At 34.9% G+C, this 144,179-nt stretch overlaps 3 protein-coding genes across 3 annotated transcripts; 2 read left to right on the top strand and 1 right to left on the bottom strand.

The window, feature by feature from the left end:
* The first annotated feature begins 24,458 nt into the window (after positions 1–24,458).
* On the top strand, positions 24,459–25,373 carry LOC128559280 (uncharacterized). Its single transcript, XM_053550560.1, has one exon. The coding sequence runs from the start codon at positions 24,459–24,461 to the stop codon at positions 25,371–25,373; it is 915 nt and encodes a 304-aa protein (XP_053406535.1).
* Positions 25,374–25,454: 81 nt separating this feature from the next.
* On the top strand, positions 25,455–29,750 carry LOC123530253 (uncharacterized). Its single transcript, XM_053550559.1, has 2 exons — positions 25,455–25,576; positions 25,790–29,750. Exons 1-2 carry the CDS (start codon positions 25,455–25,457, stop codon positions 29,748–29,750), a joined length of 4,083 nt encoding a protein of 1,360 aa, XP_053406534.1.
* Positions 29,751–50,875: 21,125 nt separating this feature from the next.
* Positions 50,876–134,768, bottom strand: LOC123546183 (uncharacterized). The gene is made up of 2 exons (XM_053551394.1): positions 134,565–134,768; positions 50,876–52,112 (listed from the first exon to the last, which is right to left on the bottom strand). The coding sequence occupies exons 1-2, from the start codon at positions 134,766–134,768 to the stop codon at positions 51,309–51,311; spliced, it is 1,008 nt and encodes a 335-aa protein (XP_053407369.1). The 3' UTR covers positions 50,876–51,308.
* Between the last annotated feature and the right edge of the window lie 9,411 nt (positions 134,769–144,179).

Here is a 144,179-nt window from a genome sequence, read left to right as displayed (position 1 = left end):
AACCACATGTTCTCCGCAAGTAACTGCCAACCTCCCCACATGAATTATCAGAGGTGGAGGACGAATAATTTCAGACACAATGTCTTTTATCAAATCGTCACGGAGAACATACGCCCCGCCCGGGGATCGAACTCGCGACCCCGTGATCCGCAGACCAACGCTCTCCCTACTGAGCTAAGCGGGCGGGCACTGTCATTACATGCATTTGCATAAGAGAATATGTGGGTATGTACCTACATGTTAGACAATCTTTATCGATGTGAAATGTAACCACTTTAACTCTCGATATTATGACATTAACTAGGCTTATATACCATACGTAAAGTATTAAGGAGCCTTAACCATTTATACATTAAATTGCAATATTATGTGATAGGTAATCCTTCTTGTCTTTGATTCGCTACTTTGGACCACCACCTTCTTTTGTGTTACATTACGTGTCGTATGTTTATCGTTATACTGTTGCTATATTTAGATAATATAAACAAAAAAGTGTTCGAATTTGTTACCTGATTTAATCATTATTCTTTGTCAGTAGTTATATATGATTTTAGATTAAAGGATTAGCTATATCGATATCGGATCTTAAATGACCCACATTTACAACTAAACAGATGTATTTTGGTCTAATACAGGTAATCCTAGCACCAACCTTCAAAGTGCCACCTACTGATTAATCAATAAATACGGTCTAAAGTATAAGATCGGAGCACTTTTAAAGTCAGTGTGTAGTAGGTTTGTTTAAGACAATTATCCGTGCCAGCTTGGTAGCATTAAACTGATTTAAAGACACTTAATGAAGAGCCGGGTGCACTAAAAGATTGTAGTAAACAGTTTTCATCTGTCAGTGTTGGACCATAGTGCATTTTTTTGGTATTTAAAATAATATGTAAAATATATGCTAGAGTTAACTGTTTCAGCGGAAAGTATCGAGTTTCATTTATTGAGTCAAATCGTTGTAGCATCCTTTACCCTGACATAATGACGTAGTGACTCATGAACAAGCTTGAAGTAGTTCTGTCATGTGACAGGGGCCTCAAGAAAATTGAAATAGTTTAAAAAAGTACGGATGACACATACATTTGAGCTTATTTTCAGCTTTTACAGAGTTAAACTGAAAACGCAGCCGTGCAGCAGTCGCAGTTATCATTTGCATTGAATTTTTCCTCAGCAGTCTGAAAATTGGCAATTTAAGCATTTATCGTCATCAGTTTCCGCGACAGACAGAACACAAATTCAGAGCTTGCGAAAACTTTTTTAGATATTATTGTTGATGTTTTGCAATGAGGCACATAGTCATATTAATATTGCAATATTTTATTTCAGGTGTGTGGGTATAAATTTCTATGTGAGGTAGTTTAAAGTCATGTAAGCGGCTGTCGCCCTGGACACTATGAAAGCAGCTAATTGCCTCCCGAATGAAAAGTTATTAAGAGAATCGGAGAGAAATCTGTTTATTTAAAGTTAAATATCGCTGTACATAAATATGACAAAAATCAAAGGCAGAATAATATTTGCTGTATAGTATATATAAATAAGTATTTTAATTTTAAGGCATGTACATAAATTTTGTACCAGTTGTGTATTTTTTATCTATACAATATTTACATAATTTTCAGTGTCGGTGAGAAAATGTTACTTACAACACAATCCCGATACTAATATAATGGGCCGCACAGTTATGGTCATGGGTGTTTCCTTACATAAATAATATAAACAACAGGATTAAAGACTAAAATTAACACTAACTCTCTGGTCTGGAGGCGTTAGTACAGAACAGTTTCCCATCTGTTGGGCTTATAATAACAACTACCCTAACTTTTCAACCATAAATACAGAATGGAACTGCATTGTTGAATGATACAATTTATAGCAGCATGCCTCCAGACCGTTCGACAACAAAAACATTTTTTTAGATATCTTGAAAGAAATGCTATATTTGTTAAGAATGCTTTAAAACTTAATTACTGACAAACTTTATGTTACGGAAACACATGAGAATTTTCTGTTTTTACTACTTTTTACGATGAAAACCGAAAAGCGTTTGTCACGCTTTTACTCCAGGTAAACTGTCTCGATTATAAATATATATAGTTTGAAGTCATTATTCACTACTTCAGCTATAGCGCTATTGGTTACGACGATGGGAAAATGTCTTTATTGCTGCGGCGTCCGGGGTTCGATTCCCGGCTCGGTCATATTTTTCCTTGGTTTGGAACTTTTAGAATATTTTAGAAACAAAAATTCATATTCTAATGTTCATAATATGACCAAACTTCAATTTAAAAGAAAGATTATTTTCATCCAAATCTGGAGGCATGCTGCTTTAATGTCATTTAAATGTCGATTATCATTACAGAGATTTCAACGACGCATACTCTAATACATTAATCTAGCAAAATATAAAAAAAACTAGTTTCTGTCATTAAATTGCTGATAACGTGCCTGTTAAACCCACGACACTGAACCAAGTAATAGATATTCAATATCATACTTTGGCACCTGCGATCACTTTGCAGTTCATGAAATAGAAACGTTAAACATAAAATAATCAGAATGTCTCATTTAAAATTTTGCTCAAAATCATCAATCGCCAAACAATACAAAAATTAAAACTTATATATGATCATTTGTTCCTGCATTTGATATTACAAACAACTTGCAGAGTCTACAGCTGTTGCAATTCCAACAGATTCGCTTCGACATTTTTTAACTATGCGCGTATTATTTTACGACGTAAATTCACATATTTGTATACGTCTATTGCACAATCAATTTGACTGCATGTAAAACTTTTTCCAGTTTTTAACATAATCATTTAGCCCCGTAAAACGTTTCCATCAAACGCTCAAACATGAATTCATATACAGATGTTTGAACTTTGCTAAAGAGAGAAATATTAAATGCAAAACGTTATTATCAGTTTAGGTTGACGGAGTATAGAAATACAATTCACTGCAAAATCGCCCTAAAGGTATTCAAACAACATTTATCCATTTTGCACCTATAACGTAATAAAATGTGTAAGCGACTGATGACCATTTCACGCTTCTGTAGAATCAACATGTACTTCATGAAAGTCATTTTGAAAAAAATGAATGCAATGTCTAGGTCTACATCTTATCTGACCAATGATGTATATATATTAACAACATCACAAAAGGCTTTAACTTAAAGAAAGTTTCGACTAGGTTCGAAAAATCTCTATATACTCTTGTTCGTTGCGGACACGTGTGGGACTTTGTCTTTATTTCGCATGCAAATACATTTTTCATAAATAAGAAATTGACCTATCGTACTCAATCCAAGATGTTTTCCAACCGTAAGACAGAGCTAAAAACTGACGTCCGTCCACGCGCATACTTTTAGACAATGTGACCCCTGCACGTGAACCCTAAATGTATACCAGTACAAATGCAAATTTCGCTTTCAAGTTTAGAATTTGTATTAAAATTTTCATTACTCCCGGGAAACATACGTATGCGTTACGATATTGTATGAAAATGCAACAAGTGTCTTCAGGATATCAACAACGTTTTGATTTTATTTTGTTTATTTGTTCATTTAGAGAGTTGGCTGTATGTGTATCAGAATGAACATTAATTCACTGACTGAAAATGTGTAGGATGTAGATATTTTAGATAACGTCTAAATTCCAGATAGATTATAAATCCTACTATGAAATAAAAGTACACATAGTAAATAGATAAGCAAAACATATGTTGTGTTTTACTTACATGTACGACATTTTTATCAACAATAAAGTAAATGTTCACAGTACCACTTGTAGAAATCAAAGCTTAACACAACATAATGTTAATACATACACATGTAATTATAATTATTATAGATCAACATCATCAAATATATCAACAACTGTTTAATTTCTAACAATGGAGTATGTGAAATTGTTCATGTAAAGATTCCAGAAGGCAAACAGGGGGCATGTAGAATAACGACTGACATTGTGATTGACTGATTCATTATCGAAATAATATTATAATTGCTCAATATATTTTCAATCTTTATCGGTGTAACATGTGACTGGTGATTTGGACTCAAGTTTTCTTAATACTGTATTTCAGTAATTGAAAAGGCTTGTTCTCATTTAAACGAAATTCAAAACCGTTACTTTCTATAAACAGCTAGTCTTTCTTACAGACTGCAGTTGTGTCAGAATTTGTATTTTTCATGTATTGATAACGTTACACATAAGCACAGATAGTGATTGGCTCCCTTTTCATGTTACCATTGCTATAATTATAGCTGAATTGCTGTTAATAATAGGATTTCGGATAAATGGCTGATCTGGGTAAATTACGGTGACAGCTGGATCCCAGCATTATACGTTATGTTATATACAATTATAGTAAAAGGGAACCAAATATTTGTTAGAGCAAGTACTCCTTGTAAAATACCGTGTTCGAATTTGGACCGATCAGGAACAAATTCAGAATCTATAAATAGCACCTATCAAAGCGCACTTTTGCAAGGGTATAGATAGGTAGACTGATGACAGTGAATACATTCTGTATCCAGCGACTGGTGTAAACACAACGAGGATTCAACTTACAATTTATCCCAATACCTTGATGAGAAAGTTATTGCAACTACGCTGTCAGGGCGGAAAAATTATTTTTAAAAAGACGTTTTACATTCATAAACTTAAGAAGAGTTGCAGAATTGTATCAAGGTTTCGAGCTTAAGGGCCAGCGCATAGAAGTTAAACCTTTATTGGATAATCGAGTGCTATTGGCGATAGCAAATATAGACTGGACATCGGAAAGCTGAGACAGAGACATATAGTTTGGTAATCTACTGAGACAGTAGGAGAGTTCCAGCTTACAGACGACGTTCAACGTTATTGGCAAAGTACAGCCAAGGCATCGGGGCCATACCTACATGGTAATTTAATGTTATATGTTATAGCATATAGGCGCTGAGCATGCAGGAGTCAGGGCAATCATACTGAGTTGCAGCATCAGTTAAGAGGACATAGGCTGAACATGTATGCGATAGGACTCGTATGTTGTTGATCCAAAGACGTCGTCTGACGGGAACTTCGACAAAAGGACCAGGTGTAATATTTCCAGCCTATAGGATTATTAGTTTGAGGTTGTTAGTTTGAAACATTGAGTGATTTGCCTGATCCCTGAAATTATCTAGCTCATAATTGAAATCATTTACGGATCATTGGTACACGAATCATTTAGGCGAGGTAGCCAGAGAAATAAAAATGTATATGAGATATTTAGGTCTCACCACGTTTTAATAAAAGACATTCTACATCGTTTGTAAGCTAGTCTAAGACATAGTCACTTTAGCGACTGGACCCATTTCATTGTTCAAGATACTAAAGGCGTAGGCACACACCTTGGTCATATAACTCGTATCCTGTCAGTGACATGTTGTTCAAGTGTTTTAGATAGTCTCTATGTTGTTTAAGGACAATATCAATCTAACCAAATACAGCGATGTACCTTAGATGTTCATCAATTATTGCTGTATTTAGATAACATGTTACGGATTAAAGGAACAAAAGGTTGTAAGCTGTTATCTGATGGTATTTAAACAATTTGACATTGTCAGTAGCTATATTTGAATTTAGATTAAAATATCAGTAATGCCAATATTGGATGACCCAATTTTACAACAAAAACAAATATGCTTTGGTCAAGTCGATTGCAGGCAATCTTAGCGTTACATTTCAAAGTGTCACAAACTGTTTTAATCAATATTTAGGGATTTAAAGTATATAAGATACATATAGTAGCACTTTTACATTCAGAGTATAACGACCCGATATCTGTGTTCTCTATGAGACATGACCTGAAAGACAGTTTCATGCTTAAAAGATACTGCAGGAATTCTCAAACAATACATCCGTGATACAGTTATATCATTTTACTTAGCTTCTCAACAGAGATTCATTGAATAAAGCTGGGTGTTGTTCGTCTATATGTTATATCACGAAAGTGGGAGATAAAGCGTAAAATACGATTCAAGAAAGTAATCGTCGTAATTTGGTGTTAAAAATGACAAAACATCAAGAGAAGAATGGTCCAATATCGATGAAAAGATATTTTAAATATAGATAAATAGATCCAATAAACTGATAAAAAATATGTTATTTGGTTGTAACAGTTGACAGGAAAATATAACAAATATAAGACATGCAATGATTATAGCAATATTTCATTTTCAAACCAGGGTTGTACCTACAATTATCTTTGTTCACCTGGTCTAAAAAATGTGATTATTCGATAATAATCTGACAGAGACTCATAACAATTATAACTTGTTTGACTTTTCACCAATGGTCAAATTTTGGTCAATGTTTGGTGACGTTAGTATCATGATCCCAGAAAATGGAGATCCATAGTACAATGTTCTGACAAAAGAATGCATCATAATCATAATGTTTCATGCCACAATTTCTTTTTATTACGGTTCTGTCGAATAAATTGCAATTTAGAGTTTAACAGAAATGACTTAGGTTGAGGGTCAGCTTTTGATGATGCTTATTAACTGGAAAACAGAAAAACACAGCATTATACTTCCTTCAAACTGAAAAACATATCTAACTTTCACATTGGATAGTACCACGAAAGAAACCTGCCCTGTTAATCAAACTGTGCTAGTCAACATACAGTTTTGAAGATGTGGTGACATATACTGAGAAAATAGGATCATACGGCAATGGATCAAAATAACATTATATAAAGACTGAACTTTATATAAGTCGATATTTTTAAAGAAAAGGAAAACCGAAGTGATATGATATTACTATTTACTGTACACTCCGGAATGTATATCCATTCAAGCAATAGAAAAAAAAGCCTGCCAAAAATGATTATCGTACCACGGCAGTACAGTTCTAAATCTGTCGTTAGTATTGCTTTTTGTTTCGTTCGAGGTCATTAGCAGTACATTGTTTAATCATCTTATAGATTCATCATAACGCAAGTCGGTTAAGGTTTTGGTATGTAGCACTTCTCTTATATATTCCCAATTTCCTATAATTATATTAGTATAAAAGGTTCTACAATACATTGTATGTGTTCTATCCAAATAAGATACAGGAGAACCATATTCAAAATTACCCAAGTGAACAGATAAAGTGCTTTTATCATCAGTTAGAAAAACGTTTTCCTTTACGGCAAAACCATTATTTTATCTTGGGACCATACGCCGCTTCTCTGCATCATTGAAGGTTCCATGTGCACCGTCATATGAATACATCTGCGGATGTCTCTTTATATTCTGATACGAATAACATGTGTAAATGTTGAGTTCTGCTCAACCCGGGACTACAGGGCGTGGACGGTAGGTTGCATTTCCACTACCGTCCATGAACAGGCTCAGTCAAACCACTGAACCTGTAACATTGTCATTTATGTCGTGTTGGGCGACCTGTGGTTTTCCACTTTTTTTATTTTATTAAAAAAAAGCACTCATTTTTTTGTAATCAATCCTCGCTATATTGATGAATCCTTATGCAAGGACAAGCTTTCGTATCTTACAGTAAACAAAGCAAGTAAGTTAGTGGCTAGAGGATTGTTTACATTTTGTATTTATCAGACTGTCAACACAAAATGAAACAATACAAATCTATATGGTTTGTGGTGTTAATTAGCCGTAGAAAACAGAATTATCGTTTAAAGATCGTAATTTTATTTTGTATATTTCGAATGAGTCATACTGACACATTATAGCAGGTTACGATGCAGGTGATGCAGACAGTGTAACTATAAAGCCGATGTACTTATTTAAAATTTACGACGCACATTTCATTCGATATCATGCGAAATGTAATTGGTAATTCGTTTCATAAAAGTCGATCCAAAGTTGACATTTCAACTCCCGTCAAACCTCTCACAAATGACAAGTAAGATAAAGATAAATGATAAATATAGCAAACCCGTCATACCTGTAGTAAACATAGGTTCATGTCTAGAGTTAACTAATGCACATACACCATGAAATGAAAATAAACTAACCGCAAAGTGCATAAAAATATCAATTCAAATAATATAATTAAATTACAATACTGATTAATAGATATTACAATAACATAGTAAAATTGTGAAAAGAATATGCAAAATAACGAAAACGGAAGTCAAAGGGCCGATAGTTTTTTGAGGGGATACCTTTAAAGGATTAAATCATAGAATTAACCTGAAAAACTGGAGGCTATGAATAATAAAACGGTAATTGATATAAACTTTCTCATTTATCTATACATGAAAATGACAAATGTATGAAAATAATATAGGACACATTAAAGTGGTTAATTTCAAAGACTGTTATTATTAAACATCGAAGATCTGCAGAAAAGTAAAACGCCGTAGGGCAACTACAATATGTCTATAAAACAATATATCTGCTATTTAAGAGCAATTCACATAAGAAATGAAAATGCACATAAACAAGAACAAACAATGTAAAGAAAAATAGTGTTAAAGGATGAGAAGAGAGATTTTTTCTTTGTTTATGCTGAAAACCTGAAAAACAACATAGATTCTCTGTCGATTGCAAGGCAAGCAAAATAATCATTTACGACGTGTAGTTTAAAGCAAAGCTAATATGTATTTGCCATATATTATATAGTTTAGTCTTAATAAAGTATTATTTATGCCAATATCATATTCATTCCACACTATTCATTTCCTTTTAAACACTAACACGTGCAGCTGATGCTTTATTAGTATAGATGTTATTAAATCATAACGCCGAATGTTAAGGTTGCAGGCTTAGAATTACTTGCACCTTACCGATGTGAGCTCGAGCCGCACTCGAATATTAATGTATATTAATGTTTCTCCGATAAATCTTAATATTGACTACATGTAAATTTCGCATATAACCTTTCTTACAATCTCATAACAATATGCGTTTAATTGACATTTTAATATCAACATGCAGTTTGTATCAATTAGTGAATAACTATTTCTGTCTTCATAAGAAACGATGTTAGGTCTTACGAAATAAGCATGAGGTGGAGTTATAGAAAATACCAAAGAGAAAAAGAAGACTCAAAATGTTTAATAAATTAGATATGCTCATCCCTTTGCACAGATAAAGTTTTTCCATTAAGTTCCAATGAACGAGTACCTAGCTCAACATTTAAATAATTTCACATAATATGCTTGAGAATATCACTACTTCGATTTCCAAGTTAGTAATAAAAACCGCACAGTGATTATCTTGACTATCTATTTTCTCCTTTTTACCCCCATCTGTACAAATATAATAGTATAATACTCTTTTCTAACCCGTGCCCTTGATAAATGAATAAACATTTCCTATAAATTTATGTTTAGTGCAAAATGCCCTTATGAGTTAGGAAACTACACTCATCTAGGTGTGTATTAATTGGGCATATGCAATAACATTGTTAAATATGATGCAACAATATAATAGACGTTCAATTAAGACTCCTTATGAGCAAGATACAGAATCGATTTGCAATAAATAAAATAAAAGAAAAAAAACACGAATCTTACACTAGCTGCCGCCTAAGGGCGCACTGAACTGTTAGTATTTTATAGAGGCGCATTTAACCGTTAGTATTTTACAGAGGCTGAATCTCTGTTCTCAACATAACTAGAATAGGGATAATAAACAAAATTATCAGAAATGTTGCGCCACTTGAAAGACAGACAGCAATCTCTTAAAGACTATTAATACGTTAATACATATATGATAATTTCAAAGAGATTTATTTGGCCCTGAAAGAGCCGAGGCAAAAGGTTTTTTAAAACTGCCTTATTGTCAGAGTGCATCCAGGTGCTGAAAAGTAACTAGAAAGTTGCACATATACACCTTCTTAACACGGAGACTACTATTGATACAATAAATACATATAGCTCGAATATATTGTAATGATCTAGTTACAGTTTGGAGAGTTTAAAGATATATATTTTTGTTTCAGTTGGGTTTAACGTCGCACAGACACATTTATAGGTCATATGGCGATTTTTTAAGATGGAGAAAGACCCCAGGTGCCCCTCCGTACATTATTTCATCACGAGTGGGCACATGGGTATAGCCACCGACCTTTCATAAACCAGCTGGATGGCTTCCTCACATGAGGAATTCAACAACCGGAGTGAAGCTTGAACCAACATCGAAGAGGCGCAAATGATTTGAAGTCAGCGACCTTAACCACTCGACCACCGAGGCCCCTAATAATTTTCTACTAATGCATGATTTAATGACGACTTGTTTTATGTCTTTATGAGACACAAATTATACATTCCCTTTGTTAAACATTTTATGAACATCTGCATAACTAAACAAATTGATAGTTCCATAACAATATATTTTAATCTGTAACAAATGAACTTGTCACTTTTTCAGCATTTTAGCAGAGATATGGGGGAACGTAGACTGGCATCAGTCGTTAAAAACCTTTAAAATAAATATATCGGCCATTAAATCCTTCCAAATAGCACTGTCTGGCAAAATTTACAATATCTCTTGACTAAGCTGTTGAGATGAGCCTAGGGAGAAAACGGTTTTCTTAGAAATTGCCAGTGTCATTATGAAGAAAGAAATAAACTTTATTACAGATTACTTGATCTCAACAGACTTTGTAAGTGTAGGGGGAACGTCGTATAAAATGATGTTTCGTTAAAAGAATTCTGTTGTCATTACGCCTCGATACAATACGTCTAAAGACTGTTATTATAAATACTAATGCAATAATATTATTCCTGCAGTGTTGTATTGATCAGCTTCATAACTCATTTTACATCATTTTTACAAATAATTTTACAAACGGAACTATTTCGACAAAAATATTTGTTTGTATAATGTTTAACCTTTTAGGAAAATAAAAAAATAACTCAATAATTGGCGTTAATGTTTCGGTTGTCATTAAAGCCTCAATACATTTTATTTGATTTCATAGACCGCTGTATTGATGGACACTTGTTGACATTTCAGAGCAAGAATATTTATTATTTACTTTAATTATAACAAACAGACAGTTCGTGCCTTATCAAAATTTGTTTTAATATGGACATCGGATTAGAATATCGTAGCATTCCTAACTGTCATTTTATATCAAACCAAATGCATTCTTTAGTTTACAAACCCCTTATGTTGTCCAATACTTTCTAAGACACATTATTTATCTGTTTACGTTTATGAATTGTTGTTTTATTTTGAGCACAACACTGTTACAGATTATCAAAAGCACAATTTAAAGAGTGTATTTGCTTAACAGCTGAACATTAATTGAATTTCGTTATATTTGGTTTTAGATTAAAAGATCAATTACTCTTAAATCCAGTTAAATTTTTCCCAGTTTTACACAATAACAAATTTATTTAATTCGTATTGCATTTCAAATTTATTATATGTTCATTTGGAATACATGGACTAATGCCGTGTTGTAAACTATATCTTTTTCTATCAGTATTTAACTGTTGTTACGTCATAAAAACGTCCACACAACCAGATAAAAGAGCGAACGGGGACAGTCATATCATGATTGCACCAGTCTCCATAATTTTATTCTAAATCAGCTCAATAGAAATCTGACATATCGAGTTTGTTAGATTTTCTAAATCGTTTTATTAACCCCCAAAAGAAATGATATGTCAACAGTGGAAGTTAAAACTTCCGTTCCACCGCCACAGTCGAGTCAGCACCCAACGCATTCATTGGGTATTTTTGTTTGGTAAATAAGGTCCTGTCTCCACATTTGCAAATAGAAAAAGTGGAAACTCCACAGGCCGCTCAACACAACAAACACGAAAATGTTGCATGCTCGGTTTGATTGAGCCTGTTCATGGACGGTAGTGGAAATGCATGCTACCGTCCACGCCCTCTAGCCCCGGGTTGAGCAGAACTCAACATTTACACATGCTAAAAGTACAAAAAACAATTTAGAGACATCCGCGGATGTGTTCATACGGCGGTGCACATGGAACCTTCAATGCTACACTAGTGTGTAATTCCATGAAAAGCGGCGTATGGTCCCCAGTTAAAATAATGGGTTTGCCCTAAACGAGAAAACAATGAGCAGAACTAAACAAACTGGAATTTAGAAAGGGTATCTGAGGTTATGGAGCCTGCATATCACAGGAACTGCCAAAAGACAAAATTAAAAAGCAGGCACCATATCCAAGGGGTGATTAAACAATACCCAAAGCTATGAAAGCGGGAGTATTGGAACCACTCAGGCTGAAATGTTCATGCTGAGAAACTAAACAGTACCAGTAACACGACATAAAAGTCGTGCTGAACGATCTGAGAAGATCGAAATATAACAACCCTGATTGAATGTACGGGGAGACATTTTACGGCCGCCACACGGCACAAACAACGCTGCTGTGATAATAAAATAGAAAAAGTGGAAACTCCGCAAGTCGCTCAACACAACAAAAACGAAAATGTTGCAGGCCTTTATGTGTTCAGAAATCGATCAGTGCTAAAATATAGAGACTACACTAATTTGTACCGCAACCTGTCTACTAGACTGTTCAAGTAAATATTTTATCTGACAGACATTTGGCGACATAAGTTTCATATGTTCAGTGTTGTTTTTACTTTTTGCCCTTTGGAATCATGAGGTACATCCAAGCCGGTGCTTTAGGAGAGGGAGTAGTTGTGAGAAATAAGATGAACATTTTAGTTTTTCTCTAGTGAATATGCACAAGTAATTTCTTTCGAGATTTTTGTCTTTAAGTGTTTGAAATAACTACAACGTCATATTTGTTCACCGATGTTACTGTACGTCTTAGACATTGACACAGAAAAGGAAAATTGTTAAACGAGCAAACCGTGTGAAAAGAATTTATCTCAACATTTCATTTGTACTGTTTTTACCGATCCTTTATTTGACTTTGGAAATAGGTGGGATTGTATTATTTGAAACGAGAACACTAGATTACATAAAATGAACAATATCATTATATTTCCTCAATTAGTGCTTTGATTTGTCAAACATTTCTAATTTCAATAGACAGACAATGACTATACAGATAATATTATCCACATTGTTTATTTAGCAAATATTTAGCAAATATCAAATCCCAAGGTATCTGCACAATTATTTATTTTTGTAACATATTGTTTGCACTTTTATAGGAAGAGACAGGGGAGATACTGTTACATATTTTGCCCATTTTATAAAGACTTGCACATACTCTGAGAGAAAGGTATGATTATATTACATGTACGTTGGCAATAGAACGTAACTGAATTCCAAACAAACACATTTGAATGATCAGGAGCTGAATGATGTCAATGGCTCATGTATGCATAGTACAGTATCATATGTCACGTCCATGATGTTGATACAACTTTAGGAGATCACAATGAAGTATCCATCATAATATGAACATGTTCTTCCTTGTTCGTGAAAAAGTACTAGTATATAAAGAGCCTTCAGTAATTCTCGGCATTAGACTAAACGTTTGCTTTATGCGTAAAACGTGCGCTCACTAATGTTAAAACATATCAAGAAAGGAATGAAGACAAACCACAAACAATGGACGCAGCATTCTACAATGAAATAAGAAATTGTTAATGTATGCACGTACACTGAGGCTGAGCATTTGAACACATTTACACAAACGAATGCAATAAGAAAAGCACAGTGTCAACATACCGAAAAAAAATATGTGAAGAAGGAAGAAAACATGACAGTGCTTTGGAAAAGATCAGTGGCAAAATCAACTATTGGGAGTATTCCGGTGCCAAACCGGCACCTAGTCCCTATAATACAAGTAAAAAAAATCATCGCAAGGTGAATCCCCTACACGCGTAACAGTTACCACATGAGTACATTGTAACATTTAAATATGCTTATGTAACTGTATCTAAAATCAAAACCGATAGAAAGGTAAATAAATGCATTTACTCGATGGTTGAAGCAAGAACTCCAAAGGAAACACGATTAAGGGCGAGGCCAAGCAGGGCAAGGGTGAAGTATCAAGCAGTCTGATCCTAGTTAGATATATTACAGCTAGTTCTTTGGAAGGATGTCCCGATCGTACCTGCATTCTGCTCAGCAAATGTAGTTTATATAGTTTATATTAACAATACACACACCACTTTTACACAGACTATATCATGATAAGCACATATGCTCAAGACAATGCAAGGACATGGCAAAGTGGCAAAGTTCTAGGCATGTCCAGCTACCAAAATTCCGCTAAGTACACAATGTGAATTTTCAAGAAAATGATGATGTCTTAAAAGGAAACCAAACTATGAATTGAATGCAAGTGCAGGGAAATACATTATAATAACACTGAAATCATGTCTGCAAAAAAACATTTGCATATCATGCATTAATATAATGTTTCATAATTCATAGTATTTGTATAACGGACTCGGTTGCAAGGTAATGGATCGGGCAACTTGTGCCACGCAATGGTTACGCATCCAAGCAAATGACTGCACTAGCTGCACACTCAACAAAAGAAACAAAGGGGTGGGGGAGTCATGTCTGTTTCAACAGACCCAGGTGTTAGGGGTTTGTAGTTAAGTTATCTACAAATATATTTACATATATAGCACTATGATGTATTGACCTAAAAGTACAATGTTTTTTTTCAACTTTTGACGGGTCACTGATCAACTGGCCGAAGAGTTGTTAAATCCTCAGGCTGTTCTAAATAAGTGACAGTCACTTCGAGGAATTCTGTTGAACGGCCGACCACTTAGGTCAAGGCCCCTTTTAACGGTTAAGAAGGCTCGCCCTTAACACCAATGATAAGTGAAGGCCAGTCGACCGCTAAAATTAAAGTACTGATCTAGTGACCAACCTAGGAAGTGAGCCTGGATTTTTGCAATACAGGCAAGCCAAAATTGTGGATCATATTTCTATTTATATGCTGACATGTAACGGGCAGACAACAGTTACTGTTTAAGTTAGAATAAAACAGCCAAAATAGAATACTGCTGCTCTTGTACTTGTCTACTGGACCATTTTTGTTGTACATAAGCCATGATGAGAACAAAAGTCACTCCTATGAATTAAAACTAAAGTCTTTAAAATGATATTTTTGGATGTCTTAATCTTAGAATGATGATATTTTGCAACAAAATAAAACAGTCCCCTGTTGCATGCGTGTTTTGTGAAGTACACTTGAAAAGTTGAAAATAGTTTGTACTTAATACATAATTGGACGTTTCTGGTATTCAGTAAATATCAAGTGTCTTTTTAACTGTTCAAAGTCCACATAATCCATAACAAAGCCTGCATACACTTGGTTACAAGCTTTGGACTTCTTGGCAGCAATGATTGTCTTTACCAACAAAAGGTACCTTATATCGGCGTGGCAGTATGTGGCATGACCTGGTGTGTTGATGCGGAAAATATATAACACTGCAGCAGAAATTCTTTCGAGAAGGTGTAGGGGTGATGAGGGTGGGTATTTTTGTACACGAAGTGTCGACTTGCCTGCTGAGTTATTTGTTAATGAATGAACCGGTTTGAAATATAAAATGACCACCCCCGTGATGTGCTCGTGCGTGAAATAGATTAATCAAAGCACGTTATATTATATGAACTGGATTGAGATTATCATAACAGAATATTGAGCAGAAATTATACCTTTTGCGTGCCTACTGAAAACTAACTGATTTATTTCTCAAGAGAACATCAATTCCTTTAATTAAAGTATTTGACAATTTGTAACATACACTTTCCACCTTGTACGAGTACTGTATTCAATCTCATGTAACACACAATGAAACAACAACAAAGAAAAATCATTAATATTTGATTAAAAATGTAACTGTAACACCAACTGGTGGTTGCTTGGAAACATGATCGTTTTATTAAACAGCCTTGGGCATCATGTTTTCGCAAGTTGCATTGTAATATTGTAGCAGTCGTTCAGATAAATATATCGTAATATAAAGATTCGCTAGTCACAAGGGAAACATTATTACACTTGCAGAAAACAATTTTACACATATCTGGAATATTGATGTGAAAACTTGTTGTTTGACCTATTAGATCCTAATGTATTCTTACAGAAGCAGACAAAATTTTATTCTGGGAAGAAATCTTTATTATGCATGTTTTGTAAGGAGAAATACCACCTTGCAAAAATACAGCTTTTTACTAATGTAGATAAAATGCTGATAGGTGATGGATGTTGGTAACAAACACATATATGTATTAAAATATCACTGGTCCAGCAATGGAAAATAGTTCTTTTTGCATATAACCAAAATGTTTGCATAGCCATTTTGGACAATGAAGTTCCATCAGGCTTTTATTTTCATGTTTCAAACAGACAAAGATGCTTTCCAAATATTTACTACTATTTTTATCAATATTCAAACCTTTGGCAAGTACTTGAGATGTTTTTCAATAAAACTCTTTACGAGATCAAACAGTATTTGCATATTTGGGCGTTCAAGCATATAATCTTACTTCCCTTATTTCATTTAATCCGAATTAATGCTATTTTAATGTATATACAAAAATAAGTTCTTTTTAATTGGTCATGTCAAGTTGTTGATTTGTAGATTAATTTAGATATAATACCTTGGACTAAAATATGGTCAAATTTGTGATTAAAATGTTTTGCATTCAAGCCATCAGGTCTAAACCTATGGTCCAGTAAAATATTAATCGATGGGCGTTTTGTTAAAGTTTTAATTCTACTTTTGCTTTTAAAACTGGCCATTCAACCTGATTGTTGTTGTTCTCTTTTTTTTCGTAGTCAGAACAAACCAATTAATCGACACCTTCTCCACATGAAACATATGTTAAGGCCAAATGATCATAGACATATCGTCTTCGGTCTGTCATCAGGAAGATGAAACGCCTGCTCGGGTTTCGAGCATACCCCTGTTACACACATTCAGAAATTGTATAATGAGCCGTGCCTGCCATGAGAAAACCAACATAGTGGGTTTGCAACCAGCATGGATCCAGACCAGCCTGCGCATCCGCGCAGTCTGGTCAGAATCCATGCTGTTCGTTTTTAAAGCCTACTGCAATTAGAGAAACCGTTAGCGAACAGCATGGATCCTGACCAGACTGCGCGGATGCGCAGGCTGGTCTGGATCCATGCCGGTCGCAAAGCCACTATGTTGGTTTTCCCATGGCACGGCTCAAATATTTTTTCAACTTTATTACAAAACGGGTTGCGATGTTCATTTCCCATTGTAATTAACACTACAACTCATTTTGTAATAATTATTACAATTTGCAACTTTATTACAAAATGGGTTGTAACATACCACAACACGAGTTTCATTTAATGTAGTACTGCGCGTTTGATCAACCGGAAGTGACGGCATAGCGTCATTTATCCGGAAAACATTGAATAATGCCTGATAGCCGTTACACGGGTAGTATAATAACTGCAGGGAAAATATTTATATCCTGTGGAGTCAGCAGTTCTCTTTCTTAATGTTAATTTTGACAATAGATAGCTTTTAATGTAAAAGAATTCAAAATATTAGCAAGATAAAATAAGCGGCAAGGATACGACTCCGACTGATATTTTGCGAAATCTGAAAAATTAAGCACACGGATTAAAGACGCAAAAGTTTCATTTAATCTACGTTTTAGAACATTTTCTGTATACGAAAATGTTATCAAAAAGTGATATTCTCACAAAAGCTCATGACAAAGATTGATCGGAGAACTAATATTTTCAAATCGGTCTAACAAAAAATATGTTACCTGACCTATTGTATTGGTTGAATTTCCTTCGGATACAATGATGCTTTGAAAAAATATGTTTTCATAAAAAAAGTTTCATTTCTTATATTTACATTATATTTCCTTTCCATTTGTAAACTATATAATATCATGAACTGCATATAATTTGTAGCACATTAAAATCAGCTTCCCGGCGATTTTGTTCACCAGACGGAACAACTGCGACGTCATCTAAGAAACGTTCTCCCTGACTATACGCGGACGTCGTCAAAACAGCGGTCGGTTATCATTAAGCAGCGATGACGTAACTTTCGCGCCTTTCCTTTTGCTGTTCATACGAAATGAACGTCAAAAGTTTCAATGGAAAAGAATAGGGCGAATGTAAATATAAGGTCATTAATGCCGATCATTACAATGTAATACAAAAGGTTAATATTCGCGTTGCAGTGAGAAATATCCATTCGTTATTTTACGGAATAATATTGCTTTTCTGAAGTCGCGAAATATCTCCGCTGGAGTACTAGCATGTTACTCGATAAAAGTATAATAACCTTTCAAAGTATCAAAATGATTGGAAATGGTACATTACGTTTGATAGAACGATTGCAATAATTATTTTTACGATGTACTACTGTTTGTAGAATAGTACATTGTATTTTTGTGTTAAAAGCAAAGTAATATAGTAAACGTGTATGAAACATTTATTCTAAACTAAACTTCAGGTAAGCTCAACAACGAACCGTTATGAGACGGCCTTTATTAACCTAAAAAAATAAGAATGTTGGACAAATAAGAAAATACGTAGTTAAACGTCGCTTTGGTGGCCAGTAAAACTAATAGCGAAACACATTTAAAATGCGAGAATTCAAAAGGTTCCCTCATTTTACTAATAAAGAAAAGAAAGTCATCTCCATTCAAATTGGCAAAGGACTATACAGTAGTCTGTCGTTAGCATTTGTAAAGGTGGCTGAACTCTTAATAAAGTATTTTACAGGGTATAATTCTATAACCCTTGTCATATCTAGTAAGGGGAGAATGAATGCTATTATTAGTAATTGAGCAAAGAAAAGTCAGACAGACACAAATGAATACAGCAAACAATCAGCGCCTGTAACTATAAATATTTACATTCGCCCTTTTCTTTTCCATTGAAAATTATGACGTTCATTTCGTATGAACAGCAAAAGGCAATGCGCTAAAGGTATGTCAACGCTGCTTAGTGATAACGGGCTGCTGATTTGACGACGTCCACGTATAGCCAGGGAGAACGTTCCTTAGATGACGTCGCGGTTGTTCCGTCTGGTGAACAGAATGACATGGAATTCCTTCTGAATCAGGTGCCCACAACAAAATGTGCGCAAATTATAATATAATCTTGTTTACAAATGGAAAGGAAATACAATGTAAATATAAGAAATGAAACTCTTCTTTTTTGGTGTTCATGCGGAATGAACGACATAATAGGATCGGCAAAATAAATATGAATCGCATGGATTCTTCCAATAATATCAATCAAAAGATGTGTTTGACCTAGAAATACTCTTGATGAACTAAAATGTTTTTTAAAATATTTTTTATTATGTACAATGTATTATTGGTCGTATTCGAAATCGCAATAAAGCTTCCATGTACTTGTTTTTCAACACGGGCAAAAATTTAGCTGCCAAGTATACATAAACTTTTACACCTCAAATATAATATTATAATGATCAAGTTAATTTGTACTATTACATGACTTTTTGACGACCTCTTTATAACTTTATGAGACATAGATCGTTAAAAACAACAGTTAACGAAAGTGTAATATTGTAGCAGTAAGAACATTTAGTGTCACTCCATTTTTATGCGTATTTGACAAATTAATATATAAACTTTCCACTAGTTTAGCAAAGAGGTATAAGAAACCATTTACGAAAATAAAATGAATAGTTGACTATTGTAAATTGAGATTTTTTCAAAAGAACTCCGGTTGTTTTGAATTCTATACTCTCTATATATCATCACATAGATGGCAATTCATTGTCTTGTAAGAGCAAACTGTTTATCGCTTACTTTATGTGTAGTACTCAGTCGTTCGTGCTTTATCAAACTTTTCATTGGTATGGATATTTATTTTGATTATCGTATCGTATCATCTGGTACCGCCACTTCATTTATACAACAAAACGTAACTCTTACACTATTCAACTTCGTGGATTATTAGTTATTCTAATGAAGCACTATTGATCTGTTTACGTTTATCATACATTATTTAATGTACTTACTATTGCTATATTTAGAACAGATATACAACAGACTGTCAAATGTACAAAAGGTTAACTTCTTATCTGATGATTTTTCTAACAATTTGATATTTTAAGCCGACACTATATTTGATTTTAGATTAAAAGATCAATTACGTCAAAACCTGATCAAATTTAACCCAGTTGAACAAAATAACAAATTCTTTATATGGTATTTCTAATCTATACCTACTTGTGTGATCGATGAACATAAACTAAAAACTAGATTTGGCAGTATCAATTTTCAGTAAGTTGCTATCTGTTGTTGCGTCGACCAGAATGCTCCATTCTATCAAATGTTAGCATTGGGGTAAACCATGTTCTTCGTGCTATTCGTGAAACAAACATGAGTTAACGTTTTTCTAGCATAAAACGTTTAACAAGTTAAACAGATAATATTATGTTGACTAGCGTCATTAAATTTTCATTCTAATATGCATTTCTCTGTTAAAACACTCTTACGCTACAATGACGTCATGTTAATGTGCGGTGACGTCCATGTTTTTGTTGCGATCAAGAAAGAGCGCTACTATATTTTATCTACTGTTTTAGATTAAGGGCATATTAGAATCGAAATAATTTATAGAAAAATCGTGTTTTAACACTATTTATACACTCGGGCGGTAAAACGTCGTACAAATAATTTCACTCGGGTGGTGCCCTCGTGAAAGTATTACGCCCGACGTATAACCGCCCATCGTGCATAAATAATGTTAAAACACTCTTTTGCTATAAATTATTTCTTAATTATATGCACGGAAACGTTGACGTTTACTGATGATGACGACGGCATTCCATTTCAAACTTTTTCAATTATGCGTTGCAGCTTACAGTGTGTAAGAACAAGATTGCGTCTTTTCATTTTGTTATAAAGTTTTTGACGCCAGATATTTTGGCTTTTGTAATGTGCGGGTTTGTATTTTTGGAAACGAGAACACTTCACAACGTTGAATAATCTTATTATATTTCCTGATTTTCTGATTGATCAGACATTACTTAATCCAAATGAGTAGACAAATAACATTAAGCGAGATTCTTTCTTAGAAAATATAAAATCCCAAGGTATCTGTTTATTTGTTTATTTATTTTTGTTACAAACGATTTAAGCAATTATACAGTTATGGAGAAAGGAATACTATCATGCGTGTATCTAACTTTCTGATAATTGCACATCAAATAACCCGAGGGGAATTTATGATTAAATTAAAGATATGTTTGGCAATAGATTCACTATTGAATTCCAAATAATAGCTTTTGTAACAGAACAAGAAAAGTTTGTATTATTGGTGAGTTATGCGCAGTTTAACATGTAGACCTCTTGCTTCCGTTTGTTCTCAGGAATTGTGTATTTTAACAAAACTTTTGTTAATAAGTACATGATGTCTGGTATTATGAATGTTTTCCACCCGAACGTATGCTAAACATGACATAATGTTTCGCGATATTATCCGTTAACAGTGTCAATAGGAAACTTGATCATATTATTTGAAGTCTTTGGACGACATACTGTCTCTCATTTCGTGGTAATATTGCAGCAGGTTTTTATATAATGAATATCTAATAACAATTCAATAGTCACAAGAGAGACATCGTGACTCTTGAATTAATATTTTCATATGTACCTCTAACGGGAAGTACAATAAGTTCCAAAAAGTTATGATTTGTTTGTTCTTAACCATAAGGCGTCTGACTACTGACTTGATAATATTATTTTCAAAAGAGTGTAAAGATACTGTAAATTTCTACTATCTCAGAAAATTCCCACTTAGCTCTGATTATCTACGGTTTTTAGAATAAAAGGGGCATAATCATACAAAATTTGAATAGCCTTAGGAGTTTTCTCCTATGAAGAAAATATGCTGTCTGAATACTGGAATGAAACAAAAACAAATGTCTGCAGAAACGTTTCGAACACGTGTATATCTTTTGTGTCATGATTGGATACAGCATTTATGAACGTGGACGTATGTTGGAACTGTTTTAGACAAATGATTATGTAGTTGCAGACATTTCCATAAACATGATAAAGCAAACTTTGAAAGAAAAATGTTGTAACGTGAATTTTTGTTGAATGTTTCTAACATTTAATAAAAAGCCAACATTGAATCAAATATAAAATTATTGCCTAAAATGTGGTTGTATTTTTCTGAAGCATTTAACAATAAATACTTTTTTGACAGCGGCCGACTTATGCAACAAATTATTCTGAACTATTCAGTCTAATATAGGATAGATACAAGATAATATTTCTAAAGAAAAACACGATAAATTATTCAGAGGTTAAATTGATTTTGTTGATTCCGTTCTGATATATTGATGGATTGATAGGTCATGGCGTATTGTAAAGAAGATTTAACAGTTGAATCAATTGTGATACTACCATTCAGCTGTACTTTTTGATTAAGTTAATATATTCTATCATATGTTAAGAATTCTTAAACATATCAGTTCACCGTCTTGATAACAATATAAAAATAAACACATTTTCATGAGGTATACGAAACATTTCGGAAAGCTATCTAGCGCGTTAGTATTGAATGTAATGAATTAAAACCGAAGTTTATGGGCTATTTAAACAAATAAACAATCCATTTGGATAATACTCATTTATGATTTTTGATATTTTATAGACATTGCTATCTTCATTTAAATGTATTAATTTGTAGCTTTAAGGCATACCCCTTTAACCTTTCTTCACCATATCAGATGCATCTCCCTTGAAAGTTTCAAAATATATGCTTGTAATCACGTTGCAGGCTTTCTGCTTTATTGTATATAAGATATATTTTAATCGTGTTAGAGGATCTCACTTTTAAATGACAGTATATTAAATATCGCTTTATAATAAAAATCGTGTTAGAGGCATCCCGCTTTATAGTTTATTATATCTCGCTTTATAATATATAGCATGCAATTTTTATCGTATTAGAGGCATCCCGCTTTATAGTTTATTAGATATACTTTTTATCGTGTTAGAAGCATCCCGCTTTATAGTTTATTAGATAAACTTTTAATCATGGTATTAGCATCCCGCTGAATAGTATACTAGATATACTTTTAATCGTGTTAGAGGCATCCCGCTTTTTAGTATATAAGATATACTTTTAATCATGTTATTGGCATCCCGCTTAATAGTACACTAGATATATTTTTATCAGTGTATAAGATAGACTGTTAAGCATGCTAGAGGCATCCCTCTTTATAGTATATAAGAAATATATATTTTTAGTCATGTTAAAGACATCCATAAGATATGTTAGCAGTTATTTTAGAGACTCACCCATTTTACGTATTATTATTGTAGAATCCTACCCCTTTAACATCTCATAGGATGTTACTTTAATCATGTAATAATGTGGAATAAAAAATATATAGTTAACCAACAAACTCTTTCCAAATAATGCCGGTGCAAATGTTAATCGCTTTCAACTTTTGCTTTTTTACCAGGTTACGTATACCTTACAAAAATCATCATTTGCCTTTTTAAATAGGAAATGTCACACATGTTTAATAAAGCAGAATATATTTTTAGTCGGGAATTAAAAATATCATTAATGTGATTTATCATTCAAGTGTTATACTAATCACCAATTTGTTTTCTAAATGTTAGTCAAATATTGGCACGTCTATGCCAGTCAAAACTCTGACAACCAACCTCTTTCATAAAATGCAAACGGATCTTTTGTTCTTTTAAATTTACATAAAATCAGTGTCAAATTAAACTAGGTTAAAATCGGGAGTACATACATGTATAAATTATTGGCGGTTGTATTCCCGTTTAAGAGGAATAAATTTTGAACTGTGATACATGAAATATTATCCATAAATTTATTACAGTAATAAATAAAATTCCTTATCACATCACATTTAGACATGCAAACATTTGAACAGCTGTATTATTCTAATGATACAATGGTCATAAGAGCATTAATGCAATCTTTAAAAGAATAAATAATGAATGTTGAGGGTGTAACATTTACTGCTATTTCAGTACAAAGTATACCATACAATTTAAATGTGAATGTTCACAAAGACTATAACGGCTTCGTAAAAACTGTAATACAATACAACTTTCAACAGAAGTCCACCTACGGGAAAGGTGAACAGTGTTCTCTTAACACAATTGCTCTCTTAAGTTAGTTCTGCACGTTTGCTTAACCGGAAGAAATGACTTTTTGACAATTGTTATGAAAATAGTAACCACGAAAAGTTTCATCAAACCGGCAAATTTTCACAAGTGGCTTCTATGTGGGGTTAAACTTCTGATTATATTTTGTGCGTATAGAAAAAGTTCCACAATGTAGACTTTGATCAAACATTTTATAGATGTAGATTAACCTATTGTAGAAAATGTTATAACGTTATTTACCGCGCTTTAACATACGACGTCGCGCTAGTGACGTCTACGTCATATCCGTTGTTCTTACATGATTCTAAGATATGTTTCAACGATTAAAGGTAGAACCTGGGCACAGCGTTGTAGTTCTTTACATCTCCTATGCGATATTGGTGCCGTGACCTAAAACATGAATCTACAGAAATTACAAACACAGAGAGAGGGCCATCGACGTTTCGTTGACAGATATCTCATCAAAATTGAGCAGGCGAAGGAGAATTCGTCATTACTGGAGTTTAACGCTATTCTAGAATCAGTTGAAGCCAAGGTACAAATACTAGAGACACTTAACGAGAAAATACTTTCAAACACAGAAATCGAGTGTATAGAAGACGAGATATTCCAAGCAGAAGAGTATTCACTACAGCTGGAGATAAAGTTGCGTCAACTCAGAGAATTCCGAAATCAACAAGAGAAGTTTTCTACAACGTCACTTCCCCGAGAAGATCAGCAAACATCAAGAGAAATACATGATCAGGAGAATTCTAGAGAGTCAGGTGATCAGCAAAGTTTACGGGAGAGAGATGGACAGCGAAATGGTAACGCCTCAAACTCAGAAGATAGGTATTTCAACGACAGAAATGTGAGTAATAATTCGTATAATCAATTTTACAGATTACCTAAAATTTCCCTGCCAACATTCAATGGCGATATATTAACATGGCAATCATTCTGGGATTCTTATGAGTCTACCATACATATGAACAATAACCTTACCGATGTGCAAAAGTTTAGTTACTTGAAATCACAACTTGAAGGAAAAGCAGCACAAGTGATTGAAGGATTCGCCATGGCAAATGTTAACTACATCCGGGCTGTTGATCTACTCAAAGAAAGATTCGGACAGCAACATAAGATAATGCACGTAGCCATGCAATCCTTGTTGAAATTACCTGCCCCGTCAAACAGAGTTACTAGTTTGAGAAACTTTTATTATAAAATGGAGACATTCATACGTAGTTTAGAAGCCATGGGACAGTGTCAAGAAAGTTATGGTAGCTTGTTAGTGCCTGTTGTGTTAGAAAAATTACCAAGTGAAATTTGAAAACAGCTAGCCCGCGAAAACGTTGAAAATAACTGGCGACTAGAAGATCTACGAGCTTCTATCAATCGAGAAATCTGTATCATGGAGGCTGGTACGGCGCGCAGTGAACCGGAATTCGACGACTGCGAGGCTACAGCAGCGTTTTTCATGACAGCAAAATCTAAAAGAAAACCACAACATCTCGCGCAATCATCATTCGGAAGGTCTAATCGTAAAGATGATATTAAGTGTGCATTCTGTGAACAAGGACACAAATCTGTTGAATGTTAAACTCACTGTGATACTAATTCAAGACTTGACATCGTGAAACAGAACCGCTTGTGTTTTAATTGTTTAAGAAAACATCCCGTCGCTAAATGTAATTCGATCAAGAGATGCCAAATTTGTAACCGGAAACACCATACGGCAATTTGCAGCAGACGACAAACAGCTCAGCAGCCGAAGTCATCCCCAACAGAAATTACGCATACACCGGAAGCTGGAGTATTTCATTCATCAGCAGGTCTACACGGTAAAGGAGTCTTGTTGAAAACAACCATAGCAACCGTTTCGTCAACTAAAGTACAGCTATATACCAACATACTGTTCGATGAAGGTTCACATAAATCCTTTATTACGGAAAGTTTAGCAGAAGAACTTGAACTCACCAGAAACGGCACAGAGACAATATACTTGTCATCCTTCGGCTCTACTAGTAACAAGATAATGCAAGTAGACACAGCAACAGTTTACCTAGTAACAGACGAATATCAGAAAATACCAGTCAAAGTCCTGATTGTACCTACAATATCAACGCCTCTCAACAACAGATTACAGAATACAGCTTCAAAATTACCATACCTTCGTGGATTAAAACTTGCTCACCCGGTGACAGAAGACAATAACTTCACCATTTCTATGCTTATAGGTGCAGACTTTTATTGGGACATAGCAGAAGACCGTATAATACGTGGAGAAGGACCGACAGCTGTCAAGTCGAAGATAGGTTACTTGTTATCTCAACCAGTCCCAGCCGAGAGCGCGCACAGTACAAATCACGTCTGCAATGTAAATACGTCACACTTTTCTCCAGACATGCTTGAACGATTTTGGAGCCTAGAAAGTATGGGGATTACACAGACTACTGAAGACAACGACATATCAGATTACTTTAAAAATTATCAGCAATCGTGCATAGAATTCAAAGATAGCAGATATTCGACTAAGTTACCATGGAAACTAGAACATCCGCCGTTGCCAACTAACTATGAGGTAACTAAGAAGAGGACAGAAAACACCATAAGAAGACTACAGAAAAACCCGTATCTACTACAAAAATACGACGACATAATTACAGAGCAGGAACGCAGAGGTTTTATAGAAAAAGTCATTACTGATACCCCACCCACCGGACAAGTCCATTATATACCCCACCACCCAGTCAAAAAGGAATCTTCAACTACACCAATTCGGATCGTGTACGACTGTAGCTGTCGACAGTCACCTAACTTACCTAGTTTAAATGATTGCCTGGAATCGACCCCGCCGATACTTAACGACCTTTCCAACATACTAGTCAGATTTCGTCTCCACAAATACGCTGTTACAGCAGACATAGAAAAAGCCTTTTTACATGTAGGACTGGACGAAAGAGATAGAGATGCTACTCGATTTTTATGGTCTGGTGACATTCTAAACCCGAGCAGTCCACTATGTATTTACCGTTTTAAGGCAGTTTTGTTTGGAGCTACATGTTCTCCGTTCATGCTTAGTGCTACCATTTTGAAGCATCTAGAACTCAACAAACACGTGCAGGCAGCGGAAGTCATCCAGAGAGATTTATACGTCGACAACGTCCTGTCAAGCTTTGAATCTGAGTCGTCTGCGTGTACCTACTTCAAAGGAGCTAGATGTCTGATGAGGAAAGCCGGTATGAATCTAAGGTCATGGACGTCGAACAGTGAAAAATTGCGATCCTTGGCGGCAGCCGACGGAGTACTTGACAATGACGTCATCATCAAGGTACTTGGAATGCAATGGAACCCAAATACAGATGAACTGTCATTTACCAATAGAAGTATACCAAGCTTAGATGTAATAACCAAGAGGACAATTCTCAAATTCTCGTCACAGATATACGACCCTCTCGGTTTACTTAGCCCAGTTACGGTTCGAGCTAAGATCTTACTTCAAGAGCTCTGGAAAAGTAAATACGACTGGGACATATTCCTACCGGAAGTTATAAGAGACAGCTGGAACCAGCTTGTAGAAGACCTGAATAGAGTCACAGACGTCAAGTTTTCAAGACAGCTATTACCTACACAGAACCCGAATAGTACCACATGCCGTCATATATTTGTTGACGCTAGTATTAAGTCATACGGAGCAGTGGCATATTTCAGTAACGAGAAACAAACAAGAATACTTATGGCTAAGAACAGAGTCGCTCCACTAAAGACTTTGACCTTACCTCAGTTGGAGCTCATGGCTGCTTTGATTGGTGCTCGGTTAGCCTCACATCTACAGAAGAGTTTACAGACACCAAATGTAACGTTTTGGTCAGATAGTCAGATAGTGTTACATTGGCTGACAACATCAAAACCTCTCAAACGCTTTGTGAGAAATCGTGTCGATGAAATCAACCAACTTACAGGAAAATCACTATGGAGATATTGCCCTACGAACGATAATCCAGCCGACTTACTTACACGTGGTATATCTGCAGACATTTTCCTCGATAACCAGTTATGGAACACCGGTCCGTCATGGTTGACAAACAGAGTACAGTGGCCTACCTGGGAATACGAACACGTGACACCGCAGACGACAACTGAAAAGAATGCTGGTAACTCAGAAGAGATCAGCGTGTCAAGTTTACAGTGCTCAGACACACTCGGAATCCATAATGTAATTGACATTACACATTACAGTTCTTACACCAAGCTACTTCGCGTCACAGCTAATGTTATGAGATTCATCAACAATTGCAGACAAAATGCAAACAGACAAACCGGAAGTTTATCGGCGAGCGAACTTCATGATGCTGAAATTCCATGGTTGAGATCCTGTCATGCGAACTCGGTTAAAGAAGAAATTGAAAATCTGAAGGGTAATAGAAACCGGTTACCGCTCGTCAGACAACTGCGTTTATACCTAGATACAGACGGACTTATTCGTTGCGGAGGAAGAATTCATAATGCACCGCTGGAATACGCAACAAAGTTTCCCTACCTGTTACCAAAGAAACATAAACTTACCAGATTAGTCATCCAAGATGCACACGGAAAACAACTTCATTCTGGAGTAAACGCCACCATTACTCACCTTAGACAAAAGTACTGGATTCCTGCCATTCGCCAGTGCGTCCGATCAGTACTAAGGACGTGTGTAATTTGTACAAGAGTTATTGGCAAGCCGTATCGAGCACCAGACCCACCGCCACTCCCGAAGATCCGAGTAGAAGAAGCCCCACCGTTCAGTGTTACAGGTGTGGATTTTACTGGTGTGCTTTACGTCAGGAACGAAACCGGAAGTGAGTCCAAATGTTTCATCTGCTTATTCACATGCGCAATTACAAGGGCCGTTCATTTGGAAGTAGTTCCAGATTTGTCGACGGATTCATTCTTACAAGCATTCAGGAGGTTTAGCAGCAGAAAATCCTTGCCAAAACTCATGATCTCGGACAACGCCACAACTTACCTGTCAGCAGCCAGTCAACTTAAGAAACTTTTCCTGTCAACTTCTCTACAAGAAGCGCTCAGCATGAAGGGAACAGAGTGGAAGTTTATACCAAAGCGGGCCCCGTGGTATGGCGGATTTTGGGAACGGTTAATAGGTCTTACCAAGACGACTTTGAAGAAGATTCTCGGAAGAGCTTTTGTAACCATGGAAACTTTACGTACCATTGTGACTGAAATCGAGGCAATTTTAAATGACAGACCTATCACGTACACTTCCTCAAACATAGAAGACATGGAACCATTAACACCGGCACATCTTCTTTACGGCCGTAGGATGACGTCACTTCCGTATTACGACATTGAAACGGAAACCGGCATGGCGTCTGTTCAGATTGACCAGTCAATACTTACCCGGAGAGCGAAGATCCAGGCGAATATAATCAACCATTTTTGGAAACGCTGGAAGACTGAGTATTTGACCTCTTTACGAGAATACCACAAAACTACAGGATCAAACGAACGATCTATACGGGCCGGAGATGTGGTACAAGTTCACGATGAAGGACCAAGGCTGCGCTGGAAACTTGCAGTAGTCCAGGAACTGATTACAGGAAATGATGGTTTAGTTCGCGCCGCGAAAATAAAGACTGTAAATGGGCTAACGACGAGACCAGTGGTGAAACTGTATCCGTTAGAGACTGTTACCAGTGAAAAGTGAAGTTCAGTACCTTTAAAAATAGTTTGTTTAAAGATCTGATTTTTAATAAGTGATTACACAAGATACTTCATTTAACAGACTGCGGAAATTGTGTTCCATGAGAGACTATTATTCATAACACTAGTAAAGTGTTTGATACAGAGACTGTTCAGATTATATTTCGGGCGGATATAATACATATCTATAAACGATAAATTGTTCAAACAGAAATAGTAATGATTGATCAGAAAATCAGAGACAATTAAGTGAATACTTAGACTACGCCTATTACGTTTTGAGAAAGAATCTTTCTAATCTAAAATGAATAAACTTCATTTTACTAAGTGTGTAATACTTGTATTTCTGACAAGTTTGATTCAGATATTTAAGTACTCATGTTTCATCCTTTTAAGTACTTTGTTATAGATAATACTTTTCGCGGCCCCCAGAATGTAGAAAATGTTATAACGTTATTTACCGCGCTTTAACATACGACGTCGCGCTAGTGACGTCTACGTCATATCCGTTGTTGTTACATTATTCTAAGATACGTTTCAACGATTAAAGGTAGAACCTGGGCACAGCGTTGTAGTTCTTTACATCTCCTATGCGATACCTATTAACCATCATATGGTCAAAAACAGTGTGTAGGTGCGTGTGTTTAATTTTTCACAGTTCTCCAAATATCGATCGGAGTCCTTACAATACTGCTTCTTTTATGATATTTTTAATTATCTTACATCAAAACCTTTGACACAGTTAACCTGAAGAGGATGACTAACACTTAATACACGGGATAAAAAAGTTTCTCTGCAACATTAATGCAACCCGTATAATGGCTACATGTACCAGTCATTATTCTAGGTTTTCCGCAATCATGATGTTGTGCCTTTATCTTCCGGTAATCAAACTAGAATTAGATTAACATATCCTATAGAAAAGTTTTAGTTTTTGCGTTCACTTATGAATACTAAATATCTTTAACACCTCTATGAGACAAAAATGATATATTTTGCTGCCTGGATCATTGAAAATAAAAATGCTGCATTAAGATAAACATTCCACCAACATTAATTTTGTATATAACTCAAAATAGTACTGTTAGTGTAGATTTATAACTTTAACAATTCGACTGACGTTGTACATGAAAATATACATCATTAAATCATATTTTTTTCAAATAAAAAGCATGTAATCATTTACATGACATGACAGTGTTATTTTTGAATAGGGATCTATACGGGGGTTATAAGTTTATCAATTTGAATACCCCACAATGCCCGACAAACTGTTGCACATCATTTTTTATTAGAAAGACAGACGTAGTATGTGATAGCACGTGCGTCCGTCCGTCTGACCGTCCGTGAGTCCTTAATACTTCTTGTCCGGAGCATAACTCAATAGCAATCAAGGTAATTATTCAAAACTTGGCAAGTAAGTAGATGCTGAAGAGACAACGTGCAGATCTGATGGACCAGTTCAAAAGGTCAAAGGTCAAGACCACAAATGGAGCTCAAATGTCTAATTTGACACTTATAGCACTTGCCCAGAGCATAGCTTAGTATTTTTTCAAAGTGTTGACTTCAAACTTGGCATATAGATAGGTGGTGATGAGACGATGTGCAGAGCGCATGAATTATGTCAAAAGTCAAGGTCATCGATGGAGCTTTAAGGTCAAATTTGTCCTTTATATTTTGTGTCCGGAGCATGACTCAATAACCTTTAAAGATATTGACTTCAACCTTGGCATATAGGTAGATGACAATAAGATGATATGTTGAGTGCATGAACCAGGTATGTAGGTCAAAGGTCAAGGTCAAATTTGTGTGTCATATTTTCTGTCCAGAGCGTAACTTGATAACCATTCAAAGTGTCGACTTTAAACTTGGAAGATAGGTGGGTGGTGATGAGGTGATTTGAGGAGCGCAACAATCCACTTTTCTCGCTACTCTTCCCTCCTGACATCTCAACACAAATACTTATATATTTTGTGCTTTGTTATTATTAGTGCAAGAATCAGGTCTGTCGGTTACAGAGTCAAACTTTTTATTTTGTGTCAAGAGCATAACTTGATAACCATTCAAGGTATTGACTTCAAACTTGGCATGTGGGTAGGTGGCAGTGATACGGTATGCAATGCATGAACTCACACATTAATCCCCAACTCCAATAAAAATCACATTCAGTTTCTTGTGACTTATAATTCTGTCTCGTCTGGCGCACAAAAACCCCCCTTTCCCCACACACTTCACTATTACATCTCCTTAAAATTTTACTTCCTTCTCCTCAAATCTAGAAGTTCGGGCGTATATTGCTCCACTTTGTGAAGCTCTTGTGGATGCACATAGACTCTGTGTTGTTCTATTTTCTGGTCCATTAAGATCATAGAGTTCAATGTATCTGTATGATAGGCTCCACTTAATCCGGAGTCAGAGGTCGTGATGGGTGTTAATATACAATTCATTGCCTCTCACAGACTTAATCAAGCCGTGTCTTCAATTAGTTTGCTTGCTAGCTTTTCATACTTCCAAACGTTCTTCTAATAAATTTTAGATATTACAAGTTTTGCAAAGTATGGTAGGGCATGGCAGGTATTATAATACTTAAGACTGATAGATTAATGCAAATTCATTTCGAAATGGATATTCATTTATTGTTCAGTATTATTCGCAACTGTCACATCCTATTAATACAAAGGTCATCCTGTTACTCTCTTAGATAACTATGTCCTAGCTAAAGTCAGACGGTTACCCATTAATTTGCAGAGAAACTCTATTGATATGTTTACATTTTTATACACTAACGTATTTTAAAATTGTCTTTATATTTAGACTATTACAGATTATTATTATAATAACAAAAGCATTAGCTATGTATTTGTTATCTGACAGTATTTAAACAATTCAGCATTATAAGTCATTATATTTGAGTTTAGATTAAAAGGTCGGTTACCTCAAAGCCTGATTAAATATGACCCAATTATACAAACTATCAAATATGTTTTGGTGAAATGGCTTTTCAAATTCCAACTTTCTTTTTTATTTAATCGATAAACATGAACTTAAGTAGAGTTGGACAGTATCGGGTTTTTTCCTTTGTTTCTATCTGTTGCTGAGTCAAGTCACCTCGAAAACAACCAGAAGACTCTGATTCGTTAAATGAGTACGGGGATTAATTTGAAAAGACTTTAAATATGTTCATAGGGCATGCATGTCCCCGCCATTCGCTGTTAGGACACAGACGTTCGAGTCTTGTGAGTGATGATACTTTGACAATAGAATAATTTGCTGAAGTTATCGACTGGAAAGAACTATGACCGTACATATCTATTTCCAATATTATATCGTCTTGTTATGGTGAAAGTTTGTACTAAGTTACCTGAATATCCGTCTGTGCATATAAAAAGGAAAGACAAGACAAAAATGACAAAAAGAAACCCTCTAGGTGTGATCCTAACCTTCAATATTTAGGAATCTAAGTCTTGCACTTGAAACATATTATTATCATGGTGACTGTTTAAATTATTTGAATATCCATCTATATGTACCAAAATAAAAAAATAAAAAATTAACAAGGAAACTTAAAATCTTTCACATTTAAGTGTGACCTTGACCTTTGAGCTAGGTCTTACACTCAAAACATCATCTAGTAACGGTGAATGTTTGTGACCATTCATTCATACAAAGGTTAAAGACCAAATATATGCGACTTCTAAGGATGACTTGACCTTTCGGCTTGGGGTCACCAGGTAGGTCTTGCACACAACGCATTGATTTAGTTATATTCATTGTTTCTGCCTAGTTACCGAATATTTATCCATTCACACAAAAATGTAAAGACTGGATACAACAAATGATGAAATGTTTTTTACGTTCAAGTGAGATCCTGACCTTTAAAAAGAGGGTCATATGTCTTGAAATTGACACTTCATCTTGTGGTGAATGTCTGTGCCAAGATATTGAATATCCATGCCTGCATTGAAAGGTTATAGACTTGACAATAAATATAACCTTAAAACTTTGACCTCTAATGTGACCTTGACCTTTAAGATTTGGGTACAAATCCTGAAGGTGACACGTCGTTTTGTTATGGTGAACTGAACGTTTTGCAAAGCTATTTTTTAACATCCGTGCCTACATAAAAATGTTCCAGGGCAACATGACAAATGACTTTAAAATATTTGACCTCTAAATTGACCTTTAAGGTAGGTTATGGATTATAAACGTTTTGTCGTGGTGAATTTCTATGCCGAAATATTTGAATATCCATGCATGAATAAAAATATTATAGAGCATTATGTGACATAGGGGTTTAGATTTGCATACAACACATCGTCTTGTTATTGTAGTTATTTGTGCCAAGTTATTAAAAAATCTAACAATGCACAACTACGCTGATTGTGTGTACACAAATCAATAGGACGGACGTATGTATGCACACGTGTACACACGCATGGACGAACAAACGCATGAACAGGGGAAACAGGAAACAGTACATCTCCCCAATTTTTAATTGGGTGGGGGCATCAAAATTCCCGTTTCGCTAAAATATAAAATTTGTAATTGTCCTTAAACTTTATTTTTTCATATTAAGGTGAATCTGTCCAGTACGATTCTAATTCAGATCAGAACGATTCTGATATATCAAATTAATGTGTATAAATTTATTAAAAAGATACGATATTCCGATAGGTAAATGTTGAAATTTCTGCTGCCACCAGATGTCATTCTCTCGCCTCAGCCTCTGAATCTCGCCTCAGCCTTAGAGGCATTCTTCACGCAAACCTGTAAAAATGGTGATAGTACGTAACAACGCAGCGAGTGAATAATTTATCTAGTAAATAAGGTCTTGTGTGATATTATACGACCTTTAATGTGTCCAAAAAAGTCGGGAAAATGTTTAAATATTATGAGTTATTCTTTCTTTACTGCAACTTGTCTAGACTGCTCAAGTAAACATTTTAATGGACGGACAGTCACGTTACTTTTTCTAACTGTACCATGAACACTAGAAGACAAATAATGTCATCACATTTATTCATTTCTTACTTAATACCCAACGCTGTATGAATTAAAACCGACATGTAACTGCATTTTGAAGACGTTGACAGAGACAAAAATAAAATGTACGTTTTTAAAGAGATAGTCATGTAAATACAATGGTGCTTCTTGTACTTTCCCACAAACTACTTATACAAATATCCGAGTATCTTTTCATTTCTTTATTTCTTTGTTAAGCAGTTTAAAATAATGTTTCATTAATCCAAGGCAGGTAATATATGATTAGAATATTTTGGCAAAAGAATCCAAATTTCTTTCAAAACTAACGTTTTTATAACAAATCGAGACAAATACATTGTATTATATTCTCAGAATCAATCATGAGCAGAGCTTATAATGTTTGCATCATCACTTAGAACGTCCATATATTTTGCTCAATCTGTAAAATATCGGCATCATATTGCTAATGTGTTTAGCCATGTACATGAAAAAAAAAACTATCTACCACACAAACGCTACTTTTTTACATTATTTTTCTTAACATTGTCGGAACGATTGTTTTGGTCCAGGTTCTGCACATTATTTGATATCCCATGTGACCGACTTTCCTCGAGAAATACGATGCACGCTTTTAACATGCTTGAGTGTATCTCAACGTCATTATATATTCGGCGTTTTGGTATAAAAATTATGCATAAAATATAGATAGATAGTTTGATAAATAGATTCATTTCGGTAAGAAGTGCACATACATGGACATTTAAAACAACATGAATAGTAAATACAACATAATACATACATGGACTTATAAATAGCCACGACAGGCACACCATCACCAAGGATTACACACACAAAAAAAGGGAAAACTCTTATTTCCATTGTGGTCCTTTGTGTTGGTGGCATGACATAGAGAGACATAACATAACATATGATTTTTTGCTTGTTTAGGAAGATTTTTAAAAGTTTGTAGACTTAATTTAGTAAAGCTACTACGGATGTTTACATTATAGTGTTATGTTTACCATACATAATGTTTATTACCTCAAGCGATGTCAGTTTTATTTAAAGATATGATCAACATATTTATCTGATGTTTTATATTATATGGTAAATATTGTATTCAAGTTATTTAACAAGATGTAGTACAAGATTGTAAACATTTTAGATATTGTGAAAAACCTTGTACGACATTATTCAGATCGCATTACAGTGAAAAACATAATGGTTAGCACAAGTGGGAAGGAGGGACATTCAGCCTAACTGCGTATTTAAAGGCAACATGTTATTTTTTGTTTGCGGTTTAGTTAAATTCTCGCAGATGATCCTTCATTTTTGTGTAGCCTTTTTGTACGACTGTCTCTTCACGTGATTTTTCACAACGGTTTTATTTTCATCTTTTACGTTTTAAGTATATCAAACCTCCAACTACTTGTTATTGCGTTATTCTGGAAGCTCGTAATATCACCTTGACAATAATACGTTAACGTATCAGGCGACCTTTCAAAATTTACCTGGAAAGCTTTTCGCAAGTCTTAGAAAGAATTATATGAGCAGCACCATGAGAAAGCCAACATAGTGCATTTGCGACCAGCATGGATCCAGACCAGCCTGCGCATCCACGCAGTCTGGTCAGGATCTATGCTGTTCGCTTTCAAAGCTTATTACAATTAGAGAAACTGTTAGCGAACTGCAAGGATCCTGACAAGACTGCGCGGATGCGCAGGCTGGTCTGGATCCATGCTGGTCACAAACGCACTATGTTGGTTTTCTCATGGTCCGGCTCAATTACAAAAATTGGCAGGGCGTGAACTTAACTATTGATGTACTTTGTTTACTTCAACTACTCAAAACTGATTTTTAATAAAATGTTAAACATGCACAATGAATGAAATGCACATGAATGCATGTTTTTACACTGTCTACACGATGTGAAAGAAAAAAACCAGAAAGTGTCATCATTATGGCCTTGAAAATTTCTCCTCAGCTGTACTATCAATATGATTTTAATGGATAAAACACCAAACAATACATTTTAATAATGATTAGTAAAGGATCACAAATCACGAAAAAGATTTTGGATGCTTGTAAAAGAATTTTTTATCTCTGTTAACATTTCTTTTGATGGTTTAATAAATTAAATTGACGTTTTCATAACCTTTCATGAATATAGAATGTGAGGTGTATATATTGATATTTAATGAAGATTGTTAAATTTGACACAAACGTTGAATATCATTATCATATTTATCATCTAGATTCAGGAAATAAGACATACGCTGTTTTGATTATCAGTTAAACAAAAACTAGCGTTCTCTCATTTATAAGGTGATACTGGTTCATTCAGAACCATTACAGAGAAGGAAATCATTTAATTGAAAAGTTAAGTTTTAATAACTATGTATGCGTCTACGCAACCGTGTACGAGAGTTTACAATGCGCTTGTTTTAAACAAATGTTGATAAAGCATTTGTTAATTCTAATAATAATAATACACGCGGTCATAAAACACTTGTTAATTCTAATTTGTTCGAAAATCGTGATTATCTAGTATATATGGTGATCCATTATTTCATTTTACTGCATACATTTTGGTAGACGGTTATCATTATCTTTAGGTGTTAATACTGACTGTTTGCGAAGTATCTCGATCGAGAAATTTGACTTAATATATAAATGCCATTCTTAGACAAAGTATTCAAAAGAATGATCAAAACAAGTTCTGTTCAAAGTATGTCAACGACTTGTAAAAAAATGACAGTTCTAGTATGTGCAATAAAAAATATAAGCATGCAAGTACTGTTTCCTGTTTTCAATTGTACATTGTCTGTTGTATATAATGTTGCATTTGTCTTTTTGAGCTTTTATATCAATTTAAAGTATTTTGTATCACATTAAAACGTTGATTTGTATCGTATCATTATGTTTTGCATGTAGAAGTCTGAAAAACATATGATGGTTGCTTGGAAACAGGATCTATTATTAATTTATTAGACAGCCTTGGACGACATAGTGTCTCAAGTTTCATGGTTATTATTGAAGCAGGTTTGTATTATAAAGAATAACTTAATATAACAATTCAATAGTCACCAGAGAGACATCATGGTGCTTTCAGTAAACACCTTTATATGTATCTGAAATGTTTCTTGGGCAATTTATCTTTATATGGCAATTCAATAATCACCAGAGATATATCATGCTGCTTTCAGTAAACAATTTATAATTGAGAAAACCAACATAGTGCGTTTGCGACCAGCATGGATCCAGACCAGCCTGCGCATCCGCGCAGACTGGTCAGGATCCATGTCGTTCGCTTTCAAAGCCTATTGCAATTAGAGAAACTGTTAGCGACCAGCATGGATCTAGACCAGACTGCGCGGATGCGCAGGCTGGTCTGGATCCATTCTGGTCGCAAACGCACTGTGCTGGTTTTCTCATGGCGCGGCTCATATGTATCTGAAATGTCTGTTCGGCAACTTGTTATTTCACATCTTGGATTTCTATATACCATAGGCGACTAGCAGATTTATTTAAAATTGTGGTTCAATGGGAAAACAGACAAATAGAATTAGTCGGATGAACATGTGTTCTCATTAATGATCTTATTTGTTGTTGAGTGTTAACAATTATGCACACATTACCACGAAAAAAAACTGTCTTTGAGAATACATTTTGCCAATTATAGATATCAAATGTTGATGAAATACTGGTTGATAAACTGGTTGCAATACAACACTTAAATAATGTATCAGCTGATCCAGGAATGGGAACTCAAAACGGTTACCGTTTGTGCAATGAAGCGATTCAAATTTGCACGAGTGTTGGACGATATCCGATTATATCAAGTTCGAAAAATATCTGCAAAGAGACTATACAATATAAGATGATATCAAGCTTGTGTGATTCCCCGCATCAAAAGTTATAAAAATGCATTTTATTGATTTTCACATCCTTTTACCTCTCTCATGGAAGTGATGAAAACAAAGATTGCTTTCTTAAAAATTTAATGTATATTGTTTTATCGGGTTTCTATGCTTTTTTTCAACCGGCGGCTATTGCAATGCATATTCCTTTTTCTTTACGATTTTATGAATTAGTCTACTCGAGCGGCTACGTCATGTTACATTAATTACCGGCAAAGATTATTAATATGCGGAAGGAAAGCGGACATGATATATTTGTTTGTACTTCAATTTCTATTACACTGTCTTTCACCGTATTGTTTTTAAATACTTTAAAGGTCTTTAAGCTATTTGTTCTAGTACATGTCATACGCATGCCAAGTTTCATTAAAATCCGAACGAGCTTTACAAATATAAGGCTGAAGGTAATTCTGTTCTAGTATTTCGGAGTAGCGACGCTTACACAGACGTTAATCATTCCACGCTTTTAAACCTATTATAGGAAAAAATACAGGATAATATATCATTTACCGCTGTAGAAAAACACGATGAATTATTCATAGGCCAAATTGATCCTACCGATAACTAAATTTGTATGATAAAAGGTTCTTGAAACAATGGCAGATACTGTCATTCAGTAGTACATGCACTTATTTTATGAGTTTCCTAATGTTTTGATATTAACTTTGTTCGTACTCGTTCGTACGTTTCTTACATGTATCAATGAAAGGTCATGGTAAAGAAATAAATACAATTATAAACTCTAAATATTCTTCAAAACGGTCACTCATACATTATTCTCTCAAATTCATCACACTGAGCCACCAACAAAATTGCACTGCATGTCATACATTATTTTGCACAAGATCATACAAGCAAGTAATTTGACTATAGTCAAGGGTTGGGTTGATCAGGAAGGTGTTTTTTTTTAATTTTAATTGTTTTAAATATAACTATATAGGGATATTATTTATGCTTCTCCTTGTCAAAATCATATCTTATTTTGAATAAAGACTTACAGTATGTACTCTTAACTAGTCAAATGTTTCGTATTGTTATACATTGCTCATTTATTACATAATAATTAAGATTATTATTCAGGTATTGATATATCTTAATATTAAATAGTATTAATATGAATACATTACACTTGAATGCAAAGGTCCTTTATCTCAGATAGAACATTGGTAATTTAAAACAAGAAATGTAATCATACACAACAAATTTTAAACATAACTATCAACCAAATCAACATATTTACGGAATCTGAAAACCTATGTTCTGTAAAATGACACACTATTCCATGTAACTGTGCTATGGTGATGTTGCTAATGACATCAATATCATTCTTAATGATCTTAATTGTTTGTCATAATCAGAATGTACATCTCTCCACATATGATAGGAAATTTGTTTGCCACTGAAACCCTGAGTCGCAAATAACTATTGTTTTTTTTTCTGCATTTATTTTGTCTTAGAAATAATTTAATTAGTTTTTTATGATACTGAATAGCTTAATGCGTAGGGTTTTTTTATTTGGGAAATTATCGCTTTTGTTGCGTGTATAATATTCCCAAACCAAAATGTATCAAATATCTGTTTTATCCATTACACAAAACAACCGTAATTAATTCCTACAGGTGTGAAGGACTGTTACAAACATCACAAAAAAACATTAACTTCATAAACATTCCTCAATCCCCAAAGGCGCAAAGTTTTTATAGGTTATAGACAAATGTTAACTAAGCAAACAAATGACCTTTATTTTACCTGTGAATGTTTACTATTCTTTGTAATTGTTGGATACCACGTTGCAAACTGCATATTGGCGATGGATATTGTATATGTTTTGCCAAATTAAATGTTGAATTGAAACTTTGATGATCATAAAACTGATACTTTTACTGATAAAATAGTTTACTGAAAAAAAAAAATCATTAAAATGCACGGCTAAAATATTTTATTTTATGTTTTTCGGTGGTTTATCGAAATATAACGGTGAATTACATCCTGATAAACTCACTGGCCACTCAGTGAAAATTATCAAATCTGATACCCAGATTAACGTCAGAAAGTTTACCGAGCGTACTGAAAGCCGGAAACAATATGACGATGACGTCGTTAAAATGACGTCATCTTTGCGATGCTTCCTGATAAAATTTCCCGCAAATTTCGACAGTTTATTGAAATAAACACAACAAAAGTAGAGTTTTAGACATAAAATAAACAGAAAAATTGTTGGTATCGATGTAATATCACGGTAATTTCACTCGTGAACACCAAAAGTTGTTATTTTCACTCGTGGCTGCGCCACTCGTGAAAATATCACTTTTGGTGCCCACTCGGTGAAATTGTAACGTGATATTACACCGAAACCAACAATTATCCTCTATATATTTGTTTCTTTATGCTAGTAACAGCGACACAATTTAGGTCATAAGGCGAGTTTTCAAGTTTTTGATGGAGGCAAGCAACGCATTGTTTCATGCATTGACATACATTTGCATAGAATCTTTTATCCAGCTGGAATTCTACATCCTCACCTAGGTTTCGAATCGATGAGGGACAAGTGAATCAAAGTTAACAACCTTAACCACTCGGCCACGGACACTCCAGCCCCGTCTTTGCTAAACGTAGGAGTCTGCATAACAACACCGCCATCTTATGAATAATGCATGAAATTAGAAAACAAAATTGTAAATATTATCGTCTTTTCTGAACTGCTCATAAACTTTGAATATTTTATGTTTGTTTACCAAAGTTCTTTAAGTATACTTCACAAATAATTGAATAACCAAAAAAAAATTGAAATATTGTGAACATATTACATTCGCGAAAAATGTTCTTTACAGTTGTATGTCTTTTGTTTCGTAATTCATACTAATAGTTTTAATTCATCCAATGAGTTCAAAGCAGTATTTAACTATGGTAATAATAATAATGATAATAATAATCATAATGATGATGATGATGATGATGATGATGATGATAAAATCTGTGGTGATGATGATGATAAAAAATAAAGGATTTGTAAAAAGTCCGTTCTACAGTTTACAGGTTAGGTTATTTGAGTTTGAAATGAGTTTAATATTTTTAAATGTAAAGTGATGTATTGCTGTAGGTAACATACGTCATATAAGTGTTATCATGAAAAATGCATTAGAAAACTATATACATTTCGATCAGTTTCATTTCGGATAAAATCTTGGTGTGCGCCCTCTTTTAAAATCATAGCATTGATAGTTTGAATAATGTATTTTATGAAAAACATGCACATACTTCTTAAATATAAAATTAAAATCAAAGTACACATAGAAACGTAGACATCACGCATGACTGAGAATGCAGGCATATTGTCACAATTCGAAAACGCATTGTTTTAAAATAAATTTTGTAGTATAACAGTCGGGAATTTCTTTATCTATTTAGCTAATGTTTCGTATTTTGGTGTATCTCCTCTACTCAGATCTAAAACGTAGCACTGTGTACCTATAAATGTTAAATAAGCTTGACTGAATATTTTACGCATTCTTTAGTCTGAATAGATTCAAGACTGCCGAAAAACTATCAAATGTTAGTTACGAAATAAAACATTGTATAATATTAAAACAGTGTATAAAATAGAAGGAACATAGGGATATCGTTTACTTATAGGTCATACTGATTTCTAATTTATGACATCGTCTGTCTTACTAAAATGTTTTAAATTACGGTCTTACAACATGCTTCTTTAAAGTATCTATTCTTTTAATCGCGTTAGATATGCAACCATGTTCTACTTTCAATCGTGTAAGACGCCTGCCAAAATATAACGTGTCATAAGGTATTCTTTTTATCATAGATATTCTCTTTTTAGCCTATTCCTTTATTTTACCATTGTGTTTTAATCATTTTATTTTACCATTGTGTTTTAATCATCTTTGAGTCATGTCCCTCATGTACGAAAGTATCATATGATGAACTTTTAATCATGTTCGATTCTTGTCCTTTTGAAGTATTGTACTATATACTTTAAATGATGTAAGAGATATGCCCACTTATCATATCATAGAATACATTAAAATAGGCCTAGGTCATTTCATCATGAGTCATGCCCCTTTAACATATCGTAATATATACTTTAAATCATGCTTCAAAGTATCTTATGAACATGTTCTTTTAACATATCATAAGAAAGAATGAATACACTCTTCTTAAGTATAGCTACGATGAAATGTTACCTTTTTATCACCTTTTGCTTTTGTACCTACTTGCGTATGCCTTACAAAATACCTCCTTTGCTTTATTAAAGTAGGAAATGTCACACACTTTTAACAAACATAAAGTTTTTATTCGGGCATAAAATATCATAAATGTGATTACTCGTCTAAGTGTTATACTAATCACCAACTGTGCTTTTTTAAAGTTGGTTCAATATTGATATTACTTTCCATATCCAACCTTTAACAAATAACTTCTTTCATTGACGAATTTCTTTCTCTCTCCAATTTACATAATATACTGTGCGTATATATAAATAAATTATTCGCCGGTACATTTCCGTCGTTTTTCTTTTCGAATTATGAGGGAAGAAATTTTAACCCTTGTCATGCTATACACGATTGATACTGCCTTTGCGACCGGTGTAGATTATGATCAGCCTGCACATCCGTGCAGTCTGATCAAGATCTGCACTGTTCGCCATTCAGTCAGTATCTTTTTGGTAAGCACCCCTTTTAACAGTTAATGGTACTGTCCAAATTGAAAGATGAACAAGTTCATTACAGAAATTGAGCAGGATAAAGGTTAATTTTGACGAAAACAAGATAACGCATCAAACATATTGATTAATGTTATGACTAATATTTATTTTATGCCATGGCATATTGAGTTGTGCAAAATCTAATAAGTTAAAGTTAGATGTAAAATGTGAAAAGGCTATAGGTCATGTGACCGTAACTGTGAATTCGATTAAGTATGTGAATGTTCTCTTAGACTATATGCATCAGGAAATGTTGTGGTGAAATATATAAGTTTTTTTTTAAATTGTGGATAAGCCCTTACACTTAGTTAAATAGAAAGAGAGCAGATCTACGGATCGCGGGGTCGTTAGTTCTATCTCCTGGCGGAGCATATGCTCTCTGCGCTATTTGACGAAATACATTTTGTCTGAAACCATTCGTCCTACACCTCTAATTCATGTGAAGACGTCGGAAAAGGTTAGTACTGCCACAGAATCCGGGAATGTTAACTTCAAGTCGTTGAAATACTGTTGAAAAACGGTGCTAAAATCAAATACTGTATGAATTACACATTTAAATTACATATAGAGATCCGCTTTTTTTAAAAAAATCCGGGCCTATGGTGACCTCGGGTTAATGATGGGCGATGATAATACCGTATCATTTGTCGCCGTTCTCCTCTTTGTGCGGACGTTGATTGGAAGTATTAAACGGTCTTTCACTTTTCCCGATGGCTATAATCTCTTTTTTTTCTCTCTCGGTTTTTCAAATTTCATCTAGTCCTACTCATTTATGTAACACGTTAACAACGTTGCCTGCAGATGTTTTACATGTTTAAATATTTATAAACACGCTATATAACAACAAGTTTTCCTCGAGTTCAGACTGTACATGTATACCTTTGCGTCCAGACATTTAATCCTACTTCCATATTAAACTTTAATCCGAATTAATGTTTATCTAATGCACACATAGAGAAAAAACGAAAAAAAGTTCATCTGATGGGTCATGTCAAGCTGTTGATAAAACTTATAATACAATTGACTTATATTTGTAGAATATTGTTACAAAAATGGCATAATGTAATATAATTAGGCCATAATTGCATACAACTTTAGTAAAAAAAATACTAATTGTTGGAATTTATGTTCAATTTTTATTCATAAGCCGTTTTCAACAGCATTTCAATCATTAAATATATATATATATATATATATATAAATTGTGGTCAGTTAACTTACAAAGTTGATTCATGTCCAGTTTTAACCGATTCCATGCAAGTTTTAACATATTCTCCTAACTGAACAGATCAAGAGGAAAAATGATCTTAGACACATTGTTTCATAGTATCATGACGAAGAACTTCCGCCATGTTTGGGATTCAAACATTTAAATATAGTGCTCTAGCGGGAGATCGAGTACCACACGGGATATACATAAAATTTCACTTAAACTTATAAAGATACTTCAATATGCAATTGTTTTTTTAATGAAAGAACCTTGGACCTATGCGGTAAAGTAGTTCGAAGTGTTCAGTATTCAAAGTGGTTATAATTTAAAACCATTACTTCCTTTGAGCAAATCAAACACTTTGCATTGGGATGTAATACCTGAGCTGTAAGCCTTTTGTTTAATCAACACGTACCTTGCTTTACATAACACACTTCATATTATCTGGTATTGCCTGTCAGCACTTTGTAATTTCCTCATAAATAATAAAAAAGAAACAGTAATAAATCTGTCTTTATTTTCCATTTCACTGACAGCTGTACAAAACATTTATTGTCATGTAATACACAATCAGGATAAGGCAATGAGATAATGACTTGTTTCTCAGGCCACTGCAAAATACATAGATAAGCTCTGTCTAAAAATTAATAGTGCTTTGATATTTATAAAAAAAATATCAAAACTATCGTTTCAGTTAAAACAAGTTCCAGTTCCACTGTCATACAAAAATACAAATCAACATAATAAAAACTTAATGTAGCGAGATTTTGTCTCAATACTGTTTCAATAAATAAAAATGCAATATGTTTTCTTCCTTGTTGTAAAATACAACACGTTGTGATATGAGACATAAATAATAATTCTCCTTTAGCCTCATAAATTTTAACCTAAAACAATTGACCTGACCTAGATCTGTAAAAACCAAAAGATTTTCATTCAAATATTATACAAGATAACAAAAACAAACCACAACAGATATTATCTTTTATCACAAAAAATGCGGAAATTATATGCCAAAAAAAGTATACATAAACACAAAGAGAGTATACAATGTAGGAAAATAATTACAATGTCCTATGGACTTACAGAAAAGTTGCTGTTTAAGAGCTTCATGCTTGAAATATCATCATTATGATTTATAAATATTTAACAGATTTTCTACTAACTGTTTCCCACAACCTTTCGTACAATAATATTTGATTTTAATCAACATGCCTGTGTGTCCACTGGGCTTTACTACGTTGGCCAGGTCAAAGGATTCGGATGGTTACATTTAGTCTAGTAGAACGATAAAAGTCACAACCTGTCGCCTGGATCAATACTTTTATTATGAATAAACGTCGATTTCGACGCTGAAATATTTATGAATAAATGATGCATTTCTGTTATAAATATAAACAAAATAAAAATGTTTAGATTTAGGAAAATGCCCGAGTGCAGGTAATTCAATGGAATCCGGACAGACTTTCGCCCTGTTACTCAATTCTGTATGCTATTTTGCAAAGCTTTGTTGTATCAGATATAAAACATTTCAACAGAGAAATTATTAGTTTAAGTATAATCTATGGGTTATCATGAATATTCAGGAAACTATTCTATTTGATTTCACATAAAGATCTCATAAAGAACCTAAACTGGAAAGTTTTTTCTTTTGTTCTTTTGAAAACTCAATATTAAGGTCTGTTTTTACCTAATACACTCTTAATGAACAGATAAACTACATTAGAAGCGGGCTTAAGCTTTTTGATTATATTAGCAAAACATAAAAATATTTTTTTTTTATCTACAAAAGTCATTATGAGGATCGGTGTAAACAATCTTAATTGTTATTATTTATGATTTAGATTTATCGAAAGTACAATTGCTGTATAAACATGTATGTATAGCTTTTACCTAAGCTGTATTTATTACCAATCCCGTTTTGATTAGATCTAGTACCTGTTTGATTTCTTCTTGTAATATATACCCGCAGAAGTAAAAATATGATATGTGTAAAATAATCTGTAAATGTAATTGTAATACCTGTATCATGTTATATGCATTGTTTTTTAACAAAGGAACACAATCTTGGTCGTCCTACTCTAAAAGCATATATTAACTAAATACAGATCTTAATCTTCAACATTCTCTGAACCTTAATATAGGAAGGAGTTGCGCCAAAATGTTTTGTGTAAATTAAAAAAAAAATCTTCTTTTTTGAGATTGTAACAGACCCTTAAGATAAAATCAAACTTATAAATCAAATTCAATTAAGTTTAAAGCACGCATGGAAAGGCTTGAGATTTGTTTGATATACTTATTTCACAGCATTTTATGTACTGATAAGCGCGTTTGATTAAGTCAGGCAATGATACGAAATGTTCGTTTTACGTCCCCTACAGCAAAAGAAGCTGTAACTTTTTTGACTTTTTTGCACATGTTGAAATCTAATTTAAAACAAACCCAATGTGAAAGATTTAGAGCATAGAATTTGATAGTTCAGTCGATAACAGAAACTTTAGTCCTTGTAAAAATATATTTGTATATAGTACCCTATTTCATTCAGGGCAGTCGCTGTAAGTTTAGAAGATTGATTGAAGGCAAAATAAGACAGTTTCCATTAATGTGTTTCCTTCTTAATGTAACAGCAGTTTTCCTTCAATAGACCGGTATTCCAACATAAGTAGACAGAAGACTTTCAAAACAAAAATTAGAAATTTTATAAAAATGTACGCGTCTGATGACAGAGTTCATCATAAGCAAGTCTGTGTCATCAAACGTTTTTGTAAAACAATCCTAGATCAGGAATTCGTTTTTTTTTTGTTTTTTTTGTTTTTTTTTTTTGTTGTTGTTGTTTCTTTTTTGTAGCAACTGGAAAAAGATACTGCTCACCTATGGGGCTGAACTCATTTAGGTGGGTCGTTAACATGACATGTTATATATCTCTCCTACTGTAATTTTGTTGAGTCCATGCTTATGTAGTTCAGAATTGATCATTATGTGTAACAAATTACGATCAGCAAGATAGACGAGGGTTTTTCGATAACCAAAACAAAACTATTATTCGACCACATAAAAATCTCTGCCGAAATTACGCCTCCAGTACGCATCCTCTAATGCTTACAAGTAATTTAGCTGTCAGTTAATGGGCACTTTGCTGGCAATTTTAGCCTTTTCTCACACAAATTTCTAATTTCCTCCGATTTATCTTTCCACTGACATGGTCTGATATTTCTTGTTATTTCAAGACAATTGATTAGTCACCTTCAATTGTCGATAAAATAATAGAGAGAGGGATAATAAGTGTCTCTGTGAAATGAGGAATTTCATGATAGCTAGAAATATAATCTTGTTGATATGTAAAGATAAGAAAACTACATTCCAGAAAGAAGTCTTTAAGTGCACACCAGATAAGATTTATAGCATTGGAATATTGTCGCCTGGCGTGCAACATGACATTTTTCATTTAATAGTTAAGTGTATCAGACCTTCAAAGAACGAGAACTCTGCGTGAAAGTCCTTAATCATTGAAACCCTATGTCTGGTCTGACAATACTGGTCCAAAGCAACAGGAGTTCTGTATGAAAGCCATATAGTGTCAAAACGTCAGTCTGGCTGGAAGTATCAGCAGAGCATTAACCAATAAAATGAATATTTGGATTTCACAAGCTTTTGAATAACTACTGCATTTGCTCTAACAGACTCTCAAACAGTTTCAAATATTACATTTTTTAGAAATAATCACATATTATACATTTTGTGACTCAAATTAGAGTGTTACATTTTTATTTCAAATGCAACTGATTTAAGAACATAAATGCTACAATATTGACAATTTTCAAATGCTTTACCTTAAATAAAGTTTTTAGATTTATGAAAACATTTAAGCTAAAACTAAATGTCTTGGATAAAAAAACTTTTCTGTCATTACTTTTTCTTTTTGTTCAACTCGTTTTGATATTGTATGGAAGAGAAATCGCAACTGAGTAATATATGTACTGCTTTTATTAGATACTCATTTGACAAATGTATAAAACATTCCCTCGTCGTGCTGTAAAGCATTGAGAAATACTTCGGATGATCAAACTTAAATATTCAAAATAACAGTAGTCTTTAAGTGGCAATATTTCAGTTTCTGATTGGGTGAAGTACTATCCAGATTACTGACAATCGTTTTTATGGCGATGCAAGAAACAAAACAAAAACACATATAAACTTAACGAACAAAGCTTTTTGTCTCTCTGTTTGGTTTGAACAATTTTTTTCTTTTTAAATTTAAAGATTCAAGGTTTGAATTATGGCCACTAAAACAAATATTTGAAATGAGCCGCGCCATGGGAAAACCAACATAGTGGGTTTGCGACTAGCATGGATCAAGACCAGCCTGTGCATCCGCGCAGTCTGGTCAGGAGCCATGCTGTTCGCTAATAGGTACAGCATGGATCCTGACCAGACTGCGCGGATGCGCAGGATGGTCTGGATCCATGCTGGTCGCAAACCCACTATGTTGGTTTTCTCATGGCGCGGCTCAAATGAATTTATAAACTTCATGACGAAAAACAAACAACTGAACCATACATTCCGTGTTTTATCATCAAACAAATTATTCATATAACTTCAAACAAAGTATATGAAATTAGATAAAAAAAAATTTTATCCTGAATACAAATAAACCTCGCAATAAATTTTGCGAAGAAGTGTTATTGATCACTTAAAACACCATGATCCTTTTGACATTAGATATGAATTTATTTCCTGATTATCTGGCTTTTGTCTACGTGTGAAATAACATTGACAGTCTTACTTCACAGGCTGGTATATGAGAAAAACAGAAAACTTTCTAACACATATGTAAATTTTGTATGTTAACGAGTGAATGTAGGGCAACTAAACGTACGTCTGCTTCAAGTTAACTGCCTTATTTTAGTTCACGAAACAGTAGTTTCGTACAATCATAACAATGGAGTTGTTTTGTCCAAATTTTTACCTTAATATAACTATCTCATGAAGTTTAACAGTGAGCTGTTCCGCATGGGGATTTAAATAAACAATGTACGCGATATTACTTGTTGTTTTCGTAAATGAGAAGTACAAAAAAAATTCGAGACATACAATAATAAAAAATTGTCAACAAGTACTAGTTTACACTTTCAAAGGACCTTGAAATATGAAAATAATTTCTATTGTTTAAAAGTGCGTAACTTTGTTTACTTTGGTTGTATTATCTACGTTTGTGTCATACTTTTATCGCTAACATATCTTCAAAAGTTTTTTGACCCCTTTAATCGTTAGGAAAAATAGTTTTTAATACATAACATAATCCTGGTGTTACATATTGCATACTAAAAATATTATTTCACATTGCATTGACAGATTTGACGGCCGTGAAGATTTCAAATGCTTTTAAATGACATTCAAATAATGACATCAGTTTTTCTTTTGATCAGAATTTTATGTTAATTTTAGCAACGCAATACTGGAGTATTGGAGTCATAAACGTACATCAAAACTGGTCATCAATGAAAACGATCATAAAGATGATTTTTGATTAAATCCCGATTAACATTTGCACTAACAATATAATCATGAAACCTTTACGCACTTGTGTGAATAGTGTTTGATTTAGGTCCAACATGACCGTTTGCTAATCTAGGCACAGAACGTTTAGGAGAGGAACTCGTAGAATGTTTTAATTCATTAACGGTTGCAGATTTAACTGTTCTTGTGTGTACCGTTTTTCTAGATCTAGTCGGTGATTCTGACTTTGTATGCAGTTCAGACTTTGTATGCGATTCAGATTTTGTAACAACCTTTTCCTGAGTAATAACAGTTTCACGTGCTTCCTCAACACGTGTAAGTGAATGTGGAGAAAAATGTACCTTTTCCCAAGACGGATAACGGGGAAATGTGTCTTCGGGTAACTTCTCTAAGGGTGGTGGGGTTGGAGGTCTGTTTCTGCGTTCTTTACGCTTACTAAACATATTTACCGGGCAGGTATTTGAGCGTTGCCGCGGAGGTGACTTAAACACAAAGAAGGCTCCTTCGTCTGTGTTAGCAAGGTCTTTATTTATTCTCTCTGGATGTGATGTGTCAACATTGTCATCATCATTATCACTACAATCATCCACAATAATATCCGGTAAATCAAACCGCACGCGATGACACGGTCTCGGAGAAAAAGGGTCAGTATTTGCACGTGGGCGCATGGGGGTCCGAAAGAAACTTTCGTCGTCAGTATCAACCGAGCCATGGTGCACTAGAATTGACTTTTTCGTGGGAGTTTCTTTGATATTAATCGGTTCACTAATGTTATCCATTTCGAGCTTTTAAATAAGACCGATTACAGCGGACTTTTTTTATCTTCCGCTAGTTTAAGACTATGTTAATCAATATTAAACAAATATAAACATATGTTACTGTCTTCTCTTACAATGAGATACAGTAGTCCAGATGTTTAAATAAAATTCCACTCAAATATTTGTTTTTCGTCCGTCTATTTGCTATCTATCTGAATTGCTGTATAAATTTCAGTAGTTCACCCTACTGGTATCCACGTACGCAATACGAATTTATAACTCCAACTTTTACACAAAACCACACATGTTTATCTCATATAAAGCTTCCTAATTATAACAACAATACATTTATCCTAGATTCACATGTATATGTAGCGTGTACAGTGTCAACTGACAATGTCGGTTATTGACAATTCACTGCGCTTAATGCTTCAGCAACAATCCCACAGTTAAATCATAAATCAGATACATTATTAGCTAATTTCACCAGTTGACTGTATTTCCGGCTTGGTAACTGTGTCGCACTGATATCCTCGCGTTCTTGTCTATTGAATCGCACGGTTTTCTTTTTCGGTGACGTAAAGCTGTCAAGTGTGTTATTTACATTTCTCCTCGTTAATTCACTGTCAGCGACGGTTAACATACCGCTACTGCAATTATTGTCAACTTTATTAACTCCCCATTTCGTAGTTTCGTAAGACTTTAATCTTTTATACAGTTTCTGATAACGAGGGGTTGAGTGATAATCTGTATCCTGGCAAGCTTTTATCTGAAAATTCGAATCAGCCTGTCTGCTTAAAATTGGTAACTTCGCTGTACCAGTCAAGTGTTCACGTTTAAGTCCACTCGAATAATTCTTTTTCTTCTCATTATTTACACCCCTGTAATTATATCCATTATTGTAAAGTATTTGTTTTTTATCAAAAGCTTCGGAATGTATCGGTATATCTGAATAGTCAATTTTTTCGCTTGATTTGAAGCGACTGGTTTGATCATTCAACGTAGGAGTTTTGCCAATACACTGTTGAGTTAGTGGATTATATATCGGAAAAGCGCGCGCTTCAGTGTGCTTCTCTTCGTTTCCTGTGGACATGCGCAGTTTATTTAGACGCACGAGCCTTGCGCGAACTTTATCAATCTGGTTTGATTGCTTGTAGGCTTCTAGGTGTGTTTGACGGGAGAAATAACGTTCCAGGCCTCGCAGTTTCTCTATTTCCCTGTTACAAACAGCTTTCTGTTGTCTTGGAATGTTTACTACCTGTGAAAGTAATTATAATGTTACCTCGTTTCATATACAGTGAAAATATCTGAAAAAAAATCATGAATTTTATTTTGACACTATCTAGCGCATTACAAAAGTATATCTTGATAAGGTTTTATAACGTGGAGTGCAGTTTAGATATTGCGAGAACAAATAATTTAATATAATTATTTATCTACGTGTTCACAAGGTAACAAAATAACCGTCGAAGCATTATGAAAGAGCGGTTTCGAGTTAGTTTCCTGTGTCACGCAAATGTTCTTCCAGACGATTGAACTTTACTGTATATGTCTTTAGTTGTTTTCCTCCATTTCTGATTGATGTGGATGAGGTGTTAGTTACTTGCGGAGAATAAGTACATACCGGTGACAAATCTTTAAACAAACGAAGTATAAGTACAGAATCTAAGAACAAAGGATAGACTTATTGACTGCCGTTGCTAAACTTTAAAGAAAAGCAGTGATAACATGTCACATTATCGAACACAGTTATTTAGCACTACAACGCTGCGTATTTTTTTAATTAAAAATTCATTATACCTCTTATCCATGCATAAAACAAAATACAAATAAGTATGACACAGAATATTAAATATCCTACTGTATGTCGGCACATATAAAATAGAAGTGGCAACATTGTTCTAACAGTAAATATTCCTGTTTGTTATCTGTTACTTCAAGTTCTTGATGATTAAACTAAATGTTGTTAATTAAAAATAGGAACAGGAATAATGTATATTTTGACTGATGATTATAACATCAATTCCTGTCCAATTCGTGTAAAGCAGGGGACTGATTACTCGCTAACAATATTTTTTCTTACTAGGTAAATTTGAATTAAAGATAATATAACTGGGTATTCTCCTTAACATACCGTGTCAATATGTCGCATGATTAAAATTGAAATGAAACGTTAGTAGATCATTATACTTAACTTAAATATATACTAAACATACAACTAATGTATTATACAAGAAGAAAACCTAAGTATATTGTCACTCAGACATAAGTATTCTGATATAAACTGCGTCATAAAATTCCGAATACAATTATTTTCGCTAATCCTAGATTTAAAATATGTTATTGGATTAATGTTATAATAAGAAAACATTATAATTGAAAACAAGTACTAATGTACCCTGTTAATTATTTAAAGTTTTAATGGGCTTTCATAACAAAAAAAAAAATTAACTCACACATCAAAGCATAAATAAAGTATTTTACAGCATCGAAACTCATCTTTAAAGAAAAAGGGAGAAAAATGATATCTACAAAACTATGGTAAACTGCTGTTTCCGCAACGAATAGGAACAATGCTGGGATGCTCATAGTGTGTTGTGTATTACATCATCATGGTGTACCATTTAGGTCGAAAGTCTGTTTTGCGTGCGCGCATATTTCAAAATATACGAACACGTTTAAAATATACGTGCACGCGTAAATATATACATTTTGAACGTCAACGAGAATAAATTTACGCGTGCATGTCCATATATGCGTGCACCTATATACTTACGCGTGTTCGTATAAAAATATACACGTGGACGTATATATTTACGGGTGCACGCAAATTCTAGCCGCACTTAAATATACGCGTGCAGCTATATATTTACAAGTGTTTTGCATAAATACGTGGGCGTATAATTTTACGCGTGCATACGCGTGTGCGTACCAATATGCGTGCATGCGTAATTTTATACATACATGAGCACTTCGGAATCCATATAAGCGCGCACCTACATATTTACACGTGCACGTATAAAAATAAGCACATGGACGCATATATTACGCATTTATTTTTATAAGAGCACGTATATTTTTGAAAAGTGTGCGCACGCAAAGCAGACTCTCGATCCAAATGGTACACTATACATCATGGGCTGAAATCATAAAGTCTACCAAGATGAGAAAAGATGCCTGTATTGTTAAACGAGAAACATTTTCAAAGCATATACACATCTTTATTTCTCATCCTCCCACAGCAGTTCCACTATTTAAAGACCATCTTTCCTACTTATTTCAGGAATAAACACAAAATATAACTAACAGTTAAAATATTCCACTAATAAATACACAATTCCCTTAGTTAATGCGTCTTCAAATGGTACGATACGGCAATGAAACTATCATTCGATACAACGGTGAAGTGGTACGGGTCTTACAGATCTTCTACAGCGCTTGAACTAGTAAGACTTCCAGGGCATTGTCGTCATAGTTAACATATGAAATTGTAATAAGTTTTACACAGTTTTACTTACAAACCAGGAGCGATGTTTTGATTCACTTTTGCAATGCACACGGTGCATGAAAGCGAGTTCATAGCTATGAAGCAGTAATGTACTATGCAACTGATGCTGACATATCAGAGTCCTGAGTAATTTCATTTTATTACCATGCAATCATTATCACATAAAAAATAACAAGAAACAAAAACAAAAAAGGTGTATGCAAAATTTGCTTCCCCGTTTCACTACTTCACATCAGTGCCTGGTATATTAGAGTATTCCTTAGAATTTATCGATTTTACTACACCGTATCTTCATCTTTTTTATTAACACTAAAAATATTATAATTGAAAACATGAGGTTTAATGCATACTTGTTTTGCGTTTCTTGGTTTTTGAGGTAACCTACTTTGGAGAAGTTTTTTTAGCAGGAATTAGTTTAAACCCCCAAATCATGTTTTAGAATGTGGACTGGAAAATTTTCCTGTAGTCTTTACTTAGCAACTTTATGATAAGCAGTGTCATTCGCGGTGTTCAGAATTCGCGAAATGCGAGGTATGTGTGTTTAACCTTTAGCCTGTTGGTGGCAAGTGTCTGCCTTTGCGACCAGTGCAGACCAAGATCAGCCTGCTTAGACGTGCAGGCTGACCATGGTCTGCACTGTCCGCTATTCAGTCTATAAATTTTCAGTGAACACCATTTGTAATAAACAAGTGGTAATGCCCAAACTGAATGATGGAACAATCCATTTTAGAAATTAAGCAGGGTAAATGTTAAGGGATATGAAGCAGATTATTTTTCACGATTATTTTGAACTCGAGAGTAGCATTAAGCAATAAAACCCGAATACTACCCAATATTCAGAATTGCGTTGTCTTTCCATCTTTTTCCACAGCCACGAGGGCTCGAAAATTCGTTAAGAGAGCATCAATAATAGATACGAACCGTATCGTAAAGACGTTTCTCCGGCGTCAATGTAAATATAGATATACCATTTACAGTTTTTAACTGATTTTGCCCCGTACCTATAGGCACAAATTACATGAAGTTAAAATATGTACTTTCCACAATACCAGAAAGCTAAATGGCGTAACTTGTATCTAATAAAACCTACAAGAAGAAACTTTCCTTCCTACGTTTTTATGAATGTGTTTTGCCGGTTATTCAAAAACATTGCGAGGCGTGGAACCCATACGTTGAACCGTTGAATATAGTGCAGTGAAATAAGCAAACTATTTATCTTAGTGTCCACGATATTTCAATAAATTGAGATACCCAAAAAAAGGTAGTTAACTTTTTATTTGTTGCAGTAACGTGCAAAGCAGTTTATGTAAATATTGTAAATTTTGAATAAACCCCTTTTATTATTTTCAGTATTTGAAGTGCATTTTATTTCAGGTGTAAATTTATCGGTTGTACAGATACACTATGTCTTTTCTTATTTAATTTTAATAGTTATATTGCATTTTAATACTTGATCAGTTTCAACAATATATTGAGATATTCAATGTGTCAGATTGACACGTAATTTATTTTAGGATTTATTTTGTTTGTGTCAATACTTAAATGGTTCAGTCTGACTTCAGTATTTCAATACCTCAATTTTCAAGCGAAGAAAAAAACACATTCTCCATATTCTTTCAATTTAAAGTTACGACGGCCAATTTATGGACAAGACAAGTTATAATAAAACCGCTAAGTAATAACTTGTCGCTGTTCTGACAACGCCGCCTGTTCTGTCTAGTGAACGGAATGACCGGCACTCTGATTTTCAATACAATAAAATACTAGTATGTGCAATTTATAAAGATACATTGTTAACAAAAAGAAAGGAAATGAAATACAAATTTTAGAATTTGAAGTTTACGTGAAATGAACGATAGAAGATGATCGGTAAATTCATCAGTTGCACATGTGATTTCTTTAGAAATCTTGGAAGGCATTATGTACTTGTCATCACTTGAAAATGGACGTTCATAGAGAGAAGGTCGACTAAGATAACGTCCAGTCACGTATTACAAATTAAAGACTTCATTGGCAAGTCTTGGCACATTGTATTTCACCAATACCACGTATTTGAACAGTTTTCAAGCTTGTGGTAAAAGGAGTAGAGCGAACGAATCCCTGGAAAGTGTGAACTATATCTTGTATATGAATGATATCTTGTACCTAAATGATATTTTTGATGCAGTACGAATACATGACGAATCTACTGAAACATTACTACAGCTATCCCGTTTCAGCAAAGATAGATGAAGAGCACCATGCTGGGTATTTTTGTACGGCATTGAACATATGTATTTTTTGTTGTCAGTTTATCAGTTTTGTCATTCATTGATTTATTATTCAACAGAGATAATCTATTCACAGAGACAATGGACTGTGATTACAACTGGTAACATATTTCAATATGATACCTCGTAAATGTAACATTACATGAGCCTGTCGCTTCCGTGCCAAGCACAAATACTGAAATCTATTACACCGTGTCATTACGGCTCCGCTGCCTTAAATCAGTGCACGAATTAATTTTAAATGGGAATTAAGACCGTGAAATAATAATACGCTAAATATATTTTTTCTCGTTGTCTTACATTTTTTTTATCCACTCTACACATTATAAATAATCGTTCTCCTAGAAGTATGTAAAGAACAGTTTCTTTAAGCCAAGTGTTTAAATAAAATGACACCACCTCTTATAGTACTCTGGTACTTACAACACGCGTATCTAATTATGAAACCCGTTTTATAAAACTTACAGATACAAAATAAACTAAATCTGCGTGCGATTATTAATGTCTAGACTACGGTTAATAAATTCTATTTGAATATGTAAATAGTATCAATTATGCTTTAAAGTGTATTTACAGTAAGCTTCTGTCCTATTCGGCAGGATTTACATGTTACGCAACATAATTTGTCCTTGAAATAACTGAAATATTTGTAAAAGCTGTTTTGGAAACTTCAAAGGAAGAAAACATTTTTTTGTTTTCTTGGTCTCGAACTCGTTTTGTTCATTTCACATTGTGTCAAACACAGAATTTTTGAACTGGTACTGAACAGACAAAAGACTGGATTCTTGTTAGAAAGATCACCAGAAGCCGCCATCACTACACTATCATGTACCGTAAAATGAACTAGAAATTAATTGCGTTGACAGCATATTTAACTTTAAAAAACATAACAGCGTTGACAACGACTTGCAGAAATGCTCGCCTCTATGTTTTGCCGGTAATGAGGATACACAAACACAAACACCAGATCTTCGCAAAACCATTGTCAAGACTGTTTGTTTTATAAAATTTAGGTCAAGTTCGAAACCATGTTATCTTTGACAATAAACTGTCTTTGTTGAACCTACCCACCTGAGTATATTTCTGTTTATAATATGTAAAAAATTGATAATGAAATTATATAACTGTTCCGACATGATCTGAGTTACATCTGTGCTAACCTTAATCCTAAAATCTGCAATAAGATATATATTTTAATCTTACTATTATAGTGTTTTTAGTGTGTTTAGAGAGTTTGATATGCAACATGTTCCGGCTAATCAGATTAGAGAGTTTGATAAACAGAGATACCACACCACAAAACACATTACAGGAAAAAAGAATTACTAGAACAAAACTCAAGTAAAATGTATGAATCATATATACATGGCTATAGATTATAATTTCACAATTCAAAAGAAGCAAAATGTGGTACTAGTCGCTTCCTCGCTTTGCACTCAGCATGCAGAGGATAGTTCTCGATTTGATCAGCTCGGTGTCGGTATAATGCGACTGGGTGGAGTAACATGTCACGTGTATACGGCCTGATATTACAGTGATGCAGTACTATAAAGCTGGGCATTGTGCGCAATGCTTCGCGAATATACCGTCAATTATATGACAGACACTTTTTTGAAGAAAACGCTATACTCGAACACACACAAACAATCAGAAGAAAAGACAAGATGGCTTGAAGGCTGAACACCGCTAAATCAGGCTGTTTTTTATTTCTTATAAAATCCACTTACTTGATGACGTTTTCTTTGTCGACATTTTCTAGCATGATATCATATTTTCAGAGACTTATATTACAATAAAGAACTATATCGCTATTACACAAAATCAAAAGTAAAAGGGGTATAAAGATATGTAAACTTCATTAAATACAACCCACTGAATTTACTCCTTTTCACTTCTTTCAATGTCTCTTTTCGAGACATAAAATTCTTACGCCGCCATTTTTACCTAACATGCGATAGAAACATGCCGACTTCGATAGATTTCATTACGAGCGGGCACCTGGGTAGAACCACCGACCTTCCGTAAGCCAGCTGGATGGCTTCTTCACATGAAGAATTCAATGCCCCGGGTGAGGCTCGAATCACATCAATGAGGGGCAAGTGATTTGAAGTCAGCGACCACACGGTCACGGAGGCCCCTACTGAGAAAGGGCACAAGGAAGAAGTAGGACTAATGATCAGCCTTAAAGGTTCGCACACTTCATTATTTTGCTTCAGTGCGGTACATGCGTCTTAAGGTTGAGAAATACAAAAATGATGTGGCTTTCTAGACCTGTGAAATGAGCTGAAGACGCCAAATTTAGGTGTCACCACAATTAAGGTTAATATAGTAATTAGTGTACAATGTACTTCTTACTTCTTGTAATGCTTACGGTATAAATTAATGATACAACGATGTGCTATGAAAATAATTATGACAAATTAAAGGCATTGCTTACTGCATTTTATTATCATACAATCATTATTACAATACAAAAACAAACAAAGGAATTCACATAAATTTGTTTATCGCACTTCACTTATTCACATGCCAAAGGAACGAACTTGGTGCCTGCTATAAGAGTATGTAAAGGTAAAATTGGTGGGCATTTTAGTATTTCGTATCTTTGTTACAAAATGTTTTTATTTTTGTTAGAATGGAATTGTAAAAAGGGGATTTCTCTGACTTTATGTTTTGCGTCTCTTGGCTTATGCGATACATTATTTAGAAGATTTTTTCCTCTTACGAACAGGATCCAAATTATATATATATTTGCTGAGTATACTGAAAGGTGATAGCGGTACCTCCAAGCGATCGTTGGACGTTTTCCTTTCGTATATGCAAGAAATATAGACAGATACATGTAGTTTTATTTTGGGGTAGGGAAATATATAACATTATTCAGAATAACAGGACAGGATAAAAATTAAAATTTATCAAAAACTATAATATGCATTAGAAAACTATGATATTCTTCCAGTACCGAGGATAGCACAAAAATAGCAATGTTTTTTTCCCAGTGCGATCATTAGCATTGGTTTGCATGAAATAGTGAGGAAATAATTAAAACATTTATTTTAAAGAATAATAACAAATATCTCATACTAGAATTGTTACACTAGAGTTCTGCAACACATTTGTATTAACAGTATTGAAAGACATGCTCATACGTACCCAAACAAATAACTTAAGAATCAGTCACTCGGAAACCTGTTTAAAAAATAAAATGATAAATATTTAACGAAGAAGCGTGCCATGGAGAACGTTTGTGTCTATGAAAATAAAAACAGGAGATCATTTTAGAAACCGAAACTATATATTAAACAATGAACGAAGAATAAAACGAAGTTTAAATTTAAACAAAGATTCAACACTTTTCATTACCATAACGTGACCTTTAATAACTTCCTTAAATGTATGGTGGCTTATTTCTGCGCCCCCACCAGAACGACAGAACGACGTTTACCTCTTTTGGCGATGTCTCGTTCTGTCGTTCTGGCGCCCCCGCCAAAACGATATAACGAAAAATGCAATGCGACAGAACGAAAGAACGACACTTATAAACGGCGCCCCAAAAAACGTCGTCTTGGCGTTCTGTCGTTCTGGCGCGCGCTCCCGCCAGAACGACGGAACGAAACAACGCCAATTGTGAAAATAACGTTCTGGCATTCTGGTGGGGGCGCCAGAACGAAAGAACGATACTGGCAGAAATCAGCCACCATATTAATGCCTGAAATATGTTAATCTCAGTGACATCCACAGTAAGGCGAACCAATAGAACTAAAAGATGCTGAATCAGAACTTTGGCATGTTTAGTACAGTATGTATGCATAAAAGCTTGAGAGACAAACTATTTATCCAAGTAATCTGATCGAGAACCAGTTTGTGTCATAATCTTAAAACAGGGTACGACATAATTTGCCAAACTGTCTTACTAGAAAGTTTAGAACCTGTATGAACTCAAGATTCAACATTAAGCTCAAATCTATTAAATTACTTTGAGAAGTCTTCTTGTAAGATAAGGCAACACGACAAGGGACAAGTTTGATTTTAGAAGACAGGGGACCTACAATATTTGGTGACCCATCCTTGATAAAACGGGAAGGTATACCATCAAAGACTGTGGCTCTGTTTGAGCGGAATGACGTTAAATATATAAGAACTTTACTTTTGGACATGAGTGCAAAAAGAAAAACTACTTGGAAAATTATCTTTGTGTAACAAATATTTTACCAAACTTGTTTACACTTTTAGAAAGATCTCAGCAATTTTAAATGCAAAACTTGTATTTTTGAAAATTTCAGCAATAAGTCTATTTTCAAAGAAAGAACATCACTTTTTAGACAAAAAAATGAACATCATACTGATCTATACGTAGACGGAAGACAAAGACTGTTTGAGAGTTTTCCACAAAGACTATGAATTATTGTTGTTGTGTCCAAGATCACTAGTGAGACATTTTTTTTCTTTGCATTGTTAACTATATACATGTACAACACATTATTTCTAAAAGACTTCAAGGAATTGAAACATTTTTCAAACCTCTTTCACGTCTATATATTTAAAAGCTCCAAGGCGTTGCTGTGGACACTACGTAAATAAGCCGCACCATGAGAAAACCAACATAGTGCATTTGCGACCAGCATGGATCCAGACCAGCCTGCGCATCCACGCAGTCTGGTCAGGATCCATGCTGTTCGCTTTCAAAGCCTATTGCAAATAAAGAAACTGTAAGCGTAGAGCATGGATCCATACCAGACTGTGCGGATGCGCAGGCTGGTCTGGATCCATGCTGGTCGCAAATGCACTATGTTGGTTTTCGCATGGTGCGGCTCAAATGAGTTTGCAAACGTTTTATACACAGCTATGGAAACGGTGATACGGTATCTTTTCGGCGGTAGGAATCTATACTTTTCATTTATAACAAAACTACAGACCAAATTAACAGACCAAACTAGTAAGAATGACAAAGTTTAATCAGTATTCAATATAATAAAAACAATGTTAGACATTGAGCCGAAAATGTTTTAATATCTGTTAAGTTATCAGACTATATGTGACTAACCATAACCTTTCAAGAGACTATTATTCACAAAGTGATAAATAGTTCATTTATAAAAGGAAGTGAATTAGACGTAAGATATTGAATATTGAACGTATCTCTTTTAGATAACTCGTCTTACTTCGGTTAATATCATATTCTTTTGTAAATACCTAAATTCACGGCAGAAATATATTAAATTACATGACCTTTTGTTTTCTAAAAGCTAATAAAACATAATTTTGTTTTGCGTCATTATTGACAGGTTTAGACCACGAACACGTAAATAATCTCACTGTTAAATAGATAAAATTGTTTTATGGACAAGAGAAGTCATCTGTAAACCGACAACTTTCACCTTTTAACCTTTACCCTGCTAAACTTCTAAACTGGACTGGTCTGTCATTCAATTTGGGCAATACGTTTTATTATTCAAAGGGGTGTTTACTGAAAATTTACTGACTGAATAGTGAACAGTGCAGAACAACATCAGCTTGCACGGACGTGGTCGCAAAGGACGCCAGCACACCCATACGGGTCAAAGTGTGAATCTCAACTTAATTTAATATTGAAATAAACCAGTAATAATGACTCCGAGGCTACGCATCTACTTGCTTCCTCGTTTTATTTTAAATATTTCATAACTGTTAGGCGTCGTTTGTTTGAAATAGTGTCGTGTCATATTTTTGGAATTGCACTAAGTCTTAGTCTGGTGCACTAACAGTTTAACGTTGACATCCTTTCAAGTAAAGAAAATGTCACTCAGATTGATTTTGTCTATAATAGATAAAGGAAGAACCACGTTCGATATTTCTGCAGGAAAAATACTTAAACCTGCAAAAAGAATCATTATACATTTGCGTCTATCAACCCAGAACTTTATAAACTCGTAGACTAAAATGAAAACATACTCGTTAGGGCCTCGCATGTTATGTTATTAATGTATTCAATTCGATTGAAAAGATATTAGTGTAATATTCTCTGTGACAAGCGTACTTCAATAAAAAACTAGAAATGTGTCCATGGGACACAGATGCCCCCACTACATGACATTAGTCAGGGGCCAGAACTCCTACAATACTGAATGAATCCGGATGCGAAACCCCAGGTGCACAACTACACATGCTGACCAACATTCCTGTAAACTTTGGTGATTCTAGGTCAAATACTTTTGGGGCTATGCACGACACAACATTAAAATGACCAATTTTTTACAAAGTCAGGGGCCATAACTTCTACATGACTGAATGAATCCGGACGCGAAACCCCAGGTGCACAACTACACATGCTGACCAACATTCCTGTAAACTTTGGTGATTCTAGGTCAAATACTTTTGGAGCTATGCGTGACACAACATTAAAATGACCAATTTTTTACTAAGTCAGGGGCCATAACTCCTATATGTCTGGATGAATCCAGACGCGAAACCCCAGGTGCACAACTGCACATGCTGACCAACATGCCTGTAAAGTTTTGTAACTCTAGGTCATATACTTTTGGAGCTAGGCACGACACAACATTAAAATGACCAATTTTTACAAAGTCAGGGGCCATAACTTCTACATGACTGAATGGATCCGGACGCGAAACCCCAGGTGCACAACTACAGATGCTGACCAACATTCTTGTAAAGTTTTGTGACTCTAGGTCAAATACTTTCAGAGCTACGCGCGACACAACATTTTCGGAAGGACGGACGGACGGACGGACAGACGGACGGAAGGACGGACGGACAAGAGCAAATCTATATGCCCCCCCCCCTCCAAAGTGGGGGCATAAAAAGCATGTAATATACCAGCAACGGGAACGCCTGTGCGCGCATTTAATTGTCAAAGCTACAGTTCATAAAACCATGTCCGCAAAACATAAAATAGATAAGTGTCTATCTTATTCAGCAAGAAATATGATTTTGGCAACTTACTCGATTTACTTTAGATGGCTTTGAAATAACAGAATTATTCTTTACGTACATTTCTAAATTTCTCTTGAAAAGCAGTTATTTAGTTTGCTTCGATTCCAACATTCAAATAACAATGCTCTTACATAGTCATAGAGATACTTTTTCAAGCAATCTGTTACGTCAACATTGTGTAATATTAACAGTTCAATTGAGTTAAAAGCTATGACGCATTCAGATACTATGATAACAATTATAACAATAATTTTGTATTAAAGATTTTGTTTGTTACATTTATTACCACATAAACATTATTACAAAAACAACAACAAGAAACAATGGCAATCGCAAGAATTCATTTTCTGCATTTCTATGTTCCTTTACAAGACAGACTTACCCAGTGCATAACATGAAAAGGCGTTCATTTAATGAATAATTTATGCTCTTTTGTAGCAGTTTGTATTTATGTAATTTATTATTTTCTTTTCATTGTAAAATTTTATGATTTCTCTTTGGTTTTTTATTCCAACAGCTCGTAACTTGTAACATAGTCACTATATACAAAAACCATTATACCATGCCTAATCTAGGAAGGTGACAAAGGTATCAAAATTATCTTGTCCAAGTTGTGCTTTTGCATTTGCATTCAAGATACAGTCTGTTATAAAATCATGTAATAATTTAACCAAATGAAAATGCATTCCAGATTTTGTTCAAATGTTGCAGTAAAACTAATTAAAATTGGTTTGTTTTAGCAGCAAACATAATTCGCAAGATCTTACAAGAAATGGCTCTTTGTGAAATAAATAAATTACATGTTTTTTACAATGCTAAACTTTATGTAATTTAAATAAAGCAACCAACAAATTGTATAAAATCTTTAGGTGATTGATTTGAAAACATTTGCACTTCTAATAAGAAGTTTTATGTATAACAGTTGTACTTATTAACACTTTCAACGTCACCTCATGTAGGTCAACGAAGGTAAGATTGATACCACGTACTTATATCCGCCTATTATGATAATATACGCTTTACTTTTTTTCATAATAAAGAAAAAATAAAATAAAAATTATGTATTTTTACATAAACGAGACAAAATATAACACTAGCTAACGACATCAAGTACACAGTCATGATTCATCCGCTACACCCAATGAACATAAAATACGGAACAACTTTTATTACTCAAAAGAAAATACTTGCAATTAGATTATTTGATAACAAGCATAAACTCAAATTAGCATCAGACGTTTTAAATTGTGTAGGAATAAAAACGTAATAAATATTTTATACTTTAGTTCCAAAGCTATAAAAAGGTCATTAGATTATATTTGTTTACAAGATGCTTAGATACGATTACGTTTATATGTATTCAATTATCCTTTATCAAATTTCTAAGAAACTTTTATTTCTTTTAATTGTTATTATAACATTACCATCTGCAAAGGTTTCTAAGTCCATTTACATATTTGGAAGCACGAGTGAACCAATCATGCCCTCCCCGTTGATCCAAGTAAGTAATTTCAGTAGATTTGTAAACGATGCCAAATATCAAAAAATTATTGGAGAGGCAGACAGACAGGGAAACAGACACAGTACGATCAACCAGGAAGTGTTGCTATATTTACATACGCTATGCAACACTAACGGACCTATAACCATGACGGCAAAAGTACACACGTACTTGTATTTTTAAACCAATAACCCAACATATATTCGTGATTACAGAACATGTATTATAATTCTTATTAATTATATTCGATCATTTATTTAAAGGTTTGGATTTTCAAATTGACACGGCTCCATTATTAAGCGTGGGTCGCCAGCTGGCTTGACCCTGACTGTCACTTTACACATATAAAGAAGTACATATTTGAGTATGGTTGAAAGAGTACTTCGTGTCCAAATCATATCAAGTTTTATGAATGTGTCCCGCAATACGGGGAAATGCAGAATGCAAGTGTTAACTTTTCGTTCCAAGGTCAATCTGGTACGATAACATGGATAATGCCAATAGCCTGATTGGCAGAACGTCGTGTCCATTCCATAATGTTACTCATTGAGCTGCAATGCAGTAATGAGTGGAACATTACCGTCATTGTCAAGGTCCTACGATTAAACTTTCGAGTCAAATTTCTACAACTACTAATTATATTTCAACTATATAAAGTAAAGTATTATAGTGACACCCTTACTGAAAGGGCCAGCTAAATTGGCTTGTGAGACACCTACATGCATTGAACAGCATTACTTCCCGATTTCTCTTTTTTAATGCCTGGCATCAGGCAGGTAGACAATCGGTAACCATTATTTAACTAGCTGGCGGTTCACCAAGTAACAAGACCCGCCTCTACAGGACTCAGACCTTCGACCTCCCGATTGCCGGGCAGGTGCCTTATCCATTAGGCCATCGCAGCTCCTTCAAGTATCTTTAGATGACTTTGCTTAACAGTTTAACATGTTAAGACAATGAATAGGATAAAGGCAGGTTGTCAAATGCATAATATGAACCTTAAATCTTTTTCAGATGTTATTCAGTCCTCGAAATATTTGTCTAACATAATAAATAGTTTTATGTATGAAATATATTGCCTGACTTGACCTGTCTACTTTCAATCAGGTTATACAGACAAAAATGTTACTTTGATCTAAGTTCTGTACTAGAGTGAATAGAGATCAAATCTGCTGCTAATGGTATACAGTTCTAGTACTTGTCACTTGGCCAGTCTCAGTGTGCACTGTTTCCTTGTTTGGTTTAAATTTCAGCTTTTGTTTCTACTTACATGTGACAATACACGAGGATGTAGCTCGCTGCAATTTGAATAGAAATATTTGAATTCATACTAGTTAAGAACAAAGATTATATCTTTAGGATGTTATCACTTCATTTTCAGCACTTCATTAAGTGCACATACCAGAAAACTGACCTCAGTGTATTACATTAACTATTTACATACTATATACATTTGTAGTTCAAGCACGTTATAAGTGGTAGTATGTCGTGATTGTACAACATAATCATCATGATATTGCTGGATTAAATGAGAATGTACTCCTTACTGAGTTGTACCATTTATTAAATTATCTTAAATGCCAACGGTTAACAACGATCATAAAATGTTTTCCTATCATAAAATAAAAGCCAGTTTATTGATAATATAATTTTTTTTGCAAAAGAAAGCCGAAAATGTTATATTTTTCACGCTGTGACTATTGTGAGGACAATGTCTTCAGCCAAACCAGTCAAGTATTTATATGGATGTTTTCTTTGACAGTGTACTGTCAGCAGATTACTTAAAGGGAATATCTAACCATATGTCAAAATTAAACGGAGAAAGACACAATTTAAGCACACGCTGAACTGAATTCATCACGAATATAAAATACAGAATAATTGTTATTACTGAGTACTTAACCTTTAGCCTGTTGGCGGCAAATGGTTTTGACTTTGCGACCAGTGCAGACCAAGATCAACCTGCACATTTATGGTCTATTCAGTCTATTTCAGTGAACACACCTTCAAATAGTAAATGGTACTGCCAAAATTGAATGATAGACCAGTCCATTTTAGAAATTTTGCAGGATAAAGGTTAAAATAGATGTACTATAACTGTTATAATTAAAGTCTTAGGCAGTTCATATAAACTAAAATTACCATCATAAGTTTTTTTGCATAACGTAGGAACCTTTATATTTGTTTACTTCATGTTTGAAAATAAGGCATATTTATATAGAAGGTTTAAGCATTTAGTCCGACAAACTTTTATTTCCTGAGATTTTTATCAAAGTTCGTTTTACTAAACAATTAACTAGATATTACTAGATATGTTTTCAGCAGAGGTTAGAGAGTGCATTTTGGATGTTTCGTTAGGTTTAACATCATACCGACAAAATCTTAGGCTATATGGCGACTGTCCGGCTTCACATGGCGGAGACAGACACCAGTCCTAGATAGAACCGCCGACTTCCCGTAAACCAGCTGGATAGCTAGCGAGGTTTCGAACACTAGGCGATGGAATGTGAGGCAAGTGATTCAAAGTTCTCAATATTTACCACTCGGTCACGGAGGTCCCATAGGATGTACTTGAAAGACAGAATTGCAGTGAAAAGGTCACATTGAATGTATAGCTATTTTTTCTTCTAACATTCAGGGACAAGTAGTTTTTTTCCTGGATATCTGTGCGTGTGTAATAAAATCGCGTGCGTTCCCCGAAAATGAGTTTAAGATATATTTGGGACAAAGTTAACCATTATGAGATAACGCGCAGAATACAAAATTCAGCCATCAAATGTGAGATAGACGGTACTATTTGTACGCTTCGTATGACTTAATTTCAAAACATTATTACTTGACACAAGCGTTTCATGCACATTGCAACCATGTTAGTTTAAGGCCAAGGCCGCCATAAATGTTTCCCATATTGAGGTGTCGAGTGAACCGCACATTTGTGTTGTTTGGATTCATGGTTAAGATCACATTATGAATACTTTTGATATATATTTTCATCCACTGAAAGTTCTTAATCTTTCTTTGCGTTACATGACATACATATGGGAAAATCACACAATAAATAGAGTTAAACTTCCTAACGTGTTTATTTAAGGTCAATTTCGTAAAGCTAAAATAAAAAAGTAAAATATAAAAACAACACATTCAAAGAACGCAGACCCGCCTATACATCTCTCCACTTCGAAAAGGCGTATGTATAAATGTATACATGTACACAGCTTTTCAATGCATGTAAAATTTTTTAAAACGAATGCAATGATGAAGATCTTTTTATATTTATGTCTGCTCAGCATCATTTAAAATCCAAGGAGATATGCAGTGTTCGGCCATTTTTGTTCCAAACTTCGTTGTTTTCAGTTAAAGCTGGATAAAACCACGTTGATAGCAATGTTGTCGAATTCCCCATTTAGAAGAAAACACAAAAGACTTTCATTCTTGCATTTTAATGGTCAAATATTTTTTTTTTTTTTAAATAACAAGATAACAATATCAAAAGGAATTCCCCTCGTAGGTCCTCCACAATTAATGTCGTACAAGCATTGTAAAAAGGCTACGGACATCGGTTAAACAGAACATGTAAATATTAAAATTGTTTCCGCTTATTGTCACCGAAAAGTACATAAATATGCTGTCATAAACTTTTTTTTCAATAAAAAGGTTTAGGGTTATAGCTATATTTTACAAACAGATTTTCTGGAAGCACGGAACATCCCAAATACAGCCATAGAGCCATGCATCGGAAGGTAGGCCCATAAGCCCACAACAAAAAGAAGCTGTAACGGAAAAATATTGTAGACGGGTTGCTTTAAAAATCCAACAACAAGTACATTTTAATTATATGCAACATACAGAAAAAAGGAAAGAGGGGTAAGGGGTAAATAAAAGGGTCGGGTGTTGTGGGAAAGTGGAGCAAGCGTGAATATTCAACAGGGAAAGCTACGTTCCCTAAACGCAGTCACCCTACACCGTAAACCACAGCAGCGCAGACACGCGCGTACAAGAGACAAACACACACACAACTAACATAAAAGATAAATAAAAAGACAATTAAGAAAAAACAACACTGTTCGGCACCGCCCAAGATACACACACAGGAATTAACAATAGTCGGGCACCGCCTAAGGACGGCCGGCGGCCAAAATTATGGTGGGCACGATAACTTACTCATAGTAAAAGGAGAGATGATGCAAACGCAAGGCAGCGCAAATGCAAGGGGAATGGATGAGATGGGGCGATGGAGGTTGTGAGGAGAAATACCAACAAACAAGACGAGACGGACAGAAAACAAGTTGAAAATAGGGGCACCACCTTGGAACGGTCAGTTTTATCCTTTCGAACGATTTCGACGTTGTTGCCATTACAGAGACATGGCTTGACAATACCGTAGATAAAACATGCAGTAGTGAGCTTGTTCTTGACGGGTATCGCACGAAGCAGGTCCCTCGTCCTGGGAAAATGCGCGGAGGTGGAGTCGCTATTATTTATAAGTCCAATATAGAATTTAAAATGCTGACATCTTCCGGTGATGGACACTTCTCCACATTTGAGCACATTGATTGTAACATTTCTACAAATAAAAACTCCTTGCGACTTTCAGTCGTATACAGACCACCACCATCACAAAAGAACGGTTTCAGTACTAATGAATTCCTTCAGGATGAATGGCCTCTGTTTCTTTCAAAATATATTGTTGGCGACTTAAACTTTCATCTAGACATACCTACGAATAGTGACACTTCCAAGTTCAACAGCTGTCTAGAAACATTTGGTATGAAGCAACATGTTCGAGAGCCAACACATGTTGCAGGTCATACTTTGGGTGTTCTTATCACAAGAGACACTGAAAATATTGTAGCAAATATAGAAGTTACTGACCCAGGACTATCCGATTCTGATGGGAAGATATCACGTGACCATTTCGCTGTGATATTTCATATTCAAGCAGAAAAACCTGCTCCAATAAGGTAATCTGTGACCGTCCGAAAGTTGAGATCCATCGACATTGAATCATTTAAAAACAAAATAAAATCGTTGGAGGTCCTTGACACGAACACGTTAATTTCTGATGTTGACGAGCACGTGGAATCATTAAACAACAGTTTGATATCACTCGTTGACCAGCACGCCCCTTGGCTTACTAAAACAATAGTGCTAAGACCGACTTGTCCATGGTATAATGAAGAACTACACGAAGCCAAACGAAACGACTTGAACGCAAATGGAGAAAAACAAGTATGACAGTAGATCATGGGGTATACAGAAATCACTGTGCTTCAGTGAATAAATTGCTGAAACAAACACGTGTTAACTTCTATTCTGAAAAGACAGATTCCTGCGGACGCGATCAGAAAACTTTATTCAAAGTGACAAAGAATCTTCTTGGTAGGGACGAGGTGACCGTGCTGCCAACATCTTCATCTTCCAAAGAACTAGCGCAAAATTTCAGCGATTTCTTCATCGATAAAATTGATGGAATAAGAAATAAAATTAGGTCAGAAACAGAATTACAAACCGGTGCGGTTACCACCGAGGAAATTTCGAACACGCAAATAGATAAACTTGTTAAATTTACTCTAGTCTCACAGGATGAAGTGAAAAAAGTTATTTCAAAATCTGCAAGTAAATCGTGTGAGCTAGATCTACTTCCGACATGGCTTTTGAAAGAATATTTAGAAGAACTGCTACCATCTCTCACTAAAATAATCAATTTTTCTTTGGAGAAAGCATATGTACCGAAATCCTTCAAAAGTTGATCAGACCACTCATCAGAAAGCCAGATCTAGATGCAAATGTTCTGAAGAACTATAGACCTGTCTCTAATTTACCGTACGTGTCTAAAATAGTTGAAAAGGTAGTCGATGCTCGTTTGGAAAGCCACTTGTCTTCGAACAGTTTCCACGAAGAGCACCAGTCTGCATACAGAAAATTTCATTCCACTGAGACTGCATTACTGAAGGTTCAAAATGACATTCTCAACTCTCTTGACCAAAATGATGTAACAATGTTAGTGATGCTTGACTTATCAGCTGCTTTCGATACCATCGACAACAAGACACTATTGCACCGCCTCCATGACCACTTTGGTATCGCTGGGAAACCACTCGAATGGATAACTTCATATCTGAGCGACCGCTACCAAACTGTGACCATAGATTGCCAATTGTCAAAACCAGTGCAAATGACATACAGTGTCCCACAGGGATCCGTTCTCGTACCAAAATTTTTCACAATGTATTCTAAAGCAGTTGGTAAAATATGCAAGAAACATGGACTAAATCACCATTTTTATGCCGGCGATGGACAGCTTTATTTATCTTTCAAACCAACAAATCCGGTCTCTCAGACGGATGCTTTACGCTGTGTTGAAAACTGTCTCGTAGAAATTGTATCTTGGATGAACAGCAACATGTTGAAAATAAATGCTGATAAAACTGAAGTCATTGTATTTACCTCTCAAAGAAACGAAAAACATATTGAATCGGTTTCTGTGAAAATTGGAGATGAGAACATTAAACCATCTAAGTGTGTAAGGAATCTTGGTGCTTTTCTAGACTCCAAAATGAGCATGGAAAAACATATTAACTCAGTTTGTAGATCAGGATACGGACAGCTACGTCAAATAGGCCACATCAGGAAATATCTAAATACAGATGCTACAAAATCGCTAGTAAATTCACTCGTCACTTCACGCCTTGATTATTGCAATGCGCTCTTGTATGGTGTTCCAAAGGCCTTGCTGAATACACTTCAAAATCTTCAGAACACTGCAGCTCGAATCATAACGAGAATATCCCGTTATGATCACATTACACCGGTATTAAAAGAACTGCATTGGATACCAGTTACTCACAGAGTGGACTTTAAGATTCTAGTTCACACATACAAAGCATTGCATAACCAATCACCGATCTATGGTAAAGACTTACTAGAACTCTATCAACCAGCAAGAAATTTGAGATCCAAGAACAACTCAAAACAACTAGTTGTTCCAAAAAGCAAAACTGTGAGGTACGGTGATCGTAGATTTTCATCAGCTGCACCGAAGTTATGGAATGCTCTTCCGGCTACCATTAGAGACGCTTAAAGCTTGGATGCTTTCAAAAGGTCATTAAAAACACACATTTTCTTTAAGGTCTATTGAAACTAACTTTGCACTGGAAAATAAGCTGTATATGACTTAGCAATAGAAACTATCTACTGTTGTATATTATTTTTTATAATATCTAGTACAATTTAAATGTAGATTAAAGGCTAAATACCTTTTACTGTTGATATATTTTTGCGTTGTATTGTGTGTTCATATCATTCTGTGATATGTAGTTTGTACAGCGGCGCTTTTGAACGTTTATTTAATAGATGAAAAGAGCGCTATAAAAATCTGGTAAATAATAATAATAATAATAACCAAAATGCCGTTTTCAAGGGCAGATAACTTTTTTTCCATACCGGTGACCTATGATTTTATGGAATATGTTTCTTAGATGATTGTCCTTCAATATCCAAAGTTTGAAGAAATTCTATTATTGGAAAACATTTCACCCATCTCATACGTATACAGGGAATTCTAGCGTACGCCTTTAAACGCGTTTAGGGCATGCTAACCTCACACGTACCCTATTTTCAACAAATTAGACAAGACATTGTAAATAAAATCACTCCCCGATAAGAAAGGTTCTAACATTAGTGGCCAGATCATATAAAGTAAAACATAAAAATAAGGTCAATCTAAGGTATAATTACACCAATGTACTCAACAACTTGTCTGAAGTCGGAGCACCAAGAGCCCTACTTTAAGGGTATGACTAAACAAGCTGCAAGACAAAATTCCACTCCCTCCGTCCGTTTTTGTAGGATTTAGGAGAAAAGTACGGAATACTGTTAGGGCCATGTATAATGTCGCCGTCGCGTTTGTGGGGTCGACACATGACAACGCGAAGTGACATAGCGACATTACGGAGTGACACCCGATAATCGCAAACGACGGCGACAATCCCAAACGACAATGTCGCGATATCCACTTTGAAATGTCGCCTTTCAAAAGCACGATATATCGCGATGTCACTTCGCGTTGTCGAGCGTCTTATCGCATTGTCGCTATGTCACTTTGTAATGTCGCGAAGTCACTTCGCGTTGTCGTGTATCGACCCTGCAAACGCGACGGCGACATTATCAAACGACATGCGATAATCACAAACGACGCTCGACAACGTGAAGCGACATTTTCCAAATGTCGTATCGTATGTCGCGGGTTTTGGTGAGGGTCGACGCGCGACAATTCGAAATGATACACAACACGCGAAGTGACACTCGACAATACGAAGCGACATTTTCAAAATGTCGTATCGCATGTGGACCGTCTACCGGTGAAAGGGTAAGATAAAAAGCTAAAACTTTTCCGTACGTAAAATGTCCATGTTTTTCATTAACTTCAAATCATTGTAGAATGTTCCAAACACACGATATTTTAATGAAATAACTTTTATAAATTAAATTTAAACATTGTCTAAACGGATATGTAACTTGTATAATTTTACCGCCGATGGTTTCGTCATAGGACCGTCTCAAATATGCATACTTCTTCATATATTAAAAAGAGGGGTGGTCCTTGTCTGAGGAGCCATATCTTCATAACCTGATGTCCGATTTTAATAAATGATACCTTGTTGCAAAGGGCAAGCCAGTACCTAAAGAAAAGAGGCCACGTCAGGTTCGAACCCGGTCGGATAGGGTTCAAGGTCAAATCCGGTAATATTCTCAAAATATGAACGAAAAATGATAATTTTATGCAAAATATAGAAAAAGGGGGAGGAAGGAGTAGGGGGTAAATAAATGAGGATGTTTGGCTGTTATTTTGCACGATTATATCGACAATTTTAAAGCTACTGTATGAGGTTATACATAGTTTTACTTCTTATTGTTACACCATTTTGAATCACAGAAGAATTGAAATAAAAATATAATAACACCTTAACAACATTATAACGTTAGTGCATTTCGTGCAATTCGTGCGGTTTGCCAGTTGTTTTAAGATAACTGACTGTATAAAACTGTTTATGGTATAGTTTAAAGTGCACAATATATTGCGTAACTTGACCTTTTCCTGTCATTAGTTAATATACAACAATCCCGTTTCTTTATTAAAGCAGACGAAGGTTGACTTTTGTCAACGATCGTGTGAAAGTAGAATGCAATCTACTGATAAAAGTTTTAGCAGTTACATGGCAACTCGTAAGCATGTGAGTTTAACTTTATGTTCCAGTTTACCAAAACGAACATGTCATAACTCATCCACTTGCTTAATAAAACAGGTGGTTTATCTCTTGCATAAAGTTGTGTTCATTGAGTGCAAATTTAAAAATTCAAAACAGATTTTCACAAGAGATGGTTTAAGAATCTGATTTCTCCTGTCTTGGTAGCACAGACAGAGATAGAGTTATTTTAGCATCACTCTAAACTTTACAAACAAACATTTATTGTATTATATTTGTCAAAGATTTTCAATACAATTATATACTTAGCCGAATTTCGATATATATGCAAGTTTGTGTTATTACTATTATCTCCCCGTTGCAAATGTTGGTTGCGCAATCTGTTTTTTTTTTTTCATTTACTTATACGATGAGGTGATAATTACAATGTATCATAAAATAATGAATAATACATTTCTAATACGGATCTCAACAATGAAATGGGTCTTTGTGGTACTTAAATAATCTCTCACAGAATACACACACATTCAAAACTGTCATGAAATGATGCTTAGGTGCTTAACTGTGACAAACCACATCTAAAGATATACTAAAATGTATCATTTTTTTGTTTTTGACGTGAAAACCTGCACAAATAAATGTAATTCTTGCGAAACGAATACAAAAAATAACTGACACTATGCAGTACTAAATTTCAATAAAATACTGTCTTTAAATGGCTAAGTATACCTTGTCTGCAATTGTTCATTGTTCTGCCAACAATACATTGAACAGAAAAGGTGACATTGGAAACCAGTCTACCTGAACCTTGCAATATTATTTATAAACATATGAAATGTACCAAACGTCACGTAGAACTTCGTATTCCGATTGAACAATATAAGGGTCTTACAAGTTAAAGCATACCAAAAGTTCCTTCTAGGGCACATCTATATAAATATAAAATGACCATCTTGTAAAATTCTGGTTGCAATGTCTGTTTTATACTGCCAAAAAATATCAGGTTAGTATTTACGCTAGTTATTTAACATAAATTGTTAAATCCAACAACAAGTTAAATCTGTTACCTCTTTCAGTAGAGTAAATACGGCAGTAAGACATTGACCTGGTCAGTCTATTATGATTCGATGTGTGAATTCATTGCACATAATTAGAGGGTCACAATGGGGTTTGTTTTCACATATTAACCATGCATTTGAAGGTAACGATAATATTTGGTTGTTTACATTTAAATTTGCTGATATATGTCTATCTGGTGAATGTACATATGTTATGTTCAGGAGGAAATAGAAGAATCAACTAATCATCCTCGGGTTTAGTATTGTTTAATCCATGGAGTCGCCTCGATTGAGAAAGAATAGTTTAACGTCAGAGGTTATTTCTAAGGTCACGGAGATTAATTGGTCAGCTTGTAATTACAACAGCTTTCGACATCAGTAGCTCTGTCAAGTGTGACTTATCAATTAAGATATTCCTTCTCAAGAGAAGGAATAATAAGACTGCCTGTATAAATAAAACAGGGTTTTTCCAGGGACAGCTTGGAATGGAAAACCGGGCGCTAGCGAAGTTTTTTATCCACGCTGTACAGAGGGTTGGGATAACACCTGCCTTACACAGACACTCATGTTTGGCCATTTTTCTTGGCTACTGTTGATGCTATTGCATTTTTTTGAAAGATATTGTAAATTAAATATCGCATTTGTTCGATGACGTCAGTATGTGACTCACTATTATGACGTCAATATGCGCATGTGTAGCTTTTCTTTTCCCTAGGGTAACATTGTCTTTCCCCGCTAGGTAAGGTAGGCAAGAATAGCTGTTCCTACTGAAAATCGGTTACACAGATACTGGAAATGTATTAGCGAACATTTACTTAGATAGCGTCACAAATGTGCATTATTACAAGCCACTAGACATATCCTACTTTCTAATGAATGCCGTCCATAAACAGGAAGCATCGATCTGCCACTTAAAAGTATGCATATTAGTGAACAACAAAATTCTACTCTTACAATAGAAATAATTAGATTTTCGAGATAGATGTATAACATACTGTTGCTAATATAAATACAATTTTGGTCTAAATTTTATAAGCTGTTACTTTACTGTATGTTGACTTTTCTCATAAATTATTTAATGGGAAAATATCTGTAAATGAATGTTGCTAGTAGAGGTGTTAAACTATGAAATTATTATGGAGATACTTTAAGGTTTTCTATTTCTTGTTTCATTGATGTGCTTGAAGATCAAATTGCCTGACTGAAAACCACGTTCTCACTTTGAGTACGTGGAATGACTGTATAAAATAAATGATGACATCTTTTCTTTACCTGAATAGTTTATATACATTGCTACTGTTGATTTGTTCAAATACTTTGATACCTATTCTTCTACTCTGTCTAGTATACTTAAATCGTTTTGAGATGTCTGCTTCAACTATTTTCTTAAAACACCTTCTACAAAACGTTCGCATCCCATTTTGGCTTTCAATCGAAATTCAATCAAATGCTCAAGACCACAAGACGCGTATACGTTTAGATATAATTATAAAAGGCTAGTATTGTCTTAGACACAGGTCTATCCTTCGATTATAAAATACTATGAACGGATATTCCATTCATGAGTTCCAAAATTTACAAAAAAAGCGTTTAGAATTGTTGCCAAGCGCATGAAATAGAACATACATGTAGTTATATTTTTGTTCCAACTACAATTGTTGATAATAACAACGAAGTAATTTCATTTATCATGTCTTAAAATATATTCTTATTATCCCCCGACGAAAGTCGGAGGGATATAGTTTTGGCGTTGTCCGTCCGTCCGTCCTTCCGTCCGTCTTTCCGTCCGTCCATCCGTCCTTCCGTCCGTCCGGAGCCATATCTAGGAAATGGTTGGGAATATTTATTTAAAACTTCATTATACGTGTTCACCACTATGAGTTCTTGCGGCCCGTCAAGTTTCAGTCAGATTTCCCAAGTAACAGTAGAGTTATGGCCCTTAGAAGTTTCTAGAGTTAACTATATAGGGTACTATAAATATGGCAATTTCTGCATCATAACTTTTGATATATTTGACCTTGATCTATGAAACTTTAACAGAATTTAGAGCACTATAATGTGGTTGTGCACACACAATTTCGTATGGATTTCTTTTGTAACTGCAGAGTTATTGCCCTTTAATTGTCTAAAAATCCACATATTTGTACATAACAAACTTGCCATTTGGCAGAATTTCATTAAATTTCTTTCATTCTTTTTTGTGAACATTTATCATAAACATGTGAAGTTGCGCACCCACACCTGGTCGCCCACTTGCCTTGGTCACCCGGGATGACCCCGGGGTCAAAATTGACCCCGCCCCATGGGGTTACTTCATTGTACATGGGAAAGTCTTCAAAATTTTCTAAAAATAAACCAGAAGGCCTAGAGCTTAGATATTACACATGTAGCATTGCCTAGTAGACTTCTACAAAATTTCTTCAAATCATTACCCCTGGGGTCAAAATTGACCCCGCCCCAGGGGTCACTTGATTTTACTTAGGAAAATCATTAAAATTTTTCTTAAAATAAACCAGAAGGCCTAGAGCTTAGATATTTCGCATGTAGCATTGCCTAGTGGACCTCTACAAAATTTGTTCAAATTATGACCCCTGGGGTCAAAATTGACCCCGCCCCAGGGGTCACTTGAATTTACTTAGGAAAATCTTCAAAAAATTTCTAAAAATAAACTAGAAGGTCTAGATCTTAGGTATTTGACATGTAGCATTGCCTAGTAGACTTCTACAAAACTGTTTAAATCATGACCCCTGGGGTCAAATTGACCCCGCCCCATAGGGTTACTTGATTGTACATAGAAACATCTTCAAAATTTTCTAAAAATAAACCAGAAGGCCTAGAGCTTAGATATTTGACATGTAGCATTGCCTAGTGAACCTCTACAAAACTGGTTCAAATCTTGACCCCCCCCCCCCCAGGGTCAAATTGACCCAGCCCCAGGGGTTACTTGATTGTACATAGGGAAATCTTCATTAATTTGCTTAAAATAAACTAGAAGGCCTAGATCTTATATATTTGATATGTAACATTTCCTAGTAGACTTCTACAAACTTTGTCCAAATCATGACCCCGGGGTAAAATTGGCCCCGCCCAAGGGGTTACTTGATTGTACATCGGAAAATCTTCAAAATTTTCTAAAAATAAACCAGAAGGCCTAGAGCTTAGATATTTGACATGTAGCATAGCCTAGTAGACCTCTACAAAACTGGTTCAAATCTTGACCCCCAGGATCAAACTGACCCCGCCCCAGGGGTTACTTGATTGTACATAGGGAAATCTTCATAAATTTGCTAAAAATAAACCAGAAGGCCTAGATCTTAGATATTTGATATGTAACATTTCCTAGTAGACTTCTACAAACTTTGTTCAATTATGACCTTTTGGGTAAAATTGGCCCCCGCCCCAGGGGTTACTTGATTGTACATCGGAAAATCTTCAAAATTTTCTAAAAATAAACCAGAAGGCCTAGAGCTTAGATATTTGACATGTAGCATTGCCTAGCGGACCTCTACTAAATTGGTTCAAATCTTGACCCCCCCCCCAAGGTCAAATTGACCCAGCCCCAGGGGTTACTTGATTGTACATAGGGAAATCTTCATAAATTTGCTTAAAATAAACCAGAAGGCCTAGATCTTAGATATTTGATATGTAACATTTCCTAGTAGACTTCTACAAATTTTGTTCAAATCATGAACCCCGGGGTAAAATTGGCCCCGCCCCAGGGGTAACTTGATCGTACATCGGAAAATCTTCCAAAAAAATTCTAAAAATCATCAGTTTGACTTTAGGAACATGTAGCTCATATTACTCTGGTGAGCGATCCAGGGTCATCATGACCCTCTTGTTTTTCATTTTTAATTTTCCATCAATATTTATAATCAACATGTGAAATTTTGTTTCCTCTCTCGTTCCCCCGCACCCCACACCCTTAAAAATAAATATATATACATATATATATTTCCATTCCTTTTTTTTAAATGTTCAAACCTTCAACATGTTAAGTTGTGACTGCACAAGCCTTGCCCTCAGTCATGTTCAAGATATCTTACCAGTGTTCTCATAAGGACATCTGTTTTTTTAAGTTCAAATGTACATGTTAAACAACAACACCTGGTGCCAAACCACTCAAAGACAATATTTCGTTCCAGTTAAACTTCAAGCTCATATTTCAATTAACTGCATTTAATTTTAAAAGCTAAGCTTATTACAGTAAGCATATCCCATTCAAAATAAATTCTTTAGTCAGGATCAAAGTATCATACATTTATTATGTACTCTTTAATTAAATATTTGTTTTCTGTTAAATTGATTTTGACTAATGAAATTATTTGCTTCTTATTAACATCCTTAACTTTTGCCGGATATATTTTTTGCCATTCCTCACCACAAACCCTTTCGGCGGGGGATACCAATTCATCGAATTTGCTTGTTACATATCAATTTACGCACGCTTTGGTTTTGTTGGATTTAGTGTCACACTGATACAATAATTTAGGTCATAAAACAATTTTTCCACCTTTTGACAGCGGGAGAATATCGCAGAGGCCCCTCTTGGCATTATTTCAACACGAGAGGGAACCTGGATAAAGCTACCGATCTTCTGTAAGCCAATGGCAAAGCCAAAGTCTTCCTGACATGAAGTTTTGTGCATCCGAAACGATGTCACGAACCCACATCGGTGGGGGACTAACGATTTGAAGTCGGCGGCCTTCACCACGGCGCAGACCACTTAACCCTACAAATCAACAAGTCAGCGACCTTCACCACGGCGCAGACCTCTAAACCCTACAAATCAACAAGTGGAAATACGGTTTTGCATATTAAGCTTTTACTTGAAAAGTATTCCTGTAATAATTTGAGCCGTGCCATGAGAAAACCAACATAGTGGGTGTGCGACCAGCATGGATCCAGACCAGCCTGCGCATCCGCGCAGTCTGGTCAGGATCCATGCTGTTCGCTTTTAAAGCCTATTGGAATTGGAGAAACTGTTAGCGAACAGCATGGATCCTGACCAGACTGCGCGGATGCGCAGGCTGGTCTGGATCCATGCTGGTCGCAAAGCCACTATGTTGGTTTTCTCATGGTGCGGTTCATTTCATGTTACAGTGTTTTTCTTTCACAAGATAGCTGCGACAGTCACCACAAAGCGTTAGTTACAACTGCTTATGGTGACACGGATCTCTATGTGGGCCTCAGAACCCAGGTTCGAAATGCATTAAATTAGCTGCCATGACTTTTTAGCGTCATAGAACATTGATATGCTGTTTTTGACATTTGGTTCGTACGGCGTACTCAAAATTTTCATCATCTCAACTGACTGATGCATACCTCTAAAATCACTGCTAAGCTAGGCAATAAGGTAAGGGTATAAGAAGTAGGTAATAAGTTGTAAATGTTAATCTACAAAACATCTTGTTTATAGAAACATTAGTGTTGATGGAAACGCCAGATTCATTATTATTATGACGGTATTGCGCGATTATGCCTGAAAGGTCATTAGACTTTTGCAGCTATCAGCAGATATATCGGAAAAGCTTGATGTGAGTTTATTTTTCCTGAATTTGATACGTAATAAGATCACTAGCAACCTCACGCCAGCTCGTGTTATCTGGATGATGATTTTGCCAAGTATGATTACAATTATTTGTGGTAGCTTGTGGACTTTTTCCGGCGGCATGCCGGTATTGATTTCACATTTACTACCTGTAAATATCTGGGGTAAAGGTCATTTAACAGCTGATTAAAACTGTACATTTTGATTGGTGGACGAAAAATTTCACAGGTTTTCGAATGGAATAGATAATATTTTCTTAAGGGGTGTGCAGGTACTCTGAGCCGTATTGTTAGACAGTATAATCCGTTGCAAGACTCCTGTGGAATAGCCCGCGTCATAAACCTGAATCCCCTCGGTAGTAAAACAATTCTGCCACGATTTACAGTCAACTCGTCCCCAAGTCAAACTCGTCCCCATTTTGATCATTTCGTATCCCTTAACGATTTCAAATTGGTCATTTCGTGTGCATTGACTAATGCGGCCGTGTATCTTTTTTAAAGATACATCTTGTTTATGATGCTTTAAAAAAGAAAAATATAATTATGATAATAATTTAATGAAAGTGGAGTTGGTAGAGAGGTATGCTGCAATTAACATGGTGTTACAAAGTTCATTCGATACAATTTATGATCAAATTAGCAAATGTTACAGGAACATATATTTATTGCAAGGAAAATAAACAAAGACACACGGAAAACACATATTCCTTTGAATTTGTAAAGATAACAAATATAAAGTACAAAAAAAAATCTTTAACATTTGCACATTTTTAAGTCCTTAAAGATATGTCATTATTGCTAGCAAAAACGTCTCAAATTAACAGAAAACTACTTGATAACCTTGTACTTTGTGCACCAAGTTATATTTAGCCTATTTTATTGTTGGAATTTCTGAGATGTTCTGGTGCTTAATACTTCATTATCAAACGTCTTCTAAAATGGGAAAGTTAACGTCTAAATGACATTGTGGGATTGATCACCAATGTTTTTATTTAATTGTTAGAATTTCTAAGAATCTTTATTGTATTAAGTTGCTATGGCAAATCTCAAAAGTAATAAATTTTTATTTTTCTATGTAAAACACGAAACGTTCGATAGTGTTAATGTGTTCAGAGTGGTGGTGATATTAGATTTACTGCTTCCTGTGAAACAATTTTGAAGAATTTTCAAGTAATTTTAGATGTTTATCAGTTATCTCATTTTTCGCACTATGTGAACTGCAAAAATTGTCTTCTCTTCTGTTCTTCTTTTTCTTTTCTATAAGCAGACGAACGAACTACGAACTCGATGTCATGTTCTACGAAAAAGTATTTTTCGTCTCTTGACTTCGCAGTGAAAAACCACCTGAAGGAATGATGTTCTAAATTGTACGTAAACACTTCTGGAGACTCAATCGTTTTGAGTTTGATGTATATAAAAGTTAAAACAGTGCTTAGTGATAAGCACCTTTAAATCGAAGTTCTTTGCATAATCATATTAGAAAAAATAGCTTTATTTGAGGACAAGTTATCAGACATGTGAAGCGTTGCGTTTCTTGTCGGATAAAATATTAATCAATTCTATATTACCAATTTCAAAATATCGGATATTATTAGAACGAGAATTTTCTGTCTTTAATTATCACTCTTTGCGACAACGTTTCGGCCCGAGGCCTTTATCAAGTCACATGCACAAGTCTTAGATTACATATTCTGCAATTCCTCTGGCTAACAAATCCATAAGATAAATAACGCTATATGGAATCACGGAAATGACGTAAACAATACAAACGACATACATCCGCCAAAACTGGGGTACATACTAATAAAAATCGCGCTACTTACAGAAAGTTGCAGGTTTCCACAAGAAAACTCCTTATTTAGAAATTCAAAAATCAATAAAGGGAGGTAATAAAACAATGATACGTATGAGTCATCTTTTAAAAAACTGTACCTATATAAGTAAATCTTGGATTTTGCGTTGAATATAATTATTATAATGCAAAAATGAAAATTAATAGGAAAAAGATAAGATTTTTCTGGTCTAAGCATGGTAAAAATACAAAGGAAACTTGACAAAGCCAATATCCCGGACTTTAACCGTATGTTTGACCAGCTGCATCATCAATGGAGATTTACAAACAACAAATATCATAATAGGGACGACATCCACTTTGACATCGTCAATTATCCACATTAACCTTTAGCCTGCTAGCGGCAAGTGATTCTGCCTTTGCGACCAGTGCAGACCAAGATCAGCCTGCATGGACGTGCAGGCTGATCATGGTCTGTACTGCTCGCTATTCAGTCAGTATATTTTCAGTGAAACCCCTTTATTGCCCAAATTGAATGAAAGACCAGTCCATTTTAGAAATTTAGCTGGGTAAGGGTTAAGACGTACATGGCCCCAATTTAATACCACTCCACGTCTGCCCTTCACCAAATATTTACATATGATAATATACCATAAGACGGAATCTTTACACTCTAAAACGTTGCCACTACAAAATTACCTTTATCACAAAATACAAAAGTAAAAGCAGAATCCCCTGATGTATAGAGCGCACTCAAACTGAGACGCACTCGAATTGTGCGTAGAAATGCAAAAATATCAGAAACTGTTAACTATGCTTTCGACTACTCGATGGAAGCATAGTTTAACGGAATTTCCTACTTTGTTCCTCATATTATTTTCCCCATTCTCTGTATTACTCGACTACTTAACTACGCCATAGACATTATTGTACTTGTTCATTCTGATATTGAGTTATTTATGTTTTTGCTAATTCTATCGGCATTATTTCTGTTTTTTATTAATTATCAAATGCAATTAAAGAAAAGAAATATTAACTGGAAAACGTGCTGTATCACATTATAATTTTACCAAACATTTTTTAATGAACTTTTATACCGACGTTATTCGCAGTTTCAACGTATTTAATTTAAATGAATATTGAAGATATACCGAATACGAAGTATAAAAGTGAGCAAACTTAAAGTTTCTACTTTGTTTGAGCACAGTTGTATTTTCGGTTAGCCAAGTAACACATGGATTAAGTTGTATGATCGGTTTGCCGGGTAACACAGGGATAAAGTTGTATTCTCAGTTTGCCAGGTAACACTAGGATTAATTTATATGCTCGGTTTGTCGGATAACACAGGGATAAAGTTGTATGCTATGTTTGCCGGGTAACACACGGAGAGTTTGTATTCTCCGTTTGCCGGGTAACACAGGGAAAAACTTGTAATCTCGGTTTTCCAAGTAACACGTTGATAAAGTTGTATTCTTTGTTTTCCGGGTAATTTACACACGGATAAAGTTGTACACCCGCTTTGCCGGATAACAATGGGATAAAGTTGTATTCTCGGTTTGCCGGGTATCAAGGAATAAGTTGTATTTTCAATTTTCCAGGTAATACAGAGATACTTGTATTTTCGGGATAACGTATGCTCGGTCGGCCTGGTAACACAGGATAATTTATATTCTCGGTTTGCCAGATACCACAGGGATAAAGTTGTATTATCGGTTTGCCTGGTAACAGAGAGATAAAGTTGTATGCTCAGTTTGCCAGGTAACACAGAGATAAAGTGTTTTGTATGCTGTGCTGGGAAACACAGGGATAAAATTGTATGCTCGGTTTGCCATGTAACACAGGGATAAAACTGCATGCTCGGTATGCCGGGTAACACATGGATAAAGTTGTATTCTCGGTTTTCCAGGTAACACAGGGATGAGGTTCTATTCTCGGTTTCACAGTTAGCAGATGGATTTTGTTGTATGCTCGGTTAACAGGTAACACAGGGATAAAGCTGTATGCTCGGTTTGCCGTGTAACACAGGGGTAAGGAATGATGCTTGGTTTTTCCGAACTATACTTTAAAATGCTGTATGCTTGGCAGATAACATATCAGTAAATTTGTGTGTGTCAGATAAAATAGTGGTAAAGATATTGTTAGGTTTGCAAGGAAACACAGTGCATTAATCACTTTGCCAGGTAAAGAAAATAGTTAAATCCATGATCTTATTGGGTATACGGATATTTAATGTTGCCAATGTGCAAATTTTCATTTTTACAGTAACTGTAATTGTAATATAATTCCGCTTAAGCCGGTGCTAGGTGAGGGCGGGGACGTGATGGGTATTGTACATTTCATTACCTCTCATGGCCAGACCGAGTATACTAGTTGCTTCGTTGCGTTCTATGCTTCGAACGGATCTTTTCACAGATTTTGTTATCACATAACACGCTGACCGGTGCAAATATTTAATCAATTTATTTTAAGGTAATGTGTTAACTGTAGAACTTTTTTTGAACAAAAGTAATGAAGCCAGTGCAAACTTATCGTCTTGGCTGACATTACATCTCGGGTTCACAATATCAGCTAACGCATTTAGATAAATGTGGTATTAGTATAATGTTGCAAATAAGATCTAGAGGAGATGGTGTTGCTTATCTGATATATACAAAATAGAAAGAAAACACCCAAAGCAATATCGTGTCAGTTATGCTGTTTTTGCCATTGCTATACCTGTCTGTTTCATATTTCTGTAGAGTATCTCAGTATCTGAAATAAATGGTCTATGCTGCACCCCGTCGCTGAGGGACTAGAGTCGGATGATGAGTACAAGTGTTTATTAATAAATGCGACATAATTCTGCCATTAGTGTTCCTATTTGTTCCATATTTTACGTCGCCTTGCAGTAAGAGCGGACGCAGGGGTCCAGTGGTAACACTGTCTGACTACGAATCCAGGGGTCGTGAGTTCGAGCCCCCGCTCCTCCAGCTAAAAATGACTAACATTGGGATAAGAGTCCCGTGTATGAGTGCTTTACACCTGGCACGCTAAAGAACCAGAGAAGCTTCTGGAATTTGGGTGTCTTCTGTATCTCGCACTATCCTCCTACTAACATTACGAATAGTCTTCTGGAGGAGTCGCCCGTATGTGTTACCGATGGCGACTATAAATAAGCTTAATATGTAAAACAAAAGCCTTGAATGGGTTATGCAGCACCCCATCGCTGAGGAGCTATATTCGGAGCAGAAGTACCCGTGTTTCAACATGACACTCTTGTACGTTTGCTTGCTTTCAGTACAGCTTCAGAGACGCTTTATTTCATGGAAGACATATAAGGTGTGACAGTGATTCTCTACTTTTTATTTATGTTTGCTTTTAGAACATTTTTCTACGTGATAACAATTATGTACATTAAACAAAATAGTCCGTCAAATGTTTACAAATGACCGCGACATTAATTTGCACTACATGTAGGACTGGTATGTTATGTTTGGAATTACAAAATGAGCTTTTACAATTACAAGTCATGATAACATTCGTTTAAATGATCTCTCAATCCCTTGTTATTGGAAATTGAAATGAATGAGTAATAACTTACGCAGGGACCCTATTATATTAAAAATTCATATCACCTGGTAATCAAGTGTATCTACTGTCTGCTATTCATTTATTCATTCGCATTTAATGACGTTATCAATTTCTAATCGATTAGCAAAATATGTTTGCAGCACTGAATGAACTCTGCTTTTAATCTTGATTCGATATTTATTCATTGAAACGTGTAGGGACTTTTTCAAAGATATTGTGCTTAAACAATATCTCAAAGAAAATTTTAAAAAGTAATCAATTTAATTTTAGAGTGCGTAAATTGCTTAATTGCAAAGTATCATATTAACGTAAATGACAAAAAAACATGCGTCTTTTTTTCTATAGGAATAATTAGCATCTGCCAATACATAACTTTGTAGTATGCTATGTTTTCTAAAGATCTTTTTATAAATTTGATTAAACTTCACAACAACAGTATTTATTAGGACCTCCTGTATTGTGGCTCATTTTGTTATATTACTAGTGCTTTGGAAATTTGGCGTTTACTCAGTTTTATTTCGTAACGAAATTCCCCTAAAGCTGATATTAGGGGACACAAACGTATTGCTCATTTCATTTCTTTACATACATACATAATCAAACCAAGTCTGTTATTATTTTGTTTGGTTGAGTTCTAGTGCGGTGCAATTTCAAATGAACTTCGTATTATAGAGTAATAGGAAAATCCTTCACCAGTTTGACGTTTTCAAAGCAACTGAAACATGACATTGTGCAGGGGACATACGGTTGTAACTGTTTGGCCTAAGAACATGATTCTGACGTCAGTCTTAGATCCCATTTTGATTAAATCAACTTTTATGTCTAGTTTTACATTGGCCTAGAAACTTAAATACATTGATCTTAGTGTATAGTTGTTTTTTGGCGAAGCCGTCTTAGTCAACTTTTGACCTATTTAGATAACCAACAAAAGTTGTAAATTTATGATTCTCCAACCAATAAAAACAACGAGACTGGACAGAAATGAATACACGCATACTTTTATTTGGCTAAAATTAATACACTGTTTCACAAAAGGTTTCGTTACAATTCAACAGAGTATTACTATGGTTTACAGTAGATTTTGTCTCTAATAACGTTTATCGGCTAAGCACAAAATATTACTGTAGACAGGAGCTATTTATGCAGTTTTACTTTAATTATGTTTTGGTTTTAGTACACGAATCTTGGAACTCAATATTTATGTAACTTTTTATGTATAGTACAGTTGACGGTCGTGTTGAGCTCGGCTATCTCCGTCAACGCTGAATGATTTCCACCGCTTGATTAACCCTTACCTTGCTAAATTTCTATAATGAACTTGTCCATCTTTTAATTTGGACAGTACCATTCTCTTTTGAAAGGGGTACAAAAAAGATATTGACTGATCTGCACTGGTCGCAAAGGCAGAATTAATTGTGTCCAGCATGATAAGGCTTAAATTAATGGGCAGGTAATAAATGCAAGTGTTTGATAGGACTTTAAATTTAAAAAAAATGCTGTCTATTTGCTCGTATATCTACCGATAAGTGTGAGAAATGCAGTATTAGTTTAAAATTGCACAGGAATATAAGAACTCTGGTAAAACGTCATAATTCTGTCTAGAAGTAATGCATTTCTTATGTACATGTAAACAACACAAATCCCCACCAAGGCCGAATATCTTTTTTGAAATAAATTTCTTGTTTCAGATACATTTAAGATTTAGTCTAAACAGATTGAAAGAAACACTGAATTTATCATTTTTGTGTCAGTGACAAAAAACCTAACGTTTGTTTTCAAATGCCAGCGGGTTCCGTGTGACAGAGTGCACGTAAATTAGTTTTCGCAATTGTTTCAATTAGTTGACTCGGTATGAGCAGACGCCTGTAGTGGTAATCATATCAATCAAAACATGTTTTTGCAATGTTTACAAAAAAGAAAACTGATCGTGTTTCTAGAATAATTAATTTTTCACAGTCAAAAGTTCTCTCAAGGAGGAAACAAATTTGTTTGTTTCAGTATTTATTCAAAATAAGAGTGCAAACCGACAGTTTGAAAAATCAAACATTAAATAATATATAATGCAACAAATTAAGAAATTAAAATCAAACATTAAATAATATATAATGCAACAAATTAAGAAATTACGTCTTCGCGCGTACTATTTTCGTTGTCAAAAAACATATTCTATAGGAAGTATTTGCAGGAACAAGTACACCGTGGTCAATATGGGTTTTTAATGTATCCTACGTCAGACTCAGTAAGAAATTGTTGGTAAAGGTTTAAATTGATGACGTTCTTCAACTGACCTTACAAATTAGTGAACAAATATTTAAACGTTTGAATTGAACAGAATGCGTAAATATGTAGCTTTATTTAAACGTTTGTTAGAAGTGCATCCATTGACGTATATCGATTTTATGTGTTTATGTGTAACTGCAAATGATGCAGACGACATTTTTTTTCGTATGTCAGAGAAAACATTTGATCAGTTATAAAACAAATTGTTGTTAACAATACTTTGGAATAGCTACTCTTACCCTGCTAATTTTCTGTAATGAACTTGTCCATCTTTCAATTTGGATAGAAACATTAACTGTTAAAAGGGGTGCTTACCAAAAAGATACTGACTGAATGGCGAACTGTGCAGATCGTGATCAGACTGCATGGATGTGCAAGCTGATCATCATCTACACTGGTCGCAAAAGCAGACTCAATCGTGTCCAGCATAAAGTCTTACGTTTGTGTTGATAAGCTCTGTTCAAAAAGTTGCCATGTAATTTGTAAAGTAGGTTCTGTAATTATATAAACTTTGATGTGCTTGTTCGAAAATTTACTGCACATGAGACAACTTATGTCATTGTATTAAATAAACTAAATCCACTGTCATAAAATACGTTTCCATATATTTTGTTGACAAAATGAAAAAGAAAGTAGAAAAAAACATGAAAACACTGACACAGATCTAACAGAAAGAATCACTTTCCCAGAATGTAGTCTGCTCAAAGGGATGGCTGTGAATAGGCTCAGTATGTTCAGAAACAAAGCAAAATATATGGATACCGACAAAAAATGCATTGGAACTGCATAACCACTCAAAGACTGGTTTGCAATTTTAGTACATGTATTTGAGTATTTGAAATAAAATCTGTAAAAAGATCCTTTGGAAGCAAAGAATGCAACCAAGAAGAATAATAGCAGACTCGGTTTGATTGAGTCTGTTCGTGAGAGGTAATGAAATGTGCAATACCTCTCATGCCACCTAGCACCTCTATTACACATGTTGAATGGACTCCATGATCCAAATGGACCAGAAAATATAACAACACTGAATCCAAAAGTACGGGGAGACTTTTTACAGCCGCCACACGGCACTTAAAGATTGCTGTTGTGATAGTTAATAAAATCTGTAAAAAGATCCTTTGGAAGCAAATAATGCTTTGCCCTTTACACACTGGAACACATGCACAACTAACTAGAAATAGGACATCACTCTATAGAATATATAAGAAGTTTAGGAAGAATGGAATTCAACCAGTCAAACTAATAATAGACTCGGTTTGACTGAAAAGTAATGAAACGTGTACCATCCATCACAGACCATAGAAAAGGCTGAAACAGAACTTCATTTATACATTATAGTTGAATGGTCTCCGTGATCCGAAAGGATCTGAGAATTTAACAACATCCTCAGATTGTAGAACGCAACCTAGCAAACTTACTGCAGACTCGGTTTGATTTGGACTGTTCATGGGAGGTGACAAAACTTGCAGCCTAGCATCGGCTTGTGAGGAACTATTAATAAAGATTAAATAAAGTCCAGAGGTACGGAAACAATAACATATTAACCAAGTCCAATATGTTTACTGTGCTTAATGCAATAACCTTATAACATGTACGTATGATTATTGAAATGCACTATTACCTTTCACGCTATGGAACGCTCTGTAATAACTAAAATGTCAGAACAAAGATCTAGGTTGATATAAAAATAAATATGTCATATGTGCAAACAACTGAAATCAACTGATAACGGGTGATCGGAAAGTATCATATAGATTTTGATACTTTGTTTTGTATTAAAAAGAACTTTGAAATGTAATATTTTTACTCCAACCGACTAGTTTTGTGAAGTGTGTATCTGATCTGAAGAAATAACACCTGTGAAAAGTGTTATATCTGTCGATAAGTTTGGAACATTGTTTTTATTATTTTGCACTAGCAACCAGCAATTCTTCTCAAAGTTTAAATGAAAATACTGCTATTGTTAGCAAATTATATTTGAACTTGAGTTTATTCAATCAAAAATACTGCCGAGTCGCTTTAACAGTAACAATGTACAATTTAACCGTATGGAGGTATACACTGGGGACTAATCAGGGGCTGACTAAAGCAAACAATTTGATAATTTCATTCATCAAATTCACCAGATACTACCTAAAGACAAATCATTTATGTCGATTCATCAGATGTTTACCTTTTTATATCCACTTTGTGCAGTTGTTTGGAATCCAACTAATAAATATGTGTATACAAACAGTTTTTAAGAAAAGTAATCAGTGGTAAAAATGGTCTAATTGTACAAACTTACCGTGCATTCACTTGTTTGTATTATTTAAGCACACTGAAACCGATTAGATGTAATTGTAGAGCTAAATAAATTAATTACGCTCATAATTACGTTGAGCTTAATATAAATATTTAGCCTATGTTGTATATGTATACCTGTTAATAATAATTACTTCCGGAATCTATCTCATGGCAAATCTTTCAAATATAAGGGTAATTGTTCAGTTATAAGAGTGTTTTCGTGTTTTCCAATTATTATACGTTTTCTTGACCGTATCATTTTTATAACTCCGACTCTGATGATATGAATATTGGCTCGTGCTGGTATATTAACCGTCAACAGGGGCAGCATATAACGATTTATAAAAGTTTATTCATTTAGGTTTTCAAACGTTCTATAATATTCAGAAAGTGTATAAACCTCCAATTTTGGATAAGAGTATATTCAATCTTTAAAGACAAAAAACACTGTTATTACAATAAACAAGATATAACGAATACAATTTCATAAAGCGTTATAGTTTTAACAACTGTTGTGCAGCCAGCAGCGGTTAGCTTTGCTAACTTCAAACACATATTCTAAAAGAGAATGAGGAATATTGTATACAGGATAATACTATTAATCTGTAAACGTGCCTTCATCAAAGAGTTTTCCATTTCATGATAATTGTTAATACTTGTTTAAAGATTAGCAAAACAGTTATTTTCAGCGCGATTTATAAAAATAAACTTAATACCAATTAACCATAAGAAAAGCGATTAAGGTTGAAACGGAATCGCAAGTAGTAAAATAAATATCACTTTGTATAATTACAGGTTGGACGTCTTATGATCATGTTTTATTTATGGTCTTGAATAATACATTTTTCCGTAGGTTGTATTTGGCAGTCTGATGTGAGGGCCTTTCTTTTTCCGAAGCTAAGATATTACAGAAGATCATTTTCAGTTAACGTATTACTCACTTTTCATTAAACACGAGGCAGTAAATCCTTGTTTAGAATAGTTGCATTCTTACTGTACATTTCTTAAATTGAAAATGAATCAAAGAAGACTCTCACCGTGACCATTTTGATCGAATTTTTCTGGATAGAAAGCAGGCCATACTACGGTGTTCCGTTTGGACAATCGTGACATTTTATTTAATACTAAACCGCGATGCACGATGGTACGATGGCGAAAACGCGATGGCGCGATGATGAAACAACGATGGTACAATGATGAAAACGCGATGGTGCGATGGTACGATGGTGAACTGTCGATGTAATATCGCGTTTTCATCATCGTACCATCGCGTTTTCACCATCGTACCATCGCGCGTTTTCATCATCGTACCATTGTGCCATCGCGATTTCACCATCGTGCCTTCGCGTTATCACCTTCGTACCACCGCGTTTTCACCATCGTGCCGTCGCGTTATCTCCATCGTACCATCGCGTTTTCACTATCGTGCCATCGCGTTATCACCATCGTACCACCGCGTTTTGACCATCGTACCATCGCGTTTTCACCATCGTGCCATCGCGTTATCACCATCGTACCATCGCGGTTTCACCATCGTACCATCGCGTTCACCATCGTACCATCGCGTTTTCACCATCGTACTATCACCTTCCGGTTAGAAATGCACTTGTATTTTTGTCAACAATAGATGAATGTATATCAAAGTATTTTATGATAAGAAATTTACCACTTAGTGCTCAGTTCATTAAAACTGTGTAAAATCTTCAAGGCCACGTCCTTTGTATTTTATGTATAAAAAGCTGGGTGTAATAGTCACATGATATTATTCAAACTCAGCTTATTCTTGTTAGGATGTAGAAGGCACATAGTGCAATGTGAAAATAAGATTGTATCAAGCATGTATTTTACTTACACATATACTGTAACACTGCGCATGACCACCGGAAGGCGATGGTACGATGGTGAAAATGCGATGGTACGATGGTGAAAACGCGATGACACGAAGGTGAAAACGTGATGGTACGATGGTGAAAACGCAGCGATGGTACGATGATGAAAACGCGAAGGCACGATTATTAAAACGCGATGATACGATGAAGAAAACGCGATGGTACAATGATACGATGATACGATCATGGTGAAAACGCGATGTTTCGATGATGAAAACGCGATATTCACATCGACATTTCACTATCGTATCATCGCATCATCGCGATTTTACCATCGTACCATCGTTGTTTCATCATCGTGCCATCGCACCATCGCGTTTTCGTCATCGTACCATCATACATTGCGGTTTAGGATTCAATAAAAAGTCACGATTGTCCAAACGGAACACCATACCATACAGTTGAAATTCGATTAGCCATTTGAACAGCACTTTGGATTCAAATCGAGTCAAGATATGAAACATTTTCTATGGGAGAAACAATTAGCTTGCTCTTAGAAGTTTTATGTGTTCGTCCGCTAGTACACATACGGGCGACTCCTCCAGAAGACTGTTGTATATGTCTTGTACCGTACGTTATGATTTTGAGAATCGAGTTCTGTAGCCATTTCTCATTGTCATCTTTTTATTTGACGAGGATTATTATCTTTCTGATAATTCAAATGAGTGTATTTTATTCCTGACACCATTACAGGTATGCCATTACAACGGCCAACTTTTCATACATTCAGAGGTCAATATCAAATAATAATACATAATGAAATAATACACGACTGTAAGGATTTCTGCATGTACATTGAACTTATATTACCCGGGTAAATTTCATTTCAAAATTCCATTAGAGATAAAATGATTGTTAGCCTACTTCGTGATAACAATTGAATGCTTTCTTTCATCAGTTTTAATGAACAATTACGTATACCGTATACGATATATAGAGTTTATCTATTAAATTGTTGATTCTGTAACGCCAGGGAGCGACCAACACTTTGTTCTGCAATTCCCCAGTTAAGCAAATGCTGATAAATTAGCAATAACTAGCCTACATAAACAACAATTTACAGGTAGAACAGCGTGCCTCATGCGATCCGATCTGACAAAATCCACTCGACTTGAGCCGAATACAAAATCCTAGATCAAGTACTTTTATAATGAGTCTTTTATTATAAACCTCCACCATTTTGTTTGTTGTTTTGTTATCGAGCTAAATGTTCAATGTTAATCGATGTTAAAATAAAACTGAATGTATTTTTGCGTGCGCTGCTGTGTCATGCTATGCATATTGAATTAATTTAAAGATAGTCCGACAACATAAAATACAAATGGTACTATGTGGATTTCTACGGTGGTATGTTTAGGACATATGTTATTTTTTTTAAGATTAAATTATCTCGTGCGCACGACATCTTATCTTGAGCGATCAACATCTTTTCTCGTGCGCACGACATCTTATCTCGAGCGATCAACATATTATCTCGTGCGCACAACATCTTATCTTGAGCGATCAACATCTTATCTCGAGCGATCAACATATTATCTTGAGCGATCAACATCTTATCTCGAGCGATCAACATATTATCTCGAGCGATCAACATCTTATCTCGTGCGATCATCATCTTATCTCGAGCGATCAACATTTTATCTCGAGCGATCAACATATTATCTTGAGCGATCAACATCTTATCTCGTGCGCACGACATCTTATCTCGAGCGATCAACATATCATCTTGAGCGATCAACATATTATCTTGAGCGATCAACATCTTATCTTGAGCGATCAACATATTATCTTGAGCGATCAACATCTTATATCGAGCGATCAACATATTATCTTGAGCGATCAACATCTTATCTTGAGCGATCAACATATTATCTTGAGCGATCAACATCTTATCTTGAGCGATCAACATATTACCTTGAGCGATCAACATCTTATATCGAGCGATCAGCATCTTATCTTGAGCGATCACCATATTATCTCGAGCGATCAACATCTTATTTTGTGCGCACGACATCTTATCTCGAGCGATCAACATCTATCTCGAGCGATCAACATATTATCTTGAGCGATCAACAATTTATCTCGAGTGATAAACATCTTATCTCGAGCGCACGACATCTTATTTATATATATTAAGGCCCTTTGTGTGTGCATTTAGGTCATCAGTAAAACATACGGACAAGTTGTTAATTAGGGTCCCGCCTATTCCGCTGTTATTTAAACTTCCCTCAAGTACATGTACAAGTTTATCACATCAGTTGGGAAAGCAATGCATTTAACTGGTCAGCCTATCTTCAAAATGAAATGAACATAACCAATGACGCATACTGCATGTTAGAACAGCAACAAATTTCAGTTCGACTGATAAATTCGCGCAGAAAAGTTGCATGTATAAATTAAGGGAAAACAAGGAAAATCGTTTAATATATGGGCGAAGTATGGAAGCCCTGGGGGGACAACTGATTTCCGTACTTCCCACTTCTGAGATGTTGTGCGCACGAAATAAGATGTTGATCACTCAAAATAATATGTTGATCGCTCAAGATAAGATGTCGTGCGCACGAGATAAGATGTTGATCGCTCAAGATAAGATGTTGATCGCTCGAGATAAGATGTTGATCGCTCGAGATAAGATGTTGATCGCTCAAGATAAGATGTCGTGCGCACGAGATAACATGTTGATCGCTCAAGATAAGATGTTGATCGCTCAAGATAATATGTTGATCGCTCTTGATAATATGTTGATCGCTCGAGATAAGATGTTGATTGCTCAAGATAATATGTTGATCGCTCAAGATAAGATGTCGTGCGCACGAGATAAGATGTTGATCGCTCAAGATAATTTAATCCTAAAAAAATAATTGCATGTCCTAAACATACCACCGTAGATTTCTGCCTTTTCGTATATATTTGTGATTTGTGAAATAGAAGCCGTATTTTCGACCGAATTTATGTAGGTAAAAAATAAAGGAAGTTATCATTCATTTGTTGAGGTAAAATTCGGAACATAACGATGATATATGAGCCGTGCCATGAGAAAACCAACATAGTGGGTTTGCGACCAGCATGGATCCAGACCAGCCTGCGCATCCGCGCAGTCTGGTCAGGATCCATGCTGTTCGCTTTAAAAGCCTATTGGAATTGGAGAAACTGTTCGCGAACAGCATGGATCCTGACCAGACTGCGCGGATGCGCAGGCTGGTCTGGATCCATGCTGGTCGCAAACCCACTATGTTGGTTTTCTCATGGCGCGGCTCATATAATAATTGTTTGAACAATTTTCAAGCTTGTTGAAAACAAATTATACTCAAAGTAATTGATTCAACATAAAAGCAAAATGACGTTCACATCTGAGTAACAAATGTCTAAAGGAGAACCAACCGATGAAATTATTACAACCTTTGGTAGACCGTTCAATAGTTCTTTTCATTATGTTTTCTTGATATATGTATCAATAAATAGTGAGCAAAGAATTTTTTTTAAACTTCAATAGGGTAAATAAAATGTAAAGCATCTGTAAAGAAAGCGAAGGTAATAATTTGTAAGATGATCCTTTGGAAGCACAGAATATCACCAAGCAAAAGAGCAGACTCGGTTTGATTGAGTCTTTTCATGAAAAGTTGCAACTTGTTGAAATTGCAACATTTTAAATGCAATTATTTCAAATAAGAATTATCCGGATTCTGGAATCTGCAATGTGGCAAATGTTGCTGCGGTTTTATTACAAATTCCAAATTCGTTAAATATTTTGGATTTTAGATTTTAATGAAATGTATTGCGAACTATTAATTGTTGTTTGGAAACCTGTATATAGACGGTATTTGTTTAGTTTAAACGAATATGGAATGTAATGCATAGCTCACCAAGAATTGATGTAAGATTTATGTTTAAATATTTAGAGAAATTGAGAGAATTGTCTGACTTTGAGGAGATTCATTTTAATCAATCAAATCGCTTTTTTTTAAATTTTATGCTTAATTTCGTTTGAATACACATTTTGCAGCAAACGTCAATCTCAGGGCGGGAAACATAGTTTCAACGAAAATGACGTCAGACTTCTTGTGACGTTACAAAGATGCACACGATATAATGTATTTCACTTTACTTATTGCAGCACAGCGTTATAGTTTTTCTTCAAGTAACGTTATTTGAATTGAGAAATATTCCATAGAGAATTAAGCGCGGTTTTTTTTTATCCCGTCTTATACAAAAAAACAAAATGGAATTTTATACATGATGTAAAGGTAGACCGGCAAAGCAATATCACCCACGGTGAGTGATGTGCAGCGAGTTATATGAATTAAATCTTCCTGATCAAAGTCAGAATTTCATCAATCAATACATTCTTCATTGTAATCTAATTTAGATTATGCATTGGCATTAAGTTAAGTATACTGTCTGAAGAAAACACTTTATTTTATGTTTTTCGGTGGTTTATCGAAATATAACGGTGAATTATATCCTGATAAACTCACTGGCCACTCAGTGAAAATTATCAAATCTGATACCCGGATTAACGTCAAAAAGTTTACCGAGCGTACTGAAAGCCGGAAGCAATATGACGATGACGTCGTTAAAATGACGTCATCTTTGCGATGCTTCCTGATAAAATTTCCCGCAAATTTCGACATTTTATTGAAATAAACACAACAAAAGTAGAGTTTTAGACATAAAATAAACAGAAAAATTGTTGTTATCGATGTAATATCACGGTAATTTCACTCGTGAACACAAAAAGTTGTTATTTTCACGAGTGGCGCAGCCACTCGTGAAAATATCACTTTTGGTGCCCACTCGGTGAAATTATAACGTGATATTACACCGAAACCAACAATTATCCTCTATGTAACTCTGTTTACGTATTGACATTATGTTATGATCTGTAACAAAAACGCATGTAATTGTGTTACTATATTACATGATAAAATAGGATCAATATGACTTCGTAAAATTTGATGACGTCAGCTTAACATCAAAACAAAAATGCCAGTACTGCAGTGAGTTTCTCCAGATCCATGACATCAAACAGTATAATATTTTTTGTTCTTGCAAAAGATTGTCAGGGACCTCCTTTAAAAAACGTAAAATATGTACACTTTCATCCGTTTGCACTGCAATCTGTTGATAATATATTTCTTGATAATACATGTTCGGGAAAATTTAAAAAAAAAATATTCCCGTAAGTTGATATTAGTTTTGTCGTAAAAAACCCTACTTGTATCACTAGCTTTGATCATATACGAGGTTTAATAGACAAACGAGAAAATACGAATGTTCCTCTTCCTTCACAGAATAAAGATGCTATTTCTGTGCAGAAAAAAAATATATATTAATTTTTTTTTTGTTTTGTTTTTGGTTTAACGTCGCACCGACACAATTTAGGTCATATGGCGACATTCCAGCTTTGATGGTGGAGGAAGACCCCAGGTGCCCCTCCGTGCATTATTTCATCACGAGCGGGCACCTGGGTAGAACCACCGACCTTCCGTAAGCCAGCTGGATGGCTTCCTGACATGAAGAATTCGACGCCCCGAGTGAGGCTCGAACCCACATCGATGAGGGGCAAGTGATTTGAAGTCAGCGACCTTAACCACTCGTCCACGGAGGCCCCATATATTAATTTAGTATCGCATTCAGAAATGCAGTATCAAACGCAAAACCATGTCTAATTAGTCTGATGATGTTATATTTGCATTTATTATTTCCAAGAATGTGCAGTCATGTAAACCTTTTCATGTAGTTTTTCGTTTATCTAGGAAACAGCAGGAAATACTTCCATTTGTTGTCTTGAAAAACAGAACATAATTATGCATGATATGAAGAGAACACCTGTAGTTTTGTTGTGCAAATGGTTCAGATTAAGTAATGTAATGTAATAAATATGATACATAATGATAAAGCTACATTGAGAACTTATATGTTTGTTTACATTTGTTTTAAAGTCTTTGCCTACTGCAGCTGATTATTATATTAAGACACCTACTATTTCAGCAATAGGCAAACACAAAAAATAATGTATACTTACCCATCGGTTGAAAGGACTCAGAACACCTGATCATTTCATTTTCAATACGAGGTCTCATTTAAAATAAATCAGCCGATAGGTGAGCAACGTTACTTTTTTTCGAAAGATAAAAATGATAAACATATTGATGTGTCAAATACATCCAAAATGCCTTCAATTCCAGCTAGAATTTGCGGATCGATGAACCGAACCATATAGCGGTGATTCTACGTTTTATGTGTCAGATAGTTTAAATTAATAAAAACGGTTATAACATGATTCATACAATTTAATCCCTTTGTTTTTGTTCGTCTAACTGCAACTGGAATAATTATTCCAGAAAAAAACAACATAAACATGTTTTCATTATTATTAATGTTTCTGATGGATTTTAACAGTTGAAGCAATTAATTATTGCCTTAAAAGACCTAAAATTTACAATGTTAAAGGCAAGGACAACTATAAAGGGAGAAACAGCTAATCTCACCAGGGTACCTCTTCAAAATGAAGCTAATATGCCATGTTCTAGCCTTAATAATTTTGATTTATAATTGGAAGTATATTAAGCATTTATTGATAATGGGGCTGCTGCCCCACACCACTTTTAAAATATCTATCCAATCTCACACCTGTACGAATACCTCTTCCAATAATTGCACAATACATAATTATATCTATATCATATGGGGGCTGTCGCTCACACACCCCCACTTTAAAACGGCGGAATAAAAGCCCAAAAGGCATTCGTGGAAATATTAACATATTTGTATCAATATGATTCTAAAAACGTAACAAAGTTTTCAATTAATATATTTTTAAAAATACGACAGAAAGCTGCATTATCAACGCAGAGCAAATAAAAAAAAGCAGCTGCCATGATGTAAACAACTCGGATCGCATGCGTTCTTGAGTATTTCCAGGGTCCGCTAAAATAGATTATATTCAGTTTATTATCACAAAATATATTCAAGATACAAGCGAGAGTGAAATGGCAAATCTCAATGATTTATTTTAATATGCAATGTAGACGTCAGTTTATCAGAATTTCATATTACTTTTACCGAACCACTGTAATTGCAGCCCTTTCTTGCGTAGATGCTGTTGCAGAAATGGACAAAAGTCAAACAGTCAATTTATATCATTGTGAAAATAAATTAAGCAAGAAACGCAATATATTTCTTAAAATACAAGAACATCTCGAGATCACTACCGTAACGACATTGCCCTTTGACGTACTGCCGCCAACATATTAAGGGTCATTGACTGACCACAGTCAATTACCCAAAGCATTTTTAATCATTAAGTTGAAACCATTTTCAGTCGCGAGGTCACTGATACCTAGACCTTTGACCTACTAACCCCACAGAGCAAAGGTGGCTATTTACTTACCATAGCCCATCATTTTATGTAGTTTGACACTCGTAGAACACGGCGTTCTTTAGTTATTGAGCAGAAAATGTTTTCAGTCTCAAAGTCACAGCGAACTTCGATCTTTGACTACCGTACTGACATCAAAAACATCAAGGACATCGTCCGGCCAGAGGCATTCATCCTCTGAAGTTTTACGATGGAAGGCCAAGGCGTTATTGGGCTATCGATCAAAAACCGATTCTAAATTCAAGGTCAGCTAGAATCTTACCTTAGAGCAACCGACCTCAAGGTCATCTGCCGGTCACAACCTACGTGTATACCAAGTTTGAGGTTCCAACAGACTGAGTAAAGATTTCTTCACCTAACGATCGAAAACTTAGGAGACGGACAGACAGATCAAGGGGATGATCCGATTGTTATATGCCATCCCGTTCTTGAGGGTGTGCATAAACGATCCTAAATCTCGATTGGACTGCGGTTATAAACAAATTTTTTTATCATTAAACAAAAGACGCCTCTGACTGATTTTTCAGAATATTTCATTCAGATATGATCAAACACGTAGTTTGCGTTTCTTCGGTATCATAGCTAACAATAAATCACTGATACTGATTCTTTTCATGTCTGTACTGAACAACATCTGCTGCGATACTGTAATGTAATATAATTAGTCTCCCTGAATAAATAATTTTAAACAGATAGTTATATTTGAAGCTAAAGTAGTTTATGCGCAGCATGTTTCTTTCAAACAACCCCTACTATCAACGAAATCAATCACATTATTTGAAAACAAATCCACTTATGACGGTGTTTAATGCTGTTTTACAAACTATAATGCGAATAAGCATGACAAATGTCAATAAAAGTCAACTCTGAAGTATAATTTAACTTTTAGATTTACTTAACCTTGAAAGTATTCACAGATTCACCTTCACAAAGTGACAATTTATTTGATGTCAGCTAGTAATGCCTAGTGATGATCATTGTTTTCTGGTTGTACATTCGTAATACGATTCGTTATGTTTGCTTTTTATAATTATATACACGAACAACTGTAAGGGGATAACCGATAAACTGCACAATATTTTTGCTACTGGCCGTTCCAGTGTGATGTTTCAGTCCTTCCTTTTTCTTTTGTTTTGTCTTTGATAACAGATTGTGTTTCATTATTTCATCATTATTTTTGTGTAAATGGAAATTATTCCGGCGTTTATAATACGCAGCTGTAGAGTTTTTTGTTGGGGAGACTGAGATCTTTGGCCGTGTAAATTTTGTGTAAATGGAAATCATTCAGACATCCATAAATACACAGCTATAGAGTTTCTTGTTGGGGAGACTGAGATCTTTGGCCGTGTAAATTTTGTGAAATGGAAGTCATTCAGACATCCATAAATACACTGCTGTAGAGTTTCTTGTTGGGGAGACTGAGATCTTTGGCCGTGTAAATTTTGTGTAAACGGAAATCATTCAGACATCCATAAATACACGGCTGTAGAGTTTCTTGTTGGGGAGACTGGGATCTTTGGCCGTGTAAATTTTGTGTAAATGGAAATCATTCAGACATCCATAAATACACAGCTGTAGAGTTTCTTGTTGGGGAGACTGGGGTCTTAGGCCGTGTAAATTTTGTGTAAATGGAAATCATTCAGACATCCATAAATACACAGCTATAGAGTTTCTTGTTGGGGAGACTGAGATCTTTGGCCACGTAAATTTTGTGTAAATGGAAATCATTCAGACATCCATAAATACACAGCTGTAGAGTTTCTTGTTGCAGAGACTGAGATCTTTGGCCATGTAAATTTTATGTAAATGGAAATCATTCAGACATCCATAAATACACAGCTGTAGGGTTTCTTGTAAGAGAGCCTAAAGCTTTTGGCCGTGTATATTTTGTGTAAATGGAAATCATTCAGGCATCCATAATACACAGCTGACTGTTCTTGATGGGGAGACTGAGATCTTTGGCCGGGTAAATTTTGTGTAAACTGAAATCATTGAGACATCCATACATACACAGCTGTAGGGTTTCTTGTAAGAGTGACTGAGGTCTTTGGTCGTGTAAATTTTGTGTAAACTGAAATCATTGAGACATCCGTAAATACACAGCTGCAGGGTTTCTTGTAAGGGGGACTGAAGTCTTTGGCCGTGTAAATTTTGTGTAAATGGAAATCATTCAGACATCCATAAATACACAGCTGTAGGTTTACTTGTTGGAGGGAATGACGTTTTTTGCCGTGTAAACTTTGGGTAAATGGAAATCATTCAGACATTCACAAATACACAGCTGTAGCTTTACGAATGTCCGTCGGATCTTTTTTTTACTAAAAAGTGATAATTTGCAAACTGGTGAAAAATGTCTTTTACTGACCTATTTTAGTACATAACTTTAGCAATATAGCATGTTTTTATTTAATTTCCTACAAAGGATTTCTTAGCTCTTTGGAACATGATTTATATGACTTTTATAGAAGGTTTCTTGATAATGCAGAATTATATATGTACACTGCATGCATTATGACATGTTTCATCTCGCATTTCATCGCCTTGCAGCATTAAAAAAGATGGTAACCAAGGAAACACATCTGTTTATCTGCTGCTTGAAGTATGATTAAACGCATAAATTGTCTTTTTACAATTTTGTCATTTGAAATAAACAGATATAAAAATATGATATATTTTGTTATCTGAAGATAGAATTTCTTGATTAAATAACATAAAGAATTTGTTATGCAAATACTTGTTATCATATATCACACATAAGCTGAAATACGTGACATGTTATCAGATTATAAAAGAACAAGAACACAATAAATATTGAATAAAAAAGAAATAATGAATTACTAAAGAAATAACATATAACTACACCCTCGAGATATTATTCCAGAGGCGTATAACCTCACCGTCGTGTTTAGATAATATTAAATAGTCATGTTATTTATCATGTTATCAATTATTTCGATTCTAATATCTATGATATATAACAGATTTGACTGAAATAGGGAAGCATTTTACACTGGCGCTTGCATAGCGTCAATGTGACCGTATTTTTAAGTATATGATAGCTAATTTCTAAAACGGACTGGTCTATCATTTAATTTGGGAAGTACCACTTTTTATTCAAAGGGTGTTCACTGATTAGCGAACAGTGCAAGACAATGATAGGCCTGAAAGGACGTGCAGGCTGATATTGGTCTGCACTGGACGCAAAGGCAAAACCACTTGCCGCCAGCAGGCTAAAGGTTAAAATGTGAAGACATATACATGTCTACGGAAAAATTTAGAAGTGCGTGGAATTATTTTGCGTGCTTAGATATGCATTCAAAGTGTGTGAATCACACCGTTTTGTTTTAACCTTTCAGTTCTGGAATATCTTTTATATGAAACAGAAGACTAAATATTTTAGCATGGTTGTGAGGTTTAAGGAAAATATGTAAGAACAGCGGATTTTTGTTTTTGATGTACTTGTATTAAGACATATTCATAAAAAGATACTTCTGTTTTTTAGACATGCTATAGTGATTGTGATATTATTAAAATGTATTTTTTTCTCTGCAAAATTGCAAGAGTATGAAATTTTAATTTCTTACTTCATGATTTGAAGCACTATTCATAGTATTTCATCAATACGTTAACCACATTTATTTAATCACAAGTTTATGTATTTATGTGTGTTCATCTCATGTATACATGTAATGTCAACAGAGTGGAAAATCTACATTCTGATGCGCCTTGCTTTATTTCAATGATTGTATATGTTTATGCTTAGAAAAATAATCAAAACCCAGCAATCGCATAAACTGTGATGCCATAGGACAGGTAACAAGTTGAAAATGTTAGTATACAGTTTAGAGTAACACTAGCTTTGATGGAAATACCAGATTTATGTTATGATGATGATAAACGGTTATGTTAAACGATCATATCGGAAAGGTCATTAGATTACTGAAGCTATCAGTACATATCCTGATTGAAAAAGATGATAATATAAGTTTGTTGTTCTTGCCTTTCATACGTGATAAGATGAGTAGCAAAATCATGCCAGCTTTTGATATTAGAACAAATTCGTTGCCAAGTGTAATTGCAATGCTACTTGTGTTAATTTGTTAACTGATGTTTTTATCGTTTAAAAAGAAAGGAATATGATTAAATGTTTTTATTAAAGCAACTGTGAAACTAGTAGTGAGTATAATAAACAAACATTTCAATCGTTTGCCAATGGGCAGATATTTAGATATTGTTATAAAAACTATAAAACTTGTTTTTGCAGTTGTCAAAATCAAAACCTCTTCTATGGAAAATAGAATAATCTCTATGTAAACAAAGTTATTGTATACAATGGAAATTAGTAGCAAATTTCATATCGTGTGTCATTGGCGCTGATACATCGTTTAGGAACAATGTTAACAATTCACTAAAAGATATCTAATGCCGCCTAGTTCATCAATGAAGCAATCTGGTAACTTTAATAAGTATTCTAAAAATAGAAACTTAATATCTTATATTGGGATTGATCGTCAGTAATCTTTAGAGAAAATTATAAGGTTAAAATTCAAGACAAATCTCAAAATGTCAAATACGCCAGAGCGCTCAAAGTGTTCGTGTTTAAAGTTATAACTATGTTCATTTCGCCCTCATCTTTGAAATACTTCCACAAAAACAAAGTAAACTTGATATTTGTACCACTGGCTTAAATGTTCTACATTTATTCCACAACATGTGATTAACTCTGTTCGCGAATGATTATATGCCGTCATACTTTGAACCTAACAATAACAAACGTTGGACAATGGCAACTGTGCTGAAACATTGATCCCGAAAGTGCATAATCAACTAAACTATTTGGAATATGACCATTTTAACCAGACAGGATATGGTTTGTCAACACAGGCTCACACTATGATTGCATTAACGTTGCAGCGAATGCTTTTAACAATTTTCAGTTATAACTGTTAAAACAATTGTCATATTAGTTGTTGCAGACAACCGCTGTTGCTTAGTTATTACAAAATGGTATCTGCAATTAGCTAACTGTCGATGCGCTTGATAGATGGAAGATTTTGAAGTCGTAATTATAGGTCATGAAACGAAGTATGCCTTTTAAATAATGTTTCATCTTTGTTTGTTTAAATTCATGGTTGAATTCATTAGAATATAATATATTTATTATGTCAAAGATCAACTGAAGACGGAAACCGTCATTGCCTTTGAAATACTGCTTAATACATTCACGAATATAAGAGCATAAATAGTAGAAGGATTAAAACAACTTTCAATGATCGGAATAAAAGAAATAAGTTCCGAAATATCCTCCAGTATGACGAACTAAAATAACGGCTAATGTTAAGTAAACAACAGACAGTTTGTTTGTTTATCGATGCTACCTAGGTATAATATAAACATTAATACTAGTTATCCAGTTCAGTTCATCTACATCATGTTTATCAATGTTAACAATGTTTACGACCTTTTCGACTTCACCAGCATATTATCCAGTAGTCAAGTTATGGAATATAATAAACATGGCAACACATTCATTATTAATAGCATGACATAAACACCACGTCAGTCAACCTAATAATGTAAGCATGTTTCCATTAATTCATAGCAATGATATTGATTTGATTGTGTATGCTTTGAAAATCCCCTAGATATGTGCGCAATTATATAACAATTTGTGAAACAAAATATGGAAAGAAATCAGTTAGTTTATTTATTCTTTGCAGACTTCTATAGTGTTTGAAACAGATTTTATAAAGATATAACTTATTATCTTCATTGGTTCAGTCCTATAGTTTTATACAGTACCTTCGTACAGAATTTGTGTTTGTGTCAGAAATGCAGGTCATTGGAAAACTTTCAAATATACGATCTATATTGCCATGCAGATATTGAAAGTGAATATTTTGATTACATGTATTTGTAATATAGACATTTGTCAATATCATTTCATATCCTGATGAAATAAAATAATTTATTATGCCTTTATCATAAAAGAGTTGTCAAACCTGTTGAACAGTTAGCAGTGGTTATCACACACAATTAATTAATCAGAGCGAATTCAGAAAGAATTCACATAGACAAACATGACCTTAAAATAGATTTTATCTGTCAATCTGTCAATCTGCGAGTTCTTTAACCCATTTTAAAATAATGTACATATTTTTGCACAGAAAAAAGTATGGCTTTTGTGATTTTATTAGACACATTAAAAACTAGCAATACTATATACATTTTTTACACTTTTTCTAGTATGTTTGCGTTGTAGCTTTTCGGGGACGGACCGTGGCTCCGGTGTTTCCAACAAGTGTCGGGGTGCCTTTGGTGGCTGGGTAATGTAGTTTATATGTAGATAAGTTTGTATTTTGTATTTTAATCATCTGTGATAGAAAGTCTCATGTAACACCTTAAAGAATGTACATGTTCAGCATTCTATTTAATGTTTTTATGTATTGAATATTGTAAATGGCTGTGTTAGAATGAGAATAAACAAACAATAAACTACACGAACACATACGAAGTTGCCAGGCGACTACTGGTTAAAAAATGTGAAAGCCTTCTTTAAATAATAAGATGACTTAATATTTTCGTCTTTACATTTCACGATGACAAACGTGCTTGTTCACCAATCTACAGATGTGCTGCAGATGTTTGTTCTGGTAAACATTTAAGAAATGCTATGTATTCAATTATCCTACTGGGATAAGTCATATAAAGTTGACTACATTTTACATTTTTATATCAGAAAATGAAAACTTTGAACAAATGATTTAAATCTTGTTTTGTTTGGTTAAGAGTTATACTGACGAAAATAAGTTCATATGACTGCTTTTTCCAGCTCTTAATAGTGGGGGAAGACAGACCCAAAGTGCTCCCCCGGGTATGCTTCAAGCACGGTAGGGCACCTTGGTATAATCACCAACCTTCGTCATACGAGGAATGAAGTTACCACCACAAGCAGGGTTTAGTACTCATATCGATGAAAGGCAAGAGCATATATTATTAAGTTACTGGAATATATTGGTTGTAGAATAACTGTAATGTGACAGCTGCGCATTACGTGATATTCTACCTGAATGGAATATTTAGTCTGTAAGAATAAGATGGTTATCAGTTGGAGTGAAAGCCAATATAGAGTCATCAGTTTACAATATAAACAATCAAAATTTTTCTTTTTCTGAAAAAAAAATCCAAAGATAACATTGCTTTTAACTATTTGTGGAACAATTACTCTAGCCAAACAGAAAGCTAACTGTCAACAAAATCTCCTGTTACCATAGCTGTATAACATTGTAGCCACAACTTGTAGATTGGATCTGTTCTGTCAAAAACCGTACTGTTTTGTAATCACAGAACAATTGTTACAGCACCTCTAGGCCAGCTAACTTCTGCCCTACTTGTTTTGGGTTAAACGGCGTTTTTCAACAATATTTTAGTTATGTAATGGCGGGCAGTTACCTGCCAGTGTTCCTGGATTCTGTACCAGTACAAACCTCTTCTACGCGAGTAACTGCCAACTTCCATACATGAATCTGAGGTATAGGAAGACAAATAATTTCAGGCACAATGTGTTTTATCAAATCGTAACGGTGAACACACGGGTAGCCCGATCCGATCCAAGGATCTGCACTCTCCCTATTGAGCTAAGCGGGCGGACTGCACTTAACACTGTGCAGCTTGTCTAATGACAACGTTTGTATTTATTAGAAAAATAGAACCAATAAATGTCTTTAGACACCAACAAGAAGTACCTTTAAAGAGATACACGGCCGTATTAGTCAATGTACACTTTAAGCTACGAAACGTTCATGCACTCTGCACTTTTACATACGATGCAAAACAAAAGGTAGTTTTTAAAGTAGAATGCATGTTCATGTTTTTTATGTAGAACATATTTTACAAAACACATATTTTACATAATAATTATTCATAATCAAAATCTAGGAAACTTTGACAAAAAATAAGTCTTAAAAGGAGGGGCCGACAAGTGGAGGTGGGTGGGGGTGCGAAATGTCTTTTTTTTAAGTCGTCAAGGGATACGAAATGACCAAAATGGGGACGAGTTGACTACGAGTTGACTATGGGACGAGTTGACTCTAAATCGTTTACGGGAGATCACTCCGTATCAGAGTGGCAGAGTTGAACTCTGCCACAGGGTATTCAGATTTATGACGTTTAACAAGCTATTTCCACAGGAGCCTTGCAACGGTTTAAACTGTCCTTAAAGAATTATCTATTTCTATCTGGAAAACCATTCTTACAAATATCAATTTGTTTGATCATTTTTTGATCATTTAATTGTTAGTTTCACCTTGTATACATTTTCAAATTCAATCATCTAGAATATAATATGAGAAAGTTTCGATGCACACAAGAAAATATTAGATAATATCAAGTTTACTAAATTTACGTGCTAATTTTATACAGGTTTGTCAACAACAACTAGTCATTGACGCACGTCCTACGTTTGGTGAAAACAAATATATGTAAAATACTAAATCATTTTATCTGATAGAATAAAGCAAAATCAATAAATTTCTAAATAAGTTTTATATTTGGCAAAAGTCCATACACATACAAAAAGGTTTAAACTTCATGTCAACAGTTGAAAGCTTCTTTTATCATTTTTACATGCGCATTACAAATTCATATAATTTGGTCTATAGAATGTAATATTAGCAAACGACTATTTCTAGGCTTATAATTCATAAGTGAACAACATGTTGACATTTAATCGTTTACGAACTGCTACAAATAATGACTGGCAAATAGAACGCAAACAATGTAATAGTAAGTTCTCAAAGCAAAAACTGAAACAAAACACCGGATGTATTGTTTGTTTCCTTATTGAGCTCTCTATATGAAGAATGCTCTCAAGTGAATTTACCGACAACGTTTGTTTTATAATGTCTGTGGAATTATAAATTGGAACTGAATATTGCTGTTATTAGATCTCGTGACCGGCGCGTTTTGCTATTTTTGTATCCATACATGTTTACTTAGTTACATTTGTTATTATGAAAACGACTGAGTGGATAAGGTTGCTAACTTCAGATCACTTGCCTCTCACCGATGTGAATTTATGGGTTCGTGCCTCACTCGGGGCGCCGAATTCTTCATGTCATGAAGCCATTCAGTTGGCTTACGGAAGGCCGTTGTTCTACCCAGGTACTCGCACGTGATGGAATAATGCACGGAAGGGCACCTGGGATCTTCCTACACCGTCAAAAGCTGGAATTTCGCCGTATGAGCATTGTGTCTATTGACCTTAAACCCCAAACAAAAATTTAAAAATATATATATATATAATCGAGTATACATATTTAGAGAGGTTTTTAAATCTTTCTTTAATCCAAACTACAGAAAATAATGACAAACTTCATTTTAAAGAAGAGTATCACATATAGACTAGAAACATCTGATCACTAACGACTAAAAGAAGAAAAGTTTGCAAGCAAGGCTGGATGAGAGTACCTAATTCATCTCTCTTTATCCGCTGTGAGCATTGACGCAAACTGTGTAAATCAAGTTATAGCAATATCATAAATAAGATTTATCTGTAAGGAGAATCACATTCTTTGCTGTTTACATTGATTCGATGCATTTCTGCACAAATGACTGTGTAATTACAGATATGAGCCGCAACATGAGAAAACCAACATAGTGCGTTTGTGACCAGCATGGATCCAGATCGTGCAGTCTGGTCAGGATCCATGTTGTTCGCTAACGGTTTCTCTAAACGCAATAGGCTTTGAAAGCGAACAGCATGGATCCTGACCAGACTGCGCTGATGCGCAGGCTGGTCTGGATCCATGCTGGTCGCAAACCCACTTTGTTTGTTTTCTCATGTTGCGGCTCGTATTATGATTCTGGCAATAGACAAGCACATAAAATAGACGGATTTTCCTCCTTATTGATAGTTCCTAATTTATGCATGTTTCTTGTACGAGTATAATGAGGTGCAGTGCCGTTTATAAACATATTCACAAATTATAAAGCTGCAAATACCTACCACGAAGTTGACCTTTTCTACCCCTTACCCCTTCCTCCTCCTTTTTTCTATATTTTGCATAAAATTAAAATGTACTTGTTGAGTTTTTGAAGCAACCCGTCTATGAGATTTTTCCGTTACAGCTTCATTTTGCTGTGGGTCTACTTTGCAAATGCGTGGTACTGGGGCTGTGTTTGTGGTGCTTTGTGCTTCCGAGAAATCTACCAATATCTTTTGTCATTATTGTTATCCTTACATAATTATAATTCTGAAGTACTTCTAACTCAAATGTTTTGTTTGACTATATATGAGCCGCGCCATGAGAAAACCAACATAGTGGCTTTGCGACCAGCATGGATCCGCGCAGTCTGGTCAGGATCCATGCTGTTCGCTAACAGTTTCTCTAATTGCAATAGGCTTTGAAAGCGAACAGCATGGATCCTGACCAGACTGCGCGGATGCGCAGGCTGGTCTGGATCCATGCTGGTCGCAAAGCCACTATGTTGGTTTTCTCATGGCGCGGCTCATATAAACATTCCCGTGCTTAATCATATCTCTAAGTGTATGTTTTCGAGTTTAGTGTACTTTTCAACTATGTTTCAGTCATATAAACGATAGTTTCTACTTGTAAAAGTGCGCACCGTGCTTACCTTTACAGTGCTACCTCCCGAAGATACGTGACAGTAACTCACTCAGTAACATACTGACACCTGGCTGACTCGTTATGACACTTTCATCATAATGCTGAACGCAAAGTTAGGAATCTTTTCACGCCTTTGTATGACGCTGCCACGGAGTGAAACCCGGACCTTCCGCACCCAAAATGGAAGTACAACCACTATGCTACCGAGGCGGTCGGCACATTTGTCAGTCAAACTATCAATCATGTATCCTTTCATTCAGAGACGAATTTAATTATAGAAATCAACGGTTCATTACACAGCAAAAACCTTGAAAACTATTTCTGATAAAATGCACATTTGTCTCAAAAGTATGGTATGAAAATACATGATTTCGCTGTGACGTTAATATTTTGTTAGGCGCCGTGAAGAGTGCATCCCATTTCATTATTTCTCTTGGGGCCAGTCTGTTTCACTTTGCGGCGTACGCCGTTTCGCCGCTGACAACCTAGCCAGTTCGTTTGCCGTCCCGGCGCTGCCCGGGTCTATCCGGCGAACGCCGATGTGCGCCGGCCTTGCGAGATAGGCAAAGCGCCAGATCATATATTTTCGCGATATGAAATCGGGTAAACATTTGGAAATTAATTTGGGGTTAATACAGTAAAGGAAGAAACAAACCGCAAGAAATATTTTGCTAACTTATTTGGAAGAGAACACATTAAAAAATCATTACAAATTTGAAATTTCGTTTTTTTATTCACAGCTCATGTGGCTGGCGTACACCAAATCGTTCGTTTATTAATAAACCGGCGAAAATTTTGTTCTTGTCGCTCACGTGACCGGCATCTCCCGGGTTGAGTGAAACGAATTGGCCCACGGACAGACTTAGTCAAACAGAGTAAGTTGTTACTATACATAGAGTAATATACTGTATACTTTTTCAGCATTCAATATTGTATTGTCTGTTTAAACGGCACAAATTTGTTGCGGGAGTTTGGTTTAAAAACAGACATTTCAATGACAAATATCGTTAAAGTTATATAATATGCATTTACATTCAATCTTGTCAAGGTAACCAATGCTTCTACTTCATTATGTTTCTTGAAAATGCTTAAGATACAAACTGATCACTTGACAAGTACTGGCCAATAAACAAATATGTTCTTGAACACCGGACTGGCGTTTCCGTTGATTTTACCCATGCCGGCAAATCCCATCTGGCATCCCCATGCCAGATGACTCTCGTGCTGTTAATGACAACTAGTGGTTCATGCACTGATAATATATTGTTTATGTAAAAATACGAAAAAGAAGGTACCTCGATAGTTTCTCTCCGTTCCTTATAGTATATTTCTCGATTCAAAATACGTTACTTTACCGTAAGAACATAACGTTACGCTACAAACGATAAAACTAAAGTGGAACTTTGTTATGATGCCTAACGCAAAATATCATGACGTCACTTCTGCTTACGGACGTTAATTTCCCGCGCTCTACTATAAGAAAGAGTGCTACAAAGAAAGTATTTCTACCTGTTATTTGTAAAATACGGCATGCAAGAAAAATAATCTGCCAGAATAAAATGCTAACATGTATACGATATGCAAGAAAAAAATATCAATCATGTGTTTACGAATCGGATAAAAAATATCCGTCCCTCGGCCACCTGCGCATGGGCGGTAATTCGGCAAGCCTCATTACCGCCCAATGCGCAGGTGCCCTCGGGACGGATATTTCTATCCGGTTCGTAAACACATGTCAGATATTATTATTCTCATTTGTAGCTTATTTGTCATGATATAAAACATACTTCAACATACAAACTACAACGTCCCACAAATGAGAATAGCATTGCAACGGTATACTTTGGGGATTCACATACACGGCAAAGGCAGATGTGGTCACTTTTCTGGTAATTATTCATCCTTCTGTTACTTTTATGAAATGGTTCTAGATACAGGCTTAAAAATACGTGACTCGGAAGTTATTTCTAGACACTTTGTCTCCTGTTTTGGTATAACTGTTATTGACAGGAAAGAAACGATTACAGAAACTGTTATTGTAACCCAAATCAATGATAAATGTCATGTTTAAAACAAAAACAAGGCGAAATGAGGATCATTTACATACACTGTGTGCTACATGTAACTGACATTTAAGTAGAGTATACTCTGACACTACCTTGAGATGTGTAAAAATATCTGTGAGGAACCAAAACCAAGAAATGTAAAGCCATACAAATATCATCTCTGATAGGTTTTTATACTTAGAAGCATAATTATGTTGTAATGTTTTTATCTAAAGTATAAATATTTAAAAGCAGACAACATGCATGGTTATAAATGGTATTGCCTAAAAGTTTCACTTTTTATCCATGATCGTAAACTCAGACACAAGCGCTATACATTAAGTAATATAAAGATCATATGATATAAATATGATATAAGCTTTTATTAATTTGTATGGAAAAATACTTGGCGGGCTGTTTACATTGGTTTTGATGAGTTTCTCTTGTGCAGATGATTTATATAATTGTGTCTGTTATTCCAAAAGTAGTTTTTAAGCTTTCAAGCATTACATGCAGTTAAGCCAAGCAGAAATTGAGACATCGTGGTGAATTAGATTGTTGTTTGATAAATGAGCCCATAGTTCTTTTGGGGGATTTTTTGACAATGCAGATTAGACATTTATTGTTGAAGAGTATGCTGTTTCATTTATTGGTTTGGGGCAATAGGTTGCTACTAAAAGTAACTTTTAAAAAGAGTTTATGCAGACTGTTATGTCATTTAACCCTTTCCCTGCTTAATTTCTATAATGAACTTGTCCATCTTTCAATTTGGACAGTACCATTAAATGTGAAAAGGTGTGCTTACCAAAATGATACTAACTGAATGGCGAACAGTGCAGATCATGATCAGACTGCAAGTATGTGCAGGCTGATCATGATCTACACAGGTCGCAAAGGCAAAACCAATCGTGCCCAGCATGGTAAGGGTTAAATGTGACCTAAAATAGCATCCTTCAATCCAATTATAAGTCAGAGAATACATCACTTGGGACAAGGAGAACACATGGCACATTTTTGATAATTACACAATAAGATATTAACAGTTTGATATTACCCTGAAAACATTTGATATTACCCCGAAAAACATAAGTGTGTATTATTTACGATGCACGGTGCTCTTGTTAAAATTAGTTTTTTGTTTCTGAAATATTGATCTTAGGTAGAAAAATACTTTAAAGCTTGATATAATTTCTGTAAAGATAAAAAATACTATATCGAATACAAACAAAATGCATTTGTATCACTGATCACTGTACACAATTGCTATTATTACATGACTATATTCTATTGTTTCTATTGGCTGAAAACGGTTCGAACAGTAATGAGTAAATATCATATCAACTTATCTTGGGTTATAAATAGTACGATAAAAGAAATAGATCTAAGTAGGTGCTTGGAAAACTAATATCAACCTGATATGGTCTAAAAATAGATGGCAATATTTCCGATTTCAGTCGTCCAATTAAATGAGAATACAATTGTAATAACAAGACTGACTATACATCTATTCATGTAATAAAACAATTATTGACTTTTTCATAGGCTGATATCAGGATTTATCAATCCTCAAAAAGTTATATTCACCTCGCCTTCGGCTCGGCTAATATCACTTTTTTTTTTGGTTGATAAATCCTGATATCAACCTATGAAAAAGTCGATAATTGTATAATAATATATGCAGTATTATTTTGAATACAAAAGAGTAAGTATCTACTGTCTAGGTATGTTGATTATGTAAAAGCATTGTAACGTCATGCAAGTAAAATATAGAAAAAATATTAACTTAAAAAACAGTCTGCTTAATTATTTGAAATAAGGCGATGGACGAAGTTATATTTAACGGGTCATAGTGCTTTTGTTTATAATGTGGCTGCAACAGTTTTTGTTTTGATTTATTTTTGTCGGGTTTAACATCGCATTGACACAATTACTGGTCATATGGTCGACTTTCCCGCTTTGATGGTGGAGGAAGACCCCAGATGCCCCTCCGTGCATTATTTCATTACGGGTGGGCATCTTTTCGTAAGCCAGCTGGATGGCTTCCTCACATGAAGAATTCAATGCCCCGAGTGAGGCTCGAACCCACATCGGTGAGGAGCAAGTGATTCGAAGTCAGTGACCTTAACAACCCGGCCACAGAGACTTTGCCACATTTTTTGTTTATCATCATTACTATTTACAATCAAATATTCTGATTTATTGTCAAACTTTTTCAATAAGTGTTTTCTTATATATATATGTCAAGGTTTGAATGCGGATGAGCATGGCAGAACATATTTTTGAATCCATTGATTTTATTACCCCCCTTTTTGGCTCGAAATGTATTAGTTTATGTACTGTTTTGAAAATAGCGTTTTTCTAAAAATGTTATGACATATAACATCTAATTGGGCAACTGCTTTTTCTGTTTTTGTATTTTTTTTTTGTTTTTTGTTTTATGTTTTATATATGATAAGCTTTCAAGTTCTTTTTTCTGTATCTATAAATCACTGAACTTAATACAGCAATTTTACTCAAGTCCTATGCATTCCTTTGAACGGTATGCGGAACATAAATTATGCAAAGTATTTATGAGTAATTGACTGTGCTTGATTCTAAATAGTGCGCTATGCAAATACAGTATAAATGCGGTACAATCTTACATAGAAAACAAAAATGAGATTATATCGCTCGGACATCTAATATACCTATGTTTATAATACTTATTGGTTACTGGTCTAATACAACAATCTTACAAATGTTCAAACCAATGTACCAATAAAGCTTTAGCATTCCGGCAGTTGTTTACTTTTATTATCAAAACTTAATCTCAGCTATTAAGTTAAATAATATAAGCTCTATATACTTCGATTGTTACCATAAAATGCATTTCCATTTCTTGATGTCACTAAAATCAAATAAAAGGTCACTTTCTAAGAAGACAGCAAACCGGAAGTAGATGTACGTGGGGTATGCGGCTGGTAAGGGGTCTCGTGCTGCGGCGGTGACGGGATACTAAGGCGCAAGAAATTAATTTTTTTGAAGGGGTTATTGTGGGTTCGGAGCGGTTAAGGAAGAAGAATATAGTTTGTTACACTCTCACAACAACCTACGTGTATGCCAAGTTTCAAGGTAATTCCTGTAATACTTTCTAAATTATGCTCAAGACACGAAATATGACGGACGCGTTTTATCTTTAAACTCCAATTGTGACCCTAACCGTTAACGTACCGGCCCGTTTCATACGCTTTGCACTTTGCCTCTTCGCCATCAATTTATATACAAAGTTTCACGCCTTGATGGTTTAAATGTTTAAGTTATGCTCCGGACACGAATTTACAGGGACAGATAGGACCTCTGGAGTTCGATCTGAAACCTTAACCTTTGACACAGCTGCCCATATTCTGAGCTTTGCACATCGTCTCATCGCCAGCTTCTTACATGCCATGTTTAAAGTCAATATCCTGTATGTTTCAAGTAAAAAGGATCTTTTTACAGATTTTATTTACTGGACGGACGGAAAGAAGCATGCACCATCATATAATACATGTACGTCTCGTTTATTTTTTTTCTCTAAAAAACGGGCGTATTTAAAGGAAACATTTGTGGATTGGTTCATGGATAAAATTAAATTTACTCAAAGCTACATAGATAAAGACACACAACAAAAACAAAACAAACATAGGAACACTGTGGATTGTGAACGGTCAGTGGGCAAAATCATACTTGGGAGTTCCAATCGATTAACAGTACATTGAGCCTCACTCATGTTATGTTCTAAAATTAAACGGCATAGAAAATAAAAGCTATTAACATCAATTTAAAACATATTGCTCACATTCCGTAAACATCCTGTTATTTTAACAATCCATGGGTAATTGATCGTTTCAATACAAACCACTGCAATTGTAAGAAAGTCTACGTCAGCATGATTGCAGTTCAGTAGCGTAGTCTGAAAACGATATGAGCCGTGCCATGAGAAAACCAACATAGTGGGTTTGCGACCAGCATGGATCCAGACCAGCCTGCGCATCCGCGCAGTCTGGTCAGGATCCATGCTGTTCGCTAATGGTTTCTCTAATAATAATAGTCTTTGAAAGCGAACAGCATGGATCCTGACCAGACTGCGCGGATGCGCAGGCTGGTCTGGATCCATCCTGGTCGCAAAGCCACTATGTTGGTTTTCCCATGGTGCGGCTCATATCAGCTTCTTTCAAAATTTTCACAAACACAGCCGGTAATCAATAGTTCACAAATTCCAGAAACAAGGTTAATTGTTTGCATCAACAGATATCTATCAAGTATTACGTCGGTATCGGCTACATGTATTAATTGTAAGCTAAAATAGCAAAGTAAACGTAAAAACTAAATTAAAGAAAAGTTAGATCATGTCTGTAAGAAAGGGGATATACGAAAACATAAGTTTGATAGAAAATTCCGAACAGCGTATACATTGTCATATAATTAGGATCGTTCATGTCAATCAGCTAGTTTGTGAGGCTGTTGCTTCGAGCACTTTCAAGGGCTAAACATTCTCCAATAAGAAAGACATTAATCTTTTAAAAAAGTGCTAAAGCCAAAACCTTTAGCTTCGTATAAAACATTGTCTGGACAGAACACATACAAAGTAAGTGATCATGATAAGAGGTACTGTTTTCATCCGTTTGTTGAGGTAAATGTAGTATACTTTCATTTATTACTGTCATATATAAATTCAGTAGGCTTAGTGGTAGAGCACCCGCTTACAGTGAAAGAGGTCGTGACTTTGCTGTGTCTTACCAAAGACTTGAAAAATCATACTGGCACTTTCCGTGCTTGTTGCTCGCATTAGTTATCACACGCTATGTTATACAGTCTGAAAAGGACTCGGTAAAAGTTCAAAAACGAAGAAAAGTTATAACTGAGTTTGTAGTTTGTACACAGCTACATATAATAAATCGGAAATGTAATAAGTAATACAGGTCCTTCTCTAGCAATTGACCATGTACAAGTCCTTTTAGACACTTTTATATAATAAAGTACACTACAGTCTGAAGAACGTATTTGAGGTAATGTTCATATGCACATGAAAATATAAGAAACAGCACCTGCATTTGCGCTTGTTAACTGAGTAGGTTTTCCCTTTTATACGAATTTTTACATGTAGTAGTGGTATGAAATACAGGTTTATAACAATGTGCTTTAACCGTTATTTCTAGACAGACCTGTTTCCTGTGTGACATAGAATGTCAACGAGTCAGTGAGAGCGTAATGTTTGTCAGCTTGATTGGGATTGGTTAAAAAATGCTTAAAATGTAATGAATCATACTGGACTTCTTTTCTTTTTAATGCACTCCAATGACAGATAAGTAGCCTTAATTACTCTGTAACAAATAATCAATCAAACATATCATATTTTATGTTTTCCTGTTTGATAATCATCTAGCTAAGACCTTTTGAAGTTTTATTGACTATAATATTCTCTTAATTTGTCTAGTTTTTATGATTCATCAATTCCTGAAGGTTATGCAAAATATCATTAAAATCTTCTGCATTACAACACCTCAGAGATTTACATCAATTTTCTGCAATATTTCAAGCAACTGAGCCGGTTTTTAGAAACTTAATGTTTCAAACTGTTTCAAATGTTACTGTCTCCATTTGTACAACATGTCTGTATTTACCTTTCATCGCAACAAATGATCATAGAATAGTTAAGGTGTGCATTTGTACACGTACGTATAATGATTCAAAATAGCAATTTATATTAAATTTCCAACCATATTCTCATTCTAAATGCTTAACGATATATAGAGGAATGAGAGTGAAAGTCTTTTTTGAGATCTTTTTCTGTTTTATTCCAGATATTGACGTATTCCCCGGCCCTCACACCCTCCCCCCCTCCCCTCACCTCCCCAATAAAATCGTTGGATAATTTTAGCGCACTTCGCGTACACAACTCTCAGTCTCTTTAATGATAATATATGAATATTTATTGTAAACTTAAGCTAATAAAAAGGTAGTCGTTAAAACTTATTTCCTTGCTATAGCACAGTTTTATATGAAGTAAAGATAGACCTGAACAGTGCACTTTTATTGATTATAATTTCGAGCGATGCTCACGTTTGCTTTTAAGTACTGCCAGCATTAATTCTACAATAACAATCAGATAGGACGTATCTAATATCCATGATTACGTTTGACTAGATTAATTTGCTCAATATTAAACTAATTGTCAACATAATTCACCGCTACTGTTACAGTAGCTGAATCGTTGTAGGGAGTGTTAATGCCCAATGTTTACACATAATTCGATTGGAGAATGAGTGTTATTATGCATTTATGTAAAGTTCTTATGCTTTTCAACAATAGCCTTTTGTCAAGTGAACAGTTACCAAAGAAACGATAAGCGTGATTGCTTTTATGAACATTGCAAAGTGTTTCCACGATGTTCATGCACTCTAGAGTAATGACTACTAGCATTACTCAATGTATTTATATCTAAAGATGATGAATTGTTTGTTAAGACACTTATCATATTTGAACAATGTCTAAGTTATTTGGTCTGCAAACTACAAAGAACAGTAAACTTACATGTACACAGACACTGAAAAGATTGTAATCATCGCAACATTCAGCAATTACTCCTAATACATCTTCTCGCACTGGACAAAAATAAACTAAAATAGCTGTCAGCGAGATCTAATAAATGAGTAGTTAAACATTTTAAGACACATACATTTTTGAAGACCTTCTAGCCGAAGAATCAATATGATTTGCGCCTATGGCAAGGTAATATCTGTTTTTCCCTAAAGGCAATTCTTGTGACAAATAAAATGCATTAACCCTACATTGCCATAATCTATTATTTGGAATTAAGTATGTCCCTTGGAAGCCAGCGGAATTCTTAGATTTGGAAAAAAATTATCCAGAAGGAAATCTTTTACATTATTTGTCAAGCAAATCTTAAACTTTATTAGATACTGGCGTATTTGAAACAAATACTTGATATGCAACAATCTTAAATATGATATTCTTTTAAAATACCATTGTTTAATAACCGAGAATTTTTCTTAGTTCGATTGTTATCATAATTACAAAATTTATCGGTTTTAGATTTGTAAACTTGATGAAATGCTTGTTGTGAATAAGTAATTAACTACTCAATGCTTTTTTAAAAGTTCGTATGTTAAAATGAAATAATCCATCCTGTGTAGCATGAACAATGCATTATTATATTACAATAACAATAGCAGTTTGATTGATAGGGAAACGGCAAATGATTTTAATTGGGATTAGTGAGTCTGCCTTCTTTTTTGAGTGGAAAGAAGTAATTTAGTGTAATTGCTTACGATAGATTATTTGTAGATGGAATACGCTGTTTTTCAAACGAACTAATTAGTATTTTGCAATTATTACAAACAGATTTTATGTTGTATGTCTTTCAAAATGACATTGTTGATTTATCTCTACTGCATTTCTGACACTGCGTTATTCAAGTATGCTTAAGCCTGAAACCAAATGGATCTATAATTGTTAATTACGCATTGTCAACTTGTAATTAAATTGGCAAAACTGCTAAGTGAATGTAAAAGAAATGATATTGACGTTAAGGTTAGCACAGTTTTGCGAATACAGAACTAATATAAGAAGTACATTGCACGAAGTACTCTGTATTTCAAGCAAAACGCTCAAGTTCAATAACGTGACAGGCGTTAGGTGACTACCATTGTTATAATAATACGGGCCGTCCCTGGATGGTGCCCACTCTGTTGTATTTTCCTGATTGTCTGATTGTTTTGCTTTGTCTGCGAGTGTGTGTGTTGGTCTCATGCGCGTTCGTATTTGTAGAGACTACTCATAGTGTTCCATGCCTACTTTAATTGTGTTAGTATCCTACTTTCTACATGTACTGCTAGCAATACTCCGTCGATATAATGAATGAAATGTGTCAATAAAATAGTACTAAGTGACAGCAGACTCTATAACAAATGCAGCTTCGCTTTGCGCCATGTAATAGCCAAATACTAACGCTAAGTACCAAATACTAAACGCGAAATGCAAAATACTTTATGCTTACTTTTGCTAACTTCTTGCATGGACACGTAAAGGTAAATTCTTGCCTTCCCCCACCCCCAAAAATAATAACTAAAAGTTCCAGTAAGTAACTTGCAAAGCAGCTAACGATGCCGCTGATGTTTACTTTTGAATACAGCCTGCATTAATTGTTATAATAATAAATAAGACCATTTCTTATTTGGAATATAAAACCAATGATTACAACGTTTACAAAGACTGTTTCACTAGATTAATGCTATCCAATGTTACAACAATTCGCAACTTTGTTTTCTCCCACAAATCGCAGTGAATGACTATTTTATCTATTTACGTCATTTAGGTCCTATTGCCGCTTGTTAAGTGACGAGCTACAAAAGAAGCGATATCACAGTGTATAGACTCTCTGTACGCCCAAACGGAAGTCGCCAATAACTAGGCGTTCACTTTCGTTTTTCAAATTTTTGGAAGCTGTCGGTAGTGAGTATTTTTATGTTTTTCTGTGGCTATTTGAAATAAATATTCTTGTTGTATATATTTTTCAATGTATGATAAATGTCTCTACAACAAACTGCCGTTTAACAGACATTAACACATGAAAATAAAACGTATTTTCATTCAAAACCTTGAAGGTCGAAGCAAAAGACGATGTATTCAGGCTAAAATGCCCATTATTTAGGAACTGCGAGTGAAATACGTGTCAGAACCGCTTCTGAATGTTAAATTATATTTTCATGCAAACGAGTTTATACCTACAAATATGAATTTACAATCCTGAATAGTTTAAATATTGTTAAATTCAACATGCATATGAATTATACACTGAACGCCTAGTCGCAAATCTTTATAGAAAAACTGTCCCACTATTCGCCAAAACACTGTACGCCTATTCAATAACGAAATGACGGAGTGTTTGGGCTTGTATGCTCTATACACTGTACTTACTGAATTTATAAATATAAGTTTTGTATTGTATTTTACTTGTGACAGTGAAACAGTATTTACTAGTCTGTTTCACCAAAGATGTCCTTGTCTTGGACAGGAAATAGAATCTGTATACGAGTTTCCGTTAACATACGAGAAAAATATGTATTTATTCCGCTCAGCTTGACAGGACACTGTTTTTGCTTTTTTCTTTGTATTTTAGCTCGATTATTCGGGGAATAGCGGTGCTTTTCTACTAGCCCCGGCTTTGGTTAAAGTTAAGTTTTTTTGGCAGCCTTTTTTTTTGTCACATCTTTTTTTAACTTTTGCTTATACCTTACTGTAACTTCACATAAACATTGTGCAAACAAAGCCTTTTCAGCTCGACTATTCGAAGAATAGTCAGCTATTCTACTCACCCTGGCGTCGGCGTCACACCTTGGTTAAGTTTTTGCATGCAAGTACATACAGCTATCATTTCAAGGCATATAGCTTTGAAACTTATTTTTTTCTTTTTCTAGATCAATTACCAACCTCACTGGGTCAAGTCCCATAACTCTGGCGTGTATTTTGGGCAAATTATGCCCCCTTTAGGACTTAGAAAATCTGGTTAAAATTTTACATGCAAGTTACTATCTCCAAAACTAATACAGTTATTGAATTGAAATTTCACAAGTGCCTTTGGGGTTATAAAACTAGTTGATAGCAGCAAGTCCCATAACATGTTGGTCAAATTATATCCGCTCTATATAGGAGCCAGGTCATTTTCCGCTTGTTCTGTAGCGATCACTGAAATAGTTTTTAATGCAAACGAAAAAGAATTGGATACTAGCTTCGATCTGCTTGATTTTGACTGATATCAGCGGTTATTTGGAGCCGGATATTAAAATAAACAGAAATTACAAATAGCCGCGCCGACGGCAGCTGTTTCTTCTGTGAATTATGATAAAGTCCACGTCATAAAGTCCGAACAAGTCTCTGAGATGCCGGAAATGGATCAAGCACTGAGTTGGGCCACTTGACGATTATATGAATGATGCGTTAGTGTAAAGAATCTAGTCATTATTACAAAAAATAATTTCAAACACAATGCAGGTTAGAGTTTATTAGTACGCATTTACTGCGACTGAGCCGTGCTAGACTAATTAATTTGATAATTACTTACTAATAAACACTAACCTTTACGAAAAGTGGATTCGAAACTGCAGTAATAACATATAAACTGGTCAGTGACTGCTACGAAAACGAAAGAAATTATAACTATTACTTTTTAACTGTCAGTTGTCATAAAACAAAGTCAAATTATGGAAATATATGAATGAAAAGAAGTTTTGAATAGGCGTTCAGTTTTTCGACTAAGCGTTCAGTCCGGATTTTAGAAATAGCGATTAGTGGGCCAGTAATGTATCGACTAGTGGGACAGTGTAATCGGCATATATGTCTCAGAAAAACACATTTTCCTGAAAACGCATTCGTTACCATAGAGCCATGCTAGTATTTATTGATGCGTAAGATATTTATCTACGAAGTAGCAAAGGTTTCAGTTCTTTGCAAAAGCTCAATATACATGTATTTCAAAGAATTGATAGTTTTATTACAAAATCGAACAAATACCCACACGTGATTTGACTTGAAATGAAGTATATTAAGAGTTTTAGTAGGCGTGTTTGGTATCTACGTAAACAGTAGCTCTTAAACAATATGTAGATAAAAAATACACTTACTTTATGCGATATTAACGAAATAAACAACGAAAATCCAAGCCATCCGCGACAGCAAAAATTTGTGTTTTGATTTCTGAACGCCTAGTTTTTGGCGACTTCCGGTCGGGCGTACAGAGAGTCTATACACTGTGGATATATTTGTCTGCATTTATGAACGTTGCAATATTTTTACACAAAGGTGTAGGCACTTTGCTACTGACGTGTTTCAGTGTAAAATGTTTTGTATTGACGCATAATTTGCGCGAGTTTAACGAAACGCTATACGTCATAATGGCTCGTATTAATTTATTTAATTTGTTTTAGAAATGAATTGAAAAGTAACTTCCACATGATTATGGAATAGGGTAGATCATAATCATACTCTTAAATATACCTATTCTCGCATTCAATGATTAGTCATGATGCCATCATTCTTGAGAAAAAGAGATTACGTTTCTATTTACCAAAAGTGTTAAAGCAGTAAATCAAACGACTTTGTCAATAGGTTGCCTGTACATTCATTTTCTTTAAGATAAGATACGCACACACACACAGGTATTTGTAAGATATATTAGATCGGCCGTTATTGGTTCGAGTCTTTGTATATGTAGCGTATTCTCTTTTAACAGTTGTACTGTTATCTTCTGTTATTTTCGTTCTTTCTTTTTCCGGCCACAGACCGGAATTGAATTCACCTTAACTTCCAGTAAATATCTGGGGTGAAAGTCATTTAACAGCTGATTAAAACTGTACATTTTGATTGGTGATGAAAAATTCCACTGGGTTTGGAACGGAATATATAATATATTTTCTTAAGGGGTGTGCAGGTGCTCTGAGCGGTATTGTTAGTCAGTATGACAGTCAACCCGTCCCTTAGTCAACTCGTCCCCATTTTGGTCATTTGGTACCCCTTGACGACTTCACATTGGTCATTTCGTCCCATACTTTCCGGTCCCTCCTTTTTAGTCTTATTTTTTGTAAAAGTTTCTTAGATTTTGATTTATTTAATATAATTATGATGTAAAATATGTGTTCTGTAAAATATGTTCTACATAAAAACATGAACATTTTACTTCAAAAACTACATTTTGTTCTGCTTTATGAATATCCGGCCGTATGTAAAAGTGCAGAGAGCATGCACGTTTCGTAACTGGAAGTGTGCATTGGCTAAAGCGGTCGTGTACCGTTTTTAAAGATACTTCTTGTTCTTTATTTATTCGTTAATCACGGTACTTCACATATGCAGTTGTCTTGTTTACATGGATAAACTTGAGTAATTTTCTTATTACTTTTTATCACTAGTTCTAACACGACTCGATTTTTCTATACGTTAAACAATGAGAGAAGTTAATTGTTGTACAGTTTGCGATAAGCAACGCAAATGACTTCATTATTTGATAATCATTTCAAACCTTTAAGTATAATATGTTAAATTTGTTGAACAACCTTCTGTTAGAAAGGAAAAAAAAACAAGAAAAAGCTTGTCTACCGTCTAAGTTTTTAAAGTTTGGATCAGTTGCGTAATCACTTGAATCTGGCGATAAATCGTATTCGAAATTGAAAAATGAAAGTATTAAAACTGCGAACTGACAACATAAAAAGTACCTGTGAAAAATTACCAGGTGAATGTTAATCGATTTACAGTTCAGCTACATGCCGTAAATATCTACAATTACCTATGAAATGAAAATACAACCTGAAGTGTTCATCTTATATCAGCCTATTAATACATACTTTTTACATAGACTTGGTAGACTAGGGTGAGGTCCATATTAAAGCGACTAACCCTTACATTGTGATTTGTGATTGTTAAAATAATTTCTCACCTAAAGGCAAAATGCCGCAATTGTTAATTACATTAAACCTAATGGTTGATCTGTTTCTAGTTTCCAAAATTACGGGTACATTAGAGTTTTCGCAGTTATTCTCATGCACTTTTATAAACCGTTGCAACGGTTTACTTTTATAAACATTGATAAATATAGAACGAGAAGCGACAGTAAAAAATAGACACTATCATCACGTGGACAGCAAACCAAAACTGCGCATGCGCATATTTTGCTTCCGTCACTTATAATAGAACGCAACACGTAAGTATAGATATCGTACAGTATTATGTCGTTTGTATTTCTAGCAATATGTAAATAAACAGTTATAAGCACTCTCGTTTAAAATAAAAGTTATACGAAGTAAAATCAATAGTTGGCTTGATGGCGCAGTAGGTTGAGTAAATGGATATATACATATTCATTTTGTAGTGATAGTTCTGACGGTTCGAACCTTGCATCCGACCAACATTTCTTTTTTGCATTGCATACTTTGTGTAAGTTTGTTTTGCTCTGGTTTCTAATTCACTGTTTTGTTCTTATTGTTCCTTCTAACTTAGAATTGGTAAGGCACACTTGACTGAGCAAAACTGTTGTCTTTACAAGCTAGCCAAACAAATTCCGTGACCGAAGAAATAACCTGACGTTAAAATTATTCTTTCGGAATTGAGGCGACTCTCTGGCTGAACGCGCTCCGCGGATTACATATTACTTAACCCGAAGATGGAAAAGCGGCGTTGTTGAAACACGCCAAACATCTAAATTGTCACAAAGGTTAACATACGTCGTTACCTTCGAATGCATGGTCAATATGTGAAAACAAACCCCATTGCGACCCTCGCATTGTGCGCAACAAATCCACGCATCAAATGCCCGAATGTTACACTCACGAGATTTAGGACAGGTACTACTTAATTACAGCATCACAGCCATGAATTATTTGACCAATGACCACTAAGTTTTTTGTGTGCGAGGACGTAGACTGTTAGCGCATCACTTCACTACATTAGGATGTTAAACAGAAAAAAAAGCGAATATATGTCATTAAGGTAGTGGCAAGGATTCCAGTAACCAGATATCTCGACAACCGCCTCAATTACTCAGTGGTATCCATTTGGAGTGCGAAATTTTAACTTTTCAAACATATAGTTAAGTGCCGGTCCATTGCACAACTAGGTCACATGAGCTAAAAATAGATTTTTTAACTGAAAACTTTAAAACTCTTCCTGTCTAAAACCACACGGCCTATACCTTCAATATTGGGTATGTAGAATTGCCTGGATTGCCTTTATAACGTTGTGTTCAAATTATGCATCTTGGGTGAAAAGAGGCCCTTCCCGGGGTTCCCAAGTTTTACATGGACTTATATAGGAAAACACTTTAAACATCTTCTTGTCTGAAAGTACAAGGCCTAGACCTTTGATATTTGGTATGTAACATTGCTTAGTGGTTGTATACCAAGATTGTTCAAAGTATGCCTCTGGGGTGAAAAGTAGCCCAGCCCAAGGGTCACAAGTTTTACATAGACATTTATTGGAAAGAAACTTTTAAAATCTTCTTGTCCGAAACCGCAATGCCTAGGCCTTTGATATTTGGTATGTAGCATTGCCTAGTAGTCCTCTAACAATATTGATCAAGTTATGCCCCTTGGGTGAAAAAAGGCCCTGCCCGGAGGTCATTTGTTTTACATATAGCCAAAAGCAATTATAAGTCGGCAATGCTTGGGCCTAGGACCCTCCAACTAATAGGGAGGTTGGACCTGAAAAAGTCACTGTAACCTTTAGTACCAAAAAAGCTTATAACTCTGCAATGCTTATGATTATGACCCTCAAACTTAGATGGATGTTGGTCCTGAGCAGTAGATGACCCTGTGGGCAAAGGTTAAGGTCACCGTGACATTTAGTACCAAAAACCTTATAACTCTGCATAGCTTGGGTCTAGGACTCTCAAACTTAGTAGGAAGGTTCGTCAAGTCAGACTGACATCCACTGACCTTTACCATGACCTTCTGATCTACTTTTTGTATTTGAACATACAGCAATGGAATTTGGATCACTTGTACTCATTTTGCATGATAAGAAACAAATTCCAAAAATCTCCTTGGCCCGACCTGTATTTGAACCCGGGACCTTGAGATCACTAAGCGGACACTTTACCACGCCTTCATAAAAGCTAACTGATAGGCAAGGGAGTAGAAGTGCCGAATTATACCTCTACATCACATGGCCATCTTGTTATCTACAGTACCTTGTAATCAGAGCAAAACTTATTTTGCCTTACAGATATATCTATTGCATTCATTAACATGTCTTCATATTTTGTATCCTGCATATCCTGGACGTTTTGTGCCCCAACAACTGGGTATTAAATTCAATCTTGTCCTTGCGTCCAATCCTGGGGTTCCGCACACTGAAGACCAATACTTAAAACAGACATTGCAACCCAAATTTTACATATTATATATCTATATAGATTTGCCCTAGAAGGAACTTTTGCTATGCTTTTTTACATCAATTGATATTGAAATTATGACCGGGCAATGCTTTTATTAATTAAAAAAAAGTGAAGCGTAAGATTGATATAAAATTTATAAAACTAACCCGTATAGATTTAGATATATCTCAGGAAAGCTTCAAAAGCATAAGTTAGTATACAAGTTAGAACTAACACGTTTTGTCTTCATTGAATCGTAATGAAGAAAACGAAAATTTAGTTGTAAAAACAATTATACGGATCTGGGAATCGAACTCCCGACGAAAAAGGTATAATACGAATACCGTAACCGCTCGGCCAACGAGGAATCACTGACTGCATCGTAAACGTAGTGTACTGATTTCATTTTATGTTATTGTTTTGTTTGTTTACATTTCAAAACGCCATAATACTGTGTGATACCTATACGTGTGCGCTCTATTGATTATCATTGTCACGTGATGTTTGCAAGGTGGTCGCTGAACGGAATTCCGTTTTTTTATAAACCGGAAAACCTTTATCAGAAATAGTAGACGAATGTTTTTATTTTAGTTTATTAGCAAAACAACGATTTTCAACAGAATTCGATAAAAATACATTATTAGAATATCAAATATGCGACATAAAGGTGGATATAGGAAACGTCTTATTTTTTAAAATCTCACACCATGATGTGTGGGTTAGTCGCTTTAAGTATACGTTAGCTATTTACAAAACCCTGTCAAAGTGCGACATAGACACTATCTATAGTCACGTATATTGTTAAATGCGTTCTTTATCTGTATTTTGAAATCATTAATCCACACCTTTCTCCTTATCATTTACTTTTTCTGAAAAATGTCAGGATAAGGTCATGAACAACCTAAGTAAATAACATATAATAATTACTCTTATTATTTATGGTGACTATGTTTTTGTCTTTCTTCAGCTTCTGTTATAAGCAGGATCCATAACACCAGAACCCCTTAACGGGGGACCATACGCCTCTTATGTAAAACGCCTTTTGAACATATCTGCGGATGTCTCTAAATTATTTCTATACTTGTACCATGTCAAAATGTTAAGATATCAACTCGGGGCTAGGTGGCACGGACGGCAGAAAGCATTTTCACTACCCTCTGTGAACAGGCTCAAACAAACCCAGCCTGCAACAATTTCCTTTTTGCGTGTTGTTCCTATCAGCAAATTCAGAAAATATACGGTCTAGGTTTGTGACTTTATTGTAAATTTGTTTCGCGAAAAAATACTAACACCAACAATGCACCGCATCTATTCAACTTTATACTGCACGAGAAATAAAGATTACTTTGCATACGCATTTTGAGAAAAAAAAAACTACAAACCGAAAGTAAAGGAATTCGTAAAGCTATTTATAGCAGTAAAAAAATTGAAATGATCCCACAACAGATAATGTCTGCTTCTGGGTGGTTAGTATTCCGATATCTATAATGCTGTAGATTTTAAGATTATGAGGATATTGAGAATTTCAATTATTCAAAACATATTAAACAAACGGTAATTATCTGATGTTAGGGTCTTTACACTCTTAGAAAATTGTAAATATAGATCGAGGTTATATCAATACTTATGTTTAGTACATTATTGTGGCCGTATTGGTCAGTTGCTCAAATAAGATAAGCCATTCAGCCTTAAACAGTTGCTGTTATTATACAAACTGATTGATCTTTACGTGCAATCAGTTGGAATTAACTGGAGGTACTTTTTCAAGATCTAATGAAAAAGTGATTTCAAACTCCGTAGTTAGACAAATGTCTGTACTGGAAATCTGACTTTCTCAGGAAATACTCAATTCGCCAGCGGTTTAGCACCGCATAGAGTGCTAATTTTTCTGTAATTTGAATGTATTTGAACTCATCAATTAAAATACTTTTTTACAATTATTAAAGGTATATTTTCCTTTCGCTTTCCGATTTTTTGTTGGCTATGACACTATTGCTTCATAACCAAGGATACAAAAGATAATGCTAAGGAAACAATATGAAGAGACACAGTTAAAAAACAAGGCCGTAGTGAAATCAATTTTGTACAGGGGAACTGTGACTATTTTAATCGGCTAGGTCAGCAGGTTGTATGATTAAGTATCATGAGGGAAACAAACATTTTACAGCTTTTTGTACAACCGAAGATAGCTCATGTCAGACACTGAAATTAGAATTTCTGATAGTTGAAACTTATTGTTGACGATTATCATTTTCATTGATTTCGTCCAAACTGATCATATTCTCGTAACATTAATAGTTTCTGAACTTAACAAAGACAAACCGTTAATAGTTGTCTGAATCTAACAAAGACAAAACATTAATAGTTGTTTGAATCTAACAAAGACAAAATGGTGCAATGCAAATGTACTTTCTATTAAAGAAAAAATTGAGCAATATTTTGTTCTGGGTTTATTGATGCAAAGTGTTTATCGCTTTTGTAACCAGCAAAAGCGGTTAATGCAATCGATCAATTTTAACCTATAGAAAGAAATTGGGACAAACAATTAAGTTGCGTTTGAAGTACTCCTTTTTTCAGACGCATGCTTATATTTTTGTGTAACGATACCTTTACATGTTTTAATGAATGATAAACAAGTTTGAACTCAATTATCGTGGATACGATATGACTGAAGTATGCACGTACAGCTAATATGTAATAATGATTAAATTCTCTTTACTTTGTATCAGTCTTTGAATTGATATAAACAGAGTTCCGAAAACAGTGTTATTTATGCTAAATATAAATAAACGGTTTCTGAAACAGAAGTACATCGTGTATTGTATAGCTAAGCAAAATCTTAAGACACAGTTGAAACGCTGTATCTCCAACTGAAAAGAACGAAGAGTTCGACTTAAAATCATACTATAAGTACACATGTTTTTCGCTAAAGGTTTTGCAACAAGCTTATGATGTGTACATGTTAACATAATATATACACTTTCTACACGTTAGAATGATACGCATTTTGTTCATTAACATCGGGACATCTTTACTTAAAAAATAATTTGACTGGCGGAAGCTTTAAATCTAGTTCGACAAATCTGAATACGCAGCACGTTAAATCTGACCTAAACGAACTAAAAACGGACATGGAAAAGTCTTCAAAATAGCCAGTAAAGCGACCTCGAGTTCGAGATTAAATGCAAAAGTATTGCCATTACCTAATGTCAAACAAAGCAATCGTTGAAATAATACGTTCGGATTTAAAGCGAATTTCAAAATATGTAATTCTTAATCACTTCAGCACAAGCATACATTTGCAATGATATTAGTTAAACCTGTTATATGATGCTTTAGAAACATAGAACATAACAAAGCAAGCTATATCTGTGTCTGCTAATGAGTGGTATTGAAATGTGTAACACCTCTCACGCCACATAGCACCGGCTAAGTGGAATTGCATAGAAACTAAACATTGTTTGAACTTCTTTATCCTAATTCTGTAATGTTAACGATTTATCGGTACTCATTTATACAACTGTATGGGGGTTTAGGTTGTAAAACCAATGAAAAATATACTTAAAAACATTCTTTGGCCTTCCCTCAACTTTAAAGCTAGTCAGCGTACTCGGTGTTGGTATCTGTTTATGTACTAAATTTTAAGTCTTAATGACATCGGGTCGAAAACAGTCAAAATCATAATATTGTATATAACAATATTGTTTAGGTGCGCACGCTACCAGCGCATTACCAAAGTTACTGTGGTGTGTCATTTGGGTCGAAAGTCTGCTTTTCGTGTGCGTACATTCAGAATATACGTGCACGTATAAAAACATGCGTGCACGCGTAAATATATACGTCTATCTGTATATTTTTTATAGGTGCACTCGTAAATATGTAGATGCAGCTTATATGTACATGTGCGTGTATATTAAGTGTACTTGTGAGTACGCGTGCACGTATAAATTTACGCGTGCACGTTCATATATGTGTGCACCTACATATGTACGCGTTCACGTATGAAAATATACACCTGGACGTATATATGTACGCGTGCACGCATATTCTAGTCACACTTATGCGTGCACCTATATATTTTACGCGTAAATATATACGTGGACGTAAAATTCTATGCATGAATGTGTAATTCTGGATGCTCGTATATATACGCGTTCACCTTTATATTTACCAGTGTACGCGTATATATACACGTGGATGTATAATTTTACGCTTGCACGCGCAATTCTGGGTGATCGTATATATACGCATGCACGCATACATGGACGTACACGAGTAAATCTATAGGTGCACACGTAATTATAGATGCACGTATATATACGCGTGCACGCATGAATGGACGTGCACGCGTAAATTTATACCTGCACGCGTAATTACAAGTGCACTTATATTGACTCGCGCACGTACATATAAACGTGCATCTACATATTTAAGCGTTTACGTATAAAAATATACAGTACGATGTATATATTTACGCGTGCACGCATATTTCCATACGTGTACGTATATTTTGAACTGTGCGCGCACGCTAAAAAGAATTCGACCCAAATTTTACACAATAAGTTACCTGATCTTGGCAGGTCCTATACACATATGTCCATATATTTTTGTATTTTCCAAATATTAAGACTTCAAAAAAAAAAAAAAAAAAAAAAAAAAAACACGTACTTGGTACTTGACGCTTATATGTTTGAGAATTTTTCAAAGAACAAAATACCTAAGTTTGGAATAGGGCATTTGATATTTCGGAAATCATATAGTTATTGCAATAAGAATATTTTAGATGCCTTTGTTTTAAAGTATATTTCAATCATTTAACAGCGAAATACCTACAAAAAAGATAAAGACTACCGTGCAGACATATACTGAGTTGTTAGCTCAACACGTAGTCAAATAACCTGAATGTGATATTTAAGGAAATATTAGTAATTCTATCTGCTCAGAGAAGAAACTCTAAAACACGAATATGTTTTAAATTTATTGCTTCACTGGATTTTGCAAAATCTAGTTACATTTGTATATCAAATGGGAAACGCGTAAAACAAAAGCAACAAGACTGACGTTAACAAAACAATAAAAGTTAAACAATCAATTTGAAAATGCATTGAAGACAGCTTAAGTATTTGATTAAATGCACGCTTCTATTTCAGTATTGTATTGTTTCAATACCATCTCCATCTTCTACAAAAAGTTTAAAGTATTTGAAATGCTGGTTTAGCTGTTAAAGTTTGAGGCAAAATATGTTTCGCGCTGCAGCGCTGTATTTCATAAAAAAAAGTAGATTTTAAACTTTAAGAAACAAAGTTTGTGTATTCAGTATTTTTTAATTACATGTCTTTATGAATTATATGTTAACTATTTAAAACTGTTTATTTCGCAATTATAGAAAATTCTTTAATTAAAGCAATAAAAGATAATAAATAACATAGAACTGTTACACTTACGTAACAGTTTGCCAATAAATAGCTTGTCTCTCTTTCACAATGATTTATTTATTTTTATTTTGTTGGGTTTAACGTCGCACCGACACAATTATAGGTCATATGGCGACTTTCCAGCTCGTCAAGAGCGGGCACCTGGGTAGAACAACCGACCTTCCGTAAGCCAGCTGGATGGCTTCCTCAGATGAAGAATTCAACGCCCCGAGTGAGGCTCGAACCTCCATCAATGAGGGACAAGTGATTTGAAGTCAGCGACCTTAACCACTCGGCCTCGGAGGACCCTTGATCTTTCACAATGAATTACGGAATACCTAAACATGAGATTAACATATGCTTCATAATGTAAACGTATAAAATGCAGTCATTCTAGAAAGACTGCTGCAACATATCTTTCGTTTGTGTACATCTATTTCTTAGATTAAAATATTCCACCTAATAATGTCACAAAGAATAAACTAATAAACAACATATCTACTGAATGGTAGTTATGTTTCACAATTTAAACAATAACTTATGACTTAACGGGTTAAGATTTAGAAACAAATAGCTTGAAGTTACCGCTCAAATTGCATCTGAATTTATAATCCTGTATACCAAGTGACATTTTACATCGCTTAAGTGTTCAATGTGAATTTTTCTGACCTACAAGTCAGTTACGCTCGTGAAATGATTGACATTGGGTTGGTTGCTGCCAATCTAAGCCAAAACAGATGTGGTGTAAGTGAGTTATAAATTGGAATAACGCATGAAACTGAAGAAAAATTAAACATGTGCCTGAACGGATTAAGCCAACAATTTGCATTTTTTTTCAGAGTGTGTTTAAATGCCAAATAACTGTCTGCCGGAAAGCACACGAAGTGTCTATAAAGAGTTCTATAGCGAAGGTATTTAATGTGTGAGTTACAAATCTGGAGGAACATTCGATCACAATGATGAAGGGCAGTAGAGTAACAACATTTCATGTTAAAAAGACTTTTGTAAATTTATTCTATTGTAGTTCTTTTTGTACATATAAGCCGCACCATGAGAAAACCAACATAGAGCATTTGCGACCAGCATGGACCCAGACCAGCCTGCGCATCCGCACAGTCTGGTCAGGATCCATGCTGTTCGCTTTCAAAGTCTATTGCAATTAGGGAAACCGTTAGCGAACAGCATGGATCCTGACCAGACTGCGCGGATGTGCAGGTTGGTCTGGATCCATGCTGGTCGCAAATGCACTATGTTGGTTTTCTCATGGTGCGGTTCATTACTATTATTATATAATTATCTTTAAAGTTATCAATAATACTTTTTATTCTACGATTATATTTATCAACATCAAGATAATTATGCTCTGTAACAGGGCAACAGCATATTTTGTGATGTCCTTGCAAGAAAAGACGATTTAAACTGCGGCGATTATATAAATGCATAGCTTGAATACGAAAATACAGGTGCAGCTATAACGATATTAAATATATAACCAACCTGCATAGGGTCCCATGAAAATTTCATGTAGTCATTGTTCCTTTGTGTAAGAGGACTACGTGTCGATAGACTTTGTGAAGATGAGTTAAAGTTAGCAAACACCCTGTTTCCTATCTCCGTATTGCTACTGTTGTCATCACAATGTGTTGTTATAACGCCACCGTTTTTGCTCTTTGAACGTCTATTAACTGTTACACGAAACATACTTCTGAAATTGAAAACATGAGACTGTCTCTACCTGTCTGTATAGAATCCAAGTTTCTTTGAAGAGATGACTTTATCTTCATAGCGCACATTAATGTTTTAAAGAGATATGCATGTCGAACAGTGGACAAAAACGAAATTTACCCAATGTGATGATTATAGAAAAATTGTCTTTTATTGGTATTTGTTTGGGAACTTATTGTCATGGATGTCTTTGTTGCACCAATCAACGATACGAACTGATATATTAAAATCGTACTGATTTTTATCTTCAAAAGTTGCAGTGCCAGCAAATACAAAAAGCATGGTCAAGCAAATATATGTCATGAAAAAATATTTGATCTCCCATACTCCTCACTTAACAACTTATTGCCATTGTACTTTGTGTATCAAATTGCTTTTTGTCAATAGTTATGTTAATTGACCTGTTTATCATTGACATTGTGTCACTGTGTGCAGCGTATGTATGTAATTTTACAATCGCTTCAATGAGAATTAAGATTCACACATAAGGGATAGACTAAATCAACTTGCAGTGCCATGTTGTATCTTTAACAATTGTCTTGGAGATGGATGTAGTGGTGGTATGATTTCTTGTCTTTTTTGGTCACGGCGTCCATTAAGGTGGTATATAGCTGATAATTACAAAAATATATACTTTACTGAAGGAAATAAAATGCCTTACACATTATTAACTTTTAACAAAAAGATGTACATCTACCGCTATACCAGGGCCCGTATTCATAAAGAATCTTAGATAGAAATATCTCTTAGAAGTCAACATTTTCTAAGTTTTTTCTCATTTTTGGCTTAAAATGTGTCTTAGAAACACTTTTGCCTAAGAATTGTACTAAGAACAAAATTTGGCCTAGAAATTATCTTAAGTAGGTGATTTTTCTCTTAAAATTTACGACAGGCGGACATTTATCTTAACTTTTAAGAATTATGTTAGAAAAGTAAAAATAGAATGGACGCCAATGACTGCAATTAACAGTTTTTCATGAATTGCATATTTACTGTATAGACTTATTAGAATATTAAGCTTAATTTAACTTGTGACAGGCTTTCCTAATTTCGTATTAAATATAGACATAGAAATGAAACTAAGAAAAAATTATTCTTATACTTTTTTCGCTAAGATTTTTCTAAGTCGTTTTATGAATAAGAACTTAAGAATATCTCTTAACTAAGTCTAAAAAATTAAGATAAAAAATTAAGATAAGAAATATCTTAGAGGTGATTCTAAGATTCTTTATGAATACGGGCTCAGATCGTTTTTCTGCACTTTTACTGTCTCTTAAACACTATTGATGGCTTGAGGATGTTAAAAAAGTTCTGTTTCAAATGTATGACCTTTTTGTATAGTTCATGGATAAAACCTTTTGTCACTTTACATATAAAGGCGCAATGATAATTTGATAAAATATATCAGAATTCTGTGACATGGTTCCCACAATCCAGAGAAAATGTATGAAAGAAGTAAACGGTTTTAGTACAGGGGGTCAGTCCTAGCAGTAAGCCGTGGTCAATACTTCTTTAGTAAGACATTGCAGTCCCTGTAGAAACATACTGTTTTGTAGACATAAGAAAAATGATCAGTTTTTTGTATCCTTTTAGACATTACAATGACTTCTTCAAAACTGTGTTTCTTATATACATTATAGATATAATAAAAAACGAAACAAACCTTTGAGTTTTTTAACGACTATAATTTCATAAAGCGTTATATGTCACCTTAAATGTTACTTGTTATGTCTAATGATTAAATAACAAAGTTCATAGTTACAAGTTTAATCTGCCATTACTCTGGTATAGTATACCAAACATGACGTTAGTAACGTCGCTTATAAACGACGTCATTTGTTATAAAATAGAACGTCTGTAAATACCACATTTCTCCCTTGTTTTAAAAGAATGAAAAATTATACTAAGAAAATAAACTATTAAAAAATAAAGTTTGAAAGTGTTTTAGTTTACAGGAATGATTATTATAATATAAAGATTATTTCCGTTTGAAGTCCAGTATATAGTCTTTAAATCTGCTTGGTAATCGCCGTGTACGATTAGGTTGTTCCCTTCTTTGTGGTTTCTCTTTTTGACGTGTATGTCCAGTGTCTATAATTTGTTGTTGATTTTCGATCTGGTCTTGGTTCGCTTCCACTTCTATTTGATTTTCATGGTTCTGTCCCTGTCGTTCTCTGTGTATTCTGTCTTCTGCTCTGTTTGGAACTGTCTGTTGATTCTGGTTGGTTGAGCGTAGTAGCCTTTCTCTCCAGTTTTCACTCCTGGATCCAAGTAACTGTTTAAATTTTGATGCATCTCTATAAATAGTACGTTCATCTGATTTTCGTCTGGCGCCAAAGGTTGATCCCCGTATTTTTATTATTTCGTAATGTTCTTTTTCATAAGGTGGGGACCATTTGTTTATTTTTCTACTCTTCAATAAAACTTTATCTCCAATCTTAAATCTATGTTCTTTGCATATGGGATGCCTATGGTAAATATCCCATTTCTTTTTATATTCTTTGTCCCTTTCTGTTATCTCTGCTTCCATTCTTTGGATCTCTCTATTACTAGAGCATGTTTTGAAGTCTAACTTTGTCCTCACATTTCTTTTCATCAGTGCTTCATACGGAGAGTATCCTGTTGCTGGGTGTGGTGTTGATCTGTATCCCATGAGCATATACTGAATTGCTGATGTGCTTGTTCTGCCTTCACTACGTGCTATCTGTTCTGTTTTATTCAGTACCTTCATAAAACTTTCTGCTTCGCCATTTGCTCTTGGATGTTCTGGTGTTACTCTGTGGTGTCGGAAGCCCATTTCTTCAGAAAATGTTTTAAATTCTGCAGAATTAAAAGGGGGTCCATTATCAGTTTCCAATCTCTCTGGTATTCCATGTGTTGCAAAAATGGTTCGCAGTCTGTCACAAGTAACCCGGCTGGATGTTGATGTTGTCTGCTCTACAGCAGGAATCTGGTTCTTTTATCTATCACTACCAGGTTGTAGTGACCATCTGGATATGGTCCTCCAAAATCAGCCGATAATGTATGCCATGCTGTTTCTGGTATCTCGGATGGTTTCACCGGCTCCTGTTTATGTTCAACAGTGGTGATTTGGCATTGGTAACATCTTGATATAGTATCTTCAACCATACTGTTGAGTCTGGGGAACCAGTATTTTGCCCGTAGCATCTGTTTGGTCCTTGACATACCAAAATGGCCCAAACTGTGGCCAGCTTTTATGACTTGTTTTTGCAGTTTCTCTGGTATAACTATCTGGTTACATCTAAAGATAAGTCCTTTTGCTCGAGACAGCTCATGTCTAACTAGATATTAAGGTCTTATCTCGGCCCTTTTCTTATGTCTTTCCCAGTCATTCTGCTTCATTCTCTTAATAACATCTTGAAGCACCTCATCCGTTAAAGTGACTTCTTTTATGCTTTTCAAGACCACTCCATGCTCATTGCTAACTATCAGCTTAACTGTCTTCTCAGTGTCATCAGTTTCGGTGTCTGGGAGAGGGTGTCGTGATAAGTAATCCAGTGGATCTGCTGCATCTTTGCCCGGCTCATATACAAGCTCATAGTCTACATCCTGCATTTCCATTATCCATTTCTCAATCCTTGGAGGTAGTTTGGTACATGATTTATTGAACATTGGAATAAGAGGCTTATGTGAAGTTATTATTTTGAACTTTGGAGCACCTAATAGATACATGCTAAATCTTGTTTTGGCCCATTTCACAGCAAGTGCATCTTTCTCGGTTTGACTATATCTCTTCTCAGCACTTGTCATAGATCTGCTAATGTAATGTACTGGCTGTATTCCTTTGCTTGTTTTCTGAAACAACCCAGCTGACAATCCCTCATGAAAACTTGCTTCTGTTCGGACGATGATTTGTTTTCTGGGATTGAAGAACGCCATCGTCGCCTCACTTGTGATGCTATCTTTTAATCGCTGAAAAGCTTTGTCTTCTTCTCGTCCCCACGTAAAAGGTACATCTTGTCCTGTTAGTCTCCTTAATGGTGCCGTCAAAACAGAATATCGTGAAATGAACTTAGAGAGGTATCCGATCATGCCTAGGAAGCTTCTAACCTCGTCCCTAGATTTCGGTGGTTCACAATCTTTCACTGCTTTGACCTTATTTACTGCTGGTTTGAGTCCCTCATTAGTAAACCTGTATCCGTAAAATTCTAGTTCTTTCACTCCAAACTGGCATTTTTCTTTATTGAGTGTGACACCAAAATCTTGAGCACGCTGCAAAACTGTCGCTAATGTTTTGTTGTGCTCTTCCATGGTAACACCACCTATAAGTATATCATCTCTCTGATTCAAGTAGTTTGGAATGTCTCCGAAAATTCTGAACATGGCTTCATCAAATAAGTCCTGAGATGATTTTGCTCCAAATATAAGCCTTTTCGGTCTCATGTTTCCCCATGGTGTGCTAAATGTGGCAATAACCCTTGAGTCAGGATGGAGGACTAGTTGATGATATCCTTGCCTCAAATCCATTTTAGAAAATACTTTACAGTCATGGAATTTACATGTGAAATCCTCAACAACTGGGGCTTGTAAAATTCTGTTTCTTTCCATATATTTATTTGGTACCCTCAAGTCAACACTGGCTCTAATCATGTGTGGTTCTAGATTCCCTTTGCCAACATTTGTATATCTTGGTTTTGGCTGAACCACCAGTGGAGAACACCATGTCACAGGCTCTCCAGATTCGACTTCTTCGAATATCTCTTCTTTAATGCATTCGTCTAGCCATTTTTTCAATGGCTCTTGAAGGTAATAAGGTACAGGGCGTGGTTTCTGGGCGACAGGTGTAGCTTCTGGCTTCATTGAAAATTTTACAAGAAATTCTTCATTATTTTTCTTGTTAAATATTTTCCCTATTCCTTGGAAGACGTTGTCATACTTCCTGATTAATTGTTCTAATTCTGATTTGTCCTGGTCTTTAAGAATGGATCTGACATCTCCTCTATCTCTCATTCTAAGTTCATTTTGTTCTCTCAGAGAACCATCAGGTCTAATATCTAACATACCTAGTTCAGTGAGTGATTTCCTACCAAGCAGTGGTGGAGAGTTAATCTTACCTTTGACAACAATGAACACTGTTTTTATGCCTCTTGTTTTATTCCTAGCTGTAGCTTTAAATTCTCCTGATACAGGCAATTCATTCTGAAGAGTGCTAAGTTTCGTTTTACTTTCATGAAGTATTATGTTTTCGCCTGTTTTCCGTTGGAACGCTCGATATTGATGTTCATCCATGACATTAACATCTGCTCCACTGTCGGGTTCCACAAGAACAATAACATCATTCAGTTCAATTGGCACAGTTTTCTCATGATCGCTTACCTTACTGACTTTTATCTTTCCTACTGCTAAATGTTTCACAGATTCTTCTAGAAAGAAGTTATCCTTATCTGTGTCGCTCCCTGAATCTTCAGTTTCTGATTCATTAATTGCTCTCTTTATGACTCGTTTCGCCATTTTTCGAGTTTCTCGGTTTCCTTCAAACTGTCTTCTTTGATCTCTAGTTGACCTGCAAACTGCTGCAAAATGGTTGTATCTACCGCATTTTCCGCATTTCTTTCCATATGCTGGACATAATTCCTTCTGTTTAGGGTGTTTTCTGTCGCAATATTTGCATGATTCCACCTCGTGTTTCCAATCTTGTTTTGTTCCATTATATCTATTATTCCCTTTCTACTGATCTTTGCAACCTCACCTGTATCATGCTGTCCCATCGCCTTTACCTGTATGGATGTTTCTTCAAGTAGTTGCATTTCATTCAATGTTTGCTGTAATGTCCATTTTTTGTATAAAACTTTACGAACAAGTTCTTCATTTTCAGTTGTTTGAATGATGTGTTCAAGTATGCGTTCATCACAGTCATGAAAATCGCAGTTTTTTGCCTTTTCCCTTAGACGTGCTGCGTATGATACCGTGCTTTCACCAGGTTGTGGTCTTGTTTTCAAAAATACATATCTGCAATAATGGATATTTTTCTTAGGTGCAAAATAATCAGTTAATTTACTTTTTAGCTTTGAATATACGTCACCTTCTCCTCCAGGGTCCTGAAGACTCTTGTCTAACCGTCTGATTTCTACACCTCCATAGATTAGCATAGCATCTTTCTTATCCTCTGCATCGCTGATCCGGAAGAATCTCATTTCTCGTTCAAGCTCATCTAGCCATTCATCCCATTTTTCACCCGTTGCTATGTGGTCTTCATCCACGCTAAACGGATTTATTCTCAAATTTCTTCCTCCTTCAGCCATTTTCTTCAAATGCTGTTGTGATGTAGACAAGTTCTACTAATTGTAGTAAAATACGGTTTTCTCCTCGTCGCCAATGTTATGTCTAATGATTAAATAACAAAGTTCATAGTTACAAGTTTAATCTGCCATTACTCTGGTATAGTATACCAAACATGACGTTAGTAACGTCGCTTAGAAACGACGTCATTTGTTATAAAATAGAACGTCTGTAAATACCACATTACTGTATCTATCCTTTTGCATATTTCATTTCTTCTCATGAACAGATACACTTGGTTGGGTTATATGATTACAAAGGATTTTTCTAATAGGTTTGATTATCAACATGTTAGATGAGATCTCAGAAACAAAGATATGACAAACTTTGGATACTTATATCATAGCTTTTGGCTAAAGGTAACAAACGCTGGTAATTAAACAACAAACAGGTGTTTAAATAATACCGAGAAACTCATTGTATCTCTGGAAATAATTTTGTTTACCTTTATGCCCCAAAACTCTTCATATAAGATAATGCATGTATAACGTAAGCTGTGCTTTTCACTCAAATTTGAATTTGGTTCTGTATTTATTTTAGCGTAAAACAATTCAACACAATCAACACAAATAGTCTGGCACATAGGCGGCAGATAAAAGAATGATTTATCTTGAAATATTGCATGTCGTTGGATTTGTGTGCCTGAAATATGCAAAAGAAAAATGCTGTACTAATGCCATAATAACACATTTACACTGCTCAAAATAGATATAGGAACATTATTTAGATGTTGTCTTCTAAACTATAATCAAAACGCATGCACTTCGATTGTATTTTAAAGTAGGCAGCAATTATTCTTAAAAGTTATTTTACACTCGTTCGCCTGCCGAATAGTTTTCATCAGTAGTTAAAACGCATTATTAAGTATCCACATCGCTATATTGTCATGGTACGTTCTCAGGTTCATAAGAAATAAATATTTCATTCAAAACCTTAAAACAGTAATTTAAGTCACTATACAGCACATGCTACACTGTGAACTTTTTAAAGAGATATAAATACTGTGTACTAGCTTAATATTAGTCTGATAATAAGGTTATGTTATCATATGTTCATTTTAAAGAAGCAAAGATATCGGGCAGACACATTTATACACTCAATAATAATGACATAAATCGCATTTTGTGGCAAAACAATATGAAAAATAAACTTCATGATAGGCTGCAGCATTTGCAATGCCAGTCATTATTTCAGTTAATAAAACAAGAAACATCTACAGCCAATCCTTGACAATGAGGACATCATTCGATGTTGGCGCCGTTTTGAAAGATTGAAAGAAAAAAAAAAGATGAAATTAAGATAGGTCACGGACAGTGTTTCAGAAAGAAATATACGCAAAGGTAGTGTTGCTTGTTCTTTTCTGTGATGAATTCTAGAATTTAATGCTTGTTTTGATGGACAAATTGATTAAAAAAATACATAAAGTTGAACTGCAGCCGGCATATTTACATCTTTGAATGAGTTGAACTATAAATACATCAAAGCTTATTTTCATAGCGTAGATTTTGGAATATTTGGCACGATTACGCAAATAGACCGGAGTCTTATATCATACGTTATACAGGTGTTGATTTCCGGATAGGCTATCAATTAGTTATCAGTTGTACAGATTTTTTCTCTTTCTATAAACAGATGCTGTTTATTTATGTAAGAGGGTTTGGTGGTTATGGTTCAGGTATTTCATAAAATGCAAGGCGCTTCTGTAATAAATTACTTATGAAAAAGGAATAAGACATGATACAGAAAATGTAAATGCTTTCATAAAAATGAAAGAAAATACATTAAATTTTACAATTGTCGATTTTATCAGATTTGAATATAAAAAATGTTTTCAGTGTGAACTACCAGACCTATTGAACTGCTGTATTGTTACAATTCACTAAATTATGTAAGTAAGAATTTGTAATATTATTTATAGCCTGTCAATTTTTTTGAGAAGGAAATAGTTTGAAAATGCTAACTTTCTAAATGAGGAAAACATTTCCGTACTTAGGCAAAAAAAACGTCAAGAGGTGTGTAAGATTTTATGAAGTGGCAGGATATTCTAGTCTTATATCTTAACCTGTTATTAATGTAAATGTACAGAAATTGAATAAAAATCAAGTATCTACTATTTTATAAGGGTTATATGCTCAGTTAATATAACCTGTAAGGCGGTCTACAAAATTAATGTCGCAGTGAAAATAGTATAATTGTAAGTGCACGATGACTAGAGGTAAACCACTTTCTTCAGGGATTTCATAAAATGCATAGCTGGGCAGATTAAGTCATATATTCGGGAAAATACTGCATTTGGTGATGCAAGCATGAAATTTGGCATGTTTTCTCGTCTGAGCCTCCTTCTTTCAAAAAGCCCGTAAGCCACTTGAAAATTCAATATGGCGGCCATTTTTTCAAGATGGCCGCCACAGGAAGTTGCTTTTTGACTTAAACAGACCTAAAGCGAGTTCTTTTTGTGTCAATTTTGAGGAAAAGGTATCTTTTAAGATGTTTTGAGTGTGAAAAAACTATTTTTGAGACACAAAAGACTGGTTTCAAAATCCAATATGGCGTCTTTTTTTTTCAAGATGGCCGCCGTTTTATGTGAAAGAACTAATTTGCCATTAATTCTGACGTTCCTAGTTGAATCAATTTTAATATTATTGTCAAATAACATATTTAGAGTGTTAAAGGACAGTTTTTGTCTCCTCATTTCGTATTTGTTGTCATCCCTTTTCATGTATTTTCTGTGCTGGAAGGGCTTGGACTTGAACAGCTGTGGGTAGCCTTCAAACAGGGAACAAATTTGAATTCGATTCCCATACATGATGTCATTCAATCAATCGGCCATGTCAATCAGTAGTGTCAGGTTTCCGGGGAAAGGGTTAAAAGGCTGTTTGTAGAACTTGGAATGTTTGCCGGGAAGTGGCAGATGTCTTTGGGAACCTAGGAGCATATCGGACAGTGATGACTAATGAGGACAAGATGGTCCTTGAAAGGTTTGTCATCTTTATTGCGTCAGACTGGACATGTTCGCCCTCAAACAGAGGTCATATGATGTTATTTCCCCAACTCCAGCAGCCTTTGCCGAATACACAAAGCGTGCTG

The sequence above is a fragment of the Mercenaria mercenaria genome, chromosome 9, assembly GCF_021730395.1.
Source record: "Mercenaria mercenaria strain notata chromosome 9, MADL_Memer_1, whole genome shotgun sequence".
Classification (NCBI taxonomy): domain Eukaryota; kingdom Metazoa; phylum Mollusca; class Bivalvia; order Venerida; family Veneridae; genus Mercenaria; species Mercenaria mercenaria.
The sequence above is the reverse complement of the archived record's forward strand: the minus strand, read 5'-3'. Positions and strand labels throughout refer to the sequence as shown.

Bases quoted from the DNA above. Each gene is read 5' to 3' on its own strand.
- LOC123546183 (XM_053551394.1), bottom strand. From the start codon at position 134,768: ATGTTTCGTGTAACAGTTAATAGACGTTCAAAGAGCAAAAACGGTGGC. The intron at 52,113-134,564 runs GTTGGTTATATA...TTACTTTCACAG, and splicing joins TTTCATGGGACCCTATGCAG to GTAGTAAACATTCCAAGACA.
- LOC128559280 (XM_053550560.1), top strand. From the start codon at position 24,459: ATGAATCTACAGAAATTACAAACACAGAGAGAGGGCCATCGACGTTTC.
- LOC123530253 (XM_053550559.1), top strand. From the start codon at position 25,455: ATGGAGGCTGGTACGGCGCGCAGTGAACCGGAATTCGACGACTGCGAG. The intron at 25,577-25,789 runs GTCTAATCGTAA...GGCAATTTGCAG, and splicing joins GCGCAATCATCATTCGGAAG to CAGACGACAAACAGCTCAGC.